This window comes from Microcaecilia unicolor, chromosome 3, assembly GCF_901765095.1.
Source record: "Microcaecilia unicolor chromosome 3, aMicUni1.1, whole genome shotgun sequence".
Lineage (NCBI taxonomy): Eukaryota > Metazoa > Chordata > Amphibia > Gymnophiona > Siphonopidae > Microcaecilia > Microcaecilia unicolor.
In genome coordinates this window covers 471,215,300-471,359,478 of record NC_044033.1, presented here as the reverse complement: position 1 = coordinate 471,359,478, position 144,179 = coordinate 471,215,300, and positions in this window count along the sequence as shown.

Sequence of the window (144,179 nt, the reverse complement as noted above, 5' to 3'; positions counted from 1 at the left end):
GGTAGAAAATAGAAAATAGAAAATATTTTCTCTACTGCATGTTTTGGGCACAAGTCAAAAATGGAATTACCGCCCAGGGTATTCGGTAGCCGGGCAGTAGTGCCAATTTGACACATGTTGGACGCGTGTAGACACCTGTGCGCTTTAGTAAAAGGGCCCCATAGTTATAGAATATGGTCCAGTGCACCTAAATCTACATACTGGGATTTACACCACATTTTTATTGGTATAAATGGATGTGCGTAGTTTTAGGCACTGAGAAATCAACAAATTGCATTCTATATACTGTGCCTAAATCTAGGAGCTGCTTATAGAATATGTTTAGTTGGCACTGATTTCCACACCAATTTTTTAGGCACCATATATAGAATATCCCCCATAATTATAGAATATGAGTGCTCTGCACGTAAATGTAGATGCAGGCTTTTGCACCATGTTTTCATTGGTGCATATTGAGGCACCTAAATTTTCATGTGACCTCTCCGCTTAAGAATTAATGTATAAGCCATTCTAAACTTTAGGCATGGCTTATAGAATACCACTTAAGCAGACTTTTCCAGTGATGATTTTTTAGGTGCCATTTATAGAATCTAGCCCTAAATGCTTCCACAGTTGTGGGGGGGGGGGGGGGGGATGCAAGTGTCTGTACAAGATTGAGGCTTAAGGAAGACCCTCCTGATTTTTCACTAATATTTACATCATTTTGCAGTACTTTGATTTCATTACTCCACATCAAATCTGTCCTGTTGGAATACCTTATGGTCACTGGTAAATAAAATTGAAGCTGTATTTGCTATGGGCTCCAGCATTAAAAGAACAAAACTGGCAGTGCCTTCACCTTGCAAGTCAGCTATAAAAAAACAGCAATAGCAGGAACCTATCAATTATTATTGAACCGTTACTGCATATTACTCAAATGCTCACCACCAATAACATAGATATTAAAGTCAATTTAGCTCAATTAAGTTCACGAATTAAAGCCTTTGAAAATAGAATTGAGATATTGGAATAGCATGTGAGGGACCTGGATGATCAATCCTCTGTATGTAGGAAAGCAGCACTTGAGGACATGGGGAATCAGAATAGATGCAACAACATCATGCTTTTAGGGTTCCCAGGGAGATAGAAAGTAAAGATCCAATAAAATTTATTGAAGAGTTCTTACTAAAACTTTTGAACTTAAAATTCCAACATCCATCTGAAATTGAAGGGGCACACTGAGTCCCCTCTTAGACTAATACTGTGACCTATGTTTTCCTCAAGTTTTTGAAATACTGCAAAGTGCTAAATCATCTCTACTACTACTACTATTTAGCATTTCTATAGCGCTACAAGGCGTATGCAGCACTGTACAAACATAGAAGAAAGACAGTCCCTGCTCAAAGAGCTTACAATCTAATAGACAAAAAATAAAGTAATCAAATCAATTAATGTGTACAGGAAGGAGGAGAGGAGGGTAGGTGGAGGCGAGTGGTAACAAGTGGTTACGAGTCAAAAGCAATGTTAAAGAGGTGGGCTTTCAGTCTAGATTTAAAGGTGGCCGAGGATGGGGCAAGACGTATGGGCTCAGGAAGTTTATTCCAGGCGTAGGGTGCAGCGAGACAGAAGGCATCTCAATCATTGCAGTTGAATGGACACAGTATTACCATACTTCCGGATTTCACAAGAACAACTGTGGATACTCCCAAGAAATGTCTTGCTTTGCAATCCTGACTCAAATCTCTGGTTGGAAGCTACAGTTTATTAGCTCCTGTATAAATGTATATTTATTTATTTAGATTTTGCTCACACCTTTTTCAGTAGTAGCTCAAGTTGAGTTACATTCAGGTACATTCAGGTACAAGAAGAAGAATCCAACGCTATGAATATAACATGATTCTTGTTAGCATGCTCCACTTTAATTAATGAGATTTTTTCATAGTTGCAGGGCTGCTTTGTAGTACTTGCTTACACAATATATATTGGTGGTGAGATTTTTTAGGATGTGACTAATACCTAAGTCTGCACTTTTCCCTGGACCTCTTAGTGCTCCATTGGGAGACTTTCTCTGGATAGCTTGGATTTTTTGTTATATGTTCTATTTTTCTGTTTATGTTACTTAAATATTTGGAAATATTAATAATTTCTGCTCTCCCTTTTATATTCCCCCATGTTTATGGTATCAATGTTTGAATTTTTCCTTTTTACATAAATGGGTAGCTTGAAATTAGTTTCATTTAATGTCAAAGGGATTGCACATCTCCTATTAAGAAGGAAAAATATTATATCTGTAAATAGTTCTGCTTATATTCTTTATCTTCAGAAAACACATATTTCATGTTTAGAATTGGCTAAAATTAAAATCTAATTGGGTAAATGATTGTTTTTACTCCCCTGGTTTTAAATGGAACAATGGTGAAGCTATATTATTGTCAAGACATCTTAATTATAATGTACTAGCTCATAATTCAGATAGTGAAGAAAGATGGGTTATTGTTGTTCTTCAATTAATTTCTGTTACATATTCAATAGCTAACATTTATTCTCCAACATTAGATCAACCAGAGACTTTCTGGGACATTGCACACCAACTTTCATTGCTAGATGATGATCATATTATTCTAGACGGTGATATGAATCTCACTTTTAATCTAACCTTGGACGGAAAATCCCATAAGGCATTTCATCATCTAATCTCAGAGTGGGATTTGGTTGACTCTTAGCACCTTCTACACCAAGTACATTGGAGCACACATTTTATTCAATGCTTCATCACTCATATCCTTGCCTGTATTACTGGTTTATCTTTAAATCTTTTGCCAATTCTTTACTAACTGCTAATATAGACCACAATATATTACTGATCATGATTGATTACTTTGAACTGTTGCAATGAAAATCAGCAGATGAATGCAGATACGTGTGAAGATAAGTTCTATTACTACTACTAGTTATCATTTCTATAGTGCAACTAGACATATGCAGCGCTGTTCACTTGAACATGTAAGATACATTATCTGCTTGACTGATCTTATAATCTAACCAGGACAGACAAACAGGATAAATAAAGAATAAATAAATTGTTATGAAAGTTGTATACAGTATAATATCTTGCTATGGCAGATGCCCTTTTAAATCATTACATGCAAAAAAGCCCGTTTTGTGAAAAATGAAATGGACCCTAGCAAGGCTATCGTCTAATCGCCATTATGTTTTAAATTCTCTCCCTTTCCAAATCAACATTTCTTTTTCTATTGTTTCCTCTTTGCTCCCCTGCACTCCCCTCTCCCCTGCCCTCCCCTCCCCTCCATCCATCCATATCCAGCAACTCTTCTCTCTTCCCTGCTTTCTCCTCCATCCATATCCAACAATTCTCCTCTCTCCCCTGCCCTCCCCTCCCCTCCATGTCCAGCAAATTCTCCTCTCTCACATCCCCTCCCCTCCCATCCATGCCCAGCTATTATCCCCTGCCTTCTCTTCCCATCCATGTACAGCGATTTCTCCTCTCCCCTCCCCTCGTCTCCCCTCCATGTCCAGCGATTCTCCCCTGCCCTCCCCTCCCATCGCATCCATGCCCAGCGATTCTCCCCTGCCCTCCCCTCCCATCCATGCCCAGCGATTCTCCTCTGCCCTTCCCTCCCAGCCCATCCCATCCATGTCCAGTGACTCACCCCAGCCTCCACCTGCCCCCCTTATAAGCACCCAAGTTCCAGTTCAACCCCAGCCCTCACCTGTCCATCATCTTCTCCCACAACATCCCCCCTTTCTTTCCTGCCACCCTGCCTTCCAAACTTTTATTTTACCTCAAGTCGCAGCAGCGGCAGGCTCAGCTCAGCTCACCTCCAGCCTTCCCTTTCCTTTCCTCTCAGTGTCCCTCCCTCCTCTGATGTAATTTCGTCTTTCCATGAGGGCGGGGCACTGAGAGGGAAGGAAAGGCTGGAGGCGAGCTGATTATGTAGCTTTTGACATAGTAGCTCATTTGCATACAGTTATGAACCCAGCCAGCCAGCCATTCAGGGAAGCAGATTGATCAATTATTACATAGAGAGATGTTATCAGTAATGTCTGGTAATCTGATAATATCACAGAAGATGATTGGCTTGAGAAACCACAGGAACGTCTTTGACATCAATCACTCTGGATGAATTCTGGGCTACAGGTAGTCTGGGGTCAACATGACCAAAATTCGTTTCAAATTGTCCATGTTATTTTGTCTTGCTTCAGCCAGATTCACAAGATCTTTCCTTAGAGTAAGCATGACAATTCAATTTTTAATCGTAGTAATAGATTTCTTTGCCATGGCACTGAGAACCTAATTCAGTGATTATATACTTATAGTAATGTTCATAATCAAGTGCTATAATACACTGGTTATATTATGAAAAGGGTTTTTCCCCTACAGGTAAATTATAATAAGTTAAAATGGTTTAGGTTGCATGTATAAATTATATTTTAGTATGTTACCTTTCCAATTTTCTAAATGACTCATCAACAAAATTGATAAAATCCTTTCAAACTTTCTATAGATAGAAAGGAAAACCACCTATAATATCTCTACAAAAATTAAAATTCCCTAAGAGTCTGGGATGTCTAAACTTGCCTGACCTTTAAAAAAAATATAAACAGGCATTTTAAATCAGGAAATGCTACTATGGGCTTCTTTTACAAAGCCACACTAGCAGTTCCTACATGACAAATGAGTAGAAGCCCATAGGAATTGAATGGCCTTCCTATCATTTACCAGGCAGGAATCACTAGCGCTGCTTGTAAAAAAAAAGCCCTGAATGGCTTGCTATGGTGATGCCTAGAAAATTCATTTGTATATCCCTTTTCTTTAGTACAATTATTTAAAATATCTTCTGTTGCCCTAGTAAATAAGTAGCCTGTAATCTTTGCAACACTACAAACAGTCCTATACCCGTACTCTACGTATAATATTTAGATTAAAAATATATTAGATGCTATGGTTTGGGGCCACTCATATTATAATTGGTACATCATCATTTAAATTAAAAGAATAGATAATTAGAAATATCTTACGTCTGAGAGATATATAGGATGGTGTTTCCATTTTCCTCCTTCAATTATCTACAAGATACATTTAATTTACTCTCCTCACAATATTTCAAATATATTCAGCTACCCACAGTTATTAATACATTTAAAAACTCCCACAAGGGGGTCACGTGATGCTTTAGGGCAAGGCAGACATGGTGCCAAGTTCTCCCGGGCCCCGACTCGAAATTAAACTTCAAAAACCTGCAAACCGTGAAGAAAACTTGCTGACCGACATGGACAGCGATAGCACAACGCATGGAAAAATGTTTGAGCGCTTCAACAGCAACAATGGCGCCAAAAAGCACTAAAAAAGAGAAGCCGAAGATGACTGGTGGAGTGGAAGAAAGCCCACCACAATCTGAAGTCGCGGTATTCTCGGAAGAGCAGCTGCGCCAAATAGCAAGCACTGTAGGAACAGTGATCGAACCGATCCAGATAAAATTTGATAAGGTCTTTGCTCAGCTGACGACGCTGGAAGAACTTTTAACGGACACAGTGAGGAGGACTGGAGAGGTAGAACAGCGGATGGTGGCAATGGAGGAGGCACTTCCCCCTGCTTTACAGCAGGTGAGGGCGCTAGAGACCAGAACCGGGTCACTGGCTGAAAAACTTGATGAACTGGAGAACAGATCTCGCCGGGCAAATTTAAGAATAATAGGCTTACCGGAATCTGTGGGAGCCTCAGTGTTGCCGTCAGTGTTGGAAAAATGGCTGTCACAGGAGTTTGCATTGTCCGACCACGTGGGGCCTTTATGTTTGGAGAGGGCCCACCACATAGGCCGACAACAAGATGGCCGACGCAGCCCGCGAACAGTGATTCTTAAGGTTCACAATTACATCCATAAGGAAGAGATCTTAAGAGGATACAGACAAAAACGGAACGAGACTAAGTTCGACGGTCATCAAATCCTCATCTTCCAAGACTACTCTGCAGCCTTACAAGAGAAGAGGAAACTATATTCCCCGCACTGCAAGCGCTTGCATGAATTGAATATTCAGTTCATGCTGACATACCCAGCGATTTTAAAAATCAAAGAGCAAGGACAATGGAAAGTTCTAGGATCACCTGAGGAAGCAAAGAAATACGTACAACAGCAGGAACAGAGAGAAAGGGCAGCTGTGGGTAATGACTGAATGAGCGGCTGTATATATGAACATGCTTAGCTAAAACATTGTTGGTTGATAAGCAGGGTTGTTATGTTGTTAAAATTAGAACATAAGAGTCGGGGGCTGGGAGGCTAGGAAACCCCTAAGACCCACAGTAAATGGGCAGTTGTCAAGAGGGATGGTGGGGCGAAGAAAAGGGGAACCAAATGAGAGGGGGGAGGGGGAAGGATGGGGAAGGAAGGGGAGAGGGGAAAGGGAGGGGGGATAGGGGCAAGGAAAAAGCACAAGATGATAATGAACCTAAGTACTTTTATTGCTGGTCCAACTGGCAACAATCTATGACATTAATGCTATGGTGTGTGGTGGGGGATATACTCCCTTGGGGCAAGGCTGGGTGCCCTGGGGAGAAAGAACATAGGAATAATTTAGATTTCAGACAGTCAGGGAGTTGGCACGTCCCCTAGGAATGTGCGAATAATCTCCTGGAATGTTGGAGGCATTACTTCCCCCATTAAGAGAACTAAAATACTGGCGGCCTTAAAACGTCACGGAGTGGGAATAGCATGCCTCCAGGAGACTAGGCTCTCCCAGGAGGAGCATGAGAAATTAAAGAGACACTGGGTGGGTGAGGTGTTCTGCTCTCCAGCAACAGGACGGAGAGGGGGGGTGGCTATCCTAATCCATAAAGCCGTACTATGTCAAGCACAAGTGATGTTTAAAGATGGAGAAGGAAGAGTGGTAGGAATTAAATTGAACCTACAAGGGAAGGAATTACATCTAGCCTCCATATATGGCCCGAACACCTCCGCACATACTTTTTACCCTCAGCTGTTAGCGCGCTATCAGAGTCAGGCAAAACTCCCCTTAATCCTAGCAGGTGATATGAACCAAGTGATGGATGAGGAGCTAGATAGGTCAGGCACTAGTCAGAGGCGGAAGGAGCCCGCCACCACAATGTTGGAAGCTTTCTGCCAGGAACTGGGCCTAGTAGACACATGGAGGTTGTTGCACGGGGAGGAGAGAGATTACACGCATATTTCTAGAGCACATCGCACGCAGTCCAGAATAGGTTATGTATTCACATCTCCAGATCTCTTCCCCAGAGTAATCAGCGCCCAAATCGGCCCGGAAGAAATATCAGACCATTCGCTTACCTGGGTGGACTTAGAATCCATGCCATTTTTTCAGCAGAGGCCGGGATGGCGGTTTCCAGCTTATCTGTACACTTCCAAGGATTTTGCAAATTTCCTACAGAAGAAGTGGGAGGAGTACATAGTACACAACCAGGCTCATAGTGAGGACTCTATATTGTTTTGGTTGGCCGCCAAGGCAGTATTAAGAGGTGAGATAATTGCTTATGTTAGTAAACGCAATCGGCAGATCACACAGGGTATAATAGGCCTAGAGAGGAAACTAAGAGCGGTAAAAAGAAATTATACTAAGAATCCCACACAGACACAGCATGAGCTACTGGTGTCCACCAGGGCAGCATTAAACAGCTTAATACACGAAAGGACAGAGAGATCCCTACTGTACAGGAAATATAAACTCCATAAATTCGGAGATAGGGCGGGAGGAATGATGGCTAGACTGGTGAAGGGGGCCCGGAAATCATACTTCATCCCAGCTATACAAAAGCCCGCAGGTGGGGTAACAACTAACTTAGAAGAGATTGCACTCACATTCAGGAAACATTTTGCCACTTTATACGAAAAGGGCTCAGAGGAGGTAGGTCTTCGGGAAGAGATACAGAGATACTTGCAAGCAAAAAGATTGGGGAAGATCCCTTTAGACCGGCTGACTCCCTTTAACAACCCAGTAGAGACAAAGGAGCTGCAGAAGGCCATAGGTGCCTTAAAGCTACACTCGGCTCTGGGGCCAGACGGTCTGTCTGGTGAGTTTTACAAAATGATGAGCCCACAGATAATAGGGCCATTAACTGAACATCTTAATGCTATAGTAGAGGCAGGTCAATTCCCAAGACATGCTAATTCGGCGACAATCAGCTTGATTCCAAAAAAAGGCAAAGACCCCTTGCAGCCTAATTCCTACAGGCCAATTTCTTTAATAAATGTAGAGGCCAAATTACTATCCCGGATTTTGGCTGACCGTCTGGCACCCTTGATGCCTTTACTTATCCAGGAAGACCAAACGGGGTTTGTTCGGGGCCGGCACTCAGTCTTAAATGTATGGAAACTAATTATGGCCATGCTATCCGGGGCTGCACTTGAGGTCCCCCGAATAATTGTGAGTCTAGATGCAGAGCGGGCATTTGACCAGGTGAATTGGTCCTTCATGTTCGAATTATTAAAGATCATAGGTTTGGAGGGATGGACTCTACAAGCGATAACAACTTTATACACACAACCAAGAGCTGCAGTCAGAGTGAATGGGGTTCAAACGATGGAGTTTGACATAGGCAGAGGCACAAGACAGGGCTGCCCCCTCTCTCCACTACTATTTTTATTGACACTGGAACCCCTTTTGGCCGAGATCCGAACGCAGCGGGATGTCAGAGGCATACAGGTATTTGGGAAAGAGCACAAGGTACTTGCATACGCTGATGATGTCCTACTGCTGCTAGGTGACCCCCAAACTTCCTTAGAGAGCCTCTTAAGAGTTATCAGTGCATATGGCAAGTTGTCTGGGTATACAATTAACAAGACAAAGTCACTGGCGATACCCTTAGACGCTACAGTTAGAACTACATGGAGGGGTCCCATCTCACTACAATGGGAAGAGCACCAGTTTAACTATCGGGAGTCACAATTTCAACTGACCTGGGGACCCTATACGATAGGAATGTACAACCCCTCATAGATACCACGAGATGCTTACTGCAGCTTTGGAGTTCATGCCCACTTTCGCTTATGGGTCGGATAGGCCTTATAAACATGATAATAGTCCCGCAATGGCTTTACAAATTTCAAATGTTACCGCTATATTTGAGGCGAAAGGAGGAGAAGATTCTAAACAGACTAGTACAGAAATTCCTCTGGGATAACAAAAAGCCTAGACTCCCCTTACATGTGATTCAGAAGCCGAGACCTCAGGGGGGGATGGGTTTGCTTAATATAAGACAATTAACAGTGGCCTGTGCTATGAGGCACATAAGGGATTGGCTATTGGAGAGCCAGGATTTTTCGGCTACTCCAACAGAGATGGCTATGACCCCCACTGCACACCTAGGCTGGGTACTTTACGCGCCCGGAAAGAGATTAAGTAGAGATCTGGTCAGGAACCCCCTGGTTGCCTCAGTGAGAGCAGCATGGCGATGGCTCTGCAGGTGGCACCATTTCGATTGGAGGGCGACACCTTTTTTGCCATTGCTTCATAATCCGGATTTCCCGGAGGGCACATCGTCTGTGGCTTTTGGCCGCTGGCGGGCACTTGGAATAAAATATGTATATCAATTGGTGTCTGAGGAGGGTAAAACCCGCACATTTACAGATTTGTGTCAGGAATTCAAATTACGGGAGATAGATCGCTTTCCTTACTTACAGGTGCAGCATTACATAGTAGCACTGGGCTGGTCTAACTTAAGTAAAGATGTACTAGATATGTTGAGCACGGACATGACATTGGGGGCACAAGAACCGGTGCCCCTCAAATATCATCATAGAGCTCTGCAAGATTCCACAGAAGACATAGATTTTAGAAGCAGAGCTCAGCGCTGGGCGGAAGAGTTACTGACTGAAGTTACTGGAGAGATATTGAACAATTTTGTATCCTCTATGTGGAAAACCTCTATCTTTACTAAATACATAGAGATGCAATATAAGTTTGCTCTACGACTATATATATCGCCAGCACGAGCTTGCAGGGCTGGGTACAGTGACTCGGATGCGTGCCCTTGGTGCAAACAGGCCCAGGCCACGCTTGGCCATATGTTTTGGTTCTGCCCGCACACGCTGCAACTGTGGACCCAAATTTTGGGCGAAGTCAAGAGATACTGGGGACGCACAATACAGAGACACCCAATGCTATTGTTTGGTGAATATAAATGTATTAAGCCAACACTGCCAGGATTCCTGTCCTTTCTGCGGAGAGCAATATTGATGGGAAAGAGAGTTATCTTGCTGCACTGGCGGGACGTCAGGGCTCCTGCTGTACGAACCTGGAGAATACAAATGATAGAACTATTAAAGATGGAGAGGTGCGGACTATTGGACTTGTCCTCAGGTGAAGGGCTGATATTTCAGAGGACATGGGCAAATTTCTGGGACACACTGCAACCGTTTGCGAGGAGTCGAATCTTAAACTGATTTATCAGAGTTCTTATCATAGTTATAATTGTTAATAGGATCATGTATGTTATGGGAGGGGAGGGTAAGGGAGGGGATGGGAGGGGGGGACTGGGGATAGGGATGAGAGAGGGGGGGAGACTAGTGAGAGGGGATAAATAAAATCTAGAACATAATCCAATTTATGAACGTGATGAAGGCAATTGGCATTCAGATTGTTACTTTGCAGTGTTATTTGTAAGTTACCTTTTCTGTCAATAAACAGAATTAAATATAAAAACTCCCACAAGGTTATATCTGGGCTCATTTTCGATGTAAGTCAGAAGATGGACGTCCTTCTCATCGGGACGTCCAAATCAGTATAATCGAAACCCGATTTTGGACGTCTCCAACTGCAGTCCATCGCAAGGACATCCAAAGTTCAAGGGGGCATGTCAGAGGCATAGCGAAAATGGGACTTGGGCATGCCTAACACTTGGACATCTTTGACCCTTAATCAAAAATAACAAGGACATCCCTGACACTTGGACGTTTTCACCCGGAAGTGTTTTTATTACAAATAAGGCACAAAAAGGTGCCTGAAATGACCACATGACCACCGGTGAGAATCGGGGATCACCTCCCATTACTCCCCCAGTGGTCACTAACCCCCTCCCACCCTCAAAAAACATATTTAAAAATATGTCGTGCCAGCCTCTATGCCAGCCTCAGATGTCATACTCAGGTCCATGACAGCGCATGCAGGTCCCTAGAGCAGTTTTAGTGCGTACTGCAGTGCACTTCAGACAGGTGGACCCAGGCCCATACCCCCCTACCTGTTACATTTGTGGGGGAAACAGCGAGCTCTCCAAAACCCACCACAAACCCACTGTACCCATATATAGGTGCCCCCTTCACCCGTAAGGGCTATGGTAGTAGTGTATAGTTGTGGGTAGTGGGGGTTGGGGGGGTTCAACACTCAAGGTAAGGGAGCTATGTTCCTGGGAGCATTTTATAAAGTCCACTTCAGTGCCCCCTAGGGTGCCCGGTTGGTGTCCTGGCATGTCAGGGGGAGCAGTGCACTACAAATGCTGGCTCCTTCCATGCCCAAATGGCTTGCATTTGGACGTTTTTGACATGAACGTCTTTGGTTTTGAAAATCACCGAAAGTCAGAAATGTCCATGTCTAGGGATGCCTAAATTTAAGGATTTGGACGTCTCTGATGGTATTTTAAAAATGAAATATGGACGTCCATCTTGTTTCGAAAATATGGGTTTCTCTGCCCCTGGATTTCACCATTTTGCAAGGCCGTCCAAATCGCAACTTAAACGTTTCTTTCGAAAATGCCCCTCATCATCATCTCCCAGTATCATTAATACCCTTATATCTTCTGGACCATTGGGCAGAGTTGACTCTAGAATATATTATTTGTTAAATGTGTCTAAGGATTCACGTATTACTGTATTACAAAATGTATGGTGTCTAGAGACAAACACTTCACTATAAGAAAAACAATGGTCATGATTTTGAATAAAGTCAAATAAACCTCTTACTTCTGCTTCCATCTTACAATCATCATTTTTCTTTCACATAAAGCGTTATGGACCCCAATTAAACAACATAAAGCTAATTCCCATTTACCCAATAAATGTTGATCTTGTGCTCTCGATATTGGTACTTTAGAACACATGTGCTATGCTTATCCTAAGTTGTAATCTTTTTGGGGTGAGGTTTGAAATAGAATAATTTTAATAACTAATCTTATTACTTAATCTTATAAATCTATCATCTTAAGGTCTACTTCCTGTCCTAATTCTATTCCTGATAATATTTATAATTATTTGATATTTTTATAGTGATTGCATTAACTATGATAATTCAGAATTGGAAAAATCATGGAGATATAGAGGGGCATAATCGAATGGTGCCGGCCATCTAGATGGCCGGCGCCGTAAAGGGTGGTCCCGACTGTATTATCGAAAAAGATGGCTGGCCATCTTTCGTTTCGATAATACGGTTAGGCCCGACCAAATGTCAAAGATGGCCGGGTTTCAAGGTTTGAGATGGCCGGCATCGGTTTTCGCCCATAATGGAAACTAATGCCGTCAATCTCAAACCCGGCCATATCCAAGGCATTTGGTCATGGGAGGAGCCAGAATGTGTAGTGCACTGGTCCCCCTCACATGCCAGCATACCAACCGGGCACCCTAGGGGGCACTTCTAAAAATAAAAAAAAATTAAAATAGCTCCCAGTGCATAGCTCCCTTACCTTATGTGCTGAGCCTCCCAACTCCCCCCCCCCCCCACAAACCCACTCCCCACTACACCATTACCATAGCCCTTATGGGTGAAGGGGGCATCTACATGTGTACAGTGGGTTTTGGGAGGGGGGTTGGAGGGCTCCCATTTACCACCACAAGTGTAACAGGTAGGGGGGATGGGCCTGGGTCTACCTGCCTGAAGTGCAGTGCACCCACTAAAAACTGCTCCAGGGACCTGCATACTGCTGTCAGGGAGCTGGGTATGACATTTGACACTGGCATAAAGGCTGGCAAAAAGGTTTTTTTTGTTTTTTGGGGGGTGGTAGGGGGTTGGTGATCCTTGGGGGAGTAAGGGAAGGTGATCCCCGATTCCCTCCGGTGGTCATCTGGTCAATTGGGGCACTTTTTTGAGACATGGTCTTAAAAATAAATGGACCAAGTCAAGCCGGCGAAATGCTCCTCAGAGCCGGTCTTCTTTTTTCCATTATCAGCTGAAGTCGGCCGTGTCTTACAATGCCCCCATCCCGCCTCCGTCCCGCCTCCCATACCTTTCCGAAATGCTCCCTTGAAGTTTGGCCGGCTCTGCGATGGAAAGCAGTTGGAGCTGGCCAAAATCGGCTTTCCATTATACCGATTTGGCCGGCTTCAGGAGATGGCCGGCCATCTCCCAATTTGTGTCGGAAGATGGCCGGCGATCTCTTTCGAAAATAAGCTGGATATTTGATTTTAATTTTGATAGTCCTCATATGTAATATTGGGAAGAATAAAATGGCAGAATAAAATTTGGGATCCATTATCGATATTTTGTGAATCTCTACCATAACGAGAGTATAGAACTTTTTTTCTTTTCATAATACCTTTTATTTCCACTTATAAATATCTGTTATATCTGATATATTTGAGCTTTACATTTTTTGGTTGTTGTTGTTTGCAGATCAGTGGGTTTTTTTCACATTCTTTGTACCATTCTTTGTAACAGTTGTAAAATTCAATGAAAATATTGAACTTGAAAAATAAGCAGTCCTGCAGTAATTTTGGTTTTTTTTAATAGCTATACTAACATTCATGCATGACCAGAAATAAAACAAGTTGGAGAACCCCTTTTTGATGGCTGAGCTAGAAATTAGTTCAGCATGTGAAAAATGCATGCATAAGGATATGTTAAGCCCATTTCTTAGCGCAGCTTAGTAAAAGGACCCCTTTGACCTTTAATTCATGATTATTTGGAAATAGAAGGACTAGCATCCAGCCTTTGGCACACTACTTATTAGCTCTGAAGTTAGGCAAGTAATTTGAGGTTAGAAAAGAGAAAAGATGGCCAACAATAAAGTGCAAAGGCTTGTAAACTCAACTAACAGAGATCACGAAAGAGAAATCTATAAGGTTTAATTTAATTTGAGAAATCCTTGTTCTTTACCGAGTTTCAATGTGTTCTTACTTTGACATGTTTCTTATGTATCTGTGAAAGCATGTATAGGGGATCTGATATGAGAAAAGGGGCAGGACATCTGGCTCAAATAGTAAAGTACACATGCTTACAAGCTCATGTGCCCTTTTATAAAGACGTGGGAGGGCCTATGCACGTACGGCATGCACCAAATCAGCAGTACTGCCTGGCTAGTGCGTGAGCCAGGTGGTAATTTTGAATTTGGTGCATGCTAAATCCCACAGTAGAAAATAATTTTCTATTTCTACCGCGGGTTGCTTACCTGGCAGTAAACAGTAGTTGGTGTGTGCTGCATGTTTACCATGTGGATAGTGCATGAGACCTTACTGCTAGGTCAATGGTAGCATTAAGGTCTTAGGCTGAAAGTGGACATATGCTGGTTTCAATTTTACTGCACATCCATTTTCCAGCCCCTTTTAAAAAAAGCCATTTTTCCTAGACATGGTAAAAAATGGCATAGTGCTCACCCACAAGTTACGCTCACATTACCACAGGCCACTTTTTACAATGGCTTAGTAAAAGGACCCATTATTTAGCAGTGATTGTGTCAGCATAATCAGCAAGGTTTGATTAATTTTGAGGTATCCTAAACCTTTTACTGAACTGAAATGATCTTTGTCGCATCTGGTCGCATATCTTCGTCATATATCTATTTTTCAGACATTTCTGACAATAGTTTGTGATAATAGTCACCATTAATTTCCGACCCTTCTTTGTTAACTTAATGAACTTTTATTTTGTTACACTGAAGTGATTTACTTGTACATCAAAGTTGACCAGAAGAAAATCAAAAAGGAAAAATAAGAATTATTAAGAACCAATGAGGAAATAACAAGATACTACCAATACCAACTAAAGTCCACAATCATATATCTTAGAACAAGTCACATGGTGTCACTGTTGGCAAACAATGGGATTTTTTAAAAATAGATTGCAATTTCTCATTGTGTTTTCTAGTACTTCAAATTAGCCCTCAAATTCACATTGTGCTTGAAAATATCAGTTTGCAACACTTGAAACTTGTTCATCTCATTCTGAACCTTTTCTATTTAAGCAACAGCAAGAGTAATATCAGAGGCATTTTTTCCACATTTGTTTAAATCTTCTAGAAATTTTGAGTTGAAAAGTTAATTTGGGGAACAAAAACCTTCCTTAAATCTGCTATGGCCTCTTAGATACAATTTAATCTTATATATGAGTTTGACATAAAAAAAAATGAAGGTAAGATCAAACCTAGATTTACTGGGATATCAGTCTTGTTTAAATTATCCAGCACTGTGGGCAAATGAAAACAGCTCAACTTTCTGTCTAACCCTTTTCAGTGTATTTCTCTCTCCCATGCATGTGCATAACCTGCTCCATAATCCTGATCTTTATTGCTATATTTTTTGCTGCTGATGTCCAGATCATCTATTCCACTAATAATCTCAAACCCAATCTTGCAGATTTAAATACAGATCTTGATTCCATTGCCTCATGAAACTCAATCTAAGCCCAGAACGATGTGAGTTGTGAGGCACCCTCTGCCCCCAGATGCACAGCCACATATTTTTTATACCCCTATTCCATTTTTCAATTGTATTAAGATCTCAGGCTGTAAATTGTATTCTTTCCTAACCTTTACTTCTCAGATTTCAGCAGTTATCAAATCTCTTTAAACAATCCCCACAGGACTAAAGATTTTCTCTACATATTTTAAAGGTTCTTGCTTTGAAGTAAGTATACATAGGAAATCAAATATGTTAGCGTTTAACTTTTAAAAAGGCTACTATGATAAAATGAGATGAAAGGTGAAAAAAAAACTTAGAGGAGCAGCTGCGAGGGTCAAAAAATTTATATCAAGTGTGGATGCTGTTCAAACACACCATCCTGGAAGTCCAGGCCAAATATATTCCGTGTATTAAAAAAGGAGGACGGAGGACAACCTGCATGGTTAATAAGTGAGGTGAAAGAAGCTATTAGAGCTAAAAGAAAATCCTTCAGAAAATGGAAGAACCTACTGAAAATAAGAAATAGCATAAGGAATGTCCAGTCAAATGCAAAGCGCTGATAAGGAAGGCTAAGAGGGACTTCGAAAAAAAGATTGCGTTGGAGGCAAAACACATAGTAAAACTTTTTTAGGTATATTAAAAGCAGGAAGCCGGCAAAAGAATCGGTTGGACCGCTAGATGGCCGAGGGGTAAAAGGGGCGATCAGGGAAGACAAAGCCATAGCGGAGAGATTAAATTAATTCTTTGCTTCGGTCTTCACCGAAGAAGATTTGGGAGAGATACCAGTGCCAGGAATGGTATTCAAAGCTGACGAGTAGGAGAAACTGAATGAATTCTCTATAAACCTGGAAGATGTAATAGTAACATAGTAGATGATGGCAGAAAAAGACCTGCACGGTCCACCCAGTCTGCCCAACAAGATAAACTCACATGTGCCATTTTTTTGTGTATACCGTACCTTGATTTGTACCTGTCTTTTTCAGGGCACAGACCGTATAAGTCTGCCCAGCACTATCCCCTCCTCCCAACCACCAGCCCTGCCTCCTACCACCGGCTAAGCTTCTGGGGATCCCTTCCTTAATGGGGCAGTCCTACAAATTGAAGAGTAGCAAATTTCCTGGACTGGATGGTATTCATCCCAGAGTACTGATAGAACTGAAAAATGAACTTGTGGAGCTATTTTTAGTAATATGTAATTTATCCTTAAAATTGAGTGTGGTACCGGAAGATTGGAGGGTGGCCAATGTAATGCTGATTTTTAAAAAAAGGTTCCAGCGGAGATCCGGGAAATTATAGACTAGTGAGTCTGATGTCGGTGCCGGACAAAATGGTAGAGACCATTATAAAGAACAAAACTACAGAGCGTATTCAAAAGCATGGATTAATAAGACAAAGTCAACATGGATTTAGTGAAAGGAAATCTTGCCTCACCAATCTATTACATTTTTTGAAGGGGTGAACAAACATGTGGATAAAAGTGAGCTGGTTTATATTGTGTATCTGGATTTTCAGAAAGTGTTTGAGAAAGTACCTCATGAAAAACTCCAGAGGAAATTTGAGAATCATGGGATAGGTGGTAGTGTTCTATTTTGGATTAAAAACTGTTTAAAAGATAGTAGAAAACAGAGAGTAGGATTAAATGATTAGTATTCTCATTGGAGAATGGTAGTTAATGGGGTTCCCCAGGGGTCTGTGCTGGGACCGCTGCTTTTTAACATATTTATAAATGAACTAGAAATGGGAGTAACTAGTGATGTAATTAAATTTGCTGATGACACAAACCAGAGTATTTTCGAAGGAGATCGCAAGCCATCTTCCGACACAAATCGGGAGATGGCCAGCCATCTCCTGAAGCCGGCCAAATCGGTATAATCAAAAGCCGATTTTGGCCGGCTCCAACTGCTTTCCATCGCTGAGCCGGCCAAACTTCAAGGGGGCATTTCAGTAGGGTAGCGAAGGCGGGATGGGTCGGGATGGGGGCGTGCTTTCAGATGGCCGGCTTCGCGTCCTTGGCGAGAATTTGGTCCACTTTATTTGGTCCCTTTTTTCAGGTCCAAGTCCCAAAAAAGTGCCTGAACTGACCAGATGACCACCGGAGGGAATCGGGGATCACCTCCCCTGACTCCCCCAGTGGTCACTAACCCCCTCCCACCCTCAAAAAAACTTTAAAAACTTTTTTTGCCAGCCTCTATGCCAGTCTCAAATGTCATACTCAGGTCCATCGCAGCAGTATACAGGTCCCTGGAGCAGTTTTAGTGGGTGCAGTGGACTTCAGGCAGGCGTAACCAGGCCCATCCCCCCCCCACCTGTTACACTTGTGGTGGAAAATGGGAGCCCTTCAAAACCCACCCGAAACCCACTGTACCCACATGTAGGTGCCCCCCTTTCATCCCTTAGGGCTATGGTAGTGGTATATAGTTGTGGGGAGTGGGTTTGGGGGGGATGGGGGGCTCAGCACCCAAGGTAAGGGAGCTATGCACCTGGGAGCTATTTTTTAAAAACTTTTTTAGAAGTGCCCCCTAGGGTGCCCGGGTGGTGTCCTGTCATGTCATGGGAACCAGTGCACTATAAATGCTGGCTCCTTCCACAACCAAAGGGCTTGGATTTGGCCGGGTTTGAGATCGCCAGCCCCGGTTTCCATTATTGCCGAAAACCGAGGCTGGTCATCTCAAACCCGGCCATCTCTGACATTTGGCCGGCCCCAACTGTATTATCGAAACAAAAGATGGATGCCCATCTCATTCAAAAATACAGTCGGCCCCACCCCTTCGCGGCACCATCCTCGGAAATGGGCGCCCTTAGAGATGGGCGTCCCTGTTCGAAAATGCCCCTCAAAGTTATTCAAAGTCGTTAAGTCGCAGGAGGACTGTGAAAAATTAAAAGAGGACCTTACAAGACTGGGAGACTGGGTGTCTAAATGGCAGATGATGTTTAATGTGAGAAAGTGCAAAGTGATGCATGTGGGAAAGAGGAACCCGAATTATAGTTATGTCCTGCAAGGTTCCACGTTAGAAGTCACATACCAAGAAAGAGATCTAGGTGTCGTCGTTGATGATATGTTGAAACCTTCTGCTCAGTGTGCAGGTGTGGCTAAGAAAGCAAATAGAATATTAGGTATTATTAGAAAAGGAATGGAACACAAAAATGAGAATGTTATAATGCCTTTGTATCGCTCCATGGTGTGACCGCACCTCAAAAATTGTGTTCAATTCTGGTCGCCGCATCTCAAAAAAGATATAGTGGAATTAGAAAAGGTACAGAGAAGGGCAACGGAAATGATAAAGGGTATGGGACGACTTCACTATGAGGAAAGGATAAAGCGGCTAGGGCTCTTCAGCTTGAAGAAAAGGTGGCTGAGGGGAGATATGATAGAGGTCTATAAAATAATGAGTGCAGTTGAATGGGTAGATGTGAAGCATCTGTTTACACTTTCCAAAAATACTAGGACTAAGGGGCATGCTATGAAGCTACAAAGTAGTAAATTTAAAACAAATTGGAGAAAATATTTCTTCAGCGTTGATAAGAACCCTTAGTTATATCAACCCAGCCTGCCTGGAGACCAGAATTTGGGAGATAATTCCAGAATAGTATAGTATGTGTAACCATAATTTCATTGCACAAGCCAATCACCTATCACAATGATATAGTAACATAGTAAATGACAGCAGTTAAAGACCTGTTGTCACGTCTGTGGCCGTGACCACCCTCATTCTTACCCTGTTTCTGGGAGTCAGTGGCTGTGCTGGCTTCTGCTTGTCTCTGTGTCTGTCTCTGTCTTAGTTTCTCTCTGACTCTGTGTGCTGATTGCCTTACTGGATCTCACCTGTGTGGGCTATGCCTCTTCCAAGATGACCGCTGACTCCTCTATGCCAGTATCCAAGATGGCTTCCTCTGTTCCTTCCTGTGGGCTGACTTCTCTGTGTGTCAAGCCTCTGTTTGGAGACAAGGAGATTGCTGCAGCTGTGCCTCTGGTGTTGAAGGGCTTTATTAATCACTTTGAGACTGCAGCCCTTGCCTTTGCATTTTGTCTAAGGGCCCTGGGATGTAGAGTGCTCTGTACACTGCTACATTGTTTGCTCTGTGTGAGTTTCTAATGTTTGACTAGCTAGCTTGGGCACAGCTTTGCTTGTTAGCTTGTGTACAGCTTTGCTAGTTCTCCTGTGTTTGCTCTGTGTATGTTTCTAGTGTATGACTTGTTAGCTTGGGCACAGCTTTGCTTGTTAGCCTGTGTACAGCTTTATTAGTTCTCCTGTGATTGCTCTGTGTATGTTTCTAGTATATGACCGGTTAGCTTGGGCATAGCTTTCCTGTTAGCTTGTGTACAGCTTCCTAGTCTTCTCTTGTTTAGCTTTCTGGTTTTTCCCGTGTGTGTTTTCTTTTGCTTCTGGGGTTTCTGCCCTTGTTCTGTCTGTTGCCAGTACTCTTTGATACTGGAGCTGCAGCCATAGTTTTGCTCCTTGTCTTGACCATTGCTTTGAACCTGAATACTGCTTTGCTAGCCGCCTGCCCAGAAACTGTGCTTTGAACCTGACTACTGCTTTGCTAGCCGCCTGCCCAGAGACTTTGCTTTGACCCTGACTACTGCTTTGCTAGCCGCCCGCCCTGAGACTTGCTTGAACCTGCCTACTGCTGGAACCCGGACATTCCCAGCCTGTCTGCCTTGCTTTCGCCTAGGCGCCTTGGGGTACTTCTGTATCCTGACTCCTGTTGTTCCTGCCTGCTAGTTCCTGTTCCAGTTTTTCCTGTAAGCCCTACCGGCTGCCCGAACCTGAGGGCTCAACCCTCGGGGAACGGTGGCTAAGCGTAGGTGAAGCCTAGCTCCAGTGTGTTCCAGTCCAGCGGGCGTCGCTCCCGTATGTTCCAGTCCAGTGGGTCCACTCCAGTGTGTTCCAGTCCAGCGGGCTCCACTCCAGTGTGCACCCATCCAGTGCGTTCCAGTCCTGTGCATTCCTGTGCAGAACTCCAGTCCGGGGTTCCGGTCCAGTCTTGTCTCGTCTCTACCTTGAAGGTGATCTTGCCTGCCACTGCCGCTCCACGGTAGTGGCCCAAGGACTCACAAACCCAGTGTTCCCAGGGAAGAAGCTTGACAGTATGCCAAGGTCCTCGGGAACGCGACACCTGTACAGTCCATCCAGTCTACCCAACAAGATAAACTCATTTTACATGGTATGTGATACTTTATATGTATACCCGAGTTTGATTTGCCCTTGCCATTCTCAGGGCACAGACTTTAGAAGTCTGCCCAGCACTCTTCTTGTACTAAAAGTTCTGAAGCTGATATCGAAGTCCCTTAAATTGTACACTTAAGCCCACCCAAATCTATTCAGTCACGATCAGGGCGTAGACCATAGAAGTGTGCCCAGCACCGATTTTGCTTCCCAATTACCGGCATCACCACCCAATCTCTGCTAAGATTCAGTGGATCCATTCCTTCTAATCAGGATTCCATCTCCTCTAAGATTCCATGGATCTGTTCCTTCTAAATTGGATTCCTTTGTGTTTATCCCACGCAAGTCATAAAGGACATAGCTGATATAAAAATGATATAAAAGGGCACCTGATGTGGCAAGAGAACACACTACAACCCTTCATCTGATCATGATCTGACTCATTGGAATACATCATAATTCCAGCACTCCAGAGTGTCAGATCTCTAGCAACTGCTGAAGGTCAACAGCAAGTACCATTTGTGTGGCAAGGTAACCGCCTGATATTCTGGTCATCGTCATAAAGAGTACAGAATGAAATCATTAACCCAAGTAATATAAGTTCAAAATCTTTAATCACTGTATAATCAGCGTACACCGGTGACTGTTTACCATAGGCGGAGTATATGTTTTATTCCCACTGATATCTGCTTATTGACCATTCTAAGCTCTTATAAATACAAATTTAAGATCTAGTTACTTCTCTTTCCAATTTTGTTTCATATTTCATCCTTGTAAATAAATAATTTTGTTATTAGTTATGTGTGTCCTTGTAGTTTATCAGTATATATCCAGAGGATATAAAATATAGGTCAGCTAAATATAAGACATACCAGCCGATATTCAGCCAGCGGTGGTCAAGATTTTTAAAAATTAGCCTCAGATACCCAGTGCTGGACCTTGTCTAGGCACCAGCATTCAATATCTGGTGTTAAGTGAAACTACAAAGACCTTATGCGGATCACGGCCAATATTCAGCTGGGACACATATAAAATACTTATTTGGGCTCCAGCTGAATATTGGCTAGGACATGCATAAATACAAAGTACTTCTCTTCCTACCTCTCCCAATCCCAATCCCAATCCCAATCCCAATCCCAATCCAGATATCTGATCTTCATCACCTCCTTCTTTCCCTCCCAACCTCCAAATCACATCAAGGCATCCTTCCACCCATCCTCACACCTCTCAAGGTTTATAATGGCCCCTTACTTCCTTCCAACCCTTACAAAGCACATCATGAATTCCTTCCATATCCTAAGCATATCACAACCCCACCCTCTCTCCGTCCCAACCCCAGTGAAGCACATCACAACCCCCATATCTTCCTTTTCATTGCTCCTGCCCATAAGACCCCACTACACCACCATTGATTGACAAGGTAAGCCAGGGAGAACCTAGGGGAATGGGAAGGAAGGCAGGTGGGGTCATAGTACTGTAAATAATGAACTGATGGCAGATAAAGACCTGAATGGCCCATCCAGTCTGCCCAACAAGATAAACTCATTTTACATGGTATGTAATATTTTATATGTATCCCCGAGTTTGATTTGTCCCTGTTTTTCACAGTGTACAGACCGTAAAAGTCTGCCCAGCACTGTTCCTGTACTAAACGTTCTGAAGCTAACATCGAAGCCCCTTAAAATTTACACTTCAGCCCATCCATATATATTAAGTCACAATCAGGGCACAGACCATAGAAGTCCACCCTGCACCGGTTTTACTCTCCAAATACTGGCGTCACCACCCAATCTCCGCTAAGATTCCGTAGATCCATTCCTTCTAAACATGATTCCTTTGTGTTTATCCCATGCATGTTTGAATTCCATTACCGTTTTCATCTCCACCACCTCTCGTGGGAGGGCATTCAACATATCCACCACCCTCTTCGTGAAAAAATACTTCCTGACATTAGTCCTGAGTCTGCCCCCCTTCAACCTCAATTCATGTCCTCTAGTTCTACCGCCTTCCCGGTGCTTCATTCCTGGGAAAAATTTCAATTGAAAATTAGAACAGATTGTAATTCCCAGGGTGTGATTTATTGTGTGATATGCCCTTGTGGGCTGTATTACATTGGGCAGACTTCAAGGAAAAGTAGGGTGCGCATTGGTGAGCATGTCAGTAGTATTAGAACGAATAAAAAGAAGCTCCTCTGTCGGCTCATTGGCAGCAGGAACAGCAACATTACCTAGCGGATTTATGCTATGTGGTGTTGCTTCAATTACAAAGAAGTGATGGAACAATTAATCCTGAGTGGTTGATTAGGAAAGAACAAAGGTTCATCTACAGGTGGAACACAACTCAGCCGGAGGGACTCAACAAAGAAATCGAGTGGGATAGGTAACAAGTGTGTCCATCCTTGGTGGTATATAAATGAACTAGAGAGCCAGCAACAGTAGAGAGATCTGGGGTCTCTATGATTTGGGTTTCTGCCCACAGGAAATGGTCGCCGTGAGAGGCTAGAGTCTTGAACAATTAAAAAAATTCAAGTAAGTGATAAATTGAGATTGCGTTTTAGTTAAAGGTGGTATAATTGCATTGTGAAGAATTGCTGGTTAAGAAAAGTATTTGTGTACATTTATAGGATTTGAGAATGTGTGCCTTTTGAAAAAGCAAATTTGCGAAACTTGGTCTGAGTCAAGGTCACACACAGAAGAAGAGTGAGTTATCGGCATTGAAGTGACTTGCCCTGGGTCCAAGGGGATTGTATCTCACGTGCGAATAGTGGAACATTGTCTATACAACATATTATAAAGACTGGCAATGCTTTACCACTAGATGATAAGTTTGGGAAGGTCGAGCTCAACTAACACAGGCGGAGAAAATCTATAGTCCTGTGGGGATTGTTTAAAGAGACATTATTTTAATAATCCCAATATAATAATTTCAATGTGATGGATTGTTAATATTCCGTGGACAGCATGTCAACATAACATAATATAATATGAAGTGTTTCATTTATTATTAATTGAAAGGTCGTTGGATAATAAGAGGAGTTTATAGGTGAAGGTGAATGAGCGAGTGACTCTTTGAGGCAGCCGGGTAGAGTCGCTAGGATGTTGAATGTGTACAAATATAAGGTGATTATTTGTATGTAATGTGAGCACAATTGCACTCATATTGAGGGATAGAACAAAGTGTTTTAGGTAAATGTATCCTAATAAATGTGGTTACATAAAGCAATCTCCAGAATGTTTGATTTATCCACCTTATAGATACCTAGAGTAAGAAAAGCAATTATAGTGAATAAAAGATAAAAATATATAAATACATAATGAGATCCTGTGAACTATAGTATTAAATTTTAACTGCCAGACCCTCAACCATTATTCTAACTTTTGGAGATCCCTTCTCATCGTTTTTACTCCCTCCAGGGTATCCATTCTATTGGCTATCTTTGTGTCATCCGCAAAAAGGCAAACCTTTCCTTCCAATCCTTCAGCAATATCTCTCACAAATATATCAAACAAAATGGGCCCCAGCACCAACCCCTGAGGAACCCCACTGCTCACCATCCTTTCCTCAGAGTGGATTCCATTTACCACCACCATCTGCCACCTGTCGGTCAAACTGTTTCCTATCCAGTTCACCACTTTCAGTCCTAAGTTCAGCCCTTTCATCTTATTCATGAGTCTTCTGTGGGGGACCGTATCAAAGGTTTTGCTGAAATCCAAGTAGATTACATCTAGCGCACGGCCTTCATTCATCTCTTTTGTCACCCAGTCAAAGAAGTCAATGAGATTCGTTTGGCAGGATTTTCCTTTGGTAAAGCCATGTTGCCTCAGGTCCTGTAACCCACTGAGGCATATTTTCAAAGCACTTAGCCTTCCAAAGTTCCATAGGTTTCTATGGAATTTTGGAAGGCTATGTGCTTTGAAAATGAGCTTAATTGTCTTCTAGAAAGTTAACTATCCTTTCTTTCAGCAGCGACTCCATTATTTTTCCTACCACCGATGTGAGACTTACCAGTCTGTAGTTTCCCACTTCTTCCCTGTCTCCACTTTTGTGAAGAGGGACCACGTCCGCTTGTCTCAAATCTCGCAAAACCACTCCCATCTCTAAAGAGCTATTAAATAAATCTTTAAGAGGTCCTGCCAGGAAGGAGGAAGGAGCCTCTCCAGCCAACTTAAATCTGTTTGAATATTAGCCCAGTGTTTTTTATTTCAGAGTGCTACCCAGTTACTATCTAAACTGTGTCTTGGAAAAACCAAAAACCTGCACCTAATGGATTAAAATTTTACGTGCACAAAGTGAATCTTTTCAAGCAATGTTGTGCAGTTTTATAGAAATCCACCTTAAGATGTCAAATTTTAAATAACATTACCCAAAAGAGTTTCTGAGACAGTTAATGTCAACCTGAACAGTCCGAATGTTTAAATCTGATCTTTTAGCACCGTATCCTTTTTAATTAAATCTCAATCTTCTTTTGACAACATTTTGTTTGTTTATCAACATGCAATGACATCATAGATGATGTCAGTGAGTAAGTAAGTAAGTAATCAATGGGCCTTTTTTACTATACTACGTTAAAAGATGCCTTGCGATGTTCTTGGAGCATGGATTTGCTATGCACCAAGGCCCCTTTTATTGCAGCGGGTTTTTGTGAAAAAAGGAAATGGCTGTGTGATAGGTATATACTTGCTGTGCAGCCATTTCCTGTGGGACCCCTTACTGCTTTCTATTTAAAAGGCAGTAAGGGCTCTCGCGCTAACCTGGTGGTAACCAGGCAGCGCACAGCAGTTCCCGATTACCACCAGGTAAGCCCCAGGTAGAAATATTAATTTCCATCATGCCATTTCTGGCATGGGGTGGTACTACTGTTGCCTCCAACGGTAAGCCAGCGGTAGTACTGGACTGGTGCACAACAAAGCAGCGATAGCTCTACTGTTGCTTTCTAACAGGACCCCTAAGTCATCTCGGAAACTGAGATTTGTGACTGCAGTTTGTAAAAATTAAAAATCTCTGAAATGGGACAAAGGATTCCTAAATAATTTGGTGTTGGCTATGCATTTAAATGCCACTTTGTGCATATAAAATTATAGCTAATAACCAGGAGGCAAGGTGGTAGCCAGCAAAGGACACTACAAACTAAGCTCTGACCCAACCTTCATTTTATCACACTTAAGAGCATCTTGCCTTCCTTCTTTCATGCCTAAAAACACAAGAGGAAGCTCTTGGCACCCTCCAGCTCATCTGCTCCTCCACTTTGGCAGAAGTTTTGTAGTTTGCACACCAGAATGTTGCACCGGGCATTTCTGCTGCGCAGGGCGTGAGCTGGCCCAGCTAATCCTCCTGCTCCTCTACCCGATAGTGATCCTGAGATACCTACAGTGGCTGGGTTGCTGCTGCTGCCTAAAGCTTCAGTTGGAGGGCTGGGTCATCCTCTACATTGGTGCTTTTACCATCAGGAAGCCAGAATGAGGTCTTGGCTGTCTGCAGAGGATATCAGGAAGACCCAGGGAAATACATTGTTGTTCCATCCCTGGATAAGCCTGCATAGGTGACTTTAGACTCTATTGAGACTGCTCTGGATACCATACACAAGGTATTTGTCTTGGTTTCCGCCTATTATAGGTGAAAAATACAGCCAAGATTCAAACAGGCTCAAAGTACTCCAATGCAAGATCATCTTCAGTTTAAGAGGAATTGGAGAACTTTGAAAATTGTACAAAACAACTGAACTTGCGCTTGTTGAACTTTCCTCTATTAATTACAATGCCACTTCAGGAAGCATTCTATAAGTATTTGTAAGAAATGTTTAACTATTTCCTGGAGGGATTTCCTCTATTATATAGAATCTATTATATACAGTACGTACCAATTCCAAAAAACAATCAACTCCTGTTAAAGAATCATCCATGGTCAACATGTCTTCAGATATGTTGACCATGGAAATGACTGGCATTTTGGAAAATTCTCAGGAGGAGGTTATTGTGAGGACTACCTTGCTGGTTACATTTATTTTCAAACAAGATAAAGATGCTGTTTTGTTTCAGGGTAGTGAGCCCTTGGGTCATAGTATACGATAGACTGAATACTATTAGGCAGAAAGCGTGACAGGCCCAAACAGGGTTGGCATCTGAAACTGGAGATGGCTAGAGTAGACTGGCACAAGCAAAGCCACAGAGGCTCAGGAATCCAGTCACACACAGAAGCAGGCGGCTTCTCAAGAACCCACTCATACACAGAGCTGGTGACTTCAAAGGAACCCACTCACACATAAGCTGGCAGCTTCTCAGGAATCCATTCAAACACACAGAGTTGGTGGCTTCTCAGGAACCCACTCACATACAGAAGCTGGCAGCTTCTCAGGAACCCTCTCACACACAGATGCTGATGGCTTTTCATAAGCCCACTTACCCACAGAAGCTGGTGGCTACTCAGGAATCCACTCAAACACAGACAGAGACTGGAAGTACTGCTGGAACACACTCATATAGACACAGAGACTGGAAGTACTGCTGGAAATCTCTCTCTCTCTCTCTCGCTCTCAGGTCACAAATACCTGGCAAGGTCCCAAAACAGTACAATACATTAAGCTGGCAGTGGATTTTCCCCCAAGTCATTTTAATAATAGCTTTTGGACATTTCTTTTAGGAAGCTATCCAAATATTTTTAAACCCCGTTAAGCTAACTGCTTTTACTACATTCTCTGGCAACGAATTCCAGAGTTTAATTACATGTTGAATGAAGAAATATTTTCTCCAATTTGTTTTAAATTACTACTTTGTAGCTTCATCGCGTGCCCCCTAGTCCTAACATTTTTTGGAAACAGTAAACAAGCAATTCACGTCTACTTGTTCCATTCCACTCATTATTTTATAAACCTCTATCATATCTCCCATCAGACATCTCTAAGATGAAGAGCCCTTGCTGCTTTAGACTTTCCTCATAGGGAAATCATCCCATTCCCTTTCGGGCTTATTTTCGAAAGTGATCGCCGGCGATCTTCCGACATAAATCGGGAGATGGCCGGCGATCTCGCAAAAGCGTCAAAATCCGTATAATCGAAAGCGGCGTTTTTGACACCATTGCCGCTTTCCCGTTGCCACGCCTGCAAAAGTTCAAGTGGATGTGTCGGCGGCGAAGCGAAGGTGGGACATGGGTGGGCATGGGCGTGGCTACCAGATGGCCGGCTTTTGCGGATAATGGCAAAAAAAGTGGCGTTAATCAGTATTTCGCCGGGTTTACTTGGTCCTTTAATTTTCACGACCAAGCCTCAAAAAGGTGCCCCAACTCACCAGATGACCACCGGAGGGAATGGGGGATGACCTCCCCATACTCCCCCAGTGGTCACCAATCTCCTCCCACACTAAAAAAAAATAAAAATAAAACACTTTTTTGCCAGCCTCTATGCCAGCCTCAAATGTCATACCCAGCTCCCTGACAGCAGTATGCAGGTCCCTGGAGCAGTTTTTAATGGGTGCAGTACACTTCAGGCAGGCAGACCCAGGTCCACCCCCCTACCTGATACACTTGTGGTGCTAAGTGTTGAGCCCTCCAAACCCCCCAAAACCCACTGTACCCACATGTAGGTGCCCCCCTTCACCCATAAGGTCTATGGTAATGGTGTAGAGTTGTGGGGAGTGGATTTGGGGGGGATTTGGGGGGCTCAGCACACAAGGTAAGGGAGCTATGGACCTGGGAGCTATTTGTATATATATTTTTTTTATTTTTAGAAGTGCCCCTTAGGGTGCCTGGTTGGTGACCTGGCATGTCAGGGGGACCAGTGCACTACAAATGCTGGCTCCTCCCATGATCAAATGTCTTGGATTTCGCCGGGTTTGAGATGACCGGCATTTTTTTCCATTATCGCTGAAAAACAAAACCGGTGATCTCAAACCCGGCGAACTCTGGCATTTGGCCGTGCTAAACCGTATTATCGAAAAAAAAAGATGACCGGCCATCTTTTTTGAAAATACGGTTCCGTCCAGCTGTTGTGCCGCTGCCGCCAAAATAGATTGCCGGTGATCTATTTCGCCATCAATGTGTTACATAGCTATAGTTCGGGTTCTTCTTTACCACATGCATCACTTTGTACTTTCTCACAATAAACACCATCTTCCATTTGGATGCCCAGTTTCCCAGTCTCATAAGGTCCTCTTGTAATTTTTCACAATCCTCTTGGATTTAACAACTTTCTGGAACCCTTTCACACAGTGAGGTCAGCGAATGGCAAATGTCAAGCAGGCATCTCAGGACCCACAGGAAGCAGGGATGCAGCAAGGGGGGCTATGATGCAAGATAATCTAGCGTAGAGCCCAACATGGCTAAATGTATGGCTTCTGGCGTCTGATATCATCAAGGTTGTGAGGGCACTGGGCGATGCAGGTACTGCAATGTGCGATGGATGGCTCCTCTCGCTGTGCTCCAGCAGCATAGTCCTAACTCCAGAGCCATGGTAGGGCACTGATGATAGATGCTTTGCTACATTTATACTTTAGGTCTAAAGATTTAAACTTTCTTGGTGGAAAAGTTTCTGTGTGGCAAGGTCCACTGAATCCAGACATAGGCAATTCCTTTCCTTCCGACAATGTGTAGTTGATAGTGGTGCTAAGTTTCAGTTGATATATCAGTGTAAATGTGTTATTCATTTTAATAATCATCAATATTTAGTTTATAATGTTTCTGAATTGCAGTTTTTCTTGGAAGGGAATGGTTCTCCTGCAAATGGAGACAAATCATCTCAATAAGTCTGAGCCGTACTATATTGACATTCAACTTGCTGTTATCCTACTAATAATGTTTCTGTTTGAATTTCCCTATTTCCTCAGGGATATGGACTCTTGCTTCTTTCCATTTGTGGATTATATAGTGTTAAATTCATTTAATTTTGTTGCCTAGTTATTGTCTTCTTTGGATCATTTCTTTCTTTGCATTAATCCATTATCGTTATTCAATTTGTTTTGAATGCAAATTTAAATGCAACATAATAATAATAATAATAATAATAATAATAATAATAATAATAATAATAATTTGGTGCAGGTTTGAGGTTATTATTGGGAACTCACTTTTTTCCGTACACAGTGTATATGTCTTTTTCCTACCAGTCCAATTTTAGATCAATATTCACCCAATCTTCTGAATATCAATAAATCCAGCTTCCTAAGCAACATCTATGTGTAAGACAGTAAACCTTGTTAGTGCAGCTCAGCAAATATGTTTTACCGCTGAGTCCTACGCACCCATATTGTCATTGATCTAAAAACTGGACTGTGGGATCCAGCTGAAGATTGTTTTTGTCATCTGGAAGTTGATTTTTCCTACCAGTGACACCTAGTGGTGATTAGTGGTATTTCCCACATATCCACTTCCTTCCACCTATGCACTACTCTAATGAGCCAAGGCCAAGACAGCCAAAGCAGTCTTGAGAGTTATGTAAGTGGGGTGTAACATGGTGTTCTCACATTCAGGCTTAAGGAGATGTCATGCCTAAAAACTCTACTGGGTTTTCCTGCTTTCCACAGCATCTCCAGTAGGTAAACCCCAGATACTTCCTGAACCCCTGCTCATCAGACATAAGAATCCATAGGTCCAAATAAAGGTATCAGCATATGCCTTGAGGGTAAGACTTGGGTTATTTATTTATTAAGATGCATTTAATGCCTTTTGAAGGAATTCACTAAAGGCGGTATACAGAAAGAATAAGTCAAAGATTTGCTTATATTGAAAAGGCTTAAGAAAGAGCTATCAGGAAACAGTTAAGCATCACTGACCTGCAGCTATCTTGGTTTTGCCCCCTCCCTGCACATTTGTTTAAGCAACATAAAATGTATTTAGTCAGAAATCAATTTTTTTAGTCACTGTTCCAAGAGGTTAATACAACATTTTCTGAAATAATTTCCTTGTTTTCACATAGAAAACAATATAAATGAGCATAAAATGTGCAATTGTTCTGCTGCCTATGCTGAAATGATTTTCAGTTTTCCTCTAGTGAATTTGTATTTTGGAAACTTAGTTTTGCTTCTAGGCCTACTTGAAAAGCAACCTTTGCCTATTCTCACTTGACTCCATAATTTTAATAACTGCAACATTTGGAACACAGATAATAATTAAGAGTCTTGGGAAATGTTCTGCCTGTTATTCAGCTTCTATCACATGAAAAAAATGTAAAAACAAATTAAAGAATTTATCACTATTCTTTTCTAATCACCAAGCAAATGCTAAAAAATACCCCATTACAGACTAAAAATTTGAATAAAAAAGTTTGACTTTGTAATAAAATATGTTTAAATGTGGGCCCTCTCAGTTTGGCAGGATAGTCAATGATTGTGTGTATATTGTGAGAATCAGAGAAACCACAGAGCCCAGAATGCAGGGAGGGAGAGAGAAAAGCCAGAGTGGAAAAACTACAGATCCCAGAATGCATTGCGGGAGGGGGAGGAGGCAGGAGCGTAGGGGAACACAGATTTCAGACTGCCTGGAAGAATAGGAGAGATCAGGACAAACGAGTACCTGAGCCGCAGGAGAAGAAAGGAGAGGGGGCTGATTGGGAGATGGAATCAGCTGAGGAGAGGGTGGAACACCTGAGGGAGGGGGTGGAGAATGAGGAGATGGAATGGGAGGAGTTGGAGCAGGTAGGAGGAGAAGGTGTGGAAGAGGAAATGGAGGTGGGAGAGGAAGTGGCTGGAGAAGAAGAGTGACTTCTAGAGGAGCCCAAAAGTATCAAGAAAAGAATAATAGTCAGGAGAGATCCGGCGGGTGGATGTCAAGAGGTAAAGTGTTGACAAATGAGGGTGGTGGATCTTTAAAGCCTGGCTAAGCTGTGCTGTGTAAAAAGCCTAGCTAAGCTGAACTGTTTTGAGGCCTTGCTGAAGAGGGCGGTGTTGGAAAGCCTGGCTAGCAGAACTGTGTTTAAAGCCTGACTAGCTGAACTTTGTTTAAAAGACTGGCAAGCTGAACTGTGTTGCACCGCCTTGCTAGCGGAACTGTGTGGCAGTGAGAGCGAACTGCACTGACGAGTGTGGAGTCGGAAGCAGACAGCACGGATAAGGGAGAGTGACAATTACGCGACCGAGAGAGGTGGCTGACAATATATTTTATAAGTATGGATTGGTTCCCTGTACATTTTGCCCTATACATAAAATAGAGGGTAGGGTTAAATGGTCATTTCTCTCAATGGAGGAGGGTGAACAATGGATCTGTGGTGGAACTTGTGCTATAACATATTTATAAATGATATGGACATCGTAATGATGAGTGAGGTGATTAAATTTGCAGATGACACAAAACTAATCAGGGTTATTAAAACATGTGCGGACTGTGAAATATTGCTAGAAGACCTTAGGAAATTGGAAGACTGAGCATCCAAATGGCAGATGAAAATTAATGTGGACAAATGCAAAGTAATGCACGATGGAAAGAATAATCTGAATCACACTTACCTGATGCTAGGGTCCAACTTGGGGGTCAGAACTCAAGAAAAAGATCTAGGTGCCGTTGTAGATAATACACTGAAATATTCTGCTCATTGTGCAGTGGTGGCCAAAAAAAAAAACCATACAGGATGCTATAAATTTTTAGGAAAGGGATGGTAAATAAGACCAAAAATACTATAATGCCTTTGTATCACTCCATGGTGCAACCATACCTTGAGTATTGCATTCAGTTCTGGTCACCGTATCTCAAAAAAGATATAGTGGAGTTAGAAAAGGTTCAAAAAGAGCAACCAAAATGATACAGGGGATGGCATTCCTCTCATATGAGGAAAGGCTAAAGAGGTTAGGGCTCTTCATCTTGGAAAAGAGGCGAAATATGATTGAGGTTTACAAAATCCTGAGTGGTATAGAATGAGTAAAAGTAAATTGATTTTTTACTCATTCCAAAATGTACAAAGACTAGGGACACTCGAGGAAGTTACATGGAAATACTTTTAAAAGTAATAGGAAATATTTTTTCACTCAATGAATAGTTAAACCCTGGAACTCTTTGCTGGAGGATATGGTAACAGTGGTTAGCGAATCTGGGTTTAAAAAATGGTTTGAACAAATTCCTGTAGAAAAAATCCATAGTCTACTATTGAGACAGACATGGGGAAGCAGCTGCTTGCCCTGGGAATTTTAGCATGGAATGTTTCCACGATTTGGGTTTACTTATGACCTGGCTTGGCCACTGTTGGAAACAGGATACTGGGCTAGATGGACCATTGGTCTGAACCAGCATGGCTACTCTTATGGTCTTATGTTCTAAGTGAGTGACTTTTAATATAGACTAATGGAAATCAAATCAGATGATGCTTATTGACAGGAATGAATAGAGGTCTTGCTAATTTTAGACATTCTAAACTTGGCAGTGAGAGATAGACTGATCCTTGAAGAGTATTATAAACAGGGAAGGGATGAGTGGATGTGGAGGAGCCGAGGGAGGGATCTGATTATTAGGGGCATGGAATAGAATTCACAGCTATTGAAAGCATGAAGTATGGATGAGAGAGAGGGGGTTCTTTAGGTTAGGAGAGTATTCTTAGTATCACTGGCTATGGGAATCTCCAGGGCCATGCCTAGGGTCTCTGGTGCCCCCTGCAGACTATCAGTTGGTGCCCCCCCCCCCCCCCCATGTGGCACAAGATGCAAAGGAAATAGATGCTGAAAGATGGAGTGCATCTTTGTGGGATTGCTCAACAAATAGAGGGTTTACAACCACTTAGCTTTTCATGCTTTCATGTTCATGAAATTAGTAATTAAATCTTTGATATCTAACTGGGCACATATATCATTCTCAATAGCAATCATGGCAAGGCTTACAAGCCTTTCTTGCGAAATACTGGATCGCAAAATTTTTTTTATGATTTTTAACCGTGAAAATGATCGCTCACCGCTTGCCATACTGACAGGAATTGTCAGCAATATTCTTAGAAATAAATTGCTATACATTGCAAAATAAGATAGCAGATGTAAATTCTCAAAGTGGACATATTCCAAACGCTAAAATGAAAATAAAATGATTTTTTTCTACCTTTGTTGTCTGGTGACTTTCTTTTTCTGATCATGCTGGCTCAGTATCTGATTCTGCTGCTATCTGTCCTCTTAACTCCATTTCCAGGGCTTCCTTTCCATTTATTTCTTTACTTTTCTCCTTTCTTCTTCATTTCTTGCTCTATATGCATAAGTAAAAGCTGGGTCCTCCGCAGACTTGACTGTCCAGTAGATCCAGCTTCTGCCTATTTTTTCCATCCATGTGCTGTTTTTCTCCTCTCTTCCTTTTCCCTCATCTCATCGCCTTCCTCTCTCTTCCCTCCCCTCCATTCATGCCCAGCATTTCTTCTCTCTCTCTCCCTTCCCCTCCATCCATGTGCATCTCCTTCCTCTGTCGTCCCTTCCCTCCCCTCCATCCATGTCCAACAATTCTCTCTCGCCTCCCCTCTATGTCCAGCAATTTCTCTTCTCTCCCTGGGCCCTTCCCTCCCATCCATGCCCATCCATTTCCATCCTTGTCCCTCTCTGCCCTTCCCTCCTCCATCCATATCCAGCAATTCACCTCTTTCCCCTCCCCTCCATTTCCAGCAATTTCTCCTCTCCCTGGGCCCTGTCCTTCCATCCATGTCCCTCTCTGCCCTTTCCTCCTCCATCCATATCCAGCAATTCTCCTCTCTCCCCTAACCTCCATTTCCAGCAATTTCTCCTCTCCCTTGGCCCTGCCCTCCCATCCATGTCCCTCTCTGTCCCTCTCTTACCTCAGCTCAGTGCTGCCCTGGGGGCTTTAAATCTTTTATCTCCGACGGTCGCAGCAGCTGAGCAGCGCCAGTGAAAGCACTGCCGACATCTCCAGCCTTCCCTTCATGCTCGCTCATTCGTTCCCTGTGTCCCGCCTTCTTCTGATGTCATTTCTTTGCAAGGGCGGGACACTGAGGGAACAAACGAGTGTGAAGGGAAGGCTGGAGGTGTCGGCAGCGCTTTCACTGACACTGTTCAGCTGCTGTGACCGTCGGAGGTAAAAGATTTAAAGCCCCCAGGGCAGAGCGGAGCTGAGGTAAGCGGTGAGGGTAAGCACCATGGCGGCGCCCTCCAGAGGTCGGCGCCCCCCTGTGGTGCTTACCCCACTTACCGTGTTGGTACGGCCCTGAGAGTCTCAGATTGCGTCAGGGTTTTGTGAGAAACAGGGCGGGGTAAGGATTTAAGATGTGTGCCTTGGAAGTTTTTTGAATTGGAATTTTAAGAAAGAGTTGAAAACAATATTATTTAATCCCTCATATGGTACACCATTCTCTACAGTCCACTACACTGACCTCTAGGCTACTCCTGGGGCCTGCTTGCTGCTCTAATTGGAATGGTCATCATATCTGAAGTTGTCATTGATCCTGGTATGTACTGTTACTGTCACATATTAGAGGATGAAATGGAATCAGTGACCATTGACGAGATTAAGGGGGTGTTATGCCTTAATCTTTCCAGTGGTCATTTAGGGTACTTTTTGTTCACTTAGTCATGATTGAAACAGGTCTAGCCAAAAACATTTTAATTTTGTCCCTAGACATTTTCATTTTGTTCTATTATTGCAGAAAAACATGTATCTTTTGGTGCCGCTCATATCCCACCCATGCCCCACCCAAAACACCCCCTAAACATGCCCCCTTGAAAATTAAACGAACTGTAGAACAAGACATAAAAAATTGGGGTATTAAAAATCACAGTTTGCATGTTTTTGAGAGAAAAACATCATTTTGCTACCTTATGGTGTTTTCTGGATTGTTTTTTTTTATTGTTGTTGTTTTGAAAATGAGCTCCTAAAATTATTTATTGATCATTATTGCAGGTTTCATGGAACTAATGTAATACTTTGAATATGTTGTACTGTAGTCTTAAATGTGCATTTTGTGATTATAATCTACTGAGAATTTTCAGATCAAGTGGGTAAGAAATTTTATAAAAATGGGCTTACCTCTTAAGTGGCATAAGTATTCTCAGGCTCTCAATTGACAGAATGCAGTCATATCTATTTTTCAGGAGACACATATGAATAATTAGAATGATGGAAAGTTGAGAAGCTGGTCGGTGGTTTGGGTTAATTGGGCTATATCAGGGCCGTGCCTAGGGTTTCTGGCGCCCCCCTGCAGACTATCAATTGGCGCCCCCCCCCCCGTGAAAATGATCAGGCCCCCCCCCCCATGAAAATGATCGCTCACCACTTGCCACACTGAAAGGAATTGTCAGCAATATTCTTAGAAACAAATTGGTATACATTGCAAAATAAGATAGCAGATGTAAATTCTCAAAGTGGACATATTCCAAATGCTAAAATGAAAATAAAATGATTTTTTTTCTACCTTTGTTGTCTGGTGACTTTCTTTTTTCAATCATGCTGGTCCAGTATCTGATTCTGCTGCTATCTGTCCTCTTAACTCCATTTCCAGGGCTTCCTTTCCATTTATTTCTTTACTTTTCTCCTTTCTTCTTCATTTCTTGCTCTATATCCATTTCCAGCAATTTCTCCTCTCTCCCTGGGTCCTGCCCTCCCATCCATGTCCATTCTTGTCCCTCTCTGCCCTTCCCTCCTCCATCCATAGCCAGCAATCCTCCTCTCTCCCCTCCCCTCCATTTCCAGCAATTTGTCCTCTCCCTGGGCCCCCATGTCCATCCTTGTCCCTCTCTGCCCTTCCCTCCTCCATCCATAGCCAGCAATCCTCTCTCCCCTCCCCTTCCAGCAATTTGTCCTCTCCCTGGGCCCTGCCCTCCCATCGATGCCTCTCTGCCCTCCCATCCATGCCTCTCTGCCCTTCCCTCCGCGCCCTGGGGCCTTTAAATCTTTTACTTCTGGTCGCAGCAGCGTCAGTGAAAGCGGAGCGCTGCCAACATCTCCCTTCCCTTTGCGCTCTTGGTTCCCTCAGTGTCCGCCTTCTTCTGACGTCAGACTGGAAAAGTAAACAGTGAGCTGAAGAAATGGGGCTCTATTCATGCCTCTACTTTCTACATCTGAAAAAATGTGAATATGACAATGTGATTGAAGCCTTATTCCTGTAGTTCACACAACAAAGAGACAAAGGCATACCTATATCAGGGCCTATATTGCAAGAGAAAGCCCTGGTTTTTCCAAAAGGAATTCAATGAAGGTGACCTTGACTTCACTGCTAGTATCAGGTGGCTTGATCATTGGAAGAAAAGATGGTGTAGATACGTGTATTTGGACACATGGATGTCCATTTTTCAGCGCACTTGTAAAAAAGGCCGTTTTTTTGCCGAAAATGGACGTGCAGCAAAATGAAAATTGGTGCACGTCCATTTTGGGCCTCAGACCTTACCGCCACCCATTGACTTAGCAGTAAGGTCTCATGCATTAACCGAACGGTAATTGTCAGCATGCGTGCAATGCTTATTACTACCCAGTTAGCACTGTGCACCAGAAAAGTTTCCAGCATGTGTAGTGGATGCACATAAAAAATGAAATTACCGCCCAGGCCGCGTGGTAGCTGGGTGGTAGTTCAAAATTGACGCACGTAGGAGACATATATGCGCCTACATGGCTTAGTAAAAGTGCTCCTGAATAAGGCAGCTCTACATTGCTGGGGAAAAAGCTGTCAGTGAACTCAGAGTCATTTGTTACATTCATAGGGCCCTGTTTACTAAGGTGCGCTAGCGTTTTTAGCGTATGCTAAAAATTAGTGCACGCTAACCAAGTAGATGCCCAGAAAAATATTCTAAGCATCTACACAGTTAGCGCACACTAAAAACGCTAACACGCCTCCAGTGTGGTTTAGTAAACAGGGCCCAAAGTGAAATTTCAGTATCCCTTTAAAAAGGAAGGTGTAACAAGGGACCAGATATACAACTGTGATGAAACCAGGTTATATTTTAAAATGTTGCCATCAAGAACTCTTGCATCACAGCTTGAAGCCTCGGCTCCAGGTTATAAACGGAGTAAAGAAAGAGTGACTATTCTAGCCTGTAGCACTGCAATTGGTAAATAGAAATTACCACTGACTTTCATTGGCAAGTCAAAAAACCCTAGGGCCTTTGAAAACATGGCTCATGCTACACTTCTGGTGTCCTATAGAAACCAGAGGAATGCCTGGATGGACAGACATTTTCTGTAACTGGTTTTTCAAGGAATTTGTTCCATCAGTAGAACACTTTCTGAAAATGATAAACCTGCCTAGGAAAGCAATCCTTCTCTTGCATAATACACCATCTTATCCTGACAAGGATGAACTGAAAAGTGCTGACATCAGAGGATTTTGTCACACTATTTTGTCAGCCAATAGACCAGGGCGTACTGGAACCCTTAAAGAAAAAATATTGTCATAAGCATCCTACAACACTTGTTTGTGCACTGGATGAATGAAAATGAATGACTGAACTTTTAAAGAAAGCGAACATCAAAGATGTTATCTACTAGATCGCTCAGTCATGGGATGAAATCAAATCTCCAACCCTAGCAAATTCATGGAGAAAGTTAATTCCTGTGAATGAAAATGAACAAGGATATGACACTGAACACTGAGCAGCCAAGGAAGATTTCCCTCCTTTGTTGCAGGAAATACAGGGCTATTAGAATGCTTGTGAGGATGATATACAAGAATGGATGCAGGCAGATTAGGAAGAAGAGGTAACTGACAATAATGTGATTGCTTTGGTGAATGGGACTGTAAATGGAGATGATGCAGATGAAGACATCTCTAGTGAGGTTGAACATACAATGGTGAAAGTCAGTCTTAGTGAAGGTGTCAAGACAATTGAGGTTACACTGGCATATATGGAACAACAAGAGGAAGTGATAGCTACAGGGGAATTGAATCAGGGACGAGCTATGGACATAATCTACTTAGATTTCAGCAAAGCTTTTGACACGGTTCCCCACAGGAGGCTTTTAAATAAACTGGATGGGCTGAAGATAGGACCCGATGTGGTGAACTGGATTAGGAACTGGTTGACGGACAGACGCCAGAGGGTGGTGGTGAATGGAGTTAGCTCAGAGGAGGGAAAGGTGAGTAGTGGAGTGCCTCATGGATCGGTGCTGGGGCCGATTCTGTTCAATATATTTGTGAGTGACCTTGCCGAAGGGTTAGAAGGTAAAGTTTGCCTATTTGCGGATGATACTAAGATCTGTAACAGAGTGGACACCCTGGAGGGAGTGGAAAACATGAAAAAGGATCTGAAGAAGCTAGAACAATGGTCTAAGGTCTGGCAATTAAAATTCAATATTAGCAAACTATAACAGAAACCCTGATTAGAACTTTAAAGTATTACAAATATTCTCATTTACTCATGTTGTATAAATAATTACTTTTTGTAAAAAGCTCAATAAAATTGTATAAATATTTATTTGTTGTGCTGAGTTTTTTTGGTGTATTGCTGTGGACTAAAAGTCCAAGCTTTGCAGGGACACCACATTTACATCATAGCACATCCTACCTCCATCCTGATCACAATATTTAATTAATGGACAATATCCAAAAACTGATGTTGAAAAACTGATGTTAAAAAACTAATGTTCAAAAAAATATTGTATAACAGCTACTTAGCTTAGGTAGAGATCTGGAGTATTGTGTTCAGTTTTGGAGGCCGTATCTTACTGAGGATGTAAAAAGAATCGAAGCAGTGCAAAGAAAAGCTATGATAATGGTATGGGATTTGCGTAACAAGACATATGAGGAGAGACTTGCTGACCTGAACATGTATACCCTGGAGGAAAGGAGAAACAGGGGTGATATGATACAGACATTCAAATATTTGAAAGGTATTAATCTGCAAATGAACCTTTTCCGGAGATACGAAGGCGGTAGAACGAGAGGACATGAAATGAGATTGAAGGGGGGCAGACTCAAGAAAAATGTCAGGAAGTATTTCTTCACGGAGAGAGTGGTGGATGCTTGGAATGCCCTCCCGCGGGAGGTGGTGGAGATGAAAACGGTAACGGAATTCAAACATGCGTGGGATAAACATAAAGGAAACCTGTTCAGAAGGAATGGATCCTCAGGAGCTTAACCGAGATTGGATAGCAGAGCCGGTAGTGGGAGGTGGGGTTGGAGGTTGGGAGGCGGGGATAGTGCGGGGCAGACTTATACGGTCTGTGCCACAGCCAGTGGTGGGAGGCGGGACTGGAGGTTGGGAGGCAGGGATAGTGCTGGGCGGACTTATACGGTCTGTGCCAGAGCCGGTGGTGGGAGGCAGGGATAGTGCTGGGCAGACTTATACGGTCTGTGCCAGAGCCAGTGGTGGGAGGCGGGACTGGAGGTTGGGAGGCAGGGATAGTGCTGGGCGGACTTATACGGTCTGTGCCAGAGCCGGTGGTGGGAGGCAGGGATAGTGCTGGGCAGACTTATACGGTCTGTGCCAGAGCCAGTGGTTGGGAGGCGGGGCTGGTGGTTGGGAGGCGGGGATAGTGCTGGGAAGACTTATACGGTCTGTGCCCTGAAGAGCATATGTACAAATCAAAGTAGGGTATACACAAAAAGTAGCACACATGAGTTGTCTTGTTGGGCAGACTGGATGGACCGTGGAGGTCTTTTTCTGTCGTCATCTACTATGTTACTATATGTTACTATGTGATAGCTACTGATATAATGTTATTGAGATGCTGGCATGACCTTGCAGCGAGGAAGAGAAGATGGGAAAATAAATATTAATCACAAAATTTTACCAAACACTTTTACATTTTATATTTGCTAGTTGCATTCCTACTACACAGTATTCTTTATGATTGTGTTTTTACAGAATTGGCATAATACAGTGCAGTAATTATGTTTTAGAACTCCAATCATGCTGCAGTATGTGCTAACGTTAAAGAATTTCTGAAAATTGTGAACTCTAAGCCTTTGTTTAGACTTTTCACTTATCTAACAACGGGTTGGTCTCATTTACCTCAGATAATACAGACTGTACTGTACTGGGAAAATCCTAAAAGAGTGAAATTCACAGAAGTATTTGTTGTAGAGGCCACCCAAAACTGTTTTTTTTTTTCAGTTTTGGCAAAAAACCCGAAACTGCTATGGAAACTGTCTGAAAGCTTTCAACTGAAACTGAAACTGTAGCCAGAACTCATCAGCTGGTTTTGGCCGAAGCTGAAACCGAAACTAAGAACTCATGTTTAGTTATGTGAATGTGAACCAGTGAGGGCTGCTGATGAATGTCAGAGCTTGCAGTCTGCATCCCTCTACTAAATCCACAGCACCCAAGCTAGAATATGATTTAAATAATGAAAGCCTCCACACACATGGACCTTAGCTAAAGAAAACTAAAAACCACAGTGCTTTTACAATGGCTGTCTTTGCACTATACTCTGAATGACAGCTGATGTGATTACTCCACAGAGAGGCTAATTTCTAAAGATTTATCATCCCAAATTTAGGGGCACTTTTACTAAGCTGCTTAAGGGCCTACGCATGTATAGTGCATACCAAATCGGCACTACCGCCCTGCTAGCGAGTGAGTTGGGTGGTGATTCTGAATGTGGCATGTACCGAATCCAGTGGTAGAAAATAATTTTCTAGTTTCTAACGTGGGTCCCTTACCCAGCAGTAAATAGCAGTTGGTGCATGCTGCATGCTTACCATGCGGGTAGCGGGTGAGACCTTACCTCTAGGTAAGTAGTGGCAGTAAGGTCTCAGGCCGAAAATGGACACGCACTGGTTTCAATTTTAGCGCATGTCCATTTTCCAGCCTCATAAAAAGGCTTTTTTTCCTAGTTGTGGTAAAAAATGGCCCAGCGTGCGTTCAAAAGATGTGCTTGCACTACCGCAGGTCACGTTTTACTGTAGCTTTGTAAAAGGACCCCTTATAGACTTAAATTCCAGCTAAATTTTTGTATCAAAAGTATTTATTTGGAACACCCTATTTACTATGTAAACCTATTGTGAAAGATTAAAACTGCACTACTTGCAAGTCCAGTAAAATAAATAAATAAATACAAAGAGTAGCCCTCCATCCCCCCCCCCCCCCGACTACCTTACAATCCCTGGTGGTCTAGTAGTATAATCAGAGCAGGAGCAATGCTCCAGTAACAGCAGTCATTTTGAGAATAGAGCCAGAATGGGAAGGAGTAACTTCAGATCCCTCCTGTCAGGACTACACCCATAGACCACCAGGGATTTCAAGATAGGCCCAGGAGGCTTGTGGATGGAAGGGGAAGCACTCAGGGGATCTTGGAGGAGGGAGGAGGGGGTCTTTTTAGGGGAGGGGAGAAGGAGGAGGTTGGATGGGAGACAAATGGTATAAAGCACAACATTTTCAGCTTTCGCTGAAAACCCATGCAGACTTATTTTCGAAAGATAAGGACGCCCATCTTTCGACACAAATCAGAAGATGGGTGTCCTTCTCACAGGGTCGCCCAAATCAACACAACCAAAAACCAATTTTGGGCATCCCCACCTGCTTTCCGTCACGGGGATGAACAAAGTTCACGGGGGCAAGTAGGAGGCTTAGCGAAGGTGGGACTTGGGCGTGCCTAACACATGGGCGTCCTCAACCCATAATGGAAAAAAGGGCAGCCCTGATGAGCATTTGGACGACTTTACCTGGTCCTGTTTTTTTGTTACGACCAAGCCACAAAAAAGTGCCCGAACTGACCAGATGACCACCAAAGAGAATCGGAGATGACCTCCCCTTACCCCCCCAGTGGTCACTACCCCCCTCTCACCCTCAAAAAAACTCTTTAAAAATCTTTTTGTGCCAGCCTCTATGCCAGCCTCAAATGTCATACTCAGGTCCATGACAGTAGTATGCAGGTCCCTGGAGCAGTTTTAGTGGGTGCAGTGCACTTCAGGCAGGCAGATCCAGGTTCATCCCCTCCTACCTGTTACACTTGTGGTGGTAAATGTCAGCCCTCCAAAACCCACCACAAACTCACTGTACCCACATCTAGGTGCCCCCCTTCACCCATAAGGGCTATGGTAGTGGTGTACAGTTGGGGGTAGTGGGTTTTGGGGGGCTCAGCACCAGAGAGCAATTTCTGAAGTCCACTGCAGTGCCCCCTAGGGTGCCCGGTTGGTGTCCTGGCGTGTCAGGGGGACCAGTGCACTACGAATGCTGGCTCCTCTGTGACCAAAGGGCTTGCATTTGGTCGTTTCTGAGATGGGCATCCTTAGTTTCCATTATCGCCAAAAATCAGAAACGACCAAGTCTAGGGATGACCATCTCTAAGGATGACCTAAATGTCAAGATTTGGGCGTTCTCGACCGTATTATCAAAACGAAAGATGGACGTCTATCTTGTTTCGACAATACGGGTTTCCCCGCCCCTCCACTGGGATGTTTTGCGAGGACGTCCGCAGCAAAACTTGGGCGTCTCCTTTGATTATGCCCCTCATGGTCATTTTTGGCTAAAACCGAAAACATGGCTAAAAATTTAAATAACTTTTTGACTGAACCCAAAACATGGTAGAAAAAAGGATTTTGGACCAGTTTCAGAGCCATAACCAATACCAAAAGTGAAATTGGTCCACCTCTAATTTGTTTGAATTTTTCTGGGTATAAAGGAAGGAAATCTCACCCACTAAAACCCTCCTATCTCAGGTGGAGGCACCAGGCACTACATATACAAGAGACCAATGGAGCTGGCCCACAGGGACTCCTTCCAGATTGGCCTCCAACCCAGGGATGCTCCTCAGGGAGCATTACATCCCTACATCCAGAACTGTATCCCCCATACTCATAGCATTAGTATACACAGCTTTCCAGATGTTGCCCCTTTTCCATTTCTATACAAGTATATAATGCATTACTTATCTGATGGCTTTGTCCACCCATCCACATTTACACTAGTCCTGAGACTTCACAGTCATTTTGGTTTTCAGGATATCCAACATGAATATGGATTGAACAAATTTGTGTATTTGTAAATTGTATATTATGTATAGTGTTTGAGGATATCCTGATTCTAGGATCTCCAGTACAGGAGTGGGAAACACTTCCCTAGACTGTCACAGTTATACTGCCCTAAGATACATTTTTGTTGTATCTGCTATGATTGTAAGTAAAAAGGCCTTACTTAAATAGTGACAATATTATTCTTTGTACCTTGCATTAAAAAGGACAGTTAACTCTCTACTGACTACCTAAGCCATTAGTTCCTCATCACTGAACAAACCAGTTGGGGCACAGATAAATCAAGCAAAGGCATCTATTTAAATTATATTGCAAGACTGCATGCGTATTGTACTATACAAGTAGTTAATATTAACTATTTTACCTGTCAAATACATGGAAATATGCAATGCTAGACAGTTTAATATAACTGTTCACAACAAAATGAATAAGGAACAACTGTATAATTCGACAGAATAAAAAACTTTAAAAAGCTAAGTAGTTACCTCTCCTTTTCAAAATTTGGTAATAGCAATCTAATTGTACTGCTCTCTGTTGTAAAGTAGTGACATGCATTAAAGGCAGCTTAAAAATTATTCTTGATGGCGTAACATACTCCAAAGCAAAAATAAATTATTATTTCTATTGAAAAGATTAATCTCAGTTGGCCCAGCTTGATTTCATGTTACACACTGTGTCATTTTGCATGAGTCACTTAATATGCAGTTATAGAGATACTCTATATTATGTAAAGAGACAAGATTAGGTATCGCTCAAGTATTTTTACCCAGAATATTTCCTGTAGATTAAAAAAAAAGAAAAAAAAAAGATAAAAGCAAGTTAACATTTCAAGGAAATATGTTCATGCAATTTTTTCAAAGAATGTATGTTTAAACTGAATTTAAATCAGAATTTATATCCCTCCATATGCTCAGTTGTGATCAGTGGTGTGCTGGTAAATTTTTAACAACAGGCTCTCTCCCCGGTCCACCTCGGCGCCCCCCCCCCCCCCGTCCACCTGCACCCCCCTGCCCACCTCTGCGCCTGGGGGGGGGGGGGGGGGCAATGCATTACTCTCTCCAGGAAAAAAAATTAAATGATCCCAGGTTCCAATCTAGTTCATGTTTAATGTGGGATAAAATGCCATAAATAAGTAAATAAATATAAACTTTTAATGTTGAGCACCTGATTTTCAAAGTGAACATATTCCAAACACTATAATGAAAATAAAATGATTTTTTTTTCTACCTTTGTTGTCTGGTGACTGTTTTTCTGATCATGCTGGCCCAGTATCCGATTCTGCTGCTATCTGTCCTCTTAACTCCATTTCCAGGGCTTCCTTTCCATTTATTTCTTTCCTCCTTTCTTCTTCATTTCTGGTCCTCAGCTTCTGCCTATTTTCTTCATCCATGTGCAGTTTTTCTCCTCTCTTCCTTTTCTCTCATCTCATCTCCTTCCTCACTCTTCTCTCCCCTCCATCCATGTCCAGCATTTCTTCTCTCTCCCCTCCTCTCCCTTGCCCTGCATGCACCCATACCCAGCGACCCTCCTCTGCCCTGCATGCACCCAGATGTCCAGCAGTGACCCTCCTCTCCCCTGCATGCACCCATGTCCAGCAGTGACCCTCCTTTCCCCTGCCCTGCATGCACCCATACCCAGTGACCCCCTCCATCCACCCATGCCCAGCAGTGACTCCCTTTTCCCCCCTCCCGAGTTTTTTCACAAATTCTTCTCCTCCCTCCCTCCCTCCCTCCCAATCCGGTCCCTCACCGCCTGCTTGTTTTTTGAATTCTTCGGGGCAGGCAGTCTTGCCTGCCTGCTGCCAGCACTGACTCTCCCTTTACGATTCGTGCTTCAAAATGGCTGCCGAGACTTCAGCCGAAGTCTCGCGAGGCCGCATCTGGAAGTCTCGGCGGCCATTTTTAAAGCGCAAATCAGCAAGGGAGGACAGTCAGTGCTGGCCCGAAGAATTCAAAAAACAAGCGGGCGGTGAGGCGGATCCAGAGGGAGGGAGGAGAGCCAGAGCCAGCTCGCTATTTTCAACAACCGGCTTGCAAGCCGGAAGAAAATTTAACAACCGGTTCTTGCGAGCCGGTGCGAGCCGGCTCCAGCACACCACTGATTGTGATCTAGATGATTAACATACAACCTGCAAAAATAAGTTCAATATTATTAACACAGAATCTAAAATTTCCTTATATGATAGAACTCGTCTCCAACTGAAGAAATTAACTCTTTTATTCCTGTTCCATCCCTTCACCTCTAAAGAAATCATCTATATTTGTATTTGTTCTACAATCTACTTTATTCATTTATACTCTTGTATTCTAATTACAATTATAATCTTGCTAACAGCTACTCAAAGACATATGGACCCTGTTTACAAAGGCACACTAGCATTTTTAGCGTGCACAAAAAATTAGCACATGCTAACCGTGTAGATACCCATTTTATTCCTGTGGGCACTTGCATGGTTAGTGTACACTAAAAATGCTAATGCACCTTTGTAAACAGGGTCCTTAGTTATTAATTGTTTCCTAAACTGTAGATAATTAACCCCATTTTTGATCTCTAATGAAAGACTATTCCAGGCTAGAAGGGTTTTTCCACTAACTGTCTGCTTCCTAATTGAGGCCAACCTCAAACCTATAACAGACAGAATCACTAAGGGACCCTTTTACTAAAGTACATTAGACATTTTCCCCTAAATTCTGTAAATGGTACCCAAATTCAAGTATGCTCAAGAGAAGTGTACAACTTAATTGATTAACAAGCTAATTAACATCAATAATTGAACACTAACAATCAATTATTGATAGTTGGCACCAATTAAAGGTTGCACATGCATCTGGCTATGCCGAAATCCCATAGCGTATAACCCAAAAGGGGGTGTGACAGTGGAAGAGACATAGACAGGTCTGTGGCATTCTCAAAAGATGTACGCAGTGTTATAGAATTCTGGGAATCTGCGCCCAGCTTGCAAACAACATCCTACAGAAATGTAAGGCCTTCAAGGAGATCACACACAGACATTGACATGGGCTGGCCTGAAGTATTGCTGTACATTTCTGTTTAGGTTCCTGATTACAATTAATGGGACTCATTAAAAAGTATCGACCTTGGATGATGCCTAGGACCTCCTGCCGAAAGAAGGTGTTGAAGTGATTGCTGACATGAACCTGGCTTTGAGGCACCAAGATGTATGCCAGTGGTTGATAGGCTTCAGATGGCAAAGAGGGTGCAAGTGGCTGTCACTTTAGCAGGCCAGAGAGTGCTGACTGGCCAGAATTGACTCTGGGAGGGGGCTGCTCTCCAACATCCAATCCCAATCCCAAATTCAAAGTTCTCAGCTGCAATATCACTGTGCACACGAAATAGCTCAGACTATCGATGGAGCACCCAGCTTAGGTGTCTATCTTTCCCGATGATGTCACTTGCTTGATCCAGAGAGAACTACATATAAAGGAACCTTTTACTGAAGTGTGTTAAATGTTGCAGTTACCAAACCTTACCACAAGAAACTAATTTGCAGTAAACTGGACACAGGTCTTTCCCATGCACTAAGGCCATTTTTTATGACAGATTTTCTTTTTTTCCAATATTTGTATTAGAAAAGCAGAACCAAAAATAACAGCTAGTATGACTGTTACATATATCTATACCAAAGACTCATAAGCAAGCCATATATATTCAAATATTTATATTGTTTAGAAACTTTTTTTCTTTAATACTTTTTTTTGTCTAAATGAAGTTTCATATTCCTGAGTTCATCTCTCACCAAAGAATTCGGACACCTTTTAATACTTTTAATATCTCCCTCCATCACCTGTCCTATCTTTTTGCAGCAGTAGGGCACCCTAAGGGGTGCTGAAGTGGACGTCATAAAAGATCCCAGATATACAACTCACCGTTACCCCTTATATTGTATGGGTAGCTGTCCAAAACCCACCAAAAACCTACTGTACTTACATATAGGTGACACCTAAAGGCATAAGGGCTATTATAGTGGTGTATAGTTGGATACAATAAGTTTTTAGTGGGTTTTGTGGGGCTCTCCATACAAAATAAGGGGATATTGGTGAGATTTATGCCTTGGACTTTTTATGTGAAGTCCACTGCAGCACCTCCTAGGATGCCCCACTGCTCTGTTGGGATGTCTGTGTGGCCAGTTTCCAAGAATTGTGCCCCCCCCCCCCCCCCATATGTCCCAAAGGCTTGTATTTGTGTATTTTTTCCCTTGGACTTTTTTTTTTCAAAAATGGTCAAAAGAAAAACGCATTGAGCATAGACCCCCGGATTCTATACAGTGCAACTGAAATTGCGCACGCAAATCTGGTTATATTCTGGATTTGCACACATAATTTAATTACATAACAAGCCAATCAGCTCCAGTAATTGCCAATTATCAAGCAGTTATTGGCATTAATTAGCATTAATTAGAATTTACACAATTACACAAACTGTCTAAATGTATTCTGAAATGTGGTGTGTGTAAATTCTAAGTCACATAGTTGAAAAATGGGCATGGCCACGGCTGTGAAAATAGCGGGTCATGAGTTTTTCCAAAATCTATGTGCGTTGTTATAGAATACACACAGTCCACACCTAATTTTGGCATTGGCATTTACACCAAGTTTTACTTGGCGTATCTGTCTGCAACTAAATTTAGTCATGAGGATGAGCTCTTGGCATATTCTACAAACTATGCAGAAATTTAGGCTTATTCTCCAAAGTACGCCTACATTTAGGCATATTTTCTAGAATATGTCTAGGAATATTTCATTTCAATGCCAAATTTTTAGATGTTATATGTAGAATCTAATCCGAAATACCTATAAAACTTCTAGAAAATGGGCATTTTTGAAACAAAAAGATAGATGTTTTTTCAGATTCAGCAAATGTCCACAGTTGGATTTAAACATCATATACAAATGTTCCTCTTATTTTTCTATTCTAAACTGATATATTTTATTTTAATGCATGAGATTTTATTTATGTATTCATACTTGTATCCCACAATTATCCAAAACAAGTTTTGGTTCAATGTGGCTTACATTTAACAGTTGTTAAAGATTACATTGATTCAATTACATATGCAACGTTGCATGATGCTGTGTTTTACAATGGTTGGCATGATAACTATTAGAAATAAAACAGAAATAAAATAGAAATGGATTGCATGTGTATAGGTGTGGGGATGAGGAAATGTAAGATTATAGGTGTGTATATGTTTGTAGACATGTGTAGGCTAGGGGTTTATATAGGGCTGGTAAAGCATTGTCATACAGGGACAGACCAAGTTCCATGAAATCCAGTGTCCTTTTACCAACAGCATCCAATTCATGTTACAGTTACCTGGCAGGATTCTAAAAGAGTAATAGATTAGATGTTATCTATCCCAGAATAAGCAATAGATTTTTCCACAAGTCCTCATTAATAATGGTTAATGAACTTTTCTTTCAGGAATGAATTAAAACCTTGTTTTATTAATCCTGCTACGCTCACCACTTCTACCACATTATCTAAAAACATAATCCAGGGCTTAATTATGCATTGAGAGAAAAATATTTTCACTAATTTGTTCTAAATGTACTACTTAGTAACTTCAATTTCTGCTGCCTGTTCCTTGTACTTTTGGAAAAGTAAACAAGAGATTCATGCCTATCCATTCAAATCTATGCATTATTTGTGTAGCTTATCACCCTTCAGCCATCTGTTTTCCAAGCTGAAAAGCCCTAAACTCTTTAACCTGTCTTCACAAGAAAATTATTCCATTCCCTTTATCACTTTAGTTACCCTTTTTTTAACTTTTTTTTCATTCAGCTATTTCTATTTTTTAGATGTAGTGACCACAATTGCACACAATGTTCAACGAATGGTCTCCCCATTGAGTGATATAAAGGTAACCTGCTGAAGAGGGCTTTAAAATAGAGTTAACAAAGCCCTTAGGAAAGAAAAACATTAAATATCTGGATAAAATGGGGGAAGGAAACATCTGGAAAGCTTTATCTATTATTTCTTGTAATAAAGGGAATAAGACTCTGGAACTAGAGGATGTAATGAAAAAGGCCGACTTGGATTCAGTGGCAGCCATAAAGATGTAGTTCATGGTGAATCAAGCCTATGATATAGTTATGTAACACCACCTGGTTGCTGAGCCATGTTATTATACTTTTTGAAATGTTACTTAAGTCATGGTTGATGTTACTTTAGTTTTCTCTATTAGGCTCACCATCAAACCAGGAAATGCATAAGAAAATATTCAATTTTATTCTAATACTAAGACAAGATTATTTAGTTTTCACAGTTAGATATGATATCACAAGTATATGCAAAAGATAATTCCACGATATTTATATTGCAATTACAGTAAGTTGTTTCAATTGAGAATACAATATTTATACTTCCATTAGTAGAACTTTATATCCTTCTACAAAGTACCAGCACTTTAGATCTAACTTTAAAAAATAGATAAATGTTTTGATATATATATTTTTTTATCAAAAATTATTTATGTGTATTAACTTAAGAACTCAGTACTTTAATTTTTTTAAACTTTTGATTTCCAGGTTTTGCAGTACATCCCTATTTACAGAATTTCAACCAAGTAAGTATTTATTTCCTTTTACCTTCTCTTCTCTATTACTCTATGCATATGTCTGTGTCTCTATCTGTGGTCCTAATGCTCAAAGAAGTATAAAATGCAGGCATTTTATACCACTGTACTAGTACAGAAAAACAGCACACCAATGCTCAAAGTTAATGATATTCAAATCTATGCATATTGTAACAGTGCTAACCCCCCTCCTGAAACTGAGCTAATCAATATGCAAAGCATCCTGGACACACTTCTTTTGCATGCTGCAAGCCCAGAACAACACAGTTGTTCAGCGCATGTGCAGTGGGCATTACATGCATCACTACTTCTGAAAAAGTGCAGTGAAATATAGAGGCTATTTAATGACCTATTGTTCTGCGTGCAGGTCTATCTTTGTGGGTTATTTTTTAATCGGTGTTGTGTGTGGTTGCATTGTGCTTGTATATACTTTCCTAATAGTTCGTTGTTCTGTTTCTGTCACTTTAGTTTGTCTGATCAGAAGCATCTCTTTCTTTTATGTTTCTTTTCCCAGATGTTAATCTTCCATTGGCTAATTAAAGAAACAACTCTATAAGGGCCATCTCCAGGTAAGTGCTTTCTCTCTTCCTCATTTCTTTTTCTTAGTACTTACTCCCTACTCCCTAAATAAATAAGAGAAACTCTCTCTCTAATATGTATTCTATTAAAGTGTTTTCTTCGTTTTTATGTCTCTCTCTGTTTTCTGTCTATCCCCAGAAAGGAAATGATAATTAGTTTTACACTAACTATCCCACCCTTAAAATATTCTTTTATTGACCTTTTGTTTTAGCTGTCTCTCAGTTATATGCTTTCTTAGTCCATTATACATATTTTAATTTGGTACAGAATATATAGCAAGAATTATAGACCTTTACAATTCTATATTTAACTTCTTTACGTAAATATTTGTTCTGTTTTTCCCCCCAATAAGTATTTAGTGGTGCAAGTTAGTGGCCTTAAGAACAAACTATTTTTCTTAAACAGAGCATTAAATGACAACTGATCTTAAATTTCAATTTCATTTTAGCTGTCACTTCCTCTAAACAATGTTCCAGAAATTATTGCTTTTTTACCCAATTAACACATATAGAAAATCTAAAATTATATATATATATATATATATATATATATATATTGTCAGCAAGCACCTCTCCGTGCTGTCCGCTCTCGACCTGCACCTCTCCGTGCTGTCTGTCTTCACCCACACAATTGGGGTTAATCCACCTCCTAAGAGGAACTGCTTCTGCTCACTTGCAAAAAAAGTAATTATTCACAGTACCAAATTTATCCTGCAGAGTACTTTATTACACCGCGGTACCAGTGGGAAAAACAGTATGTTCCCTGTACCACAGCTGCTGGTCTCTGTGCACTTTGCTTCACTTTTCAAACACACTAAACAAACAACAGTTCAGTCTTAGAAATAGCTAAAGACTTGGGGAAAACCTCAGTCTATTCCTCCGCTCCTCTCTGCTACTGCCTAGGAGTTAGAGGCATTTTCACCACCCTCATTTGCCAGACACCAACACTCTGACAACCTCCCACAAATGTTCAGACTGACCTCCTTCAGGTAATTAATTCCCACAGTTCCATGAAGCCAGACCGCATCTAGGCATTGTCACTTAGTGGCCTCAAATCTCTGGCTTCTCTCTCTCTGCAGTCTCTTCCTTTTCCACCGCCCTTTGTCCTGAGCAAAAGAACTCCATCTGCTCCTCACCAACCTCTTTCCTTTCGCTTCCTTCTCCTAGTTCAATCTCCTCCCACTCCATGGAGTCTTCCCCCACCCTCTCTCCCAGGTGCTGCTCCTCCCCCTGATTATCCTCCATCTTCCAATCACCCCCTGCTTCTACTACCTGCTGGAAGTTGTGGTACTGTTTCTCTTGTTCCCTCCTTCCTTGCAAGTGTTGCTGGGCTCTGTAGTTCTCTTCCCTTTTCATCAGTCTCCTCCTCCCTTTTCCCCTCTGAGGGTTTTTCTCCTTTCCCTGCTTATTGTCACTATCAGCTCTTCTCTGCCTTCCTTCTACCTCCTCCTTACAATATATATATATCTTGAAGGAATTGTTCTCACAGATCTTCTATATGATCTATTACTGGGAAATAAAACACTCTTCTCAGTTATTATTGATTCAAACACAAATTATGTTCTGCCCTCTATTATTCACACTCATATCAGACATTTTCTAATCCTCATTGTACTTCTTTATATTCTCTTCACTCATAACTCTTATCACACACTTAACGGCTTTAAAATCACTAAAGTTAATATACCACTTTTCCACAATAGTTGAATGTTGCTCAATTCCTTTTCCTATAACAATATATAACCTTAAAATGATATGTTCTTTAACAGACAAGCAACTCAACACATATCCATCCTCTATCACCATTCCTCCCAATTGAAAAACTGTTTTAAAATTCAAAGGTCTCCTGCAGATGGCTTATAGCATCTGCAAGGCTGTCATCACAAGCTCAGCTGTCATGAGCTTCAATGATCTACTACAGGCTTGCTCTCCCTTTGTGCTGCAATTAAAGCAGTAGAAGCTATCACTCTGCCAAGCATACACTCTTTTCTATCATTCACCTCTGGTTCCTACAGCAGTGCTACCTATCCTTTGAATGCTTCTACTGAAGCTTTTAAACATGTTTATATGGCAGCCTTACTCTACTCTTCAGACCCAGAGTGTTCACTTTCCTGCATGTGTACTGGTGTGTACACATCTGGGCTTTGTGGGAGACAGAACTCCAGAACTGATGCCAACTTTGGAAAAAATGATCTCCAGACTTGTACACAGCACTCCAAATGAGCTATCACCAGACACTTATACGGTGGCTCTAGCACATCCTTCTTTATACTGGCCATTCCCCTCCCTGTGTATCAGACATCTTTCTGGCCTTTATGTCACCATTTCTACCTGTTTGGCCACCTTAAGATCATCAGTTATGATCATCTCAATATCCTTTTTTTTTGCGCACAGATGTAGTTCTCCCAGTGCAAGTGTATGAAAGCCATGAAGTTACATTCAACGGGATACCTAGCAGTATCATTGATGTCAACATAGATGAGCAGTATTGAATAAGTCAGTAGGTTTGATGAATCACAGAAAGTTTTCCAAAACATCTCAAATCTTGACAATACACATCCCAGAACATTATTTCTGGTGAGCAGTTGGATATCTCTCTACCCCTCCGAATGGAATTACCAACCAATACTACCATTAACTTTCTACTGGTCACTGATTTGGCAACTTTGTGGGTTTTGAGCTTCAGTTCCTAGTATTCCTGGAATGATTTTACTTCTGCCACTTTTAGGGCTGCTTAGGGTTACCATATGGCTCCAGAAAAAGCCAGCCGGGTTTTACTTCCATTGCTTTCAATGGAAGTAATTGAGCCAGCCGGGTTTTACCTCCATTGCTTTTAATGGAAAGCAGTGGAAGTAAAACCCGACTGGCTCAATCCGTCCTCCTTTTTCTGGAGCCATATGGTAACCCTACTGCTTACAAAATTCCTCACTTAGAGGGAAGGTGGAGTTAGATAATAGATTCTGCTGGAGATCTTTGATGCCTCAAGAAGTATTTCATCAATGTATGTTTTTGTCATGGATGCTTCTCAGCCTCACCACCTCCTCTCTTAGTTCCTCTACTTCTTTGAGGGATTCAACCTGCATACAGCTAGCACATGTAACCAGTCCCTTGCATTGGTTCATGATTTCTGTGCAGACAGAGGTAGAAGCTGTGATGGGGGCAACAGCTTTGAGGACACAATGTTCCCTGGTTATACTTTATGTGTTTATTTATTTGGACTTTTGGATTTTGCTCACACCTTTATCAGTAGTAACTCAAGGTGAGTTACATTCAGGTACTCTAGGTAGTTCCCTGTCCCAGGAGGACTCACAATCTGTTTGTACCTGAGGCAACACAGGGTTAAGTGACTTGCCCAAGATTGTAAGCTCTTTGAGCAGGGACTGTCTTTCTTCTATGTTTGTGCAGCGCTGCGTATGCCTTGTAGCGCTATAGAAATGCTAAATAGTAGTAGTAATAGTAGTAGTAATCACAAGAAGCTGTTGCTTGTAGGAGTTGTTGCTCCTGTTGAAAGAAAACAGGAAAAAAGACATACCAAAGTTACTATCTTTTCCTCGGGTATTCTGTAAATCAAAAGAAACAACTAGCCTCTTTTATGTGATATCTAACCATCCTCTTTCTGATTTCTAGTGTGCAGTTCTGCTTGCTTTCCCACCTATTATTGGAGTATACAGCTTCAGAAATGTGTTTTATGTATCTGATGTGTGTTCCTTTCATTGCCTTATCTCAAAAGATATGAGATTTTACTAATTAACATCCTCAAAAGTGCTGGGACTTTAAGGAGTATAATTAGCTTGCCTTCCAATGGAGGCAAAAAAAAAAGCCCTTGAGCAAGCAAGCAATCAAGCTCCTTAAGGCAAGAAAAATAAGTTCATACGTTTATAAGCATTGCCATACTGGGACAAACCGAAGGTCCATCAAGTACAGTATCCTGTTTATAACAGTGGCCAATCCAGGTCACATGTACCTGGCAAGATCCCAAAACAGTAAAACAAATCTTATCCTGCTTATCCTAGAAATAGGGAAAGTCCCGCACAGCACATTTAAAGCTAAATTGAGCTATTTATACATTTACAGTGTTACTTGTCAAAATAATAAACCGTTCATAAAAAAAGCTCCTTTGAGAATGCATTATTAGTATAACTATACTAAGGGTAATTCTTTTATAAAAAAGTGAAAACTAAGATAAAAAGTAAAAATATTAATAAAAGTTAAGGAGGATGGTAGGGTATGCCGATGATTACAACTGTCGCAAAATAAGGGTATCACAGTAATGGCAACCCTAGCTACTTATGAGACTTCCCTACTTTAAAATATACCTTTTACTAACTGCATGACTCTTTATGTTCAACTGATAAGTGTGTGAGGTAGTGTTACCAAAATACAGTGGAACAGCGCCATTATTACTAGTAGATTATCCTAGAAATAAGCAGTGGATTTTACCTAAGTCCATTTTAACAATGATTTATGGACTTTTCTTTTAGAAACTTGTCCAAAGTTTTTTTTTTTTAATCCTGCTAATCTAACTGTTTCTTCTTCATGCTCTGGCAATTCTAGAGTTTAATTATACATTGAGTGAACAATCCTTTTCTCCAATTTGTTTTGAATTTATTACTTAGTAGCTTAATAGCGTGCCCCTAGTTTAGAGTAAGCATAAGTCTGGATTTCCCCTCACATGTCCTTTTTCAGGGGATTTTAAGGGGTCCTGGCAGTTTTTGCCAGCCTGTCCATCTGTTTGGGTTTCTGGACAAATGGGTTGTCTTTCCGGCAGACCTTCTCTCTCCCCTGAACCCACCAATTAAAGCTACAGAAAATAATCCAACAGCTAATCTAGCAACATAAAATTAAAATAACAAAACTAATTAAAAAAGAAGTCAAAGCACTTAAAGTCAACAATCCAGAAAAAAAGATCACCTCAGTTTGCAATATTCTCCTCTCAGGAACAGATGAAGTAAGCAGGGCCACATAGAGAAACAGCTAGGCCCTGGGCAGGGTCACCCCTCCCCCCCCCACCTGGGCTGCTGATGCGCCATGCCCCCCCCCCCCATTCAGGCTGCCCCATGCTCAGATTTCCACTGCTGCCCCGCCCTTTGCGTTCCTGTGTCTTCTCTTTCCTAGGTCTGTCATCTCCTGCTCCTGTGTGCTGAGACCCTGGTTATCACATTCAGGCAATCAGTAGGGTCTTGGCACACAGGAACAAGAGAGATACAGACCCAAAATATGACACGTAAGAAGAAGCTTCTGATCCCTTGAAACCTTGCCAGCTGGGCCCGGGGAATCTTGTCCTCCGCCCCTCTATCTCGGAAGTTCTGGAAATAGAGTTGGAATAAATTTGTTGAACAGAAAAGCTAAAACACGAGGAGAGTGTTTTTATCACAATCCTCAATCTCCCCTATTCCTTGGTACCTCATGACGCATTTATATAGAAAGTGCAATAGAAATGAAGATCCAGTTTGGATAATTGGAGGTGCGACAATAGAAACTGTTTTTTTTTTTTTTCTGCATTGCATGTAAAAATCAGAAAATATTATATATTATATATACAGTATGTTGCCAATTATCCAAATGCTGATCATCCACATATCAATTATCTGGACCCATTATCCATCCAACAGTACAGTACCTTTCCAACCAATCCTCATGGTCTGTGCAGTCTGAGGCAGGAAATGATGTGAACGGGAGTGGGGATGCAGCAGAGAAAAGACCTGCCCTTTCCTTTTTCTCCTATGTTGCAGAAAAAGGCTTTTGGGGATGTGGCAGAGAAAAAGCTTGCTCTTTAAGCTTGTGGTGATGCATCAGAGGAAAACCTTGCATTTTAAGTTGCAGGGAAGTGGCAAAGAAAAAAGCCTTGCTATTTAAGCTTCAAGGGATTTGACAGAGGAAAAACCTTGGTCTTTCAGCTATAATTGTGTGTTCTTTTTAAAAATTAGGTATGTCTAATTATCTGGATTTATGATTATGCGGACCACCCCCTGCAGAGGATTGTCCAGATAATCAGCGTCATACTGTGTTCATAAACAATCCATCCCTATGCATAAAACAATTTGTTTTAAGAGCCCAAGCTATTGAGGGACAGTAAAGAATGCTGGCCCTCATCCCCCACCCCCCTTAATAGGGGAACTTGGACATTTGTGATATGAGGAATAAATGCTGGAAGTATTCTGAAAATATCTAGCAAATAATTCTTAAACATAACATATGGATAAATTGCAACCACTATTGGAAAACAGATTAAACTTGAGTTTCATTTCCTAACAGCATTTTCCAAAATTTCCAGCTTGTTATGCAAGAGAACATTATCTCTAGCCAACACAACTTGTTGGCATACAGCTTTTTCACCCTCTCCTCACAAGTCTCATTTTGTACTTTTAAAGTAAAAATCTGTTCGCATTAGGCAATAATTAAAGGAAACAGTATCCAGCTTAACTAAAGGCTCCTTATACAAAGTCACACTAGCAATCAGCGGTGCACCAAATGCGATGAAGCTCATTCAATTCCAATAGGCTTTATCACATTCGGCGCATAGTAATCACTAATGTGACTTTGTAAAAGGAGCCATAAATGTTTTATTATTATTATTTAACTTTTTTTGCCAATATAATCCACAAGTATGACATTAACAATTTTAATATGTTCAGACAGGGCTAGATGAGACCCAGTAATTTCTTCTCAGATGACTGAAAAGTGAAGGGAAGGAGAGAGGATTTGATATGCTGCCTTTCTCTGGTTACAATTAAGTGATTTGTTCAAACTCACAAGGAGTTGCAATGGGAATCAAACCCAATTTTCCAGGGTTTCAAGCTGCTGTACAAACCACTAGAATACTGCTCCACTCATCTATAGGTATTTCAACATTGAAAATGCCTTCTCTTTAACTTTCCCCTTGCAAGGCCAGCCAAAGATTCTCCTCATAACTCAGGTCATTAAGCTTTGAAACTACAACATTAACAGATAGCCTCTAGAAGGTACAGCAGGGCCTAGTTCAGTCTTCATTCCCACCATCCTCCCCAGCTACCACCCACCCCTAGCACATCTTTTCATTCATTGTCTTAACTTATACAATATTATTCTAATTAGGATAATAAGAGGGGAGTTTTCATTACAGAGTTTTAATTACATTTAATTACTTTCTGAGAAGCAAACACTAAATAAATCACACAGTATACCACATAACTTTAAAGCTCTCTAGTATGTTAAGAAATTTTAATTAACTTAATAATATTAAGATGCAGATAGCAGTCCATCAGCAAGAGGGTACTATTCAGTCTTTTCAATTGAATGTCACATGTATGATTATCTTTCAGTTGGCAATAGGTTATATGTGTATGCTTGATGCAAAGAGCTCCTAGCTCCTAGTCCATTCTCGTGAGGCTATAGTAGCAGACTTGGAGGAGCTAAGGGAGACAGAAAGGCACAAAGAGGTAGGGTTACCATATGGCTCCAGAAAAAGGAGGACAGATTGAGCCAGTCTGGGTTTTACTTCTATTGCTTTCAATGGAAGCAAAACCCAGACTGGATCAATGTGTCCTCATTTTTCTGTAGCCATATGATAACTCTACATAGAGGAGGCCGACAGGGATGTTGTAGAGAAGTCCTGTACCTAATCTAGCAGTCCCTGTGCTACCTTGGAGGAGGGAGATATCTTAAAAGAAGAGCATCTCTGTCACAATTCAGAAAAGGTGAGCCTCTGAAAGTTAGTTGGGTACCAACTGGTGGCAGAAAAGTCACCCGGACTATGCAAAAGACAAGGCTGGGGATAAGGTGAGGTGAGGCGTGGCAGGGTTGGAGACAGGTGAAACAAGCCTGACAGGAGACAGTCAAGGCAAGGATGAACTGGAGGCAGGTGAGAAAAGGCTATACTGAAGGCAGGCAAGGAAAGGCTGGACTGGAGGCAGGTGAAGTAAGGCTGGACTGGAGACAGGTGAGGAAAGGCTGGACTGGATACACTGAAAGGAAGTCAGGACCTTTCTTAAATAGGCTACAGATAGAAAGTGAAGGCATCATCTAGAGTGCTGATGCTTCCTGCCACTGGTCCTTTAAATGTAGGTCTTCTGAATGTGTGCACCTAAGGGCACTGCATCTCCCACACAGGAGCAGCTGCACCACTGGTGGAGCCTCTGGCACAACAGGAACTACGGCATGGGTGCCCTACCATGACAGAGGAACAACCATGATGCTGCCAAGAGAGTTGCAGCCACTGATACTGATGCTCCTTGAAGATCAGAGGTGAGTCGGGGCATGGGGCTTGGCCATAGCCGTGACAATTATCCTGGTGAAGTAGGAAGAAATTCTATAGCCAGGACCTACCTATCAGGGCATGCAATATCATTTCACACTGAGAAGGTGTCTCCAGTAGTTTATGCCCAGGAGGGAAGGGTTAGGACAGCTGTTGTAGTTGGTGACTCAATCTTTAGACATGTAGATAGCTGGGTGGCTGGTTAACATGAGGATCACCTGATAACTTGCCTTCCTGGTGCAAAGATAGCTGACCTCATTTGTCATCTGCATAGGATTTTAGATAGTGCTGGGGATAAGCCAGCTGTCTTGGTACATGTGGGTACCAATGACATAGGAAAATGTGGGAGGGAGGTTCTGAAAGCTAAATTTAGGCTCTTAGGTAGAAAGCTGAAATCCAGATCCTCCAGAGTAGCATTTTCAGGAATGTTTCCCATTCCTCGTGCAGGACCCAAGATGCAGGCAGAGCTCCAAAGTCTCAATACATGGTTGAGACAATGGTACAAGGATGAGGTATTTAGGAACTGGGCAACATTCTGGGAAAGAGAGAACCTGTTCCAAGACGATGGCTTCACCTTAACCAAGATGGAACCAAGCTGCTGGCGCTAGCAAAGGAGAGCAGCTTTTAAACTGAGATGGAGGACAGAGATGACAGTCACTCAGGAGTGCATGGTTTGATGTGGAATATCTTTGAAGGATACTATTGAAACAGAATCTTTAGGGAATCCCAATACAGAAGTTTCAATAATGGTGAAAGAACTTCAGAAGTATTTATTGGGAGAACAAAGTATGCAAATTATCCCCATCAACTTCAAAGCAGATTGTAGATGCAAAGAAAAAAGACAATTTGAAGTGTCTATATACAAATGATAGAACCCTAAAAAATAAGATGGGAGAATTGGATTGTATACCATTAAATGAAGAGGTAGATATAATCGGTATCTCAGAATCCTGGAGGAATGATGACAATCAATGGGGTACCATGTTATCAATGGGGCACCATGTTATCACAATGATAGAGTGGATAAAACTGGAGTGGGGTTGGCTATATGTTAAAGAGGGAATTGAGTCAAACAAAATAAACATTCTACACGAAACAGATAGCAGTGTTGAATCCTTGTGGATAGAAATTCCACGTGTGATGGGAAGGAGTATACTGGTAGGGCTGTTCAGGGCTGTCTGCCATGACAAAATGAACAGACAGATGAAGAAATATTTACAGAAGTTACGAAAGCTGGCAAATTAGGCAACATTATAACAGGTGATTTCAATTACCCAATATTGACTGGATAATTGCTATATCAGTGAGTGCTACAGAGGTAAAATTCCTAGATGTAATAAATGATTGCTTCGTGGAGCAACTGGTCCAAGAACTCACAAGAGAAGGAGCTATTTTAGATCTAGTCCTTAGTTGAATGCAGGGCATGGTATGGGAGGTAACGGTGCTGGATCTTCTGGGAAACTGTGATCATAACATGATCAAATCTGTGAAGCGTCTGTTCACGCTTTCCAAAAATACTAGGACTAGGAGGCATGCGATGAAGCTACAATGTAGTAAATTTAAAACGAATCAGAGAAAATCTTTCTTCACTCAACGTGTAATTAAACTCTGGAATTCGTTGCCAGAGAATGTGGTAAAGGCGGTTAGCTTAGCGGAGTTTTAAAAAATGTTTGGACGGCTTCCTAAAGGAAAAGTCCATAGACTGTTATTAAATGGACTTGGGGAAAATCCACTATGTCTGGGATAAGCAGTATAAAATGTTTTGTACCTTTTGGGATCTTGCCAGGTATTTGTGACCTGGATTGGCCACTGTTGGAAACAGGATGCTGGGCTTGATGGACCTTTGGTCTTTCCCAGTATGGCAATACTTATGTACTTATGAGCTAATATCTGGAGTTAAGCCACAAAGAACATCTACTGTAGCAGTATTTCATTTTTGAAAAGGCAATTATGAAAAAATAAATAAAATGGTTAAAAAGAAGCTAAAAGGATTGGCAACAAAGGTTAGGACTTTAAATCAGGCATAGGCATTGTTTAAAAACACCATCATGAAAGCCCAGACCAGATGTATTCCATATATATATATATATATATATATATATATATATATATATATATATATATATATATATATATATATATACAAAGGTGAAAAGAAGAGCAAATGTTAAAAGTGAAGTGAAAAGGGTTATTAGTGCCAAAAGAACATCTTTCAAAGAATGGAAAAACGATCTAAATAAAGAAAATAAAAAGAAACATAAGAACTGTCAAACACTACCAAATCATTGATAAAGAAGGCTAAAAGATGTAATCTGCTGCAAACAAAAAAAAAGGTGTGAGTACAATAGAAATCCATGGTAATATAATGCAACATAAAAGAGAATATTAAGAAAAACTTGCCACAGAGACATGAACTAATAATAACACTTTTTATAGCTACATCAGAAGCATAAAGCCTGTGAAGGAATCCATGGGACTGTTAGATCATGAATGAACAAAAGGGGCACTCAGAGAGGATAAGGCCATAGCCAAGAGACTGAATGACTTCTTTGCTTCGGTCATTGTGGAAGAAGATGTAAGAGATGTACCTGTACCAGAAATGGTTTTCAAGGGCGAAGATGCAGAGGAATTGAAGGAAATCTCAGTGAGTCTAGATGACATACTGAGCCAAATAGACAAGTTAGTGACAAATCACCTGAATCAGATGGCATACACCCTAGGGTACTGATATTACTCAAACATGAAAATGCTGATCTACTGTTAGTCATCTGTTGCCTGTCATTAAAATCGTCCATTGTACCTGAAGATTGGATTCTGGCCAATGTAACACCAATTTTTAAAAAAGGTTCCAAGGTGTTCCAGGAAATTACAGACCAGTAAACCTGCAAAGTAGTGAAAACTATTATAAAGAATAAAATTATGAAACACGTGGAGGGGCATTTTCGAAAGAAACGTCCAAGTTGTGATTTGGACGTCCTTGCAAATTGGAAAAAAAACAGAGGTGGGAAACCCGTATTTTCAAAATGAGATGGACGTCCATCTTTCGTTTCGAAAATACTGTCAGCGATGTCCAAATCCTTAAATTTGGACATTGCTAGACATGGACGTTTCTGACTTTCGGCGATTTTTGAAACCAAAGACATCCATGTCAAAAACCTCCAAATGCAAAATGCTGGGAGGAGCCAGCATTTGTAGTGCACTGGTCCCCCTGACATGCCAGGACACCAACCGGGCACCCTAGGGGGCACTGCAGTGGACTTCATAAATTGCTCCCAGGAACATAGCTCCCTTACCTTGTGTGCTGAGCCCTCCAACCCCCCAAAACCCACTACCCACAACTGTACACCACTACCATAGCCCTTATGGGTGAAGGGGGGCACCTATATATGGGTACAGTGGGTTTGTGGTGGGTTTTGGAGAGCTTACTGTTTCTCTCCGGTGGTCATCTGGTCATTTCAGGCACCTTTTTGTGCATTATTTGTAATAAAAACACGTCCGGGTGAAAATGTCCAAGTGTTCGTCAGGGACGTCCTTGTTTTTTTTCGATTATGGGTCAAAGATGTCCAAGTGATAGGCACGCCCAAGTCCCGCCTTCGCTACACCTCCGACATGCCCCCTTGAACTTTGTCCTTCCTTGCGACGGAGTGCAGTTGGAGACGTCCAAAATCGGGTTTCGATTATACCGATTTGGACGTCTCTGGGAGAAGGACATCCATCTTCTGTTTTATGTCGAAAGATGGACGTCCTTCTCTTTTGAAAATGAGCCCAATAGACAAACATGGTTTATTGGAACAGAGTCAACATGGGTTCAGCCAAGAGAATCTTGTTTCTCCAATTTGCTTCATTTCTTTGAAGGCATAAATAAACACGTGGATAAATGTGAGCCAGTTGATATAGTATATGTAGATTTTCAGAAAGATTTTTAAAAGGTTCCTCATGAGAGACTCGTATGAAAATTAAAAAGTCATGGGCTAGGAGGCAATGTCCTTCTGTGGATTAGGAATTGGTTATTGGACAGAAAACAGAGGATAGGGTTAAATGGCCTTTTTTTCTCAAAGGAAGACAGTGAATAGTGGAGTGCATACCATTGTCCTGTTCATGTCCCTCTCGGGTCCACACCCCCTTGCAGTTGTGTGCTATAGATTTTGCATGCATACTAAGGGCAATTATGTACATAACTGCTACTTTGTGCCAATGGGCATCAATTATAGCCCAGCAACCTTGTGCACTAAAAGGACATTTTATGAAAGCTTAGTGCAAACTATTGGAATTAACATGTACTAAATGCTAAGAAGCTCATTGGTATAAAGTGAGCTTCTTAGCATTTAGCACATGCTAATTCCATTAATACATGCTAAGATTTAGTAAAAGGGCCCTGTGAAGGGGTATACAGAACACTGCCCCTCATCCTTAAGAAGGATCCGTCAGGTACTGTGATCCACCTTAAAACTATTAGCCCCACCCAGGGAGGAAGTGAAATGGGAGGGTGGAGCTAAAACTAGGAACTATAAAAGGTAGGGCCAGAGTGGGATTAAGAGGGTCCAGAGTGAAGCAGCACAGACGTACTGCATATGTCCCATCAGGTACCTATGGAAAGGAACCACAACAGTCAGGTAGGCTAAGTTAAACTTGGACCTTGTAGCTTTGCATGTTTGATCCGGCCTGAGGCAGGCTAGCTGGTGAAGTACTAAGAATGTTACTAATACTCTGGGAACCAAGCCAGAGTCAAGAGAAAGTATTGTGTTACTAAGAGACTGTAGTGTGTTAAGTGGTCCTGCAGGAGCAGTCCACAGAGGACATTCTTCTGTTCAAAGACTGGTTTTGCATTTGATTTCTCCTTCCGCTGTGAACTGAACAGAACCCCCTTTCCCAACACCTTTAACAAACTTTAATTTCACTCACCCTAAACTGCTGTGTGGTGTTACTTTATCTGAGCCCTGAGCACACTCTCGCTCAGGGTATTGCAGGCCCTTAAGTGTAAAATTGTGCATGCAAGTTTATAGAATTAAGGGTTAAGTGTCTGGCTTGTGGTGTTGTATTCAGGGCAGATGCTGGGCATGCCCCCTGAATTTACCTCAAGCCCAAACCAAGCAGAGGGTGGAAGTCACCATAACCACAAGTCCAAAGATACCAAATTCTGAGGACATACAATTTTAATGTTCCAAATTGTTTATTGGTCAATGGCACATACATGCCAGGTGAGTTGTTTTTCACCCCCTGAGATGCTAACATTTGCCAAAAAATAACTCCAAATGATCTTAGCTTACTTTAAAGGCATACAGGAATCTAATTTGATATTCAGGTTTACCAATCAAGAAATCATAGAGCATCAGCAAGCTGTCAATACAAACTATAAACCCCTGAAATCCAAATTTACAAACAGTCTAACTTAGACTTGCCATGTCTGGACTCCTTCAAATAAGTTATATAAGACCATACAGCTTGTAAAATAGATTTCCTATTATCTTTGTTTGCTGCTTGCAATGGAGTCTTGGAACCTTGACATTTCAAATGTTTTGATGTCAGTACATCAAAAGGGAATTAAACATAAACATAAATTTAACAGGACTCATCTATAAACAAACACACAGCAGAAAGACAAAGAGTTTTTAAAAAAGAAAAAAAAAAGATATTTATATCCAAACAGACTGTAAGAAAAAAAATATATACGACAGAACTGGAAAATGTTGGCATATTTGGACTAACACCGGACAGAACTTCTGCATGAGGGTAGCTCTTCCCTCATTATTCAATACCTCTCTTTTAAATACTAATAATACAAAATATCAAGTGCATTTTTATAATATACCACTGCTTTCCACAAAACATAATGAACATGTTCCCACTTACCATCTTTGTCTTTTGATCTATGCACAGGAAACAATTTGTTTTAATGCTCCCAGGTTTCAACCTAATTATGGGTAAAATAACTTTGTACTTAAAAATAAAACTCTAAGCACCTGATTTTCATAACATGATGTCTTTTTGGTGGCCCATTACTAGGTGAACAAATCTCAGCACCAATACAACACCTGTTAGGGTGTTCCTATAACCAGCCTCTCCAAATGACATAATGATTATGATTTTGAACTAATCAATTACTACTCTAATTGTTGAACTGTTATCCCATTGTGATAGTTCCTTTGTGTATATCTGTGCTGTATGAGTCAGCATGTTCCTAAATATAACTGAGATAAAATAACAATGAACAACAACAACATGGGTGCAGCAGCTGATTGCTTTGTTTTGGGTGTACCAACATGGTGGCTGTGAGGAGATAGAAGATGGATTCAGCTTTGTGATGTCAGGCCATACTAATTAGGTAGGAGGCTAGGCACCCAGCTCCCTCAAGAAACCGGTGTATTAATATAGCTAGCATGAAAGATATGAATATACCTCTTCAGGAACTATGCATGCTTCCTCCAGCTGATATAGGTAGACACACACTTAAATTTGGAATGAAGCCTATGTTCTTCCACATGGCACTGCACTATATACCACTGAGTCATCAGCTGTTCCAGAACGCAAAATTTAATTAGCCTTTAAACAACCTTATTCTTGAATGCTAATGCTCAGTTCTTCAAATTAATACAGTGACATTCACTCCTAGTCCCTGAGAGCCACTGACAGGTCAGATTTTCAGGATATTCAAAATAAATATGTATAAAGAGATTGTATGCTTTCTACCTCCATTGTATGCAGATGTCTCTCATGCATATTCATTACAGTTGTCTGCAAAACCTGACCCTTTGACAACCCTCAAGGACTGGGAGTACATACCAAGAGTTTAATGGATACACTATAAAATGAGAAATGTATTTTGAGCTTTTATATCATTGATCAAGCAGGTTTTATCACATTCCTTAAATATTAAGAGTTGTTTTTTGTGCTGAGTTGCTTAAGCATATTACCACGCTTGTTCTTACTATTTTGGGTAGTATGGGGAAAGCATAGGAAGCATAACTTTATCACCAATCCCACTCAAAATCTACTTTAATCATCTACATTCTGTGACTCACTTTCCCTAAGTGAAGGGTTTTGCTGTATAACTCGACAGCCTTTTGCTTTATCTAACTATTTCTGGGGTTCATATACACAAGAATTGTAAATTATATATTAGAAAATCTGAACTCAGCCACTAAGAAAAGATAGAGAAGTGCTATTGACTATACACAGTAGGTTATCTGTATTTGGATACCTGTACTCTGCGTGTGTAGTGACTGATTGCTGAAGTCTATTTCATTCTAGGTTGAGAAATCCATCTTCAGAATTACTTTCCCTGACTTCAAAGGAAGTTAATAGAAACAGAAATTTATGGCAGATAAGAACAGTTAACATTTTCCTGCATAGTGTGACAAAGCTAGCACTCGGGGCCCCACAGAGAAGCAGCTAATCCCTGAACTATTGTTCCTAGAAGCCCTTACAAGCAGGAGAGAAGAAGGTAGCCCCAAAAGGGTGGAATGGATTTCCAACCCCAGCAGGGAGAACAGTGGCCCAGTGCTAAGGGATCCAGTTACTCCCTTCCCAACTAGAGGGAGAAGGGGAGGTGAAGCTCAGTCCCTTAGCTGCATAGCCGGTATATAATTCCCTCCAGCTGTGAGGGGGGGGGGGGGGAGATTTCTGGGTGGCTCCCAGCCACCAGGAGGGAGAGGAAACTGATTGAGAGAGAAGCTGCCATGGAGTAGGTGGAGGACGGAAAGGGCCTGCCACTGGAGCCTCCCTGGGGGAGAAGAGTAAGCTGCCATGGAGTGTGAGATTGTAAATGTAGCCCTGTCCAGCACATGAAGGCAGTGTGAGAGGCCACAGGGGTGTGATGCTGTGAGGTAGGAGGAAAGCTGCCAGCCCTGTTTGGTACAGGGTCCTCCTGGGTGCTATAAAGAGGACAGGGGCATTAAATAGTGGTTTCCTTTGAAGAGACTGTTTGTGAAAGAGTTGAATTATTGGGATGTATAGAACAGCAGACTGAACTTTGACTGAGCCCTTCTGAAGGAGAGGGGAGGTAGTGTAAAGGAAGTGGGCCTGAACTGTTAAGGAACTGAATGTTGGCTGGAATTGTGAACATGGCCTGAACCCTGTTTGTGAATTGTATTTCAATTTTGAGAGTGGAACTGAATTGAGAATAAAGCACTTTGGTCTTAAGTCCATATGGCAGTCTGGTTCTTTGCTGGAAACCTGTGAGCCTAACAGGGCTGCCGGCCCCAACCCAGAGTGGAAGAAGCAGACCCCTTTACAATTGATTTACACATTAGTTCATCTCTAGTTTTCCCTTCACTTCCCCCAAATTATATAAAGAATCATAACCCAAGTCAGGCACCGATAAGGTGGAAAGCATGCCAAGCATGATTCTGTAAAGCTGTAAGTCAGGCGTGTAACATGAGAATGGACAGAGTGAGGTATGCCTAGGGTTACCATATGGCTCCAGAAAAAGGAGGATGGATTGTTGCCTTGGAATTCAACGTGGAAAACAAGTTCTGCAAATGGCAAGGATCATGATGACACCGATTTGCCATGCTAATCACTGCACCTGTTATAAACAGCTCTTATGTCTGGCCGTATTTGTCTTTTGGGACTTAGAGAATGTACTGGCATGCTCTTCTGTGTGTTTCTGGTGATATTTTGTGATTTCGGTGCTTGTTCTGATCCTACTCTATACCCAAATCTCTTATATTCTGTCCCTGTTATGCCTGCCTACTCCCTTCTTGCCTATATGTGCTCCACCTCTGTCCATCTATCCCTTTCCACACAGCTGCTACCCCTTCCCCCACCCTTAATCCCTTCCTTGACTCTGTATACCATCCCTGTGTGCAAGTTGGTATGTTTGTCTCTGTGTGGGTGTCTCCCTGTCAGTGTGTGTATGTGTCAGTGTGTGTGTGTAGCTGAAGCCACAGGTGTTTGTCTTGAGTATGTCCATTTCAGTGCTGGTGTCCCATTGTTTCTCTGGGTGTGTATATGTATATGTGGTCTGGCAATTGGCACGTCAGAGGTGGAGGCAACTGAGTAGAAGGAGAGGCCAAGTGCGGAAGATCTACATGCCCAGAAGCAGGTTCATGGATGATTGAGGATCAATGTTTAGCTCACTACTGCTTCAGTAGGGAGACATTTGTGCACCTATGCAAGCAGCTGTAGGAGGACCTGGAGCCCACTGCTTGGAGGGGGCATGCTCTGCCAGTACAAGTAAAAGTGACCACAGCCCTGACCTTTCTGGCAACAGGGACCTTCCAAATGACTCTGGGAGCTGTGGAAGGCATCAGCCAGACAGCTACCTCATGCACCATAATACAATTCCTTCAGTCCTTTCTGAGAAAGGACACCCTCTACATCAGGCCCCCCATGCATGAGGCAGAACAACAGACCATGACAGAGTTCTATGAGGTTGTGCAATTCTCTCTGTCTTGGGTGCAATTAATTGTAACCCATGTCACTCTCAGACCACCTGCAGTCAGTGAGGCTGACTACAGGAACAGGAGGTCCTTCTACTACCTGAATAAGCAGGTGATCTGTAATGTTTTAATGGTTATCACCAATGTGTGCCAGTTTTCTGAGATCTATCATGATGCCTACATCCTTGCACATTCTGGCATCCATGAATCATTTCAGAGTGGAGAGATCAGAGGGAGATGGCTAGGAGGTGAAGACCACACTATAATCCATACACCCTTCCAATCATTGACTACATGTCTTTTTTTCCCCACAGGTGTGTGGCCACTGTGGGCCCAGTGGTCTGGAAGATGATGTAGTCAACACTTTTGGAAACTGCCAATGTACAACAAAAAGTATATGTACATTGTCTAACATCTTCTCTCCTCTCCTCAATGCAGGTAACCATGGCTATCTCCCCAGAAGCTAGCTGATGACCCCCATCATGAACCCCCATGGGCCAGAGGAGGTGAATTATAACTAGGCCCAAAGTACAACCCAGGCAATCATTGAGAGAGCATTTTGCCCTTCTGAAGTCTAGAATCTATTGTTCTGACTGCTCTGGAGGCGAGCTTCATTCCAGCCTGCCAAGGTGTGTGAAATCTTCACTGCATGCTCCCTGGCTATAGCATGCCATATGCCTGTGCCACAGCAACAGGCCAGGGAAGACAGTGACACCAAAGAGGATGCCCAAGATGTACATTAGCAGGATATGCCACCTTGACAGGCATGACAAAGAGGCCAGGATGTCAGGAATAACTTTCTTGTGAAAATGGTGAGATGTTTATTATTGAAGTGCACATACAGGTAATACCCACTCCACCATTTTCCCCTTCCCATCTTCCCCTCTCCATTGCTTTCTCCCCTACCCTCCCATCCCTTATCCCCCCCCCCCCTCTCCCCAATCTCTCTAATCTCCCACTCTGTCTTTTAGTGATACATAACTGAGATTCAGGCTGTACATCATAAATAAACAAAATTGTTAGCCCATGATTCCCCCCCTTCTCCCCCGTGGAATACAATGTCCTATATGGGGCTGCAGTGTCACAGTTCAGGACAAATCCAAAAACTGTTTTTTGTCATCACATCTACCTGTGCCTCACTTGTTTACATCATTGAATTGTGACATGGAGGGTTATACTGAAAAGAGAAGTGAGGAAAACCACATAGCAAAATCCTGAAAGGCAGTCCAGAGAACAAGTGTCTCAGCATCAATATAACCCTGAAAGTCCTGGTGAGGTAGGTATAGGCCACATGTCACCCTATCTTGGCTTTCCCCTTCCCCTGCCATAACCATGGCCATGTGCACTCTGATCATGGACTTCAAGCAACTAAGGGAGAGTGGAGACCAGGATATCACTTTGGGTCTCCATGTTAAGAATATAAGACACAAGTATTATCATACTGGGGACAGACTGATGGTCCATAAACCCCAGCATCCTGTTTCCAACAGTGGCCAATCCAAGTTACAAGTTCCTGGCAAAGATCCCAAAACAGTACAATACATTTTATACTGCTTATTCTAGAAGTAAGCAATGGATTTTCCCCAAGTTCATTTTAATAATGGCTTATAGACTTTTCTTTTAGGAAGCAATCCAAACCTTTTTAAACCCCGCTAAGCTAACTGCTTTCACTATATTCTCTGGTAAAGAATTCCAGAGTTTAATTGCACGTTGAGTGAAGAAATGTTTTCTCCAATTTGTTTTAAATGTACTACTTTGTAGCTTCACTGCGTGTCTCTTAGTCCTAGTATTTTTGGAAAGAGTAAATGATTGATTCATATATACTTGTTCTACTCCACTCATTATTTTATAGACCTCTATAATGTTTCCCCTCAGCCGTCTTTTCTCCAAACTGAAGAGCCCTAGCTGTTTTAAGCCTTCCTCATAGGGAAGTCGTCCCATACACTTAATCATTTTTGTCACCCCTCTCTGTACCTTTTGTAATTCCACTATATCTTTTATGAGATGCGATGTCCTCAATTGGACACAGTATTCAAGGTGCAGTTGCACCATGGAGCAATACAAAGGCATTATAATGACTTGATTTTTATTTTCCATTCATTTCCTAATAATACATAACATTCTATTTTCTTTCTTAGCCACTGCCGCACAATGAGCAGAGTTTCAATGTATCATAAATGATGACACCTAGATCCCTTTCCTGATTGGTGATTCCTAATGTGGAATCTTGCATTACAAAGCTATAGTTCAGGTTCCTCTTTCCCACATGCATCACTTTGCACTTTCTTACATTACGCGAGAGGAGAGGAGGGAAAGAGGAGATAGAAACATTTAAATATCTCAGGGGCATTAATGTACAGGAAGAGAGCCTTTTTCAAATGAAGGAAAACTCTGGAATGAAGGGGCATACGGTGACGTTAAGATGAAATAGGCTTAGGAGTAATCTAAGAAAGTATTCATTTATGGAAAGGGTGATGGAAGCATAGAATGGCCTCCCAGTGGAGGTTGTGGAGATGAGGACTGTATCAGAATTTAAGAAAGCATGGGACAAGCATGTGGGATCCCTTAGGAAAAGGAGGAGTTTTGGAGGATGGACAGTCTGTATGGGTCATTTGGCCTTTTTCTGCTGTTATATTTCTGTTTCTATGTTTCTGTTTGGATGCTGAGTCTCACAGTCTAGTAAGGTCCGCTTGTAAATTTTCACAATCCTCTTGCGATTTAACAACTTTGAATATCTTTGTGTAGTCAGCAAAATTTAATTACTTCACTAGTTACTCCCATCTCTAAATCATTTATAAATATGTTTAAAAAACAGCAATCCCAGCACAGACCCCTAGAGAACCCTACTCTCTACCCTTCTCCATTGACCCTATTCTCTGTTTTCTATTTTTAACCAGTTTTTAATTCACAATATGTTAGGCTCACCAGTCTATAATTTCCCGGATCATCTTTGGAACCTTTTTAAAAAATTGGCAGTACATTGGCCACCCTCCAATCTTCTTATACCATGCCTGATTTTAAAGATAAATTACATATTATTAACAATAGTTCTGGAAGTTTTATTTTTCTATTCTATCAGTTTTCCGGGATGATTACAATCCAGTCCAGGTGATTTGCTACTCTTCAACTTGTCAAATTATGCCATTGCATCTTCCAGATTTATAGAGATTTCATTCAGTTTCTCTGACTCATCAGCTTTGAATACCATTTCTGGCACCAGTGTCTCTCCCAAATCTTCCTCGGTGAAGACCAAAGTAAAGAAATTATTTAATCTCTCCGCTATGTCTTTGTCTTACCCCTCGGTCATCTAACGGTCCAACCAGTTATTTATCTGGCTTCTTTCTTTTAATATACCAAAAAGAAAAACTTACAATGTGTTTTTATATTCAACACAATCTTTTTCTCAAAGTCCTTCTTTGCCTTCCTTATCAGTGCTTTGACTTTACATTTCTGATGCTGTTTCTTATTATTTTTAGTTGCATCCTTCTTCCTTTTTCTGAAGGATTTGTCTTCCTTTCTCCTTTTTTAATACATGGAATATATTTGGCCTGGGCTTCCAGGATGGTATTTTTGAACAACATCAACACCTGTTGTACATTTTTTACCTTTGCAGCTGTTCCTCTAAGTTTTGTTTTTTTTCACTGTTCTTCTCATTTTATCATAGTATCCTTTTTGAAAGTTAAATGCTAATGTATTGGATTCCCTGTGTGTTCTTACTCCAAAGCTGATATCAAATCTGATCATATTATGATCACTGTTATCAAGAGGCTCCAGCACCATTACCTCCTGCACAAGATCATGCACTCCACCAAGGACTAGGTCTAGATTTTTTCTTCTCTTGTTGTCTCCTGTATTAGCTGCTTCATAAAGCTGTTCTTGATTCCATCAAGGAATTTTACTTCCCTAGCATGCCCTGATGTTACATTTACCCAGTCAATATTAAGGTAATTGAAATCACCCATTATTATTGTGTTCCCCAGTTTGTTAGCCTCCCTAAAGTCTGATAACATTTCTACATCCGTCTGTTCATCCTGGTCAGGTGGACAGTAGTGCACTCCTATCACTATCCTTTTCCCCTTCACACACTTCACACATGGAATTTCAATCAATAGGGATTCCGAGATGTGCTTTATTTCCTGCAGAATTTTCAGTCTATGTGATTCTTGTGAGTACAGTCAAGAGTCTTTCTTTAAAGTTCCTTCTGGCCCTCATCTCCTTCCTGAGAGCTGTGATCTCTTGTCACAGACCCCCAACCTCCTGATACATTCCAGCAACCTTTTCCCTGAGCAGGATTTGTTGTTCAGTTATGTTCCTGCCAATGGTACTGATGTTCTGTACATTCTCGCCCTCTTCTTCTTGCTCTGGTGACCTAGATCATTTGTTGGATGTTGGGGAGGGGGGGGGGGAGCTCATCCTCTTTGTGTTGTCTCACCACAGGCAGTTTCTCCTCCTCCTCCTCCTCCTCCTCATCTGCTTCCACAGCTGTGTCCCCAGTGTCATCATCCTCTGGAGGCTGCAGATCATGTTTCACTGTGGCTGATGCACCCTGCTGCTCTTCAATGTGGGACTGGGGAGTCTGGTCTGATGAGCTGGAAGCATCCTCCCCTACCTCTGGGGCAGCCTCCTCAGCACAGCCCTGTGCAGCTACAACATCTGCATGAAAGGAACAAATAGCACATTAGCATGACCAGATCAGTGACAAATGTTGGTAGCTGCACACCAAACAGGGACCATGCCTGACCAGCTTACTATAATGCATACTGGGATCCTGGTTTCTGAACAGAGCACATTTACTACATAGCTTTCTGGAGCAACCTGTATCACTGGCAGGTATAACAAGTGATCCATTTGGCATTGCATCAAGAAGTTATTGCCAGGGAAATTGGTCATTTGCTGACAAATATTTGAATATAATTTTGTAATAGACAACAAAACCCAAGGTACTAGTATTCAGAAAGATTAATATGGAGTTTATGGTGGGGGTTCTATGTAATGTAATGTGGAGATGGGAAGTGGCATGCATTGAGGGTCCTCTGAATCAGCAGCTTTGATGTAGATATTTGTCTCCAAATAGAGAAGATTGGTGAACATAGGGAAGAAGGATGGAAGCCCAGTGGAATAGTTCCATGAGAGTGTAGACAGACCCAGGTACTGGATATTTTACCTGGGATGTATAGTGCCCAGTCTTACCTCTGCACCTGCAGGCAATTTCTCAGCCACCAATGCAACCCACAGTTGTGGAGCCAAATGTGGCTAGCATTTCCTCTACAGGATCAGGTACATAAGTATTGCTTTACTGGGAAAGATCAAAGGTCCATCAAGCCCAGCATCCTGTTTCCTACAGTGGCCAATCCAGGTCACAAATACCTGGCAAGATCCCAAAAAAAGTACAAAACATTTTATACTGCTTATCCCAGAAATAGCAGATTTTCCCCAAGTCCATTTAATAATGGTCTATGAACTTTTCCTTTAGGAAGCCATCCAAACCGTTTTTTAAACTCCGCTAAGCTAACCGCCTTTACCAAATTCTCTGGCAACGAATTCCAGAGTTTAATTACACATTGAATGAAAGAAATATTTTCTCCGATTCATTTTAAATTTACTACATTGTAGTACACTGCATGTCCCCTAGTCCTAGTATTTTTGGAAAGCGTAAACAGACAGTTCAATTCTACCTGTTCAACTCCACTCATTATTTTACAGACCTCTATCATATCTCTCCTCATCCGCCTTTTCTCCAAGCTGAAGAGCCCTGCCACTTTAACCTTTCCTCATAGTGAAGTCATCCCATCCCCTTTATCATTTTCTTCTCTGTACCTTTCTAATTTCACTATCTTTTTTTAGATGTGGCAACCAGAATTGAACACAATATTTGAGTTGCTGTCGCACCAGGAGCAATATAAAGGCATTATAACATCCTCATTTTTGTTTTCCATTCCTTTCCTAATAATACCCAACATTCTATTTGCTTTCTTAGCCACAGCAGCACACTGAGCAGAAGGTTTAAATGTATCAAAGACGACACCTAGATCCCTTTCTTGGTCCGTCACTCCTAACTTGAAACCTTGCATGATGTAGCAATAATTCGGGTTCCTCTTTCCCACATGCATCACTTTGCACTTGCTCACATTAAACGTCATCTGCCATTTAGACACCCAGTCTTCCAGTCTCATAAGGTCCTCTTGTAATTTTTCACAATCTTCCCATGATTTAACGACTTTGAATAACTTTGTGTCATCAGCAAATTTAATTACCTCACTAGTTACTCCCATCTCTAGGTCATTTATAAATATGTTAAAAAGCAGCGGTCCCAGCACAGACCCCTGGAGAACCCCACTAACTACCCTTCTCCATCAAGAATACTGACCATTTAACCCTACTCTCTGTTTTCTATCTTTTAACCAGTTTTTAATCCACAAGAGCACTACCTCCTATCCATGACTCTTCAATTTCCCCTGGAGTTTTTCATGAGGTACTTTGTCAAACGCCTTCTGGAAATCCAGATACACAATATCAACCAGCTCACCTTTATTCACATGTTTGTTCACCCATTCAAAGAAATGTAGTAGATTGGTGAGGCAAGATTTCCTTTCACTAAATCCATATTGACTTTGTCTCATTAATCCATGCTTTTGAATATGCTCTGTAGTTTTGTTATTAATCATAGTCTCTACCATTTTGCCCGGCAGCAACATCAGTCTCACCGGTCTATAATTTCCTGGATCTCCTCTGGAACCTTTTTGAAAAATCGGCATTACATTGGCCACCCTCCAATCTTTCGGTACAACGCTCCATTTTTTCTTCAAATTCTTCACATGATTCTGGTGATGGATGGCATTGAGGCACAGGGAGATGCAGCACCAGATTGCCAATTTGGAATTGACATGAGTCCTGGAGACTGCAGTCCCATACAGGACATTGAAGTTAGCTATCACCTCCTAGCAAGTATGTACAGTTCTCCTCAAGAGAAGTTGCTCTTGCAGAAGGTGAGTCTCCTCTGACATTTTTAAAATGTTCACCTGCCATCATGGCACTCAAAAATATATATTTTACAAGGAATCACTTTTTTGGCCTTTTTTTCTATACCCATAAATGGCTCTGGGGTGTGTACAATTTTATGGCATAAAAATATATAGAATAGAGTGCATCTGTCTGTGCTTTGTCATTTTCGTGCCCAAACATACCATTGCTTGCTTGCTTGCAGTTTCAGATACAGGTGTTTTCTTCCCCTGAACTCATCTACTGTTGAACAGGACACCTTTGATGTGTAGAATTTATGGTTTCCTGTTGTTGTTTGATTATGAGATATTTTCCATTTTGCACCCCATGTCCTTTAGTTAGACAGAACAATCAAATATGGAGAATTGACTGGGATGATCTTTAATGCTGCCTGTGTCTCTAGAATGAGAGGTGATTGCTTGTCACAGCTGTGCTGACATTCTCTAGCTGGAAAGTATAGGGTGGAGCATCCTAAGCTTATATGGGTCAGCTTCAACAAAACATATCCCCCTCCCTAATGCTTTCTCTGAACTAGGGTTGCCACATTGTTCGAGGTGTGGCACACAGTTCTGCTTTTTCTTCTCTGTGGCTTTCTGCTGACTGTCTCAACTGCAGCTGGGAGTGGGTAGTGGCCTTAGCTGCCTTTCCCACATGTCCTTATTTGTTGTGTCACAGAAGCTCATAGTTTAGAAACAACCTTTTCGGTTGTGGAGGAGAGGGTATGTAGGTTTGGCCCCTGAGGCTCCCAACAGTAGCCAGTTAATGAGGGTATCAGGTGGGTATCTCCACCAGTCACTATATATGCAATTTGTCACTTTCTGGGCATTCTCTCTCTCTCTCTCTCTCTCTCTCTCTCTCTCTCTCTCTCTCTCTCTCTCTCTCTCTCTCTCTCTCTCTTTCTCTCTCCTGATTTTGAGCTACTTCTGCCACATGTGTTCAGTCAGTACCCTCATCTGTAACCAGGTCTTCCCACCATCATATAAAGTTTTTGCATTTTCTGCAAGTTTCTCAGCCTGAAGGAGACCCCTCACTTTTCTCCCCAAACCTCTTATATTTCTACCATTTCTGAATATCCCCCTCACCTCTAGAGACACTCACTGGTTTCCCTGGCTGTCTCCAAACCCTATGCAGTCTCACTTTCTCACACCTCCCCTCCCAACAGCAGCTGCAGCTCAGCCCCTCCTTCAAAACATCCAGATCCTTTAGCCACTCTTCCAGGTATTAGACACTAACTTTAAAAAACTGTAAAAGCTGAAAAAATCCAAAGAGTTGGTAATCTTAGGATCCTGAGCCTTGAGTGCATTGGAAAGGGCCCCCCTAAACCTTTGGACCCCAGTTACCTGTTTGGTTTGCCTATATTCCCTTCCAGATGTGAAAGTGAGAAGCTCTCAAACTGGTTTCTTCAAAGGTCTATATTAATTTTTCTTAAGTGTAAAATTCAGTATGACATAAAATTACAAAAAATGAACTGCAATGTCTGGTCAATAATGGAAGTGAATGGGTGTCTTTGAAAGATGGTACAGGTAAGACTGGTAGTTCACACTGTATGATGTCATGCATGTGAGTGCATGTTGGTTGCCTGTAATCGTAATATATTCATGCAGTAAAATGTGATTGGTATGTCAAAATAATGTAGACCTAATGCATATTCACATTAATCCGTGTTTTCATGAGCCTACATTAAGTAGCTAGTGATGTATGTAACTTTCTTAGATCAGGAAATGAAGTTATGATGTTTTGCATCATGTTTGAATAATCTTTCCTAGATTTAAAATTAATAATAACTTCATCATAATGTGGAAAAATCTTTAATAGTCAATCTTTCTGGTTAAAACTACCTCAAATTTTTGTAATAGGTTCTGTAGCCATCTGGAAATCATTTTGTCTGGTACTGATGGACAGCAAAAGTGTAGACTTTGCAAACTGTAAAACCTACCATCAGATTAGTATGTGCAAGAAGAAAGATGGTACATCTGGGTTTTATTACCACACATCTTGATAAAGCTTCATTTTATCATAAAGTAACAAGCATTTTTGTACCAAAAGCAACATTGCCATCAGAAGCTAAAAATCAAATTATACTCAACTTGATTAAATCTATAATCCTTTCATTATCAAAAGGGAAGGGTTCTTATAGTTTTGGTAGACATCACCACAAAGCATGGTCAATTTGATGTGCATAATGAGATACCAGATTGAACGACAACTTCTGCAAATATGTCCTTGCAAGTTCCCAAAGTAAAAGGTGATATAAGAAAGCTAAGTTCTAGTGGCTGGAACTCTATTTATTTGATTCTGGATTATTATCTTACAACATGACAACACCTACACAATTCTGGCAGAAAGAAAAAAAATTGTAATACTTGTATGCAGTTGAAAAGGGTCAACTATCTGAAGTATTGTGTATTCTGCAGCACTTTAAAACAGCTTCATAGATGGCACCTTCAGAAAGTACCTCAACACTTCACCTTGTGGTACCACTTATTCACCATCTTATAAAAGCATGCAAAGAAAAATATGATGATGACAACAACATTTTAAAGGCCCTAAAATCGAAAGCTCATGATTTATTGCAGGCCAGAGTTTGATTGGATACTTTACATGATGTTGCAACATTTTTGAATCCTTGTATAAAAGGCTTATTTTTAAAATCTCTTGTCAGAAAGAAACAAGCATTGGAACTGATTCAGAAATTAATTTGTCATTTCCACCAACTCTAGATGAGTAATTCAGCCAATACAAAAGCCACCAGCAAAAAAGCTCAGACTTGATTCCACTATTAACTTTAATGAACTGTTTGACCCTCACTATATCACTAGAGAAAGAAATGAACTTAGTAACTATGTTAATTTGAAAGTTAGTAAAGACTTTGTCAGTTTTAGAAAGTAAACAAGAATTTGTCTGCAAACCTCTATTCTCTTTTAGCAAGTGTTCCTTGCATACCTGCTTCCTTTTCTTCAAATGAAAAGGATCTTAGTACAGCAGGCATGATTTTAGAAAAAAGATCAATCACATTATCATCAGACCCTGTGAATGAACAGATGCTTTTACATAGTAATATGCAGTGAATGTGACTTTAGAGTTAAAATTTGAGGTCTGTTTACTAAACCGTGCGTCATTGCCAAAGTGAATGGGCTGCGTCTGCATTAGCACACAGCCAACCACATTAGTGGCTTAGTAAACCCTAGCGTAAGTGTTGATGTTGAAAGTTAGATTTCTCTGATTAAAATCCATAACTGTTACAATAATAGTTTGGCCATTGTATCCAGTCTGCTCATCCATATCATCTGCTATCTCTTCCTCCATCTAAGAAATCCCACATGCCTATCCCATGCTTTCTTGAGTTCAGATACAGTTCTTGTCTCCACCATTTCCTCTGAGAGGTTGTTCCATGCATCCAGCACTCTTTCCATAAAGAAGTATTTTATTAGATTACTTTTGAGACTGAACCCCTTCAGCTTCATCTTATGCCCTTTTGTTCCAGAGCTTCCTTTTATTTGAAAGAGATCAGCCTCCTGTACATTTGTGCTGTAGAGATATTTAAATGTCTCAATCCAATTTTTTCTCTCTTGTCTTTCATCCAAAGTATACATATTGAGGTCTATGAGTCTGTCTCTATTACACTATTCACAAGCTGGATGTAGTGATGGACAAAACATTATATTATATTATGTATATTGGGTCTTGCTGCCACCACTAGTTCAGGTCCCAAATCCAACCCAGGTCACAGCAAAAATTCTATTTCTCCACACTCTTGCTCACGCCATACTTCCTATACAGTACAGACCTTTCTAGGTGAGCTTGTGTGCGGGTCAAGGTCTGGAATAGATATCCAGTGGCATTGAGGAATATCAGGGGTTCTCTGCCAGGCCAGGGAGCAAGTGTCCTCACTCCTGCTCCAAAGAACCACACTTCTGCAACAGGCAAGCAAATACTTTACATTTTCAAGAAGTCAGACAGACCTTAGTGACTTTAGACTCCAACCATTCCAATAAGTGAGTTATCCATTCAGGAGGAATCCCTGTCAGACTCTCCCACCAACTTGTATTTATATCTGTAACTTAAGTCACTTGATATTTACATATGTGCAACTTCTCCTTTCCATTCCTAATCTCTTTGGGCCATTAATAATCCAAAGCTGCTCCTCCAACAGTTTGATTTCAATCCACCTCCTTCAGGCACAGACCCTTGTGGTTGTCATTCCAGTGATGCACTTCTCAGAGCTGCACCCTGGCATTGAACAGGTTTGCTCTGGCTTCCTGGCTGGTTTCCCCTTACGCACCCAGAGCTACTTACTCCTTCTCAGTTGCCATGTTTAGGGACAGCAACTACTCCTTAATTCAGCCTTAGTTTTTCTGCCTTTCCAGAACCCCCCCCCCTCTCCTCCAAGAGTCTTGGCAGAGGTTCAGGTAACCAAAGACCCTGTGTTTCCCACTGAAATCCCTTTTATTAACTCTTAACTCCTCCCTAACCATCAATCTTTACTAAGAATCACTTTGTTCAAGCAAGTTATTTTAGGACCCATCCCCTTAGGTTGGATTATCACACCTCTTATAAATTAAACCCTCCCCCCCCCCCCCCCCCGGTGACTCTGGAGAGTTCCACACACCTAACATTAGTAATCCACATTATACTATGTGGAAATGGAGATGGGAGGGAATTGGGAATGGATAACAAGAATAGAAGGGAACTGAGAATGCATTAACCATGACTCAGGTGATTGGGAGGGAAATACGAAGGACAAATGGGAATGGGAAGGAATTGGGAGAGAAAAATAATTCCCACACACCTCTAGTACAATTCCCACTACAGCTTCTGATAATCTTGGACAATTCACTTCCCCTTTTGCCTCAGATACACGTGAGCCCTTCAGGTACTAGCAATACAATGTATGGCTGGTTCTATATTACACAGAGCTGCAGCAGACAATCTAAACAATATCAGCAGAAATAACATGTTGTGAGGTGACTGACAAGAGAACAGTGCATTTTTGCTCTGAGGTCACATGTACCCTTTGCAGGACTTCTCTTCATTTTTCTGTGCTCAATGCCATTATGCCTATGGATTGGAAGAGTAATGCAATGGTTAGTACAGTGGCCTGAGGAACTGGGGCACTGGGTTTAATTTCCATTGCAGGTCACTGCACCTCCCCCCCTTGTCCCAAATCCAAACACCAAACAATAAAAATTAGATTGTGAGGCCATTAAGGATGGTAACAACAGAAAGGTGGTATATCAAATTCCTTCCCTCCCCCCATGTCATTTGGGATTTTCATCCCTTTATTTTGGCAGTAATTTTTTTCATTAGAGTTTCACTATTAATGTGGGATTGTTTTTTTTTTATTGTTAATGTCCCTTATCTGTGCATCATCATAAACCTCTCCTTCAGAACCAAATTAACCTACAGTTCTGTGAGACTTGAAGTAAGTGCACTTACCTACCTTGGGGAGGAGGATTTTTTTCATTGCAGCGCTGCTGTAACCTATGCCATGCCCTCCTGAAGACCAAGTACCTGCAATTGTGCCCCTACACATTAAACAATTTGGTGAACCAGGGTTTAATCCATTTAGCCAGGATTAAGGTGTCCTCTGATGAGAAATTTGGCATCCCTGGGGTTCCCATTTGTCAATAAGAAGTTGGCTCACAAGAGATAAATGCAGTATTTGGATGGAATTTTGATGTATTTGCACTATTTGAACTGAACACTTTATGAGTGCTATCTTTTTAGGTCACTTGAACACAAGTTTTTTTTTTTCTTGCCAATGATGAAGAGTAGATCTTGTTGATCAATGCAGCTCTATAAGTCGGTAGATTTGGAGCTCTTTGAGGCTTTGCCTTCCTGTTCTGATAAAATAAATTGATAATTCTTCTCTTGTTTTTGAGTGGAACATATAGTTTGGATTAAAGAATATTTTATGTTTCCACACTCATTTTTGATTTCGTAGTCTACTCAAATTTTGAACATATAACAAACTCTATTGTCTCTCTCTATATTTTACTGTCTGAACACTGGAAAAAAAATCCAGCAGCAGTGCTAAATGCAGTAAGTAGCATGGACTGCTGTTTTTTATAAAGCAGAAATATTAATCAATATAGTATCTCAGGCCTTGACAAGTTATCTGTGAATCTAGGAATCATTTCATTTTATTCCATTTTCATTTAATAAAAGTATTGCCTGCCTATTACTTCATTCTAGGCATATATATCAGCCACATAAAACTTAAGAGCAGTCAAAACCTCATTTAGCTCTTCCCTCGCTGTCCCCATTAAAGTTGAAGGGCAGGATGGGAATGCTCCTTTAGGGCCTCATTTACCAAAGCTGTTTTCCCAGGGGGTAATTCTATATCAGAGCACCTATGTGGCACCTACTCTACTCATATAAAGGTACTTAGGTGCTACTTTCCTTTATAGAATACTACTGTAACTAGATACATGCACATATGCAGGTAGGAGCTAATCCTTAACACTGGCCATAGAGCTGGTGTAATTCTCCTGCCTAAATCTCAGAGACAAAAACCCAATGAACAATTCCACATACAAAGCTCAGCTTAAAACAAAAAAATGTGGAACTTACTTTATCTATAGAAAAAACTACAATAGCAGCATTCAATTCTTTCTTCTTCAATGGCAAACATGGAGTTCTTAATAGCAGAAAGACTTATATGACCCTCAGTTTCCCCTGAAGAAGCCTGCATTGGTGAAATGGGTCCCCAGTGCGATCGGGTCTAAGACAGAGCACGTTTAAAGCTAAGTGCCATTTCATTGTGCTATTGTACATTGGTTATCATACACAGGACTTTGAATATTTTGCTGCAAACATTTTATTACAAGTACTGAAATTTTTAAAAAAAGTTTCTTGGGAGGTTTTTGCCGATGATTGGTCTTAGTCAATGGGCTGCTGTGGTACTCTGGTCTCAGTGATGGAGCTGATTTTGACAATGTGCTGAGACTTTTTTCCTCCCATTAGTATAAATATTTATAAATTAAAAATTGTGCACATTGAAGAAGAATTTAATGCTGCTATTGCAGTTTTTCTATGGGTGAATTAGTTCCATGTTTTTTTTTTTGTTTTAAGCTAAATCTCAGAGACACATACATAGCTCTACCAAGACTCCACCTATGGATACACTTACCTATAAAAGATATGCTATGTCAAATATGTGTATATTTACAATCTAGCACCTAAGCACATTTTGAGCATTTAAGTGTGTATGTGCACACATATGTGCATATACAGTATGTTAGTGTAAGCCTCCCCCTCCCAAGTGCCTTAACACCAGTATAATAACTCAGAGTGCACTTTGTCTGTAGTTGGACCAGGCACTCCGAAGTTTTCTTAGGAGCAGGGTGAGGGATACAAAAGAACAAATCTCCTTCCCCACCTTAAAAAGATGAGGAAATTAAACTCAGTTCTTTTCCCAATTTAATTCAGTTCTTTAAATCTTTAAAGAATCAAACTTTCAACTTTAAATGGTAATATTGTTTTTTTATTTTTATATTTTTGAATCGAGGTAAGTATTTAGCTATATTACATTTAGAATAATTTTCTTCCCTTAACAAATATGTTTTTCCTTAACATATAATTTTACATTTAACCTTTGTCTGTTCTGTATTTCAACAGGTCAATTATGCTTTTCAGACAGAAAACCCAAACATAAGATAAGTATCTTCTCTTTTAAGAACAACACATTCAACCTTTTTATTTATTTCACTTTTCCTCAGAATCTGTCAAGAATTTGATTCTTTTTGTAACACTTTTCTTTCAGTCCCCCTTCACTTCTGAAAGAGAACCATCTTCATTTCAGGTAAGTATTTTATTAACTTTCTCCTTTTCTTTATGCAAATTCAAATTAATAAAGTTTTCCTTTAGAATTGGCACTTATCTGTAACTGATCAGTCTATAGCCAATTAGAGCAGATTCTTTCTTGTGTGGGGGCCCTTGTAGAAGTCTTGGGTGTGGAATACTTCACAGCTTCCTTCTCTTGGGTGTGGAATATTTCACGGCTTTCTTCTCTCTAAACCTCACTTGTAAAGAAAATAAACTGGGAGGCAAAACCCCAAACTCCTTGTCCTTGTGTCCAGGAACTGTCTCCTCTCTGGTGACTATTTATCAACTTTCAATACTGTGCCCATATACTCTAATTAAAAAAAATAAGTTAAATGATTTGTCACTTCAAAGCCTATTTCTCACTATTGAGTCCCCATTCTAAGGTACTACAGAAGGCTCTTGCACTGCATTCAGAGACCTCACACAGTACCACATTCTATATTCAAATGGTGATTCAACATTCCATCTTACAGACCTCACTTAAATACATAACATTACCCTATACTGATCACAGTACGCTATCACACAACTCCCCTTTCTACCAGACACAGTCTAAGGATTTTCCTTTTCCAAATCTCAAACTCACCTTCAGTCTCTCCCTTGTCACACTTCAAAACCTTTTTTCACCCTTTCTTCTGACACCCTTATGATGTTTCACATTTAATACACTTACAAACAGGAATCACAATCTCCCTCTCTGACCAGACACTCACCACCTGTATCTCAACTGTTCACTTCAGCATTCATACCTTCCCTAAATAAAACTTACTTAAAACTTTTTCTTTCTTTCTCACAGACTACCACCAACACAACCTCTCACTCTCAGTGCTTCAGCTTTTTCCTGCCCAACTCTCAACTGACTAGCAAGCCATTGCCAAGGCAACCAGGTCTCAGCTTGTTCAGCTGTTGTCCCATAGTGATGTCACTATAGAACCCTTATTTTTTCCTCTGGAGGAGCCCAGTTAAGATTATTTTAACCCCTTAGGGTTACATTAGCATTATAAACATTTACATAATTACCCCCTTATCCCCTATTTCTATAAATTTGCATGCACACTATTGCGCTTAGCATACAAAATTGCACACACATAGGTTATAGAATATTGATAGCTAAATTAGGCACTAATTTGGCATTCACAATTGACAATAATTGGAGTTCATTAGCACTAATTGGCTCTAATTTGCAGCCTACCTGCATTTAGTCAGTATTATAAAACTTTAGGGCCTGATATTCAGCTAGTGGTGATTAGTGTTTTGCTGATCGTCGCTAACATTAGACCCAGAAATTCAATACTGGGCCATGTCCAGTCTGCCCTACATTCACATTCATTATACTGGCTCCCACTCAAAGAACGCATCACATTCAAAGTATGCACCCTAGTACATAAGATCACCCATGGCGATGCTCCAGCCTATATGTCAGACCTGATAGACCTACCATCCCGGAATGCTAAAAAATCTTCTTGCACATTCCTCAATCTTCATTTCCACAGGTGTAAAGGTCTAAAGTACAAACTAATGCATGCATCAACCTTTTCTTATATGAGTGCACAACTCTGGAACGAACTGCCACGTAACCTGAAAGTGGTCTATGAATTGACCAACTTCCGGAAATTGCTAAAGATCCATCTCTTCGACAAGACCTATCACAAAGAACAAGTCATCTGAATTTCCCACATATACCCTGAATGTAAATTAATGCCTTCTTTTTTTTTCTCTTATTTCCTACTATTATGTATTACATTACCATGCAACCCAAATCCTTCTGTAACACCAAATGTCTACTCTCCTCACATTTCCACTATCCATGATTTATTGTAAGCCACATTGAGCCTGCAAAGAGGTGGGAAAATGTGGGATACAAATGCAATAAATAAATAAATAAATTATCAATTCATGGCTAAACCAACACTTTTATTATTATTTATTTGGATTTTGCTAACACCTTTTTCAGTAATAGCAAAAGGTGAATTACATTCAGGTGCACTGGGTATGCCTTTATCCCAGGATGGCTCACAATCTAATCTGAGACAATGGAGAGTTAAGTGACTTGCCCAAGATCACAGGGAGCAGCAGTGGGATTTGAATCAACCACCTTTGGATCAGTGGCGTAGCCAGAAGGCAATTTTTGGGTGGGCCAACAAGTCAGATGGGTGGGCACCAGGGTTGCCAACTTTTTGAAATTTTAATCTTGCCACCTGATGCCCCACCCAATGCTCCCACCTCTATCCCTCTCCCAATAACTTCAATGAGGGTAGCAGTGCAGGCTTCAGTGACTACAGGCCACATGGAGGGCTAGGGGGAAGTACAAGAGATTTCACTATTCACATACGTAGCCTTTCCCCCAATGGGTGCAGAGCAGAGTTAAGACATTTCCCCATAAAACTCACCGTAATCTCAACAGCCACCATATATATAGTAAATAAAACAATCTTTAAAACAAAATGTCACTCATAACCTAGGGCAAATCTACGATGCCAGCACTAACTTCCAAAACAAGGATCCTACCTATGAAAAAGGCATTGCCTTACATATTACAGAGGGGCCCTAAAATATCAATACATCTATTGGGAAAACTGAACAAACCAAACTTACTACAGAAGGCTACATAGAAAATTCATGCTAACAGAATACCTCAATCACACACATGGAACAAAAATGCTAAATATAGAATAATTGACTACAAATTATAAAAATAACCAAAACCCCAGGAAGCCAGACCTTGCATGCAATACAATACCAGAAAAACAGAAAGAAATGCATTTCCTCCTGTGCAAAATATAAAGATAGTACGTGACAGGGATGGTGTTAGAGGAGTGCAACTGGAGCAATTGCTGTTGGTCCCCTGGCCAGAGAGAACCACACGCATGATAGAAGCTGAAGGCAGTGCAGCCTGGTGGTGGGCTTTGGGGTTCCCTCCCAAATTTATGGCCTGGGCTCCAGCCATGTCTAACACCATCTCTGGCAAGATGTACATTCCAAATCTGACATATTCTAAATAGAAAATAAAATTATTTTTCTACCTTTTGTTGTCTGGCTATTTTATTTTTCAAATCAGCTTGGTCCTAGTCTCTGGTTTCTTCTTTCCTCTGTCTTAACACACTCACCACAGTCTCCTGTCTATTTCTCATGTCTTCTCTCTCCATGTCCACCATCCATCTCCCATCTGTGTCCCCATGGTTCCTTGTCCAGTATTTCCACTATGTTCAAATTCCTGCATCCATCACCCTTTTATCCCCTACCCCTGTGTCCAGCATCATCCCTTGTGTCCCTATGCCCTCCCATGTCCAGTACTTATTCTCCCCTATCTCTAGTATCTCTCCCTTGTGTCCATATATCCCTCCCTCCCAGTGTCCAGCATGGCCTCGCTATTCCCAAATTCTTCCTCCTCCTCCTCCCCACCCCCCACCCGGTCAGGCATTGCCATTCCCATATAGCATCTCACATCTGTTTCTGTATTTCCCCTTTCTCCCTCACCCACACCAATGTCTCTCTCTCTTCTGCGATCCCACCTAATCAGCTTCTCTCTTTCCAGCTTTTAAAAAGCTCTTTCTTCCTCTGAGTTAAAAATGTGTCTGCCTCTTTCTTCATCCCCTTGACCTGTCATCTTTCTCCCCTCTAATCTCTCCTCCTGGTACAGCACCTATGTGCCTTCCCTCCAGCCCCCCCCCCCCCGATCTAGCACCTCTCTCCCTTCCTTCCAAACTGCCCCCCCTTGCAGGTTCAGCAACTTACTTCCTTTCCTCCAGCCTCTCCCTTTGTAGGTCCAGCACATCTCTTCCTTCCCTCCATTGTCCTCCCAATATTGCAAGTCCAGCACCTCTCTCTCATGCCTCCAGCCCCCCCCCATGAGTCCAGCACCTCTGTCCCTTGCCTCCAGTCAGTTACTCCCCCCTTTTGCAGGTCCAGAACCCCCCTTGCAGGTCCCAAGCCTCTCTCCTTTCCCTCCAGCCAGTTAGCCTTCTCCCCCCCTTGCAGGTCCTGAACCTCTCTCCTTTCCCTTTGGCCTCCAGCCGCCGCCGCGGTGCAGCCACTGTCTTCCAGCCCGCCCCGCTCCCACCCTGCAGGTACAGCCACTCACTTCCAGCCCGCCCCGCCCTGCAGGTCAACATTACTCTGGCCTTTTTCCTCCCTCATTCTCACTGCGCTGCTTAAGGGCACCAGCCGACAGTGATTCTCAAATGGAGACCCCTTCCCTCTGCCGCGTGCCGCGATACGCTCTCTCTGTCGCAACTTCCTGTTTCTGAGAAGGCGGATCGTTGCAGAGGGAAGGCTCCGGATTGGTTCTCTGTGAATCGCTGCCGTCCGCCACTCTTAATTTAGACTAGGTGATTCGAGGCGGGGCGGGTGAGGGAGGGAAAAGATGATTCATGTCCTCAGCCACCGCTCGGATCTTTGCAGAGGGAAGGCTCTGGACTGGAGTTGATCGCTGAATCTCTGCTGGCCAGCGAGCGCTCTTAATTTAAACTAGAAGCTCGCGGTGGGGGTGAGGGAGGGAAAGACGATCCGGATCCACTATTTTTAGGTGGGCCTTGGGTGGAAATGGGTGGACCTGGGCCCACCCAGGCCCACCCGTGGCTACGCCCCTGCTCTGGATGTCAGGACTGGTGCTGTAACCACTAGACTACTCCTCCATATAAAATATGTGATCCCAGTCTTTCTTTGTCATTTCTGAGACCATAGAAGTCTGCCTGTCCTTATGTTCCAACTACTGGAGTGGTTGTCAAAGCCCACTTCAGTCTATCTCAATCTACCTTGCCATATACAGGACACAGACCATAAAAGTTCACCTGACATTGTCCTCACATTCTATCTACTGGAGTTGCTGTCAAAGCCCTCTCCAGTCCATCCTAAACTGTCATGCCATATATAGAAAGTTTTAAATTACTGCTCCCAATACCTCAGAAACCCCTCACTCCTGATTTCTCCCTCCCCCAATAGCCAAGAACCCAATCCCCCAAATCACTGGAACCCTTTATATTCAAGCTGACTGTCTTCCCTGACAGACCATATTCTTCTTCCCTGACAGGCCAGACCCCCCTCCCCAACCTTGGCTCTTACTGGGGATCTACCTAGCATCTAGTGGGTGGTGGGAATGATCCTCATTTGTTCATATCCCATTGGTTACTGACTTCAAAATGGCACTGGTCTTTGTCTAGTGGTAGTGTACTGGTACTACTGATAAAGGTCAAGCTACCAAATGAATGACAACTTTAGAAATGTAAACCATTTGGATACAGGGCCGCCGAGATGAGGGGGCAGGGGGGACAAAATTCCCCCCTGAATTCAAATCATAGCGCCTCTCCTCGACCTCACTTCATGAGAGAAGCGCAGCAGCGGCAGTCTGCAGAACACCTCCCTTTGGGCCGTCCCTCCCTGTGTCCCCCCCTCGTCTGACATAACTTGCGTCGAGGGCGGGACACAGGGAGGGAAGGCCCGAAGGGAGGCGATCTGCAGACTGCTGCTGCTGTGCTTCTTTCACAAGGAGCAAGGTCGAGGTGAGGTGCTATGATTTGAATTGAGGGGGGTCCGGCCCGGTGGTGGACAGAGGGGGGCGGTGATGACGACCTGGGAGGGGGGCGGCCTTGCCCCGGCGCAGCCCAGTCTCTCGGCAGCCCTGTTTGGATATAATTGATAGGTGGTTTACTAAATTAAAATAAAACATGGAAAAATATCTGACAATGCTTTAGTATAACAATGTTGATCATGGGCCTGGCTATCAGTAAACTACTATTCCCACTGCTGCTCCTTGTGATCTTGGGCAAGTCACTTAACCCTCCATTGCCTCGAGTACAAACATATTGTGAGCCCTCCAGGGACAGAGATATATCCAGTGAACCTGAATGTAACTCACCTTGAGCTACTACTGAAAAGATGAGAGCAAATTTAAATAAATAAAATAGTTCACTCGTCTCTAAAGTAGTTCATCTTGTAAACCCTCAATGGCACACCTACATTTAGGCTCCCAGTTAAACCAGGTTAATGATAGGCATTAATGGGCATGCCTAAGTGTAGCATGCATCACTGATAACTTACAGAACTCTATGTTATATACCTAAATGGCATCTTTGCCCATGTCCCTCCCATGCTCTGCCTACATGTACACATCCCTTGAAGTTATATGCTATAGAATAGTACACTATGCTAGATTCTATATGTATGGTGCCAAAAAAGCGCTATTTTATGTGTTTCTGTTTTTTTTTCCTTTTGTTAATGGCTTTCCTTTCCTTTTCTAATTTTTGCAGTCTATACACCGCTTTGACCTGTCTAGAAAGACAGTGTAGAAACTCTCTTAATAAACAATAGACTATAAAGTTGGTGCAGTTTATAGAATAACATTTTTACATAGGAGCCGTGCCTAACTTTAGGTGCAGCCATTTGTACCAACTGAAGCATGGTGCAAATGTACGTGCCTAAATTAGGTGCATATCCCATACTATAACATATATTAGGAATGCCCCGTTACACCTATGACCTGCCAATTTCCACACCCTCTTTTTCAGATCATGTCTAAATTTTAGGTGCATTCTCCTGCCTAAATTTACATGCGTAAATGCCAATTAAATCAAATTACTGCCAATAATTGATTAAAAGCCAGTTGTTGGCGCTAATTAGCTCATTCAATTAAATTGCACATGCAAATTGGGCATGTGCCCAAGTTTGTGCATGCAATTTTCGGTCACTTTTATAAAATTAGGGGATAGTGCACATGCATAACTACACATGCTTACCCCCCTGTTTACTGAGCCATGCTGGTGGCCACCGCATGGCAATGCCAACGCAGCCCATTCAAAGTGAATAAACTATGTCGGCATTAGCGCACACCAGCCGCTAGTGCAGCTTAGAAAACAAGGAGGTGAGTTATAGAATTGCCTTTCACACCTCTATATGTATAGCAATCTGAGCCATAGTTTCATAAAATAGCCAAGTTTTTTTACATCAGACTTTTTCCCATTAGTCCTCTTTTTATCCCTTTACTAAAACTTTTGTGAGGATCACTCCTTTGCTATTCCACTCTGAGTTTGTTTTGTGCAATCATTTTGATTGTTAGTCATCATCTTGTTTCATGTTGGCTAAATTGTATTAAGTTTTGATTCAAGTCATCTGCTGACCGATTTACTACTAGATCAGTGGAATACAGTTACATTTATGGTTTTTATATTCTGCTTTTTTATGAAGACAAAAGAAATACTTGACTAAACTATCTAGGTATTACATAATGATAGTAATTTAGATAAACATTAACATTTCCTCAAGACATACTTCCGAAGCAGCTGGGTTTTAATAGCTTTTTTATAAAGGTCAAAACTAGATAGAGACTTTAATACAAATTATTGTAAATAAAATATTTGTAGAAATGTTTCGGAGACTATATTATTATTATTATTATTATTATTATTATTATTATTAATATGTTATGTATACGAGTCCACCTATTTTTTGAGTTAATTTCTACAGTTTTTGAGGTCCTGATTTCAACATTTTGTTGATAATAACAAGATATCATAATTCTTGTGTAATATCACTTTAGATGCATAATGAATTTTTGGTTGGTATTGCATTTTTTGCTTTAAAGAAAAATTATTTTGTACTTGAACAACAACCTTTTTTTAGAGATTCCAGGTGTAGTGATGACAGCTACTTTCTCTCTCTCTTTAGACAATTTATATTTTTTTTTTCCAAAAGAATGAACAGTTGCAAAAACAATTACTATTTTCTAAAAATATTTGATTGTGGTTCATGTTCTCGTGAGGGAATGAAAATGAGATTTTATCTTTTAATACTTGCTTAAATTCTTGCAGTGGACATAATCAATTTACTAATCAGTTTCATAAAACTCAAATTGGAGTCTGTTACTGAAAAGTGATGGATTTTTTTACTTATCATCTTCAGAGTGCAAAATGTAAGGTGAGGTAATGGCAAAGCCTGTGTGGAAATTCAGGATGCATACCCAGCATCTGCCTTGCATTTACTTCACAATGTAGAAGACTACTACTTGGGACGACCAGTGTTATTTGCCCAAGGCATGAAATCTGAGCCCCTGTGCAATGAAGAAGCAGGGGTAGAACTATCAATCCCCCTCCCCTCCCCCGCTCCATAATCAGCATTCCCTCCACAAGCACATAAGAATAGCCATACTGGTCAGACTGATGGTCCATCTAGCTTAGTATCATGCTTCCAACAGTGGTCAGTCTAAGTACCTGGAAGAATCCCTAAAAGTAGCAAGATTCCATAGGGATAAGTAGTTGCTTTCTCCATGTCTATCTTAACCCATTAGTGCCCAACGTTCCCATATGGGAACAAATCAATTTGTTTCCATATGGCTGGGCACTGATGGGTTAATTGCAGATTAAGGAATTTTCCTCCAGGAACTTGTCCAAAAAGTTTTTTAAAACTAGTTATGCTAACATCCTCTGGCAATGAGTTCCAGAGCTTAACTGTTCATTAAGCAAAAAATATTTTCTCCTATTCTTTTGAAAAGTAAACTTAATGGAGTGTCCCCTAGTCTTTTTGCTTTCTGAAAGAGTAAACAATTGATTCATGTGTACCCATTCTACTTCAAGCTATCAACCCCACCCCCCCCGCCCCCTACTGTATTTTCTCCAAACTGAAGAGCCTTAACCCCTTAAGCCTTTTCTCATATGGGAGTCAATAGAAATCAAACAAAATAAAACATGGAAAAGAAAATAAGATGATACCTTTTTCATTGGATATAACTTAATGCATTTCTTGATTAGCTTTCGAAGGTTGCCCTTCTTCGTCAGATCGGAAATAAGCAAATGTGCTAGCTGACAGTGTATATAAGTGAAAACATTCAAGCATTACTATGACAGTCTGACAGGGTAGGAGGATGGGGTGGGTAGGAGGTATGCATGGGGACATCAAAGCATATCATTGATATTCTAACAGGATGGGTGTGGATAGGTGAGGGGTGGGGTGGGGTGATCAACAGAGACATACAGCTTTATGGTTTATAATGGGCTAGGAACCCCAGATCCTTGTTAAGTCCTTTCTGTTGGGTGTTAAAATATTCAATCATTCTGACTTCAAAGGTCTTACGTTCTTGTATGGTTTTAAAGTTACCTTTCAGGATTCTCACTGTGAAGTCGTTGGTACAGTGTCTTGGTCCTGTAAAATGCTGACCAACAGGCGTGGGAGCCCTACTGGCACCAGTATTGTTCATGTGATGTCTATGTAAATTGAATCTTGTCTTAAGCATCTGGCCTGTTTCTCCAATATAGCATCCTCCGTTACATTTTTTACACTGAATGATATATACCACATTGGAAGATGAGCAAGTGAAAGATCCCTTTATGTTGAATATCTTTCCTTTGTGAATGACTGTGGGGTCATGTGAAATATTTTGGCATAGTTTGCAGACCCCCTTGAAACATTCCCCCAAGTCTCCCCAAACTGGACCTCCCAAACCATTATCCCCCACATAAGACTGCCCCCAAACAGGTACCCCTCTAGATCAGGACCCCACTAAGCAGAAACTCTTTCCAGAACCTGACCCCTGGTGAGTTAGTAAAGGTTTGTCCTAGTAGTCTGGTGTACAGGGTGGGAGAAGAAGTTCTGCTGCAGAATCTCTACCCTCCCTTTCTGGTTCTGCTTTGAATTTAAAATGGTGCCTATGACCCCTAGCTATAGTCACAGAGGGGGTCTATTACTAAAGCTTAGCTTGAGTTATCCATGGCAGTGCCCATGTTATTCCTATGGACCCTGCTGCAGATAACTTGAGCTAAACTTTAGTAAAAGACCCCCACAGTAATGTCAGTAATGATCATCCTTCAATAAAAGGGCAACAGCTCCTTATATAGCAGAATGACCCCTAGTTGTAGTATTATTGCCAGCAGTCACAGGTATTTTGAATTGGGGCAGCAGCTAGGGATGCACTGAAAATGAATTGCTCCCACCCTGGCTCAAGATTAGCAGGGTGACCTCTGGGTCCCTAGAAGGGTTGGGAGGGAGTATATGGTGACAAGGATGGGCTTCTGCTTTGGGGACATAAACTTGGGAGCTTCATGAGGGATGACCATTGGTGGTGAATAGAAGGGTTACTGAAGGGCAATTAGATTGATGGGGGAGGACAGTGGTACTTGCATCATGGAGAATGGATCAGCCAAGAAGAGCTTGTATTGGTGGTGCTGGGGGATTTGATGTGTGCCTGTCATGCCTGCTATGGGCAGCTGAATTATCAACAGTTGTGACATCTAGTGCATGACACTGTTCCACATGCTAGCTGTCAGTACTAGACACATTGTCGGTGTCGTATCCAATGTCCTGCCATATTCCGTCCCCTACCTGCACTAAGCAAATAATGCCAGATTTTTAACATGCTGGTTGATTTTAGCACGCAGTAGCCATTACAGCAGGTCCATACTAATTGTTATTGCATGAAAACACTTGTGCTAGCTGCTTAGTAAGGTTTAATAAACATGCTGCATTATGTTTTATAATGTATTCATAATTATTATTCTTTTTTTCCACCACACGGCACTATAACCAAATAATAAAATCACTATGATATTATGATGCCATGCATCCACCTGCTTTCAAAGATAATTTACCTTGTTTTCAGTTTTGAGATATCAAAGAGCATGCTTTAATAGTTCCAACTTTAAAGATCTTTCAAGGTTGCTGTAGCAACACAATTAAAACATAAAAGATACACTACACAAGTCATCAAGAAGGCACACAATTTAATTTATTAACAGACGTGTACTCTAGAAGATAGGCTGCTTAGGTCAATAGTTCAGAAAGACATCTGTTTTTGCCTACGTTGTAAAGACGTGTGAAGCAGGTATATGTCTTTATGAAATATTAGCACACATCTTGCATAAATAATGCCTAAACTGAAGGTACGTACATTATGCCTGCCTGAGAGCAGATGTAGATGCATATGTGTACAATATACATTATTACACCCTAATGTATAAAGTACATAAATAGTGACTCCACCCTTACATGCATGAATCAGCATTTTATATATAAACTAGTAAAAAAGGCCCGTTTTTGACACAATTGAAACGGGCACTAGCAAGGTTTTCCTCGGAGTGTGTATGTTTGAGAGAATGTGTGTGAGAGTGACTGTGTGAGAGAGTGAACCTGTGAGTGTGTGTGTGTGTGAGACAGAGAGAGTGAGACTGGGTGTGAGTGAGTCTGTGAGAGAGTGTGTGTGCCTGGGGCCCCTCTCTCTCACCCAGTTCCAGTGTCCCCCCTTCCTCCATGTTCCAGGGTCGTCGTTCCCCCTCCCTCCCTCCTAGTTCCAGGATCATCCCCCGGTTTTTTGTTTTTTTTAGTTTTTGTACAGGTGGTGCATTCCCCCCTCCTCCCCGCTCGTCCTCTCCTCAAAGTTCCAGACCCCCCCTCCGAGTTCCAGACACCTCCCGCTCTCCGAGTTCCAGACCCCACCTCCCTGCCTCCCTCCCTCTGATTTGCAGACCCCCCTTCCTCCGATTTCCCGACCCCCCCTCAGAGTTCCTGACCCCTGGACCCCCCTGACACGACCCTCTCGAGCCCCCCTTCCCTCCACCAACCCTCGGGGCTTAAGAGCCCATCTGTGAAGAAAGTTACAGACACAGGCAGGCAGACGCATAGAACGTTGGGGGTGAGAATTATATAGGACGTGTCATAATGGATCTAGTAGCATCAGCTAGGGCTTCGGAGCCCATCTGTGAAGAAAGTTACAGACACAGGCAGGCAGACACATAGAATGTTGGAGGTGAGAATTATTATATAGGAAATGGTTTACAAAAGTATCCTCTTATGGGGTAATTCAAAAAGTACACAAAAAAGTCACAAAGTTGCACTACAATTATGTACATAAATCATTGGAATAAAGGTATATATATATATATAATTCAAAAATTACACACTAAAAGTTGCAGTACAATCATGTGCATAAATCATTGGAATTTGGATTACAGTGCAATCCGCTTAAGTGCAAGGGTCTGGGACCCCAAAGAAATGCATGCAGTTAACCGGAGCGTGCACTTAACCGTTGTGACCCAAAGAAGCTTGACATCTGATAAACATATGTACAGTACTGTTTATTATTATATGTACAGTATACAGTCTCTGTTAACTGACATTAGGCTTACTTGAAGTAATCAGTTATAGTCCTCTGTACACTAATGGGTCTGTGAGTTCCATAGACTACGTCTGCCAGACGGTAAAAACTGTCATAGCACTGACATCCAGTGACATCCAGATAGGCCCGTACGGTGTTGAGACTCTCCAGCGCTCTTGCAAAAGTGACAGGTGGAAGTTGTTGAATTTCATCAGTATGTGCCTTGCTGCTCATTTCATCCTCTGTTTCATCATCAGCCGTTGTTGCCTGTGTGTAGGTGCATATCTCCACATCAGTGCTGTCATCAGCTGTTTGTAGATTGTAATCAACAGCTACGTAGCGATGAAACTCCTCTTTAGTAACACCGGCTAGGATGTCAATAACCTGTTCATCTGACACGTTTGCAACAGCTGCATCTCTTCCGTCCCTCTCCACATCCTTATCACTGCTTGCCTGCTTGTAGCAGTTCACAATGGTTGCCTGTGTAACATGATTTCAGGCTTCTTTCTGCATATGCAGGGAATCCAACAATGATAGATTACGAGCCAGTTCAACAGAATGTTTATCCTTGCCAGTCTGGTCATCCATAACACTCATCAGACGACGTAGCACAAGTGCCCGATAATGTTGTTTGAAATTGGCTATTATGCCCTGATCCATAGGTTGGATCAGAGAGGTAGTGTTTGGTGGCAGGAAGACCACCTTGACATTAGACAGCCTGACATCATCACTGAGTGCAGCACAATTAGCACAAAGCAACAAAATCTGAGGCCTTTGTGCCCGCATTCTAGTGTCTAACTTCTTTAGCCACTGCTTCCAAATTTTCCCAGTCATCCATGAATTTGCATTAGTCTCGTATGACAAAGGAAGTCGCTTAACTTTCTTGAAGCAATGGGGCTGTTTGCTCTTTCCAATGACGAGGGGTTCAAACTTCTCACTCCCATCCATATTGCAGCAAAGGAGGATCGTCAGTCGGTCATTCTACGTTTTACTCCAGTAGTTTTGGCATGTAATGGCCGCGTCACGTATTAAGAGGGACATGCCATGGTGGGCATGCTTGTACGTAGCCACCAACTCACTGACTCGCAGAGCACCATGCAAAGCTATGAGAATGCGCATTTGACTCGACGGCCCTCAAACTCAGTGTCATTTATCTCCTCTAATGATGCAAAGAGACGGCCCATTTCCCTGCCGGTACTGGGTTTTCTTTTACCTGGGTAGGGTACTCCCAGCCTGCCCCATCCTTTCATCAGTCTCGTGACAACAAATGACCTAGATGGATTTTGGACAGCCACCGCTTTGGCGAGAAAACTGATGGCTGCGAACATGATTGAGACCTGGTTTCTGCTAATTCCCTTCATACATGCCGGGGGCCGGGAATATATCAGTACCACCCTTCTCTTATAAGTGTTGACTATATGTGCGGTTGTGTATCTTGTCCGCGAGATATCTGTTAACTATCGCAGCATCGGGTCCCATTTCCGGGTCTGCGCTCTAAAAACGAGAGAGAGCATCCACTATAACCATTCTCCCTGCCTGGTATATGTTTAGCTGTAATCACTGCGGAACTATCTGTCTGCACACATAACTTGTGGGAAGTGCATGGCGGACAACTACTGCCATATTGTCTGAGGGAATTACAATTAACTTGTGAGATATGCCAGGTCCCCCCAGGAAACATGATATCCTACGTGGTCCCTGCTGAAACCCGAGCTTGCTGCGCACCACGCTCCCTGGAAGTAAATCTGCCGCATCTGTAAAGAAAATGCAGGGTTTCCTTGAGAGTGGGTGAATCGTGCCAAAATGAAATCCCATGGGCCAAGAACCTGCTAAATCTCGCTTGATGTCCTGTGTACGTCTGAGATGAAAATGCGCTTTGTTTGTTCCCGATGTTGCTAAAGCTATTGGGAATCACCCTTATTGCGAAGCCTACTGGACCCAGGAGTTCCTGTACCTGCTTCAGATTGCTTTTTTACAGTGCCACCTCGTATTCGCCGCTCTGGCAAGCTTATCAATTTTGTCAGCCGGCAGTCTGGAACATCTAGTTCCAATTCAATACCTATAATGTAAGGATTCGCCGTGGGTCTACTGTTTTTTCAACGGCTAATGGGATGTCCAATTTCTGTGCCAAGTGGATAAAGACCTGTAACACATCCGTCCACTCTTGTGATTCCCGGTCTTTGAACAGGAAGTCCTCCAGATGAGGACCAGAGACCTAGCGGGGGCTAGTTGCTCCACTACCCCGTGCACAAACATGCTAAGCTCTTTGAAGTATGCGCACTAGATGTGGCCACACATGGGGACATATTTATCGCAATAAAACCTCTCCTGGAACCTGACACCTAACAAGGGAAAGGGCTGTGGGTGTAAAGGCAAGGTGCGAAAAGCCGAATCTCCGTCCACCTTAGCCCAATGTGCCTAGTTGCCTTGCCGCCGAATTATTTGAATGGCATTGTCTACAGATGCATATTGTACTGTACAGCTGCTATGGTCAATGTAGTCATTTACTGATGTTCCTATGTGGCGGGACAAATTACGACTGGGCCTACCTTTCCCCAGCTCCTTCCTTGGTATTATGCCTAGCGGAGACACTGTTGTTGCCTTGAAGGGCGGGTCCTCAAACAGCCCCGCTATGCAGCCTAGCAATAGTTCTTTGGTAATCTTGCCTGCAGCTATCTGTCGATGCATGTGAATCAAGGATGCATTGTTGGGGTAGTGTTGTCACTGTGGTGTTGTCCTCTAATATGGAATCATGCAACCTGATTGGAAACCTGTGGTGATGCACCCGTTCTGTCAGGGTAACGGGCTAACCTTGAAGCTTGATGGCTTCCGGACCCTGTCCTGAGTTAATAGGTTGCTTTCTCCTGTCTCATAAGCTTGATGGGGGGAGTGCTAGCTCCCTCAGTACCCTGTCCCGTGTTACTAGATTGCTGTTCCCTGTCTCTGGGGAGCCTGCCTTGCCCTGCAGCATGCCTGCCCGCACGGGCGTGTCGGGTGCTAGGTGCAATGTCCGCTGCTTCCGTCCTGCCTTTGTCCTGACGGCATTGCCTGACAGGACTACCACTGGTGCTGACCCGATATGAATGGATTGTCTGCACTGCTTTCTTGTAAATTTAATATCTTAATTAAGCCATGCCCGTCCCCTAAATATCTCATGCGCTTTTAAAATTATATTCCATATCCCACACCAAGTCCGGGCCCCTTTCCGTTTCCTTCACTATAGTGAGTGTCCTAAGTATGTGAACAGCCTCCGACCAGCCCATGAAGGACCCGAATATCTTGGGCTTCTTATCTGTTACGCTATCCCTGCCTACGGTACTCTCCTCATGCAACTCCCACACAAGGAGGGAGAAGATATCGCTCCACCTGTATTGTGAGAACGGTACCTAATGCATCGCTCCTGTGATTAAGTACTCCCACATCCTGACTGGTCCCCTGTGCACCGACCGGTGCCACAACCGCATTCTGTCCTGCCATATTGGGCTCCGTTACCCGTTCTTATCGTCCCATACTGCATATCTAGTTATGTCATGCGTCTGCGCTGGAAGGAGTGTGGTGCCGTCATTAGACTTACCCCTTGCCGGTACTGGCGGTAGCCCTGCAACTATGGAGGTGGAGTCTGCGGTGCTGCTACCTCCCTTGCAGGCCCCCGCACCGTCTGTGCTTGTGGTGTAGGTCCACTGTGACTTCTAAGGTCTGGGGCCACAGCACTCCGCGTCTTAGCTGGCGGAGTTTTGGTGGGCCGCTTGGCTGGCCTTGCTGGTGCATATGTCTCCTTCGCACACTACAATGACATTACTGCAATGGAGAGACTAAAAGAATAGACAATTTTAAAGCAAAATGACCTCATAATAACTGATTGTGGTGACGCCGGCTTCCCCAATCGCTGCGTGCATCCTATGGTGCCTGTGTAAACTGTACCCTCCTTGCTCACAGCTACATATCCGACTGCGTGCTGTCTGCGCAGTGCACCCTTCCTTAAATGGCTGGCCTAAAGCCCCACGGGCGATGGCTGTTACATTCAAATTTGGCCTGGTAGTCAAAACGGCTGCCGTATGCAAAATGGGCCGCTAAAATTAAAATGGCCAGGCCCCTGTAAATCCGGCAGATAAATCAGTAAGACTGGTGGTCCTTCTATCAAAATGGCCACCGTTTTCAAATTAGCTGCTTTAGTCCACGTGGCCGCTCTAGTCAAAATGGCCGCTAAGTGCACATGGCCCTCTAGGACTAACACTGTTGTACCAACCCTTCCCCCCGTGGACCTGGTCCTAACGGCAGCTGAGAGTAGCATACTGTAACCGATATGTTTGTCTGATGCCCCTAAGTACTGTGTCCCGCTATGCTGGCACCAAACGGTATGATATCAATTGTTCCAGCTTATGCCGTGTGTCAAAGACACAAATGCGTGCGGTATCCAAGGTGGCCGCTGCGGTTAAATTTGTATTTGGAATGTCCATTCTAGTGAATTTTAGTGCCATAAAACTGGCTGCCTTTTCCAAATTTTACTGCTAGTCAGAATGGGCGGTGTATTGAAAGTGGCCACCGTTTTTACAATCGGCACTCATGCAAATGGCCACCCTATCGAAATTCACCGCTGCCGTACGTGCCTCTGTAGGTTAATGGCCGACTGTATGGGCGGGCAATTACAACGCGTAGCGAAGCGCATGTCCCGCCAATTTGGGACTCCCCCTAAGTGGCCCGCAAGAGAAGACCCTGACTAGTGAGGATCGCAATGTGGACGTTTCTGCAAAAACCCGCATCTCAAATATCGCATGGCAGACCAATCATACAGACATGGCGCCGGTAAGTAACGTTTAGGATGAAGCGTAGTCGACCGAGTAGAAAACACAGCATGGCCGTAGTGCTGCGTGACATGGGCAGCTTATACAACATGGGCAACTTATACCTCACTAAATTTTACCGAATTAGATAACACGGCGTGGCAGACCACAATGGGGCTTGTATAGCTCTGCGTGGCCTGGGCGGCTTATACAGCATGAGCGATTTATACTGCACTCATTTTTGCCGCATTACATCGAAAATCTGGTGTGGCCGGCCATAACGGGGCTTAAGGTCCGTCGCCGTAATGGCATGGACGGCTTATACCGCATTTATTTTTCAAATTAGATAACACGGCGTGGCCAGCCACAACGGGGCTCGAAGGTCCGTTGCTGTATAGTGCGTAACTGTCGGCCAATTATTAGTGGCCGGCCATCACCGCATCTTAACGTGCGGTGTGCTGCTGAGGCAGGAGAAGAGCAAAAATGACGTACCATTAAAGGTGTTTTCGTTTCCCTGAGATAGTTTGCGCCTCGGTTCAGTACTGTGCACAAGGTCTTCCTAGTCGTGCCTCAGTGCCGTGCTATGCACTGCAGATTGTGAGCACTGCATGGCCGGCCAAAAATGGCAACCGCGCTGTGGCAAACCCATCTGCCATGCGCCATGGGCAGCGTATGTGGGACTCTAGCCTAGTGCACGTAATGCCGTGAGATAGGCAGCTAACCCGAGATGGCCGGCCATCCTGGAAAAACTAAATGGGGGTCGGCAGGAGAAAGCTAAAATGCCTTGCAGCTGCACAAAGTTTTAAATGTCTACATACCGTAAAATTTGTTCTCAATTTGCTGGAATATCGTGCTCTGCTGTAAGAGCTTCTTTGGCTGTACTCTGCACAAGCTCTGCCCAGGGCAGACACAAAACATGTGCCTGTAAAAATTTCAGGAGCTGCTGCCCAGGGTTGCTCTTCTCCTGCTTCCAAATTCAAAAGGACTTCCTGTGCAGTTCAAATTCCTCTCTCCTCCTCCCTTGCTCCTCCCCTTTTTTCCTGCCCCCTCCCCTTGCTACCCCTTGTTTCCCTCCCACTACTACCTCTGCTCTCTAGCTAGGCCCTCCCTGTACCCTCCCCCACACTTCTCTTTGCTGGCCTTCAGCCCGGTTGTGGTCGGCCCCCCTTTAATGGGTGTGCCTGGTTCTTTCTACGTTTTACTCCAGTAGTTTTGGCATGTTTGAATGCAAGTGTTCCATCAGGAATTGCTCACCAGTAGAGACCATTTTTGTCAGCATTGAAAATGTCACGAGGTGCAAACTCGTTCCAGATGGTGGGAAGAACTGAAACAACCCAATTTTCAGCACCAAAGTCATCAGCGTCTTGTTTCTCACCATGCTGTTTCTTGAATTTTATGTTGTTCCTCTCTTTCCATCTTTCCAACCATCCAACAGTGGCTTTGAATTCAGTTAGTCCAAGACTTTCAGCCAGCTGGTTAGCTTTCTCCTTAAGCAGTGGACCACTGACAGGAAATTGTCTGCTCCTGACTCGAGAAAACCACTGAAGAAGAGCATCTTCTACCTCCTCAGCTTTTCCTGCCCGTTTTCATTTCCATTGTGGATTTGTATTGTTTTGACAGTCTTCCAGTAGCTGGTCTTTCTGCTTCAAGACAAGTGAAATTTGACTGGGATTGACACCATATTCTTTAGCAATAGATGCTTTACTTTGTTTGTTTTCTAATTTGTTTTCTCGTTGCCTGAGTGAGCTGTGTGTGTCCCAATTATGGCCCTGGCACCGAGACCCTGAATAAGCAGCGAAACGCTGGCCACCATCGGCTCAGGGCTGGATGTGAAAGACTACACAGCTTGACGCTTGAAAGGGCAACAAAGTCCATTGTGTACACCACCTCTAAAGATAAGTGCGATTGTTTATAACAAGTGCTTTTGAGTAGTGGTCAACCTATATCAAGACTAGTAAAGAAAAACATACAGGTAACTGTATTATTTACACCATAGCTTATCACCATAAGAAGTGAAGGTTCATGGTACTACGAAAGGTTTTTTGACCGATTGATGAAGAGAAGATCATAAAGATCTGTTTCAGCTCCATTAGATTATTAAATACCTTGGAGCTCTTTGAGGCCTTTTTCCTTTCTGCACTGCAGTGCATGTTTTTGTGCACTTGTTTTAGTTAGTGCAACATTCATATATATCATTTTATCATTTTTTTGTGTATGTGGAATTTTTTAGTTGTTGCTAGGTTGTTAGTATCTCCACACCAGGTTTGATTTTCTAGTTTATATGGGACATGCAGGTCATGAACCATAAAATAACTTTACAACAGTAACTGAGAATTATGAACAAAGCTAGGCCTCTGTGAACAAGCTATGAACAGGTTAAGAGTCACTGAGAAGCTAAATAATAAGAATTACACAGAATGTGAATCTCATGTCAGCTTGCCCTTCTGTTAAGAGAGACAGGCAGATATGGAGTCATAACAGAGATATGTGTGGCAGGAGAATACTATACATGAGTGTAGTAATGTAAAAGGAAATTTGCTGCTGACCATGAAAGCAGATAATGAAGAGACACAACTTTGGTTGCTGGGAAGATGGTTTTTGCAATGTAGGATAACCTTACTGACCTTACGTATGATAAGCAAATATGTTATGAAAAACTTTGCTTCTGTAAGATAGAATTTACTAGAATATGCTGGAATATGTTAGCATATGCTGACTTTGTACTTCCAATACTAGCCTATGAGAGAAAAGGGTATAAAAGGAGAATCCTGGACAGAGGCAATCAGAGAGGTAATTGTGTCCCAGTTGTTGTCTCATATGAGAATCAATTAATTATATTATATATTCTAATTGTAGTCCTGATTGGTTAGTGTAATAAACAATTACTGATTATTCTCATATTACTATAGCCTTCTGTGTCTTTCTGTCTCTCCACCTGGCGGCGTTAGGACAATAATCCATGGAGTGCTGGACATTCCAGGTTACAGGTAACTAGTACCTTTATACCTAGGAGAGGGCAGAAAGATAAACAATGGGAAAGTGCTGAGGGAAATATCCCTGGTTGTTGAATGACAATAGGGGTGGCATTTGAGATTTAAAAATATTGTTGTTGGGGATAGTACGAGGTCTTTGGTTGCCTCTACCCCACTGGGACCTTTGTGGAGAGGGGGGTGTCCTGGATGGGTTCAAGAAACTAAGGCTGAATTAAGTGGAGGTTTTTGCCAGTAACATCATTAACTGTGAGGTGGAGGAGTGCTCAAGGTAGGAAGCAGGGATCCCAACCTGGGAGCAGGAACAAGAAAGAGCCTGTTTGCAGCCAAAGGTGGTAGCCCAGAGAGGTATTCCTTTGGGATAGTGTGGACAGACAAGCAGGTCTGGTCCATAGGGAAGATCGCTTGCTGCACTAATGCAGCAGGCACAGACTTAGGTTGTTTCACCCAAAAAGGTTGGGTAAATGAACAGGAAGAGCTGTAAGTATGTATATACTGTAGAATTTTATAAAATTTGGACTAGAGGATTTACATCATATCCCTGAGTTTGACTGTGACTTATTTGTACCGGATATCACGTTGAATTACAAATTAACTTGATTCATTTCTGAAAGGATTTGGACTGCCTGTTGCAGAAATTTAGTAAAGGTCTTGCTGTTTCCATATAAAACCTGGACTGAAGTTTTCTTTGAGTGACAGTGAAGTTTATTTGCTTCCAGACTAGTAAAGAAAAGTTAATAGCAGGTGTAAAGGGTTCAAATCCTGGCTCAAAAACCTACAGTCTTCCAGAATTTTATCCAGGCCAGCCTGTGCCCAGCTCAGTGAATAAGAATCTGGAGAGATCTGGATTAATAAAGACATTTACCTCCCCCCCCCCCCCCCCCCCATTTACTAAGCCTCACAGCAATGTTGACTGCTAACGGGCTGTGTCGGCATTAGCACACCAGCAGCCAATTGTGTTTCTTAGTAAACAGGGGGTTAATTTTGTGACCCTAGTCTCGAGTGCTGACCTGTACAGAGCTAACTGGTGACCAGACCTTTATGGTGAGTTACACATAGGAACAATTTACCTCACTTTCTTTACTCCAAGTCTGTGTTAAAAAAAATTAAATATCTACTCAAAATGTATTTTCATTTAGTTTTCAATGATTTTTCTTCAGGTGATGAGTTAAGTTGTAAGGCATTGTGGAACACTGTTTTTAATAGTAATGTGTGTATGTGTGTGTGTGTGTGTGTGTGTGTGTGTGTGTGTGTGTGTGTGTGTGTTGGGGGGGGGGGAGTGGTTTGCTTTCCTATCATTATTGGCATTCATTATCTTTTGTATCTCTCTCTTTTTAACATAGGTACATTGCCAGCATGGGCTCAGTCATCTGGTGGATTTCACAGAACACACTTGTAGAACTTGACAACATGCAAAGAAAAGGTGTGTGTCCCTTCTCTAACATCTTCTATTCTCTCTTCACCTAAATGCAGGTGATCAAGGCTATCCAATCGAGCTGGATGATGACCCCCACAGTGAACCCCAGAGCCCAGAGAAGCAAAGAAACAACAAGACCCAAGATGCAACACAGGCAGTGATCGAAAGGGCATTTTGGCTCCTTAAGTCCTGGTTACACTGACTTGATTACTCTGAGGGGAGCTATTGTATAGCCCTCCAAGATCTGCAACATATTCATTACATAATTACATAGTAACATAGTAGATGATGGCAGATAAAGAGCTGTATGGTCCATCCAGTCTGCCCAAGATAAACCATTACATATAGTATGTGATACTACAAATGTATACCTGATCTTGATTTGTTCTTACTATTTTCAGGGCAGAGAAGTCTGCCCAGCACTGTCCTTGTTCTAAAATTTCTATTTAGCCATGATCAGGGCATAGACTGTAGAAGTCTGCCCAGCCCTGGCTTTGCTTCCCAATTACTGGAGTTGCCACCCAATCTTTACAAAGCGTCTGTGGATCCATTCCTTCTAAACAGGATTCCTTTGTTTTAATCTAATGCATTTTTTAATTCTGTTACCATTCTCATCTCCACCACCTCCTGCGGGAGGGCATTCCAGGTATCTACCACCCTCTCCATGAAAAAATACTTCCTGACATTATTCCTGAGTCTTCCCCCTTTCAACCTCAATTCATGTCCTCTAGTTCTACCGTCTTCCCATCTCTGAAAAAGGTTTGTTTGCGGATTAATACCTTTCAAATTTTGAACATCTGCATCATATCACCCTTCTCCTTTCCTCCAGGGTATACATGTTCAGGTTGGCAAGTTTCTGCTTGTACTTCTTGCAATGCAAACTCATACCACTTTTGTAGCTTTTCTTTGAACCGCTTGAAGTCTTTTTACATCCTTAGCAAGACACAGCCTCCAAAACTGAATACAATACTCCAAGTGGGGCCTCATCAATGAATTGTAGAGGGACATCAACTCCTCCTTTCTTCTGCTGGTTGTATCCCTCTCTATGCAGCCTAGCATCCTTCTGGCCATGGCTACCATCTTGTTGCATTGCTTCGTCACCTCAGACACCATCAACCCAAGGTCCCTCTCCTGAGCCAAGCTTAACAATCTCTCACTTCCTATCCGGTATATCTCTTTTGGGTTTCTGCACCCCAAGTGCATCACTCTGTACTTCTTGGCATTACATTTTAACTTCCAGACCCTTGATCATTCTTCTAAAGTTTGGAGATCCCTTCTCATGGTTTTTACTCCCTTACGTTCCAACTACTGGAATTGCCATTGAAGCCCACTCCAGCCCGTCTTAAACCAGATTACCATATGTGTGAGACAGACTGTACAAGTCTTCCTGACAATGGCCTTAGTTCTTCACAGCTGGAGTTGCCATTTAAGTTCCACTCAACACTTTCACACTCATGCAGCCATTTAAGGTTTGCTATTTTATATACCATCCATTTTCTAATTAGAGATCCCCCGTCATCCACACCTTTTTGAATTCCATCACTATCACTGTCACCATTCTTGTCACCACTTCCCTTGGGAGGACATTCCAGGCATCGACCACCCTCTCCATAAAAAATAATTTCCTTATATTAATCCTAAGTCTTCCACCCCACAACCTCGATTAATTTCCTCTAGTTTTACATTTTCATCTTCTCTGGAAAAGATTTATTTCTATATTAATACCTTTCAAATATTTTAACATCTGTATCATATCTCCCCTCTCCCTTCTTTCCTCTAGGGTATACATATTCAGGTCTTCCAGTCTCCTCTCATAATCTTTTGGTACAAACCCCATATCATTTTTGTTGCCTTCCTCTGTACTGCTTCAAGTCTTTTTACATCCTTAGCAAGAGATGACCTCCAAAACTGAACACAATACTTCAAATGGGGCCTCACCAACAACTTATACAGGGGCATCAACACCTCCTTTCTTCTGCTGGTTATGCCTCTCTCTATGCAGCCTAGCATTCTTCTAGCTATGTGCACCACCTTGTCACACTTTCATCACTTTCAGATTCTTGAACACTCTCACCCCAAGGTCCCTCTCCTTGTCTGTGCATATCAGCCTCTCACCTCCTAAGACATAGGGCTCCCATAGATTTTGACTCCACAAATGCATCACTCTGCACTTCTTTGCATTATTATTTTTTTTTCTGCCAAACAGACCATTCTAACTTTTGCAGATCCTTTTTCATATTTTCCACTCCCTCCAGGGTGTCCACTCTATTACAAATCTTGGTATCATCCACAACAAGGCAAACTTTACCTTTTAACTCTTTGGCAATATTGCTCACAAATATATTTAACAGAATCAACCCCAGAACCAATCCTTGAGGCACTCCACTACTCACCATTCCTTTCTTTGAGTGAATTTCATTTACCACAACCCTCTGGTATCTGTCTGTCAACCAGTTTCTAATCCATTTCATTACTTTGGTTCCTAACTTCTGCCTATCAAGTTTATTCAAGAGCCTTCTATGAGGAACCATGTCAAAGTCTTTGTTGAAATCCAAGTACATTACATCTAGCACATGTCCTCGATCCAATGTTCTGGTCTCCCAGTCAAACAATTCAATAAAATTTGTTTGGCACAATTTACCTTTAGTAAAACCATGTTGCCTCAGGTCCTGTAACTCATTGGATTCTAGGAAATTTGCTATTATTTCCTTCAACAATGTTTTCATTAATTTTCCAATAACTGAAGTGAGGCTTACCAGCCTGTAGTTTCCTAACTCTTCTCTGTCGTCATTTTGTTTTGAAGAGTGACTGCATCTGCTCATCTCCAGTCCCATGGAACCTCTCCCATATCAAAGGATTAAACAAACCTCTAAGAGGACCCACCAGAGCCTCTCTAAGCTCCCTCAATATCTTGTGATAGATCCAGTCCGGTTCCATGGCTTTGTCCACACTCAATTTTTCAAGTTGTTCATAAACACTTGCTTCTGTGCAATATCTACTCCAATCTCATATGTACCTTTGCCTTTGCCAGAATTTTCTTCCTTGAGCACAGAAGTATTGAAGCATTTTAAGTATTTAAAATCATAAAATGTTGAGCTTTAACTTATAATTGAGCTCAAGAAGGATTTACAATATACACAAACTGTGCAATGTTTACATTTCTCACTATCTTTCTACATTGGCGAGGTCCATCTACTAAATTGCAGCAAATGATCACCACATGGATTAGTGTGTGGTAACTATTTGTCAGGGGCAGAGTAAGGCACAGGCAAACTAAGCATCAAGCTCCTCCCACAGATCACCCCAGTACTGTATGGATAGTGCTGAGGTAGACAGAAAAAAAATCTTCTGAGGCACTACCTGGTTGGTGCTGCTGAATATCCCTCTCATTAGCACTTACGTACCTGCTAACCAGATAAATGCCTTCCTGAAAAAAGGGTCTTCTTATAAAAAAATACCAGATCCTAATATCCTTAAAACATATCCCCCAGATATTCAGCCAGCATTGGTGAGGATTTTGTTGACCACTGCCGGCATTATTCCCGGATAATCAATGTCAGACCGTGTCTGGGCTTCAGCATTGAATATCTGTTTGTTGTTTTTTAACTGGTTAACATATAGCCAGCTAAATCAATATTCAGCCCTTGACTGCATAAACCAAACCACTTAAATATAGGACTGCTATTTATGTGGCCTGATTTAAGCAGTTTTCTTATGCAGCAAGAGTCTGAAAAATGGCACTTAACCCGGCTCCTCCCCTGGAATGCCCACAATTTAACCACTTTTGAATGTGTTGCTAACCAGTCATTTTCAGTGAAGATAATTGGTAAATGCTACTGAAAATGACTGGATAGTTGCAAACAAGTGGTTTAACCAGTCTGGCCAGTTAAATCGTTTTGAATATCGGCCAATATAAAGCTAAAAAAAAGTAAGTAATCATACAGTAAGTTGCATATGTATATGTAAATAGAATTAATTTTCTTGATAACAATCAGCAAAGCACTCCAAATTGTGGGACTCAAAATAGAAAATATGATATATGATTAGTCCAAGGTGGAGTCCACTTATCAAAACATTGATGTTTAATTAATCCTGACATCTATTTAAGTTTAGAATAACGTGGGGGGGGGGGGGGCACAATCGAATGGGTCTGGCCATCTATATGAGCGGCCATCTCTAGGGTCGGCCCCGGAAAGTGGCATACCCGACCGTATAATCGAAACAAGATGGCCGGCCATCTTTCGTTTCGATAATACGGTCGGGGCCGGCCAAACCTCAACATTTGGCTGGCGTTAGAGACGGCAGGCGTTAGAGATCACCGCCATTGGTTTTTGCTGATAATGGAAGCTAATGGCGGCCATCTCAAATCCGGCCAAATCCAAGGCATTTGGTCATGGGAGGAGCCAGCATTTGTAGTGCACTGGTCCCCCTGACATGCCAGGACACCAACTGGGCACCCTAGGGGACACTGCAGTGGACTTCAAAAATTGCTCCCAGGTGTATAGCTCCCTTACCTTGTGTGCTGAGCCCCCCAAATCCCCCAAAATCCACTACCCACAACTGTACAACACTACCATAGCCCTACGGGGTGAAGGGGGGCACCTACATGTGGGTACAGTGGGTTTTGGGGGGTGGAGGGCTCATATTTACCAACACAAGTGTAACAGTTAGGGGGGATGGGCCTGAGTTCACCTGCCTGAAGTGCTCCAGGGACCTGCATACTGCTGTCATGGAGCTAGATATGACATTTGAGGCTAGCATAAAGGCTGGAAAAATGATTTAAAATTTTTTTGTTGTTGGGTGGGAAGGGGTTGGTGACCACTGGGGAAGTAAAGGGAGATCATCTCCGATTCCCTCCGCTGATCATCTGCTCAGTTGGGGCACTTTTTTGAGGCTTGGTCCTAAAAATAAATGGACCAAGTGAAGCCAGCGAAGTGCTCATCAGAGCCAGCCTTCTTTTTTCAATTATTGGCCGAAGCCGGCCATCTCATAACCACGCTCCCGTCCCGCCTTCCATATACTGCCGAAACGCCCCCTTGAACTTTGGCTGGCCCTGTGATGGAGAGCAGTTGAAGCCAGTGAAAATTGGCTTTCGATTATACCGATTTCGCCGGCTTCAGGAGATGGCTGGCCATCTCCCGATTTGTGTCGGAAGATGGCCGGTCTTCTCATTTGAAAATAAGCAGGATAGTCAGCAGTCCACGTAAATGGATAGTGCAGCCGCTTAATAATATCAAAATAACAACTGGAGACTATTCTGCTGAATACTGCCCACACTTAGCATAACTGGATCTAAAGAAGATTTTATTGCTTTTGAAAGCATTTTCTCTCAAGTTGTACCTGTATTGGTAATATCACTATTAGCTTCAGAAAAAATATTCAATGATTTAACCATATGTACAAAATATAATTAATTTTTTCATATACAGTGTTTGACTTTGGCTAATTTGATTAATTAGTATCTATAGCATATTTCAGTTATTCCTGATTACATTCCTCCCACCCCCTCACCAGTGGCTTCTTTAAGAATGCATTTCCCCATTTAGAATCTAACAGAAATTACTTCTATCTCTTCTAACATTTGAAGCTTTTTTACTAGATTTTATTTATTTTCAGAGCCAGTGCAAAATTGGTGGGCACCGAAGGTGAATATTCAGTCTTATACCCTCAATTAAGTTTCAAGTTTTATTAAGATTTACTTATCTGCCAATTGGGAGTACTATCTAGGTGGCTTACAATGCATTTAAAAGTAGAGTATAACAATGCATGTGTATCAGCAGGCAATTGAATGTGAGGAGATGAATGGAATTCCATCTTGTTGAGAAAAAGCGGAGGAGGGAGAGAACGATAGGGGTGCTCTTGGTAATTCAGCTGGGCATTCTGCGATTAAAGATTAACTGAAAACATCTTGAAAGAGAAACATTTTGAGGTCCGATTTAAAGGTCCGATGTTGCAAATAAGTGGGTAAGAGATTCCAGAGATATGGGCTTTGGACTGAGAATATTGAGATTCGAGTGTGTTTGTGGCAAATTTGTTTATAGGTTACAATGGTAAGTAGATTTTGATCGTGAGAGTGAAGAGAACACAATGGAGAGTATGGATACATTAAGTGGTAAAGGTAAAGGGGTTCTGTAGAAGTCAAGACCTTGAAGACTATAAGTAGCAGCTTATAAGTGATTTGATGACTAGAAATATGAGATTTGCTATTAGATGGAAATTATTAGGATCAACCTTTGATTGTGATTGATTTTTAATTTTAGGGTACAAAGCTGCGGTTTTCCAAGTGTCGGGGACATGTCCAAATTGAAGACTAAGACAAAACATAATGTACATGAATGGAAGGAATGTATCAATTTTTTTTTAAATAAATGTTGATGGAAGAGGGTCAGTTGGAGATGTGGTGGCATTAAGGGTCACAACAGTGCATCTGCGATCTGGAACAGAAGGGATGTGAAGCCAAAGAGCTACTAAAGGTTGAGAGGAAAACTGAGGCGGGGGGTAATTCTGATGGATCCCAATTAGTGGATGTATGTACTGGTAAATAGGGAAAATGTTCCGTAGGTTAATAATTTTGTTGTGGAAATGATCAGCTAGTTGTTGGGCTAGTAGGGGCCATGGGCCAGTGTCTGTAGGTGGTAATTAGTTAGTGTTTTCATTATTTTATATGTGACTGCTGAACCTGGATATTCAGTACCGGGCTGTTTCTGGTGACCGGCATTGAATATGCAGTTTAACTTTGGCTGGTTTCACCTTAACCAGCCAAGCCAATTTTCAGTGCTGGCCGGTTAAGTTGGAGCCGGACAAAGTTATTCTATCTAATGTGTTGGCCAAATATGGCCACCAAACTAAGCTGGCTCTGTGATAAAAATCGCAGGATAGCTGGTTATATCACGTGTTATAACTGGCTATCTTTAAGCCGCTAACCAGCAATATGCTGCATCAGATTGCCGGGTATCCAGCGTTGAATATCACCAGATAGCCAGGTAGGTGACGTTTTGGCAGTCATTCCCCTTTAAATGTTGGTCATTATATGTTTATTTTTGTAAAATGGATATTTATGCTGCCAACATTTAGCACATTTAGCTCTGTATTTTAGAACAGCCTCTATGTCAGCAGATTCTGTTCTAAATTACAACTAAAAATGTAGACGTCCTAACCTCGACATCTCAATTCTGACTTCTACATCATTTCTACAATGAGGCTGGGGTGTAACTTGGTTCACAGGCACACAGCTGTGCAGTCTATAGCCAGGAGGGTCTGTCTACTTTTACCGCTGCAACAGGAACCTGTATAGATAGCACTATATACTAAATGTATTTATATAAAGCCGCACTTTTCATGCCGCTGCCAGAACCCCACTAGACATGTTTCCATGCAGGTACTAAACATTCAGCTTCCATGGCGATAGGACTTCATGGACACTGATTATAACATGTGTGGGGGCATGGCATGCATGTGCTTATCTGCATGGAGCATTTTCTGCATCAAAAGCACCCTTTCATAAGATCATGGATTTCAATGTTTGCCATGGTATCATTTTGTGAGATCCATATTTATGTCCCATAAGTTTTTGATGCTTTTTTAGTAGTCTTGGTGAGGTGTGTGTGTGTGGGGGGGATATGCTGATTTTACTATGGGCTTGCATGTATAGCCCTGTTGTTGTAAAATATATCACAGGCACTACATGTTTTTATAGAAACACCACAGAAACATCCCACTTCATAATGTTTCTAAAATGATGCTTGCCAGGTATACCATTCAAATAATGAAATGAACATCACAAAAGAAATCTGAGTCTACTTTATTTTATGTTTCTTAAGATTGTTGTTGAAATACATTATAAAGTACACTTTAATAGATTCAAAATTCAAGGAAAAAACAATATGGAGCTGCTATTTTCTCCTTTCAATCTCTTAAAGAGTTTGATGTATTAAATTGGGAGCTCATAAAGTGATGACAAAATTTACTTGTCTTAGATTCTATAGAGGCAGATTGGAAAGACTGCTTTGTTGTCTAGCATCCTTGACAGTAACTCCTGGCCTACTCATATGTCCTGACATCAAATAAATTAATTTCAAGCAGTTACTTTATATGTATTTGTTCAAACTGTCAACATGCTAGATGCATTCACAGTTTTGAAATTTTTTTTCTTAATGAATGAGCAGTGCATTGTCAGAGCATAAAAACTTCTTTTCATCTTATTCTTTTACAAGGTAATTACTCCATCATTTTGCCTTCTAAGGTTTATCAAGACTGAAAAATAAGACACCTACAAGATGTATTCAGTATAATGGATACTGCAGAAAAAATACACTTCTTTTTCTGAAACATACACAAGTCACCAAGGTCCATATTTAAATGATAGAATGGAATATATACAGTAATATTGAAATGTAGGATCACACCAATATTATTTAAATATATGGCCATATACATAAATTAATTTGCATAGTCACACTGTGTTTTTCCCCCCCTTAATAGAGTGTTCTTTGTGCTGTTTGAGCAGTGCAAAAGTTAGCAGTGTGCTTTAGCCATTAATGCCACCAGTCCCTCACAAGGACAGTTCAGGCACTTGAAAATATAAAATAAGATGATACCTAATACATTAATTTCAGAGGCCAAAATCTCCTGTCTCAAGTCAGGTCAAAACAGTATACTGCTATAATGGCATCCTAAAGCTACTCAAAAATGTATTAAAATTAGTCCAATATAAAGATATTACCTTCCTTTCCATTTTGTGTTGTATTTATATTTATTAACCTTTATTAATACAGCTACCACATTAATTTATCCTAATGTTGTCTAGCGATTTTCTTTTTCTTATTCTGTTGGTCCCAGTCACTGACTTTTGCTTTCCTTTGTCTTCTCTTAACTCTTGCAAGAGTTTTCTGTTCATTTTTCATTTTTCTCTCTCATTTTTCTTTCAGTTTTGTTGAATTTATATTTTTACCTCTCTGTCTAGATTTAATTCATTCGTGCTCTCCAGTTTTTAATTTCCCTCTTTTTTCATCAACTACCTACAGAATTTCATCTTCCCCTCACCTTGGTTCTCCCCTATAACCCTTTTACCTTATATAACAAACATAAGAATAGCCATACTGGGTGAGACCAATGGTCCGTCTAGCCCAGTATCCTGCAGCAGTGGCCAATTCAGGTCACAAGTACATGACAGAATCCCAGATAGTAGCAAGATTCATACTACTGATTCCAGGGACAAGCAGTGGCTTTCCCCATGCCTATCTCAGTAGCAGATTATGGACCAGACCTTGTCTAAACCCAGATACACTAACCACTGATACCAAATCCTCTGGCATTGAGTTCCAGAGCTTAACTATTCATTGAGTGAAAAAATATTTTTTCCTGTTCATTTTAAAAGTATTTCCATGTAACTTCCATGAGTGTCCCCTAGTCTTTGTACTTTTTGAAAGAGTAAAAAAATCAATGTATTCTTACCTGTTCTACACTACTCAGTATTTTATAGACCTCTATCATATCCCCCCATTGTCTCTTTTCCAAGCAGAAGAATCCTAACCTCTTAAGCCTTTCCTCATATGAGAGGAATCCCATCCCCTTAATCATTCTGGTCACCCTTCTTTGAATCTTTTCTAATTCCACTATATCTTTGTTAAGATATGGCAACCAGAATTGTGCACAATACTCAAGGTGTGTCACACCATAGAGTGATACAGAGGCATTATTCTTTGTCTTATTTTCTATCCCTTTCCTAATAATTCCTAACATTCGGCTTGCCTTTTTTGCCACCACCACACAATGGGCAGAGTTATCCAGCATAATGTAAATGGTGATACCTAGATCTTTGCTTGGGTGGTGACTTGTATAATTTGGAGTATTATTCCCAATGTGTATCACTTTGCACTTGCCCACATTAAAGGCCCTGTTTACTAAGCAGCGTTATAGGCACAGAAATATTTTTAACGCACGTAAACCATGAATGCGCGTTAACCATGTACGTACCTACAATATCCCTATAGGTGCCTACATGGTTAGTGTGTGCGCTAAGTGTAGGCGTGCTAAAAACTCTAACACACCTTAGTAAACAGAGCCCTAAATCTCATCTGTCATTTGAATTCCCAGTCTTCCAACTTCCTAACGTCTTCCTGTAATTTGTCACAATCCTCATTTGTTTTAACAATTTTGAATATTTTTGTGTCATTTGCAAGTTTAATCACCTCACTTGTCATTCCATTTTCCAGATCATTTACACATATGCTAAACAGCACCGGTCCTAGTACAGATCCCTGTGGCACTCCACTATTCAACCTCCTCCACTGAGAGAATTGGCCATTTCACCCTACCCTCTGTTTTATAATCAATCAACCAATTCCTAATCCACAACAGAACATTGTATCCTATCCCATGACTCTAATTTTCTCAGGAGTCTCTCATGAAGGACTTTGTCAAATGCTTTCTATAAAACTAGATATACTACATCAACAGGCTCAGCTTTAGCCACATGCTTATTTATGCAGTCAAAATAAATGAAGCAATTTAGTGAGGCAAGACTTCCTTTGGCTGAATCCATGCTGTGTCTGTCCAATTAAAAAGCATACAAAAAAAGGAAGTCCAAATCTCCCGTAAGGACAGAACAAAACACAAAAAAGGCGGAAGACAACCCAAAAAGACCAAAAACAAGGGAGTTAGAGCGCTTGTAGTGGTGCGGTGACCATGTTTTTTAGCTTTTTTAGTTTTGTCTCACGAATATCTTGGAGGAATACCTATAAACATCAGACCCAGGACCCCTGAGGAAGGCCTGCTGGCCAAAACACGGACCGTGTAGGGTCCTATTAAACTTTTCTGGCGCTCTAACTCCCTTGTTTTTGGTCTGTTTTGGGTTGTCTTCTGCCTTTTGTGTGTTTTGTTCTGTCCAATTAAACCCCTGTCTAGACAAAGGAAAAAGGGTGGAGGTATTACTCTCTTATATAGAGACATTTTTTAGGTGAAAATCTTGGACTCCTTTATCTCCCCAGAGCTCAAAATACTAGCAATTCAATTGAGAGATTAGTCTGTGGTGGGTACTTTATCATGTATTCTATTTTATTGTCCTCCAGGTAAATGACAGTCTTCCAAGGAGCAGTTTTTCAATTTTGTATTCAATAATTTAATTTACTCATCACACAGTTTAGTTTTAGCAGATATAAATTTACACCTAGAAGACAAAAAGTTATTTGCTTTTCTAACTGCTCTAAACTATTCTATTCCTATCCAAAGTGTTATTCACAATAAGGGACATCAATTGGCTTTAGTGGTCTTTACTCAAAGTGATGGGTTTTGTAATAATATTACAATCTCATATACATCATGGTCAAATTCTTTGCAGTCTGGTCACTATTTATATAATTTAATCTAAATTGGAGACAGATTAAAATTTGTTAAATTACCCCATTATATCCTCCAGGTTTATAGAGATGGCTTGCACGGCGATAACCCAGCAGTAATCGGGCATCACCATGCGCTGCCCGGTTACCGCAGGGTTAGCACAGGAGCTCTTATTGCTATCTCAATGGGTGGTGGTAAGGACTCCCCGTCGCCTGGGGTTTTTTTTTACCTGTTGCATTAAAAAGGCCCCTGTTGTGTGGGAAAAATGCCCCTCGCCACCAGCATAGGCCCCTATCTCCCGCAACTTGTTAAAAGGGCTCCTTAGACAAATATAATATTGAAAACTTGAGCTGTTCTAAACAAGCAAGAAATAGATTGAAAATTATTCAAAACATTGCAGTTCATTTAAGAAATACAACAGTACTTTTAAAAATTATTTTGCATACAATTTCATTGGCTACCTATCAAAGCCAGAATACAGTTTACATTTTACTGTATTCTTAAAAAAATCTTTTTGGTTTAGCTTCATCATACATGTAAGGGCCCTTCTTATTCACTAATTCTTCTAGATCATGTAGATCACGTAGAGACAGTATGGTTAATTTTTTAGCTTCCCTTTTAATAATGGCATTAGGAGAATAAACATTTTTGAGTCTCTATTTTCCTTTCAAGCAGCTAGAGTAGGGGCAGAAATAGGTGAAACTCTATGGGCTTCTCATAATTATTTAGATTTATGAAGGAACATCAAAACTGTATTGTTTTGCAGATATATGCTGACTGTTCATATCTAAGCTCTTTAATATTGTTATACTTCAGCATGATGTACATGCCAGTAATTGTTCTGGATTTTTCTTATTGTGATCCACTTAGAACTGAAAAGGTACATTCAGAATAAAAAAAAACATGAAGCAATATAAGGAGTCTGAAGTTGAATAGGCAAATTGTCATTGCCCAGGGTTACTGTATGCCTCCATATTGAGCCAGATGTGTCACTGGATAGACAGTGTCAGGGACATAGCCAATAATTTTTTTAAAGATGCAAAAACTGTGATAACATTACAAGGCAGCTTAGCAGGTCAGACATAAGCTAAATTCTGTGTTACACTGAAGATATTATGGAGGGGGGGGGGTTACGCCACAGACCCCTATGTTACTATGGGCTTAGAAAAAGAACCCCTTTGTAATTAATTGGGTGCTTGGGATCTAGATACAGTGTCTTTGTCTCTGAGGTCTTGGCCAAGAGTGCTAAAGGAGGTGAACTATGGAACCTTGGAGACGACTGTGACCAAGGCCAATGGGAAGCACCCCAGGACTGTGGCAACATTACAGCAAGTACATTAAAGACATGCCCATGCTCCTCTCATGCTCTGCCCATGTGCACACCCCTTATAGTTACTACCTTATAGATTAGCGTGTAATGCAGTTACTTGTGTAAGTGACAATTGTATCAGCACTTCCACGCACAGAGCACGCATAACTACTGGTTCCCAGTTATTGAATTGACTTTCCCATGTGTCTGCCTGCTCACATGCATCAAAATCACCCTACAAATATGACATGTGGCTTCCTAAATATATATAGGAAATATATAATAATATATCATTGAAAAATAAAAATTCCATGATATCTTTTTCAAGAACTTGGAAGCAAAACAGATGACTATGACCTTCTGTAGTATAAGAAACACTCAGCTTTCTGACCAAGTTTATCAGATAGTAATTTATTTATTTATGGTAAATTTCAAGAAAATAGAAACTAAAAATATAACTCTAGGCCATTTGATTCTTCATTCATTTCCCTGGGAGACTAACAGGCTCATTTTCGAAAGAGAAGGACGCCCATCTTTCGACACAAATCGGAAGATGGGTGTCCTTCTCACAGGGTTGCCCAAATCAGTATAATTGAAAGCATATTTTGGACGTCCCCAACTGCTTTCCATCGCAGGGATGGCCAAAGTTCCCAGGAGCGTGTTGGAGGCATAATGAAGGCGGGACTTGGGCGTGCCTAACACATGGATGTCCTCGACCCATAATGGAAAAAAAAGGGCGTCCCTGAAGAGCACTTGGATGACTTTACCTGGTCCTGTTTTTCTTATGACCAAAGCACAAAAAGGTGGCCAAATTGACCAGATGACCACCAGAGAGAATCGGGGATGGCCTCCCATTACTCTCCCAGTGGTCACTAACCCCCTCACACCCTCAAAAAAATTGTGCCAGCCTCTATGCCAGCCTCAAATGTCATACTCAGGTCCATCACAGCAGTATGCAGGTCCCTGGAGCTGTATTAGTGGGTGCAGTGCACTTCAGGCAGGTGGACCCAGGCCCATCGCTCCCTACCTGTTATGTTTGGGGAGGAAACAGCAAGCCCTTCAAAACCCACCAGAAACCCACTGTACCCACATCTAGGTGCCCCCTTCACCCCTTAGGGCTATGGTAGTGGTGTACAGTTGTGGGTAGTGGGTTTGGGGGGGCTCAGCACACAAGATAAGGGAGCTATGTACCTGGGAGCAATTTATGAAGTCCACTGCAGTGCTCCCTAGGGTGCTCAGTTGGTGTCCTGGCATTTCAGAGGGACCAGTGCACTACGAATGCTGGCTCCTCCCATGACCAAATGACTTGCATTTGGTCGTTTCTGAGATGGGCGTCCTTGGTTTCCATTATCGTCAAAAATCAGAAACAACCAAGTCTAGGGGCGACAATCTCTAAGGGTAACCTGAATTTCAGGATTTGGGCGTTCCCGACCGTATTATCGAAACAAAAGATGGACATCCATCTTGTTTCGATAATACGGGTTTCCCCGCCCCTCCATCGGAACGTTTTGTGAGGACACCCTCAGCAAAACTTGGGCGTCCCTTTCAATTATGCCTCTCTAAGTAGGCCAAGAAACCCCCCAGCAGTATTTCATTTACACAGAAATTCCAAGAACAGGTAGCTATTTACAGTAGAAATAAATTGAGCTTGTTGCTAGCAGCAAAAAGGGATAGACTAAGCAAGCAATCTTTCTTTCCAGCAGCCACCTAGAGATTATCTGACACTGATTGGACATGACTTCTGGCACAGTAAACAATGCCACAATTAGGTATGTTTTCTTGACAAAACAGAAAGAATTCCCTGTGGTATTTTTACGGTAAACCTGGGCTCGGGCTGATCCACAGTGCTTTGTGGTGCTGCCTTTACTCATCAAAAATTGATGACTGCAATTGAAAGATCAACATGATCAATACCGCACAGAGAAGCTGGATGGAACTGATAAACAGATGGAGAAATGGATGTCTTTGCTTGGCTCCAGTAATTTGTTGCTTCACTATACAAATGTTCCATCTGTTAAAAAGAAACGATGTGAAAACTGCACACAAATATAACCTCAACTGAGCAGATTTCTGGAGGTTTACTAAAAGGCTATGCACAGCAATAATTCTCTATTTAAACAGAGACAAATCAAAAAGATCCAATTTTTTATGGCTTAAGAGTTTTGACTATTTATGGTTTGTAACTTAGAATTTGACCAGATTTAGGCATAAGAATATAGAAAATTGCCCGAGGTGCCAAAATTTGAAAGTATTCAGATACTTAAAACAAAAAGGAGCCTATCTCTACTTGTTTTGGGGACGTGAAGCACTGACCCCAGTTCCCCTTCTGCATACTGTGGTCTTGCCTCTGGGTGCTATTTTTTTTTAATTGTAGCCTTGAAATAGGATAACATTAAAAACAAAAATACAGCTAACAAGTTAAGGGGCCCTTTTCCTAAAACATGTTAAGCACTAATGCACTTAATGCAAGAAGAAAAGTTTAATGCTAAATGCAGATTTTTCCAGTAATTTGTCTGTCAGCACATGCTATTTTTAATTTTTGTTTTCAGTAGCGAAATTGTCATAGGTGGGGAATGGGCATGGAAGTATTATCTATTTAGCACAATCACATTATCGTGTGCTAAAAGGATAATGTAGGGTTAAGGGCCCTTTTACTAAGCTGTGCTAAAAAGTGGGTAAAAGGCTGTTTTTTGTTTTTTTAAGAAATGGCTGTGCAGCAAGTGAGGCACTTGCCACGTGGCCATTTCGAGTAAGAGCACTTACCACTATCCATTGACATGGTGGTAAGGGCTCCCGTAGTAACTTAGCGGTAACTGGGTAAACTCTGGTGCTACAAAAAAAAATATTTATTTTTGTAGTGATAGAAATGGTGCACGCTGGGGGTGGGAACTACCTCTGGCTGCTGCGGTAGCCCGGCGGTACTTCCAGTTTAGTGAGCTGTAAGCCTGCATTGGACTTATCACCACTTAGTAAAAGACCTTCTTAGTGTGGCTGTAAAATGGCCACATTTCCTATTCCCCACATGAATGACTATAAGCTAATCCACCCAATTAACGCATGACCATTAGCGTGGGTGTCCTTACAGACACTTTTTTAAATAGGTGGTAAGAGCTCCTGCGCTAACCATGTGCTAATTGGTTACTGTACAGTGATGCAGCTGCCCTAACCAATTAGGGCTGAGCACACCTACTCTCTGTCCCCAAACACGTTCCGAGTGCTAAAAATAAAAAAGTATTTTTTAGCATGGGGGAAGCAGAATACAGCTAATAAAACTATTGTTGCTCTTAGGCATCTAACTACTGTTAGATGCCTAAGCACAACTCATGGTAGTGATTTTTAACCTTCAGCAACCATGCATTAGTACTTATCACAGCTTAGTGAAAAGGACCCTTAATGCAGGAGATCCTGTGTTATTTTTGCAAATCCCATGCGCTAATGGAAAAATTAGCACATGACCTGCACAAAAAAGAAAGAAAGAAAGAGAGCATAAGTACATAAGTATTGCCATACTGGGAAAGACCAAAGGTCCATCAAACCCAGCATCCTGTTTCCAACAGTGGCCAATCCAGGTCACAAATACCTGGCATGATCCCAAAAAGTACAAAACATTCTATACTGCTTATCCCAGAAATAGTAGATTTCCCCCCCAAGTCCATTTAATAATGGTGTATGGACTTTTTCTTTAGGAAGACATCCAAACCTTTTTTAAACTCTGCTAAGCTAACTGTCTTTACCACATTCTCTGGCAACAAATTCCAAAGTTTAATTACACGTTGAGTGAAGAAATATTTTCTCCGATTCGTTTTAAATTTACTACATTGTAGCTTCATCGCATGCCCCCTAGTCCTAGTATTTTTGGAAAGTGTAAACAGACGCTTCACATTCACCTGTTCCACTCCACTCCACTCATTATTTTATAGACCTCTATCATATCTCCCCTCAGCCGCCTTTTCTCCAAGCTGAAGAGCCCTAGCCGCTTTAGCCTTTCCTCATAGGAACATCGTCTCTGCACCTTTTCTATTTCCACTATATCTTTTTTTGAGATACAGTGGCCAGAATTGAACACAATATTCAAGGTGTGGTCACACCATGGTGCGATACAAAGGCATTATAACATCCTCATTTTTGTTTTCCATTACTTTCCTGATAATACCTAACATTCAATTTGCTTTCTTAGCCGCAGCAGCACACTGAGCAGAAGGTTTCAACGAATCATCAACGACGACACCTAGATCCCTTTCTTGGTCTGTGGCTCCTAACGTGGAACCTTGCATGATGTGGCTATAATTCATATTCCTCTTTCCCACATGCATCACTTTGCACTTGCTCACATTAAACGTCATCTGCCATTTAGACGCCCAGTCTCGTAAGGTCCTCTTGTAATTTTTCACAATCCTCCTGCAATTTAACAACTTTGAATAACTTTGTGTCATCAGCAAATTTAATTACCTCACTAGTTATTCCCATCTCTAGGTCATTTATAAATATGTTAAAAAGCAGCGGTCCCAGCACAGACCCCTGGGTAATCACACTAACTACCCTTCTCCAATGAGAATACTGACCATTTAACCCTACTCTCTGTTTTCTATCTTTTAACCAGTTTTTAATCCACAATGGAACACTACCTCCTATCCCATTACTATCCAAGTTCCGCTGGAGTCTTTCATGAGGTACTTTGCCAAACGCCTTCTGAAAATCCAGATACACAATATCAACTGGCTCACCTTTATCTACATGTTTATTCACCCCTTCAAAGAAATGTAGTAGATTGGTAAGGCAAGATTTCCCTTCACTAAATCCATGTTGACTTTTTCTCATTAATCCATGCTTTTGAATATGATCTGTAATTTTGTTCTTTATAATGGTCTCTACCATTTTGCATGGCACCAACATCAGACTCACCAGTCTATAATTTCCCGGATCTCCTCTGGAACCTTTTTAAGAAATCGGCATTACATTGGCCACCCTCCAATCTTCCGGTACCACTCTCGATTTTAAGGATAAATTACATAGTACTAACAATAACTCCGCAAGTTCATTTTTCAGTTCTATCAGTACTCTGGGATGAATACCATCCAGTCCAGGAGATTTGCTACTCTTCAGTTTGTAGAACTGCCCTATTACTTTCTCCAGGTTTACAGAGAATTCATTACGTTTCTCTGACTTGGTAGCTTCAAATACCATTTCTGGCACCGGTATCCCACCCAAATCTTCCTCGGTGAAGACCGAAGCAAAGAATTCATTTAATCTCTCCACTACGGCTTTATCGTCTCTGATCGCCCCTTTTACTCCTTGATCATCTAGCGGTCCAACCTGCCAGCTTCCTGCTTTTAATATACCTAAAACATTTTTTACTATGTGTTTTGGCCTCCAAAGCAATCTTTTTTTCGAAGTCCTTCTTAGCATTCCTTATCAGCGCTTTGCATTTGACTTGACATACCTTATGCTGTTTCTTATTATTTTCAGTCGGTTCCTTCTTCCATTTTCTGAAGGATTTTCTTTTAGCTCTAATAGCTTCCTTCACCTCACTTTTTAACCATGCCAGATGTCGTTTGGTCTTCTGTACTCCTTTTTTAATATGTGGAATATATTTGGCCTGGGCTTCTAGGATGGTGTTTTTGAACAGCATCCACACCTAATGTAAATTTTTGACCCTCGCAGATGCTCCTCTAAGTTTTTTTTTCACCGTTCTTCTCATTTTATCATAGTCTCCTTTTCTAAAATTAAACACTAAAGTATTTAATTTCCTATGTATACTTACTTCAAAGCTAATATCAAATCCGATCATATTATGATCACTGTTATCAAGCCGCCCCAGCACCATTACCTCCTGCACCAGATCATGCGGTCCACTAAGGACTAGGTCTAGAATTTTTTCCTTCTATCGTCGGCTCCTGTACCAGCTACTCCATTAAGCAGTCCTTGATTTCATCAAGGAATTTTACCTCCCTTGTGTGCCCTGATGTTACATTTACCCAGTCAATATCGGGATAATTGAAATCACCCATTATTATTGTGTTGCCCAGTTTATTTGTGTCCCTAATTTCCTTTAACATTTCTGCAGCCGTCTGTTCATTCTGGCCAGGTGGATGGTAGTACACTCCTATCACTATCCTTTTCCCCTTTACACATGGAATTTCAATCCATAGTGATTCCAAGAAGTGTTTTGTTTCCTGCAGGATTTTCAATCTATTTCATTCAAGGTTCTCGTTAATATACAATCCTGCTTATAATCGAACGAGAAAAACGCCCAAGTTCCGACCTAAATCGGGAGATGGGCGTTTTTCTCACAAAAACAAATAAAACGGTATAATCGAAAGCCGAACTTTGGACGCTTTCAACTGCACTCCGTCGCGGATGCGGACAAAGTTGACGGGGGCGTGTCAGAGGCGTGGTGAAGGCGGAACTGGGGCGTGGTTATCACCCGAACAGAGATGGGCGCCTTTCGCCGATAATGGATATGTTTGTAGCTAGAATTTAGGGCACTTTTCCTGGACCCTGTTTTTTCACGAATAAGGCCCCAAAAAGTGCCCTAAATGACCAGATGACCCCCAGAGGGAGTCGGGGATGACCTCCCCTGACTCCCCCAGTGGTCACTAACCCCCTCCCACCACAAAAAAATGATGTTTCACAACTTTTTACTTTCACCCTCAAATGTCATACCCTCCTCCCAAGCAGCAGTATGCAGGTCCCTGGAGCAGTTGTTAGGGGGTGCAGTGGACGTCAGGCAGGTGGACCCAGGCCCATCCCCCCCCTACCTGTTACAATTGTGCTGCTTAATGCTTAGTCGTCCAACCCCCCCCAAACTCACTGTACCCACATGTAGGTGCCCCCCTTCACCTCTTAGGGCTATAGTAATGGTGTAGACTTGTGGGCAGTAGGTTTTGAGGGGGATTTGGGGGGCTCAACACCCAAGGGAAGGGTGCTATGCACCTGGGAGCTCTTTTACCTTTTTTTTTGTTTTTGTAAAAGTGCCCCCTAGGGTGCCCGGTTGGTGTCCTGGCATGTGAGGGGGACCAGTGCACTATGAATCCTGGCCCATCCCACGAACAAATGCCTTGGATTTATTTGTTTTTGAGCTGGGCGATTTCATTTTCCATTATCGCTGAAAAGCAAAAACGCCCAGCTCACACCTTGGCGAATAACACATGGGCGTCTATTTTTTTTTAAAATACGGTTCACTCCGCCCCTTCACGGACCCGTTCTCGGAGATAAACGCCCATGGAGATAGGCGTTTCTGGTCGATTATGCCCCTCAATGCCACCCTCCACCAATTCGATCCACCCTATCACTATGATATAATTTGTACCCCGGTATGACAATGTCCCACTGGTTATCCTCCTTCCACCAGGTCTCAGAGATGCCTATTACATCTAATTTTTCATTTAATGCAATATATTCTAACTTTTCCATCTTCTTAGGCTCCTGGCATTCACATATAGACATTTCAAACTATGTTTGTTGTTCCAATTTACATATGCTCAGTACTTGACAGTATTAATTTGCAATCCTTTGTCTGATTTTTATTTTTATTTAAGGACACCTGGATGGGGCATAATCGAACGAAAACGTCTATCTCCATGGGCATTTATCTCCGAGAACGGGTCCGTGAAGGGGCGGACCGAAGCGTATTTTTGAAAAACATGGACGTTTATCTTTTTTTGAGCTGGGCGTTTTTGTTTTTCAGCGATAATGGAAACCGAAAGCGCCCAGCTCAAAAACGAATAACTCCAAGACATTTATTCATGGGAGGGGCCAGGATTCGTAGTGCACTGGTCCCCCTCACATGTCAAGACACCAACCGGGCACCCTAGGGGGCACTTTTACAAAAAAAACAAAAACAAGGTAAAACAGCTCCCAGGTGCATAGCACCCTTCCCTTGGGTGTTGAGCCCCCCAAATCCCCCTCAAAACCCACTGCCCACAAGTCTACACCATTACTATAGCCCTAAGGGGTGAAGGGGGGCACCTGCATGTGGGTACAGTGGGTTTGGGGGGCGGTTTGGAGGGCTCCCATTTACCAGCACAAGTGTAACAGGTGGTGGGGTGGGCCTGGGTCCACCTGCCTGAAGTCCACTGCACCCCCTAATAACTGCTCCAGTGACCTGCATACTGCTGCCAGGGAGGTGGGTATGACATTTGAGGGTGAAAATAAAAAGTTGTGAAACGGCATATTTTGTGGTGGGAGGGGGTTTGTGACCACTGGGGGAGTCAGGGGAGGTCATCCCCGATTCCCTCCAGTGGTCATCTGGTCATTTAGGGCACTTTTTGGGGCCTTATTCGTGGAAAAACAGGGTCCAGGAAAAGTGCCCTAAATTCTCGCTAAAAACGCATATTTGTTTTCCATTATCGGCGAAAGGCGCCCATCTCTGATCGCCCGATAACCACGCCCCAGTTCCGCCTTCACCACGCCTTCGACACTCCCCCATCAACTTTGTCTGCATCCGCGACAGAGTGCAGTTGAAAACGTCCAAATTCGGCTTTCGATTATACCGCTTTATTCGTTTTTGTGAGATAAACGTCTATCTCCCGATTTGGGTCACAATATAGGCGTTTTTCTATTTCGATGATAAACAGGCTGATCTACTGTGATCTCTTTTGCAACTTCACTATCAGGATACCCTATCTTCCATGTTTTGGTGATATCTTTGAAAGGCACCTTATCCCAAACCATGCTCTTTTGAGCAACTGTCTGCCTCCCCTCCATTTCTAGTTTAAAAGCTGCTCTATCTCCTTTTTAAATGCAGATGCCAGCACCCTGGTCCCATCCTGGTTAAGGTGGAGCCCATCCTTTCAAAATAGGCTCCCCTTTCCCCAGAATGTTGCCCAGTTCCTAACAAATCTAAAACCCTCCTCCCTGCACCATCGTCTCATCAATGCATTGAGACTCCGAAGCTCTGCCTGTCTCATGGGCCCTGCGCGTGGAATGGGTAGCATTTCAGAAAATGCTACCCTAGAGAGATTTGAGCTTTCTACCTAAGATCCAAAATTTGGCTTTCAGAACCTCTCTCCCACATTTTCCTATGCCATTGCTACCCACATGTACCAAAACAGCCGACTCTTCCCCAGCACTATCTAAAATCCTATCTAGGTGATGCGTGAGGTCTGCCACCTTTGCACCAGGCAGGCAAGTCACCAGGCAATCCTCATGTCCACCAGCCACCCAGCTATCTCTATGCTATACCTAATGATCGAATCACCAGCTACAACAGCTGTCTTAACCCTTTCCTCCTGACCAGCACTTGGAGACATATCCTCGGTGTAAGAGGATAGTACATCCCCTGGTGGGCAGATCCTGGCTAAGGAGTACTTCCTACTTCGCCAGTGTGATGCTCTCCTTCTAGGAGACCTGCCTCCTCCAAGGTAGCACAGGGGCTACTAGACTGGAGGTGCCCCTAATATAGGTGGGTACTAGCTAAATATGTTTCTTTTTATCTCTATAACAGAATAGAGGGTTGAGCTCTAAATCTGATTCTTCCATTGCCATGATGTTCTATAGAAAATAAAATGCAACACTTAATACCAGAACTATATAAACATTAATGCTGAAATACATTTATTTAAATTTATATTTTAAAAAGGTTTAGATGGTGTTTACTATGTTATAGTTGGATTTCTGTCACAACCTGACATATAGAAACATGACAGATGAGGGACAAATGACCCATCCAGCCTGCCCATCATCAGCATCCACTATGTCCTCCTTTTCCTTGGAGATCCCACATTCAGACACAGTTCTTATCTCCACCACCTCCACTGGAGGGCTATTCATGCATCTACCACCCTTTCCATGAAAAAGTATTTCCTTTGAATACTCTTGAGTTTATAACCTCTTTTTAAAAAACTATTTATAATGGCGCCTTAAGTTGTGTGTGCTAATTTGGCCACATGGCAAAATTGTGCGCACAACTTAATTGATTAACATGCCAATCGGCAGCAATAATTGGTACTTAACAACCAATTAGCAGCACAAATTTGCTTTAATTAGAATTGATGTGCACAGCTTTCTAGGCATATTCTATATCGTGGTGCACATAAATTCTAATGTGTGCAGCTGAAAAGGGGGTGTGGCCATGGGAGGGTCATGGGTATTTCAAGCAACTATGTGCACTATTTTAGAATACACCCAATCTGCACCTAAGTTAGGCGCAGGTATTTAGCCCTGGTTTTAGGTGGCCTAAATGGGTTCTCCTAACTTTTATTCACAAGAACAGTGTATTCTATAAACTACAACTAACTTTAGGCATAGGTTATAGAATCTGCGACACAACAACGCAAAAGTTTGTAATGGCCATCACCGAACTCTCCCGTGAAACGATTCCTCTATGTGGTCCCAGGGGCGTATCTGCGTGGGGCCTCAGGGGCCTGGGCCCCCGCAGATTTCGCCCTGGACCCCCCTACCGCTGCCAACCCTCCCCCTCCGTTGCTCGCTTACCTTCGCTGGCGGGGGACCCCAACCCCCGCCAGCCGAGGTCCGCGTCCTCCTGCCGCTGCCGGCTGCCTTTGGTGCTTTCATTTGTCCATTGAAGCTGGCGCCGATGAAAGTTTCTTTTGAGTCTGACGTCGCTGCACGTTGTACGTGCAGGACGTCAGACTCAGAAACATTTTCTGAGTCTGACGTCCTGCACGTACAACGTGCAGCGACGTCAGAGTCAAAAGAAACTTTAGTTGGCGCCAGCTTCAATGGACAAATGAAAGCACCAAAGGCAGCCGGCAGCGGCAGCGGCAGGAGGACGCGGACCTCGGCTGGCGGGGGTTTGGGGTCCCCCGCCAGCGAAGGTAAGCGAGCAACGGAGGGGGAGGGTTGGCAATGGTAGCGGCTGGGGGGAGGGGGATCGGCAATGGCGGCGGCGGCGGCGGCGGGGGGGCTATAATGTGCCCCCTCACTCTGGCCCTGGCCCCCCCTACCGCCGCAGTTCAGATACGCCCCTGTGTGGTCCTACCACATCAACCTTACCCTATCACAACTTCACCTACACATTGAACCTACCAAGAGGTGGGAAAATGTGGGATACAAATGTAACAAATAAATAAATAAATAAATAAATAGAATAGGGTTGCTTTTGTCACTTGTTTAAACATAGTTTTTATTTTGCAGGCATCAGTGTGGTGAAGTCTCTTGAGAAAGTACATGGCGAAATGAGCCCCCATTGGGACTGACACTGATTTGCTCCTGGGCTCATGATCACAGGACGTCACGTAAAAGAGTAGAGGAATTATTTTTTGGCACTCGTTGAACCACATGAGGAAATTGTTTCAAAATATATAACCTTTTTTTTGTACTTGTGCAGGACAATATAAATGATTGAGCTGCATGATCATGCTCTGATGTAGAGAGATGCACATTACCGTTTATATACAAAAATAAATATAAAATTTGGGGAGGTTTTTCAGACCAGTGATTATTTTGTTAGCTGAGAACTGTAATACCCACAGCAATGTAAAGTTGCAGTCTCAGCTTTATGAGGTCTTTTCCTCCCATTATTTTTGAAAAAAATAAAGCCGCATTGTTAGGTTTTTATATATAAAGCCATTTCAAGCATTTTCATGTTCACTTGTGGTATGAGGTTGGATAACATAAAAGTGGACATAAATCCAGAAGTCAATGCTGAAGTACTAATTGGTCCCCAAACCCCTACTAACAACAAACTCACTAAATAAAATACTAGCCAATCCATTTTAAAATTATTAAAAAAAAACCACTGGCAAGATCCAGAAATATATACCTGAAGTAAAAACTTCATTTAAATACCTGTGGAGAACGTCCTAATGTAATAACCTCAGTTCATCTGCATATGTAAGATGAAATTAAAAATAAAATGAATTCTTCTCTAATAGCTAATTTCATACAAACCAATATTGCTGCACAAATGAGAATATTAAGGAGATCTGTAAGTATGTCCCCATACGCTTTATGACAGAGACCACCGACCAATTTTGTAGCCGCCCTCTGGACTGACTCCATCCTATTTATATCTTTTAGAAGGTCAGTCTCCAGAATTGCACACAGTATCCTAAACAACACCTCATCAGAGACTTATACAAGGGCACTATCACATATTCTTTTTCTGCTGGCCATTCTTTTCCCTATGAACCTGACCATCCTTCTGGCAGTGCCCATCACCTTTTCTACCTATTTGGCAACCTTAAGATCATCAGATACAATCATGCCCAAGCCCTGTTCTTCTTTTATACAAAGAAATACTTCACCCCTATACTATACCATCCCTCGATTTTTTGCAACCTAAGTGCATGACAATGCAGTTTTTAGCATTAAATCTTAGTTAATACATGTTAGTATAAATCATAAATACAATCCAATTAAATAAGTAAATAATGAATGAATGAATGAATGAATGGAGGCAGATATGTCTGGAGATATAGGAGACAAAGTGGTTGATTGAAGGGAGCACAGAGCAGGTGCTCCTCACCATTCTTCTATGACTATAATGGAAATATTTACCTTTGATACTACATGCCTAAGAGAACAGGTAAGCAGTGGTCTTATCCAGCTGAAGCCGCTAAGAAAATGGGTCAGATGGATCAATTTTCTACCCTGAATTGTCAAGATGATTCTGGTCATGAGGTCTTGCTGCAGAGGCAAATAATAGAAGGAGACCCATCTCCCCTGCCTGAGACACAAATCATCATCAGCCCAAACCTGTGGAGTCTGCCATCAATGCCAGTGATCAAAGGCCAGATGCAGGATGGCTCCCGTGTTCCCTGTGAGGTGATTGAGGTGCCTGAAGTTGGCCCTGTGTGGCCCATTTGGTCACCAGATCTTACTGCACCTTTGAGTGCAACTTCTTCATCAGACAATATGTTATCAGACATGGCTACTGGTGGAGTGATGTTGTAGCAGAAAAGTTTCCCTTCAGTTCCCATGGAACCTTGTAAGTTGTCTGTTGTTTAGAAACTGGAGGTGATCACTTTAGACCTCTTTTGGGAGCTAATAGTAAAAATGGAGTTCTCTCTTAGTCAAAACCTTGATACTCTGTCTACACAACATAAAGGCCCTTTTACAAAGGCGCATAAGAACCTACGCACATCCAGGGCATGTCAAAACAGCATTACTGCTTGGCTACCATGAGCGCCGGGCAGTAATTCTGAATTTGGCGTGCACCAAAAACACATGGTAGAAAATATTTTCTATTTTCTACTGTGTGGCATTCACCCAGTGGTAAACAACAGTGGATGCATGCTGCATGCCTACCACCTAGTTAGCACGTGAGACCTTTCCGCTAAGTCATTGGGTGGTGGTAAGGTCTCAGGCCAAAAATGGACACGCGCTGGTTTTTATTTTGCCACACATCCATTTTCCGACCCCTTAGAAAAAGCCTTTTTTCCAGGACATGGCAAAACAAATGGCCTGGCGCGTATCCAAAAGATGTGCTCACTGCCACAGGCCACTTTTTGCCATGGCTTAGTAAATGGGCCCCTTAATAATTATTCCAATAGTATTTTTGTGTTGGAACATAAAGTCTCTCCTATGGAAAATAAGCTTGGGTCTTTAGAAGCCGAGGTTAAAAAAAAAACATTAGAAATTCCAACAAATTTGTAAAGTAAGTATTTTGCCTGCCACACTTCTCTTGCTTCTAATAGACATCAGGCCCTCTTCTGTATCTCTAACTATTTCTGTCTCTCATATTCCCTGTGAGTTTCTTATGACCCTTCTCTCATCCTGCTATCTTCTCTTACAGGCGCATGGTCTGCTAAACTCGATCTGCTTTGCACCTCCCTACCCCCAACACCTAGTCCACCAACTCCTCGCCCCCATCTTCCCCTCCATCTACCCCTGCCCTCTCAGCATTCTTGACTTTTTTTAATCCCCTATCCACCACAACTCTTCTTGAAACTACTAATTCTCTTAATCCCTCTTCATCTTCTTTGGACCCTTGTCTCCCTTTCCTTGTTAAGCATTTGACTCCTGCTCTCTGCCCAGTACTTCTTCCTTTACTTCAGGCCTGCTTGTCCATTGGCACTGTTCCCATCCCCTGGAAACATGCTTTGTTCTACCCTCTGCTCAAGAAACTTCACCTAGAGTCCTCTTTTCCTAATAATTTTTGTCCCATTTCTAACCTTCTGTTTTTCATTAAACTTTTTGACAAACTTGCTTCACCCCTATCAGTCTGATTTTTGCACCCATCTCAGCACCAAACTCTTCTTCTGTCAATTTATGATACCATCCGTGTTGCCCTTGATCACCATTTTTATAATTAGACATAATGCGTAGGAAGTGCCAAGCTAGGTCAGGCCAATAGACCATTGTTTTCAGCATCCCGCCTCTAACAGCAGTCAATCAGAGGCACCTGGAGATGCCCATCAGAAACCAAATAAGAAAATCCATTTCATATCACTTATTCCTATGAGATCCCTATATCTAAATAGCTAAATTATAATTAATGGCCTTTTCTTCTAGCATAGAGCTTCCCAAACCTGTGCAGGGGATCCAATATTGTTCATACATGGAAGCCTGACCCCTAAAGTTAATACTGTGATATTACTGCTAGACGTCTCAGTGGCCATTTTGAGAGACCTGATCAACCTACTAGACCCCAGTAAGACCATAGAATAGATTGAAGGGTGATAGGATTTGCTGGAGATTGACCATATTGGAAGACTTTTGACCCTCGGGAGGATTGGGCCTTGGGAGGAGGGGGGTGACATGTGACTACCCATAAAAGACAGTGGAGTGGAGTGGAGGAGTGGCCTAGTGGTTAGGGTGGTGGACTTTGGTCCTGGGGAACTGAGGAACTGAATTAAATTCCCTCTTCAGGCACAGGCAGCTCCTTGTGACTCTGGGCAAGTCACTCAACCCTCCATTGTCCCATGTAAGCCACATTGAACCTGCCATGAGTGGGAAAGCACGGGGTACAAATGTAACAATAAAAAAAAAATTGAGGTGCTTGTAATTATGGGGTGGGGAGGAAGGAGATAGGACTGATCCTGAGAGAAAGGAATGGATGCCTTAGAGAGGCTGCCAGTGCTGTGATTAGCACCATTTATGGAGGCAGCAATGATTTTAGAAAGCTGCTCTTCTATGTTGGGGGATTTCAAAATATGTTTTCCCCATGTGCATCTTTCTAAAATTGCTACTTCCTCTATATATAGAGGGATATAAATATGCAGTTCTGCACCTGTTTTACAAGAGGCTCTATGTTGGCAGCACATCTTGTAAAGCAATTCTCATGTTCTGACCTGAAATTCCCTCTCCACTTACTATTTAAAATCTGACTACAGATCAACTGTATCACCTTTATCCACATGTTTATTTTATTTATTGCATTTGTATCCCACATTATCCCACCTATTTGCAGGCTCAATGTGGCTTACAGAGACCTGTTATGGCGACGCCATACCAGGATATCAAATAACATTGGTAGTGCAAAAAGAATATAGATAGGAAAAGAGATCTAAGCAGACAGTTATCGAAGGATGACTTTCAGAACAGGGTAATTTGATGAAGTGGTATTGTTAGGCTATGGGATCTCGTTGTAAGCTTAAACACACTAAATTGATGAGAATGGACTTCGTTTGGCTAAATCCACTTTGACTCTATCCCACTGAACATGTATATATTGTGAGAAGGAAGAGGCTGTCCTACCCTGGTTAGGCCCCTAGAGGGCGCTGTTCCCCTAAAATGTCCAGGGAGAAGGGCTGGGTGAGGCACAAAAGGGAGCCAGTAAGGGATGTATAGCAGGAGGTCACTAGGACCGAGGAGAGTCCTGGGGATAGAAACAGGTGCAGCAGGTTATGGGCTGGGTCTGGTTTGGCCATTAACCACTTAATACCCCACCTGAGTGGTGAGGGAGAGAGGAGAGCTAGCTGCTGCAGAAGAGAGCTGGTAGCTGAAGCAGGAAGGATCCCCATGAGAAGTACTGGCTGTGCCCTAAAGACTGTGTGTCTAGAATAAGAACTGTGTGTTCAAAGAGGTACTGTGTGTCCAAGATGAAAAGACTGTGTGTCTAGAGCTGTGTGCTACTAGGAGGGACTGTGTGTCCAAGAGGAAAAGACTGTGTGTCTAGAGCTGGGTGCTACAAGGAGGGACTCTGTGTCCAGGACTGAGTTAGTACTGAGCCCAAATGCCGGTGTGAGAGGGCTCAGGGGGAAGAAATCTGTTGGATTTGAACTGTGCAAGAAGAATTGTTTTAAGCTAAAAGAAGTGTGCCCCAGAGGCGGGAATAAAGATTTGTATGAGAAAAATCCTGTTGATAAGACCTGACTATGTTTGCCTTTTTGAGAACCAGGTCACCCCGAGTAGAAAGGGGTAGGATACTAATTTGCATAAAATCTGCATACTGAGAACCAGCTCACCCTGAGTGAAAGAGGGACCTGGGATCCTGAGGTGGGACCTTCATCTTCACAGTAGCCTCATCATTTTCACAATATCTACGTGTTTAGTCATTTATTCTTTATAATAGTTTCTACCATTTTGCCCAGCACTGATGTCAGGCTCACCAGTCTGATGTATTTGGGATCACCCTGGAACCGTTTTTAAAGGTTGACATTATGATGAATTTTATAGGAATAATAGTTTTTATTAGTGTCATTGAGAACCAGTAACAAAACTTGGTTTTAGCCATAGAAATGGCATAGAAAATTGCTTTCAGGATGAATACATTTCTCTTTAATGTATGTAGTTAGAAACCCAACAGGGCAAATAGCATGGAGGAGAGTGGAAAAATATCCTCTTTTAGTTAAATGAAGAGTTTTGCATGAGTTATAGTATGCTCATCTCCAGTATTTAGAATCTCCTTTTATTTAGCCAGTTCTTCTTTTATATACTTTGAGTGCATTCTTAATTAGTAGAAAGAATTCCCAGAAATAACAAAATCATGCTATTTCGAAACCCCATGGCCATTACTACATCCAGTGATGTACAAATGGTCTTTTAAAAAAAATGCAATTAGCCCTTCCTTCTACATGAATGCATCTGTGCAAATTGTTAGCTAATAGAGCCTAGGAAAAGGAAACAATACTTAAAAAAAAAAGCAGAGTATAATATTGTAAACAAGTAGCGTACCGGTACCTAGCTCAATGCTATAATGAAATAAACAGAGAGATCAGCATTACATCCATTTAGATGTAATTGTGCAAATTGCTGGCTAATCACGCTCAAAAATTTGAAACAATACTTGAAGGAGCATTGCCATTGTCTTTGCATAATTAGCCATATATTTAGTGTTTGACATTATGAACTAAAGAGAAAATTGAAATAACTGTATGAAAAGCAGGTTATACTATGAAAATGAATTATACAATATTTCATATTACACTGCTGTATAGTTAGCATTAAACCTAAGAAATGGGCTGGCAGCATGACTCAGGGCTGTAGTTCTTTGTGTAATGGTGCAGGATTGTGTTCTAGTCTCCTGTCCCACTGTGCCAGTGGGGCTTTGGTGTATCATGAAGGTGAAATACTTCAACCTGAAAATGACTAAAGCTGATTGCACCTTACAGACTAATTAAAAAAAAAACATCACCCTTGTAAGGACAAGAATCAATTTCATCAGATGCATGAAATTAGGAGATTGATAACTATATTTGAAGATGAAGTAGATAGGGGAGGGGGATGGAAATTAAGATACCAACTACAAATAATATATAGAACAGGATGTAGAAAGGAAGTTGTAATAGCACCTTAGTTAAACTAATTGGCAAATGTGTGGGTGAAGTAGCGCGTAGACCAATGACAGATAATCTGAACATAGTTAAGTCCATTATTCACTCTTGTGGTTAGCTGTAATACCATTATCCTTAAACAAGCCCAACTAATGGTACCAAACTTTTTGATGTGTTCTAATTCTGCAGCTTCATGCCCATTGTCCCTTTGAAGGTTTTGTACTTGTTTTTTTGTACTACTATAGCACATTTAAAATGAAATAGAGAGTATCCAGAAAGTTCGAAATGTTCTCCTACCAGTTTCAGATATTGCCATTTCTATGTCAGATTTGTGTCCATTTATTATTTTTCCTATTGATTGATCAACATTACTGGCAGATGATGTATTTCTGCAAGAACTTGTGAATGAACCCTGGATATTATAGTAATTGTTGTTGACGCCTTCATTTGACAAGTCAAAATCCAATGAAAGAGAAACAAATATAATGACCGTTAGAGATTGGAGACTAAATATTAAAGATTTCTGTTTTTATATGCCAGACTTGCTCCCCAAATTCTTTAGTATGGTTACATTCATAAATAAGATGAATAAGCATACCTTTTTCAGTTTTACATGACCAATATAGGTTATTAGGTGCAAGACCAGCAATCAACATCTTCTGCAGAGTCCAAACTGCTCTACAGTGAAGGAATAAGATTGATTGAATGGTGGAAGCCATTGATAGAGGATGATTAAATTTGGATCAAAAAACATAGTATCATAGTAAGTGATGGCAGATAAAGACCTGTCCAACAAGATAAACTCATTTTACTTGATATATGTATATATATACACCCGAGTTTGATTTGTCCTTGCCATTCACAGGGCGCAGACCATGTAAGTCTGCCCAGCACTCTTCTTGTACTAAATGTTCTGAAGCTAATGTCGAAGCCCCTTAAAATTTACACTCAAGCCCATCCCTATCTATTCAGCCATGATCAGGGCATAGACTGTAGAAGTCTGCCCAGCACCGGTTTCGCTTCCCAGTTACCAGTGTCGCCACCCAATCTCCGCCAAGATCCTTTTAAACAGGGTTCCTTTGTGTTTATCCCACTCATGTTTGAATTCCATTACCATTTTCATCTCCACCACCTCCCGCGAGAGGGCATTCCATGTATCCACCACCCTCTCTGTGAAAAAATACTTCCTGACATTACTCCTGAGTCTGCCCCCCTTCAACCTCAATTCATGTCCTCTAGTTCTACTACCTTCCTGTCTCCAGAAAATGTTTGTTTACGGATTACTACGTTTCAAATATTTGAACCTCTATACCATGTCACCCCTGTTTCTCCTTTCCTCCAAAGTATACATGTTCCAAAAAAAAAAAGCTTCCCTTGTGCTCTGGATAATTGATATGGTGTCTCTTCCTCCTAAGAGTGATTAATAATCAGTTCATGTCAATATGTTTTGTCAACAAACATCTTATAAAGATTATAGGCCATGTGACCTCTATGAAATAGGATTTGAATAATGGAAAAAATGAAGGTGATTGAGATGTTAACTCCATTAAAGATTGACCATCATTAATGCTGTATTTCAATTTTAGTCATTGAAAAAATTGAGAATGTGAGAGATAAAATTGTGATTGAAGTAGTTGAAAAGGCCCTGTTTAATATGCCGCATGAGAGGTGCACTAGTGTTTTTAGTGCTCACTAAACACTAGAGAAGCCCATAGGAATATATGGGCATCTCTAGCATTTAGTGCACACTAAAAACACTAGTGTACCTTAGTAAACAGGGCCCTAAATCTGGTTCATATGCATATCATGTTCTATAGACCAGATACCAACTTGAGTCTTTTCTGGCCAGAAAAAAATATTTGTTGTTAATTTTAATCTTGGGATTTCCCCATAGCATAGACTTAATTGATTAATCCCCTGTTTTCTAAGCCACACCAGCGGCTGCTGTGTGCTAATGCTAACACAGCCCATTCAATTTGAATTGGCTATGTCAGCATTGCCACGTGGCAGCCGCTAATGCGGCTTAGTAAACAAGGGAGTTAATGTTAGGAATGTCCATGAGACTATGTAATTCTAGAAGTTGTTGGTGTGAAGAAAATAAAATAAGATTGGATTTTATCTTATCTGGAATAAAAAAAAGGCAAAAAAAATAGGGATAAGGAATGTCTTCCACAGCTCCCTTTCAAGACGAAGGGACTCTTTTACAAAGAGGTGGTAAACTTACCACTCACTCTTTCGGAACTACCTCCGGCCCAACGTGGCCACCGGTGGTAGTCCTGCCCTGAAAGCATGCTATTTTGGTGGAAAAGGAAAACCCCTGGAAAAGGCTAGTGTAGCGGTAACCCAGCAGTAATTGGGCATCGCCACGAGCTGCCCAGTTACTGCTAGGTTAGCGCCAGAGCCTTTATTGGTACCTCAATGGGTGACGGTAAGGGCTCCCCACTGCATGGCCATGCAGTGAGAGTTATCTCACCATGTGGCCATTTTTTTCGGGTTTTACTGGTTGTGGGAAAAAGGTCCCTGGCATGTGGGAAAAACGGCCCCCGCCACCAGTGCAGGGCCCTTTTTCCTCCAGCTTATTAAAAGGACTCCTATGCCAGAATGGAGTATATTTCAAATGAGACACTAACCAATAGAAAGATTTATTGGTGACAAAAGATATGCGATATATAAAAAAAAGCAGGAAATGCTATCCCTTAATCGTCCTTTGATTTTTTTAAAAAGCAATCTTAGGTGTTTTTCAAAGCCCATAAAAACTGAGGGGTCCTTTTACAAATTGTCAGTAAGCCTAACGTGGGCTTCAGCATGCTAAACTGGAACTACCACAGACCCAATGAGTGTGCACCATTTCTTGTGCACTGGAAAAAAAAGGCTGGCAGTATTTCTGGGGGTTTAGTGAGAATTTTATTATTGTGCTTAATGAAGGGAATCTGAGTTTTGCAAGCCTCTTGTTTAAGATAATTGGAAAGAGAAGAACCACATTTGTTTTGTTTGGCATAAACAGATTTTTTGTATATAAATATGTCATGTCCAGCTGACTAGTTTTTTTTATATTCATATTTGTGTTTGTTGACCAGAGTCTTGAGTGTCTATATATTTTTTCAAAATCTTTTATTTATTTATTTTTGTTACATTTATATCCCACATTTTCCCACCTATTTGCAGGCTCAATGTGGCCTACATTGTACCGTAGAGTCGTTCGCCATCTCCAGCATGGAAACAGATACAAGGAGTTAATGTGATCAGATAAGGTTCATGTGTTATAGACACATTGTAGAATTATAAGAGTTATATAGACAGCCTTATTTTCGAAAGTGATGGGCGCCCATATTTCGATCCAAATCAGGAAAATGGGCGCCTTTCTCTGAAGAAATTAGAGATAAAGTTCTTAATTCTAGCAATTTATTAATCCTGAGGTAGTACCTGAGAGTTTAACCTCCATAGAGGTTTCTTTGTGAGCCATGGGGATTGAATTTGGAAGACTGGGGTTATTGCTGCATGGTCTGAGAGTGTATCAATTCCTGTTAGAAATATGTGATAAAATAGTCAATTCTCAAGTAACTAGAATGAGGGGCTGAAAAAAAAAAGAAAGAATAATCCCTATCGCCTAGATATAGAAGTCTCCATGGATCAATAAGATTATAATTATCCATTAGAGAATATAGGGATGTATGGGCTTTGGGGAATATGGTATACAGATTTGGATTATCTATATACTGTAACCAAACATCCAGAGGCAAATTGAAATCTCTAGCCATTACAAGGGGAACAGGGTGAGAAGATGCAACTAGTGTTGAGTTTGAGGGAAAAAAAGAAAGGTCATCCTGATTAGGAGCATAAATATTTAGGAGTAAAAACTCACTATTATTGTTGGATATTGTGAGTAAAATCCATCTGCCATCATTATCTGTAATCTCCTGTTTAATAGAACATTCAGATCTTTATGAAACAAGACTGCAGCAATTTTCCATTTCCCCACTGCAGGGGACACATACACAGAGCCTATTCAATTGGAGCTTTAAATAAGAGGTTTAATATCTATGAGATGAGTTTCTTGGCAGAAAATAATTTGAGCTTTTATTCTCTTCAGAGCCAGAAGAACCTTCTTTCTTTTGATTGGATGGTTAAGTCCATGAACATTCTAGGATACAAATTTAATATTTAGTGGGTGAGAGGAGGCCATTTAGATAGCACAGGAGGATCTCTTAACAAGAAATAAACCTCAAATTCCAAAGTGCATTACAAAGCCTGTACATAAAATAATAGGAAATAAGCAGACATTGTGTATGGCAGCATAAGTGAAAAAAAGTTTGATTTTATAATTGAACTGTGAGAAATTAAACCAAACAAACCATAAATAAGTAAAACAACAAACAACGGTGTAGAAAGCCATATTTTACTAGGCTCAACCTGGAAAAGAAAGTCCAGATTGGGGGGGGGGGGGGGGGTGAGGGAGTAATAACAATGGCTTCTCAGTAAGAGGCTCTTCACATGGGAACATATAAAGAAGTACAACAACTCAGCATGAATATAAAAAGTGAATATTAGTGGCTGAGCTATAAATTCATGCTTCAGCAATTAACATGTTAATTAGGAAACAAGTGACATAAAAAAAGTATGCCAAAACATCTTAATTTGAGCAGAGTATATGCAGAACTAAGATAAATGTAAGCACTTAGAATAATAAGAGCAGGCTGATCAGGGACACATGCACATGTCGCTTAAAATAAACGTCAAGAGTCTATACCATTGGAGGCTCACTGATCAAGAAATAGTTGCAATGCCTCTGGAGAGGCAAAGGACCTCGTGACATTGTTGATTGTGACTGTCATCTTGGCAGGATATTGAAGGCCATATCTTGTTCAAATGTCTTTAAGCCTTTGCCGAAGTTGCAGGAATTGCTTCCATTTGGATGCTGTTGATTTGGACAAATCCCGCACAAAAAGAATTTTCCTGGCCTTGAAGATGATGGAAGGAAATTAGTGTGCTGAGGTTAAGATATGCAGAGCCTGTAGACATTTAAGTAGCTTCATCACGATAGGTCTGGGTGCTTTCATACCAAGTTTCAGTTTCCCTGGGTAGTGATGTGCATGCTCGAACTCAAGCAGAGCATCTAGTGACAGGTTTATGATGGAGGGAATTCATTAGCACAAGAATTTGATCAATTCCAGACCTTCAGCATTTTCCGCTAAACCAATAATGTGGATATTATTGTGGCGGCTTCTGTTGGCTAAGTCTTTTATTTGTTCCAGGTACAAGATTTTGTCTGCTGTGAGCTTTTGATGTTCCTTAAGCTCCAGGTTCGTGAAATCAATTTTTTTCTTCAGCTTGCTCAAGTCACATTTTAAATTCCATTACCAAAGTGGTAAGCGAGGCAAGGTCAGCTTTTAAGGCATAAGTAGTGTAAAAATGCTTCATTGTGAGGTCTCTAAAAGCCTTGATCTCCTCCATCAATACCTCTGATTGTGACATGTGGGATCTGTTGGAGGCCAATTTCTCCATCGATGGTAGGTCACATTTTGACCGTTTAGAGCCAGTTGAGATACTAGCTGTGATCAAATTATATATATGAAAGGAGTATAACCACTGAAAAGTACATCATCAGAATTTTTAATTTTTTTTCCTTACATTTGTACTTCCATGCTTTCCCACTCATAGCAGGTTCAATGTGGCTTACATATTATATACAGGTACTTATTTGTACCTGGGGCAATGGAGGGTTAAATGACTTGCCCAGAGTCACAAGGAGCTACCTGTGCCTGCAGTGGGAATTGAACCCAGTTCCCCAGGACCAAAGTCCACCACTCTAACCACTAGGGCACTCCTCCACAAATGGTGCAAGTGTGGTAGAAGTGTTTTGATGGTCATGAAAATGCCTCACCCTGATACCTAGGTGGGAGTGGCCTCAGGAGAGTTGAGTGGGCTCTTTGATGGGGTGTGGGAGTTGAAAATTAGGAAAGTAAGGGTGGTGGATGCTTGGAATGCCCTCCCGCGGGAGGTGGTGGAGATGAAGACGGTAACGGAATTCAAACATGCGTGGGATGTGCATAAAGGAATCCTGAGCAATAGGAATGGATCCTCAGAAGCTTAGCCAAAATTGGGTGGCGGAGCAGGTGGGGGAAGAGAGGTTAGTGGTTGGGAGGCGAGGATAGTGGAGGGCAGACTTATATGGTCTGTGCCAGAGCCGGTGATGGGAGGCGGGACTGGTGGTTGGGAGGCGGGAAATACTGCTGGGCAGACTTGTACAGTCTGTGCCCTGAAAAAGGCAGGTACAAATCAAGGTAAGGTATACACATATGAGTTTATCTTGTTGGGCAGACTGGATGGACCATGCAGGTCTTTTTCTGCCGTCATCTACTATGTTACTATGTTAAGTAGACTGTGGGCTGGAGTACATTGGATAATGGCAACCCTTTATCTCTTCACGAAAGGCAGCAGTTGCAAAGTATAATCCCAAAAGAGCAGGGATTCTAAGGGAGTTAAAATAGAGGGAAAATCTCTGTACCCCTCTTTCTGTATTTGAGGGGGAGGGGTTTTTCTCTCAGTGCTGGGATAACTTAAATTACAGGCCTTAGTCAATAGAGGGCTGAGTGATAGCTGTGCTTTGTGGAATCTGTGAATCCTCTCAAAGTAATGCAGGTCAGTGTTTTCTGTTCTCTGTGGAATTTGTGAATCCCATCAGACTAATAGAGGTCACAGATCAGAGAGGATTGGTAAGTCCTAAGAGAGTTAAATTCACTGAAGTGTTTGTGATAATGTTCCATGTAGCTGAGTTTGTAAGCTGCACACCCGTTAAAAGGAGTGTCATTACCTGACCATTTAAGAAGGAACTTGTATCTGTTTATGCCTAAATTGTACTACTTATGACACAGCCCATATGTGGGCAAAACATTGCCACACTGGGCAATTCTGAAGTATTGTTAAACTTTGATCTTTGTGATCTACTTTCTTCTTTAAGTAATACATCATTATATAAAGAACAAACTTCAAAAGCACTCATGCAGTCGGTGGTGGGGGCTCATTACATAAATACTTTTTTTGTTGTTAATGTCCAGTTCACAATTTTTTTATATAAATTGCTACATGGCCAAAATTATCTGTCCAAAGAAGGGGCAAAATTTGGTCATTCTGACAGCATCATCACTTAAATGTGTAAAGCCCAATTTTGCCTAAGACATCTATATCAAAAATGAGAAGTGGAAGTCAAGATATTCACAATTTCCTAACTATTAAAAAAAAAGGCCTGTGATCATGGATCCTTTTATAAAATACATAAAGGTCTATGGAGAATACAAATACATTTCTTTAACAGTCTAGTAGGAGCCAGTATTTTGTAAAAATACATGTTCAAAAAAAAGAAAGAGGCAGCATCACTTGGTGTCTTTTAAATACAAGCACTGACCCTTACATGTGCCCTTACGGACACTTTCACATATAAGCACTGTTTTTCAGAATAGTACACATTGTTATTAGAGAATGACACAGGGACAAAGTTTGTCCCCATCCCCACCCCATTCCCATGGGTTCTGTCTCTGCCCCCACTCCATCCCCGCAGGCCCTGTCTCACTCCCCGCCCTGTCTCCATGGGCTCTATCCTCATCTGCAGAAGCCTTGAACACTTATGATTTTATATTTGTATATTTTTATTAAAGTATAAAAAGGAACAATATGCTGTGCAACTGTTGTGTATAAATTACAAATAGAAAACAATAATAACAACGAACAGTGATAATAACCCTCCTTCCCACCACCACCCTTTACCTTTCCAACCCCAACAATAGCTGATTTCTACTACACCAAGGAATCCTAATTCACACTATTAAAATGTCCAGGGATATAAAATACAACCCATTCTGTATGCCTTAGAGGGGAAAAATATGCCCTATGAAGCACTGTTATGGTTTTTAAATCTGTGGATGAACAATCATAGGATTCAATCTAGCTCTCCTGTCTTCCACAGTCCTTCCTGCAATAGTAGATGTCTTCTTAGAAGATGTGCTGGTATCAGGATGTACAGGATCCCCCATGCAAATTTTGCTAGTTGTGGCCAGCATGTTTGCTTATTTTTTCCAAAAAAAATCGAACTATTGTCAGCATCATTCAAACATAACAGTCCAGTTCATTAACAGGCTTCAGAGTAGAAAATGACATGGGGACAAAGACCCCATCCCTCAAGGCATCTGTCCCCATCCCTGCCCCATCCCCGTGGGATCTGTCCAAGTTTCCGCCCCGTCCCTGCGGGATCTGTCCCTGCCCCATCCCCCCCAAGCTCTGTCCCTGTCCCCATTCCCGTGGTTACTGCAGGTCCCTGTCCTCGTGTCATTCTCTAGTTATGACAAAGCCACTGTCTAGGGTGTGTCCAGGTTGGGAGTTGTGGTTCAGGATGCAGCATGGAGGGAAAAGACATCCCTTCTCTCTTCCTGACATCTCAATCACCAAAAGCAAATTCCCTTCAAGGACTTAGAGCAGAATTCAAAACTGGTAAAACAGCTCAGATTAATGCCAAATTTTTATTCCAGTCGGTTCATTTGGCTAAGCAAGAGAATCATGATAAAATCAATGGAGCAGCAGGACTATCTCCAGCACTATTACTCAGGCAAACATTCAAAGCTCAAAGCAGCAGTTCTCCAAAGTTTATCCATAAAATTCTCATTAAAGGGAAGAAGTTTACCTTTAAAGCATTGCACTGCTTCTGCCATGCAGCATCACAGTTTGTAAGCACCTCTGCTGCATGGCTGACACCAGTTCTTTAACAGCACTTCATTAGCAATGCTGCTACAATTCCCAGCTTCAGTTCCTGGATGGCCTAGGGTTCAAAAATCAATTCAAACTGATATTTCAAACTCATTTTAAATGTCTACTGCTCCTTGCAGACCTCTGCTCCAGCAGGGCTTTCCCTGAGCAGAAAAGAAGGCTACAGGGAGTCCTCCCATGCCCTCTGAGGGCAAGAAACCAAACAGACCCAAACAGTTCAAGAATTGCTCCCTTCAAACAAAACACGATGTCTAGAAATTAAACCATGGGGCTGGAGTCTTTTCATTAATTCATCATCAAAGTTTGGTTAATGTCCAGAGAGACCAAACACATTTCCAAAAAACACTTAGGTGGCAGTCAACAGACTGCCAGGGTCCAGGTTAGCTTCTGGTGACTGCCTGCAAGCTTTATCCCATTGCTTCCCTGCCTTATTTCCTGTGGAGCATTTGCTCTGTTGCAGATGCTCAAGTAGGGTCTGCCCTACCCTCTCCTAGTTGACTCCGCAGCACTACTCATAGAGCTTTTGTTTCTAATTGGGACTTCTCTTAACTATACCTCCCAGGAGACCCCACTACTCTTTGCCAGGGCTCCAGCTTACTATGGGTTTGGTAGCCTATTTGTCCCTCCCTCTAGCTGTCAGAATTACACTTTCCAAGCTCCCTGTGAGAACATAACATAAGAACAGCCATACTGGGTCAGATCAACGGTCAATCTAGCCTAGTATCCTGTTTCTAACAGTGGACAATCCAGGTCACA